General features: G+C 37.8%; 4 protein-coding genes across 6 annotated transcripts; 2 read left to right on the top strand and 2 right to left on the bottom strand.

The window, feature by feature from the left end:
- Nucleotides 1–21,238: 21,238 nt before the first annotated feature.
- On the bottom strand, nt 21,239–33,062 carry nt5c2l1 (5'-nucleotidase, cytosolic II, like 1). Of its 2 annotated transcripts, XM_059358102.1 has the most exons (18): nt 32,907–33,062; nt 31,320–31,393; nt 31,052–31,169; nt 28,990–29,085; nt 28,777–28,868; nt 27,511–27,568; nt 25,687–25,780; nt 25,522–25,575; nt 25,357–25,440; nt 25,240–25,275; nt 25,060–25,167; nt 24,910–24,976; nt 24,040–24,210; nt 23,884–23,935; nt 23,503–23,563; nt 21,859–22,035; nt 21,670–21,763; nt 21,239–21,586 (listed from the first exon to the last, which is right to left on the bottom strand). In XM_059358102.1, exons 1-17 carry the CDS (start codon nt 32,966–32,968, stop codon nt 21,671–21,673), a joined length of 1,497 nt encoding a protein of 498 aa, XP_059214085.1. In that variant the 5' UTR covers nt 32,969–33,062; the 3' UTR covers nt 21,239–21,586; nt 21,670. The 2 variants fall into 2 exon arrangements, with proteins under 2 accessions (XP_059214085.1, XP_059214087.1); XM_059358104.1 differs by lacking the exons at nt 21,239–21,586; nt 21,670–21,763 and having other exon boundaries at nt 21,893–22,067.
- Nucleotides 33,063–35,578: 2,516 nt separating this feature from the next.
- slc2a11l (solute carrier family 2 member 11, like) lies at nt 35,579–51,681 on the bottom strand. The gene is given in 15 exon segments (XM_059358629.1): nt 35,579–35,695; nt 35,842–35,945; nt 36,053–36,128; nt 36,259–36,422; nt 36,750–36,818; nt 37,598–37,771; nt 37,894–38,042; nt 39,525–39,654; nt 40,172–40,302; nt 40,437–40,533; nt 40,536–40,575; nt 41,097–41,131; nt 41,134–41,191; nt 42,269–42,326; nt 51,473–51,681. Coding segments are annotated over 15 exon segments (1,611 nt in total).
- Nucleotides 51,682–56,768: 5,087 nt separating this feature from the next.
- On the top strand, nt 56,769–85,803 carry kcnn2 (potassium calcium-activated channel subfamily N member 2). 2 transcript variants are annotated; one of them, XM_059358024.1, is made up of 9 exons: nt 56,769–57,637; nt 58,342–58,437; nt 70,447–70,865; nt 71,167–71,308; nt 71,902–72,012; nt 72,258–72,385; nt 75,261–75,269; nt 79,915–79,984; nt 83,759–85,803. In XM_059358024.1, exons 1-9 carry the CDS (start codon nt 56,867–56,869, stop codon nt 84,032–84,034), a joined length of 2,022 nt encoding a protein of 673 aa, XP_059214007.1. In that variant the 5' UTR covers nt 56,769–56,866; the 3' UTR covers nt 84,035–85,803. The 2 variants fall into 2 exon arrangements, with proteins under 2 accessions (XP_059214007.1, XP_059214008.1); XM_059358025.1 differs by lacking the exons at nt 75,261–75,269; nt 79,915–79,984 and having other exon boundaries at nt 83,759–83,927.
- A 1,851-nt stretch (nt 85,804–87,654) lies between these two features.
- Nucleotides 87,655–95,500, top strand: drg1 (developmentally regulated GTP binding protein 1). The gene is made up of 9 exons (XM_059357258.1): nt 87,655–87,815; nt 89,587–89,710; nt 89,833–90,008; nt 90,105–90,174; nt 90,983–91,152; nt 91,904–92,034; nt 93,296–93,463; nt 93,606–93,728; nt 95,138–95,500. The coding sequence occupies exons 1-9, from the start codon at nt 87,777–87,779 to the stop codon at nt 95,235–95,237; spliced, it is 1,101 nt and encodes a 366-aa protein (XP_059213241.1). The 5' UTR covers nt 87,655–87,776; the 3' UTR covers nt 95,238–95,500.
- Nucleotides 95,501–101,588: the final 6,088 nt, after the last annotated feature.

Raw genomic sequence — 101,588 nt, forward strand, 5'->3', positions numbered from 1 at the left:
ACGTTTTGATTTTTGGGCTGCTGGTTGGATAAAATGTAGCATTTTGTTTCTTTAATTATGTTAGGTAGTTTTATTTATAACAATGCATTGCAGGTCATATGCTTGTGCTAGGTTTTTTTTTTTTTTTTAATCATTGCAAAGTACAGTAGTGTTCAAAATAATAACAGTTCAATGTGACTAACCAGATTAATCCAGGTTTTTAGTATATTTTTTATTGCTACATGGCAAACAAGGTACCAGTAGGTGCAGTAGATTCTCAGAAACCAACAAGACCCAGCATTCTTGATATGCACGCTCTTAAGGCTGTGCAATTGGGCAATTAGTTGAAAGGGGCGGTGTTAAAAAAATAGCAGTGTGCATTCAATCAGTGAGGTCATTAATTTTGTGAAAAACAGGTGTGAATCAGGTGGCCTCTATTTAAGGATACAGCCAGCACTTGTTGAACATGCATTTCTCTTTGAAAGCCTGAGGAAAATGGGTCGTTCAAGACATTGTTCAGAAGAACAGCGTACTTTGATTAAAAAGTTGATTGGAGAGGGGAAAACTTATAAAGAGGTGAAAACAATTATAGGCTGATCAGCTAAAATTATCTCCAATGCTTTACGGAAGACAACCATCAAAATGGATGGAAGAATAAGCAGAATGGCAAAGGCTCAGCCAATGATCAGCTCCAGGATGATCAAAGACAGTCTGGAGTTACCTGTAAGTGCTGTGTCAGTTAGAAGACGTCTGTGTGAAGCTAATCTATTTACAAGAGTCCCCCGCAAAGTCCCTCTGTTAAAAAAAGGCATGTGCAGAAAAGGTTACAATTTGCCAAAGAACACATCAACTGGCCTAAAGAGAAATGGAGGAACATTTTGTGGACTGATGAGAGTAAAATTGTTCTTTTTGGGTCCAAGGGCTGCAGAAAGTTTGTGAGACGTGCCCCAAACTCTGAATTCAAGCCACAGTACACAGTGAAGACAGTGAAGCATCATGCTATGGGCATGTTTCTCCTACTATGGTGTTGGGCCTATTTATCGCATATCAGGGATCATGGATCAGTTTGCATATGTCAAAATACTTGAAGAGGTCATGTTGCCTTATGCTGAAGAAGACATGCCCTTGAAATGGGTGTTTCAACAAGACAATGACCCCAAACACACTAGTAAACCAGCAAAATCTTGGTTCCAAACCAACAACATTGATGTTATGGAGTGGCCAGCCCAATCCCCGGACCTTAATCCAGTTGAGAACTTGTGGGGTGACATCAAAAATGCTGTTTCTGAAGCAAAACCAAGAAATGTAAATGAATTGTGGAATGTTGTTAGAGAATCTTGGAGTGGAATAACAGCTGAAAGGTGCCACAAGTCGGTTGACTCCATGCCACACAGATGTGAAGCAGTTATAAAAAACTGGTCATACAACTAAATATTAGTTAATGATTCACAGGATTGCTAAATCCTAGAAACAAAAAAGTTTGTACAAAATAGTTTTGAGTTTGGAAAGTCAACGGCAGACTGCTATTTTTTTTAACACACCCCTTTCAACTAATTGAATGCTGGGTCTTGTTGGTTTTCTGAGAATCTACTGCACCTACTGTTAACCTAAGTCATCAAATAAACATAATGAAGTAAAAAGTACAATATTTCTCTCTGAAATTTAGTTTAACCCCTTATTATTATTCATCCCGCTTTTTTTTTGAGAGATTGAGAGAGATTTGGGGGGAGATAGCAGGTCAGCTATAAATGCCACAAATCTGAATGATCTTAAGAATGATTTGACAAGTCGTTCTGGTCAAAAATCTCTAATAAAAATAACTTAATTCAACCTCAGAATATGAATATTTTTCTTTAAGTCCATTTCCATGCTCAACTATGTCCCATAAGTTGTTGCAGCATTTTTGGGGTTCATTCAGTTTAATTAAAACACTGAAGTAAAGTACAAGTAACTCAAAATGATAAATGATTTAAAGTACAGCATTTGAGTAGGCCCAGTTAGTTTCACCACTGTCAAACAGCAGTTTAAATTAAAAGGTGCTATTCCGTCTTTGTCCAGCAGATGGCGACACAGTACAAATATCTGCAAACCGTGACAGAGAAGTCAGAATTATAAAAAAGGCCTGATGCCGTTTTCTGTTCTCAAACACACCATGCTCAATATGTTTTTATGGAAGGAGCGCTCCACCAATAATATTAGCTTATTTTCCAGTTTAACCATCACTGAGCAGCGCTGCAGTCTCTTTACAGCTAAATGCACCAACATGCAGACAAACCACAGCTCTATACATTCATGTTTGCACAGTGAACCTCACATGAGACATGAAAAGCTGCAGAATCTGAACAATGAAAGAAAGAAATCCTCCCTAGATCAGGCTGTTAACTGAAATGAAATGCATGCTCTCATCAAAGAAAGGTAATTGGTTCCTGCAGGGAGAGATCTTGTGAGCCTTCATGGGAAAATGGCTGCCTCAATGACAGAGCAAAGACGCTGAGTCAAGAGTTTGTAGAGAGACTGCTGCAGAACGGGAATAACACCCCAGAAATGCTGAGTTCTTCTCTCTTACTTAGGGGATATGAAGCCTCTTGTCAGATTGATTCACTTTAGCTGCTCAGTGATAACACGTCTGTGGAATATTACATGTCAAATACAGGATATAAAAGCTTGTGAATGAGCAGGAGGAAGAACAGCATAAGGAATTGCATTTTTCTGGAAAATGTGATTACACTCATTGAGGAAATCCATTTATCCTCCCATGAACAGATGCCATGAAGTACTGATCTTGTTGTAGATGTTTGTTTCCTCTTGTGAATTTGAATATTTAGTGCTCTTTGTTGAGAGACAGACGGACAGCCTGACCTACTGACTGACTAGATGGATGGATGGAGTGGACGGTGGGGGGATGAGGAGCAGGACACCGGGTGGGTGGGTGGTTGGTTGGTTGGTTGGGGGGTTGGGGAAGGTCGTTGAGGTCAAGGCAGGCAGGGTCCACCCCTCTTCACCTATTGGCCAGACCGGCCATCGAGCCCTGTGCAGCTTTGAAGCCCTGAAGTGGACAGAATTCCACCACGGCCATGGGGATTGTAGCATGTCATTTGTAGGAAATTTTGGCGAGATGGTCCTAAAAACGGAGAGGTTGGCCCACGCTTGGAATGCAGGGTTTTGTATTCAGAGGCGCTCGTAGGGTCCTCTTCCATTGATCCTGAAATTACAGACGGGCAGGTGATAGGGCAGCCTCAATTAACCAAGTACTGCAGGAAGCAGTGCTGCTTTTAATTCAGAGGGAAATGAACACTTCCTTCTTCTTTTGATTCACCATGAATTCAAAGAATCAAATATTAAGTAACTGAAGCTGCACGTGAAACAAACAACAATATGATAATTAAATATAGAGTTTATGTTTCCTTTTAAACCTTTTCCATTTAAACCTTTCTGGAGGAAGTGTTCAGGTCCAATACTGAAGTAAAAGTGCTATTTCCACACTGTGAAAATATTCAACAACCAGTAAAAGTGCTGCATTCAAAACATTACTATGGTTAAGTAGAAGTGTGTAAGTATTTTCAGGGAAATTAACTTAAAGTATGAAAAGTAGCATGTGTAGAAAAATGTTCCACATAACTGTTTTTATTACTTTGTGTTTTTGGATTAATATTACTGGTGCATTCATGTGGATTTTACTGCTGTAGATGTTTAAGGTTGTGCTTATTTTAACTCTTTTATGTACTGATAAGTAGTTTAATCTACAGCAATGCGTCATAAGCTTTAAAATCATCATATGTTTGTAGCATCAGTGTCCTCATATATGTGAAAAAACAGCCCTGTTTTCAGCTTTGAGACGATACATTTTCCAGTTGATCCAAGAGGGTTTTTAATAGTTTATTTGGTTTAAAAAAGTAAGGAGAAAAGAATTAAGAAGTACAAATTGTAATCTGAAAAGTAACTAAAGCTATCAAGCAAATGTAGTGGAGAAAAAGTACAATGTTTCTTAAATGTAGTGAATAGAAGTGTATAGTTGCATGATATGTAAATGCTATCTTAAGTTTTTGAGTAAATATACTTAGCTACATTGCAACACTGCCATTTTAAACTCTGTGCAAACAAACAGTTTTTGAAACCCCCAAATAACCTCAATTTTAAAATCTAGAGGAGGTCCCAAAGTTGCTAAATGTACCAAAATTGTCTGTATAATGGCAAATTTATAGCTGAAAACTGGATAAAAGTATATAAAATGATGCAGATATATCAACAAAAAACAGAGCAGGAACAAGCCAGTACTGAACATAAATGAATCTGGCAAACAGAGAGAAATTAGAGGCATATTCCGACCATAAAGCTAAATAGGACAATAATAGAAAAAGTGTATGTTTAAGTGGTTTGACTGCACTCCCAGGATCCTGTACCTGCACTACACTTACACATACATTTTTACTTTTTATTAAAGTGGCAGATTTATATTCCCAACAGTGGTAGAGGAAGTAATCAGATCCTTAGATGAAGTAAAAGTACTAATATCACACTGTAGAAATATGCAAGTAAAGGGCCTGTAGTTAAATGTTTAACTTAAATATGAAAGTAACAGTAACAATGAAAGAAAATATACGGTATGTTGGCATTTCTTATTCAGTTTGTTATGCCAGTGTTGTTGTGAAAAACAATCCTCACAGCTTTCTTCCCTATAAATGAACACATAATATATTCAAGCAAACTTTATATCCCTCTTAAATCTCTGAAGAAAAATCTTTATTATTAAATTATACTTTATTATTTAAGAATGTATTATAGCATGTATTATATGTAAAATGTATTTGTTTTACTGTTGTTCTTGGTTGAAGTGGAGCTCATTCTGAACTACTGACTAATTATTTTCATTATGGATTAATATGCTGATTATTTTATCCATTATTCCACTGATGAAAGAAATTTGAGAACTGTGAAATGAGTCACAGTAACCCAGAGTCCAAAGTGACACTTTGATAATGTTTGTTTTGTCCCAACAACAGTCCACACCTCAACATAAACTGTAATACATTACAGTTGCTAACATTAATGAAAGGAAAAACAGCAAACACTTCCTGTTTGTGAAGCTGGAACCACATGTTTCAAATCATTGAAACGTGTTTTGTGTGCTTAAATCTTAATCTAAAAAGTAACTAAAGCTGCCAGATAATTGTAGTGAAGTAGAATGTGGAGTAAAAGTATAAAGAGAAACAAGCAAGTGAAATGTGTACTTAAGTACAGTACTTGGGTGAGTGTACACAGTTAAATTGTAGCAGTGTTTCCTGGTGAATGTATAACCAGGAGAAGCTCATAATAAATTTCAGAGTCAGTAGCACATGTAGTGAGCCAGTGCAGGTAATTTAAAAAGTGCTGGTATTTATTGGCGGTGGCCCCTGCTCATGTTAATGGCAGAGAGGTTCCTTCCCCTTCTTCTTCTTCTGCTCTCTTCCAACCAGGCATTCCAGGCTTGTTTAAATAAGGCCTGCCTGCCTGCCTGGGCGCGGGTGGATTCCCCTCTGGCCCTTTGCCCTTTGACCTAAAGTGCATTCCGTATGTAAAGTGAGGAATTCCTCTGAAGTTCAGTTAATGGGGTTGAGTTTTTTCATCCTTTGGACTCTGCTCATGCTCTGGCCTCGGTGGAAAAAGGGGAAAAACAAGCTGCATGTACACTCGCCGGGCGGCTGTGAGTTATGGATGAGGTTTGTTGTTTATCGGCGGCGGTGGAGGATCGATGTCTCCCACCGGCAGATTTGAAGCTTCAATAAAACTTGTGTGATAATCCTCTGGGATCATGACTAATTGATTTAATGGAGGATATTGTGGAGTGGAAGTGTGTGTTAGGTTTGAGGAAGTGGAGTTTGCTGCTGGTGGAGGAACATGGTGGCTATAATAATAATGGAATTATCACTGTTTCATATGAAGTCAAAGGGTTTCTCAGGGAGGTTTTCATTGTCTGAAGAGAACAAAGGAAGAATAGAGGGAGTCATAAAGTGCTCACACTGTAAAGCTCCTTGAGGAAAACATTAAACTGGGGCTGTATAAATAAAATGGACTTGTTAACAAGTGTGAAATGACAAGTTTTATGTGCACAAGGTTTGATTTTTTGCAGTTTAAAGATGAAACTTGTGCTTTTTTTTAACCACTGGATGCTAAATTTACTTTGCAGAAACACACATTTGTTGCCTTTTTGCGCCTTGACTCGGATTTTAAATAACACCAGCAAAAGTTATTATATAATCTAATTATGGATGCACAGAGTTTTTTAATTTAATTTGGAAAAACACAAACAAAAGAGGTGAAGTTTAAATTTCAACCGTTTCCATAACTTGGTTTTGTAAAAAGAAGATTTTAACTGGTAACACTTTACAAATAAGGGCACATTTATTAACATTAATAAGCATTAACTAACAGTTCATTACCACTTAACTAATGTGTCTGGTAATTAATGGCTGTCAAGTTAACTGTAATTTAAACCTGTCATTAGCATTAAGTAACATTAATTAGTACAATAATAACCATTACGTAAGTGTTAACAAATGTCTCTTGTTAACATTTATTCAGATACTAACTAACTGTATTAAATGGCTCATAAAAATGTTAATTAACATGTTTGCTCATGAAGTTCACAGCTTTAAAAAGTTTAAAAAGCTGAGTTTAAAAAGTTTATTTTAAGGTGTTTGTCCAATATATTAGGTAAATGTATTTGTGTAGAAGATCACATGTTCCCTTATCTTCACATAAACATTCCTAACCTATTAATTATTGCTCATGTTATATAAGAATTCCTAACCATAAATTAATCATTTATTAATGCTCGTTGTGATCCTTGTTGTAAAGCTGAAACATATATCTGGTTTACAGCATCTATTTAAACTACTAAATAATGTATAAATAAACTTTTTATTGAACATGAACACCATCAAATGATTATTAGACTCATTAATTAACTGTTAACTAATAGTAAATGCTTATTACTGCATTGGCTTCCTCAGTGTTTGGGGTCCAGCACAGTGTAAGTAGAATAATAACTATTAATAAAATAATTTGCACTTGTCTTCTGACATTATTCAAACCAAATATGCAGTTTTTAAGTGGTAACACTTCCCACTTAAGATCATGAAATATTGCTGTTACACCAAATAAGTACATATTTTTTGTTTTTACCGTTATTTGAGCTTTGCATGAACACATATGTATTAATTTTGTTTACAAAAAATCATTCTCAAAGAGAGAAATGTGCAGTATTTTATCCAAAAGAGTGATGTTACTTATAAGAGGTTTATCTCTCCATTCGACCTTTTACCAACAAACTGTTATAAATATCTGTTTCAGTTCTTCTAAAGAATGACAGCAGCTATAAAATACCGTTACATACAACACATTTTTATAAGCTTTCATACGCTCCATATGTGTGATTCATGTTCAACATTTTAAATGTGTCTGTTTGGATTTCTGTTGCTGGAGTTTTATTTGATCTTTTGCAATTTTCTTTCTGTTTGCTTGCATTTTTACAAAGCTTTGAAATGTGTTTTTTGTATTTACAGAACGAAGACAGCAGCAGCTCAGATGTGTTTAATCAGCTTTCATCTAAAGGGAAATATAGAAGGTGTGGAGTTGGGAAAAATATGGAGTATTTTTTAAACATATCCTGTTGAAAACCTTTAACCCTGGAGACCTCAGGTCATCTTTAGCAGCTCAAAAACATTATTACATCAGTTTAATGTCTCAGGAATTTATTAAACTAGAGCATTAAAACTGATGATGTTTCATGTGTCCACTACAGTTAAATACAATATATTTTCATGTGCTCATTCTGTGTCATTGCTGTTCAAATTCTGATACAAGGATTTATTTTATTGGAGTTTTATCTGATTATTCTGCAAGTTTTGGTTGCATTTTGATGTTCAAACATGTGATGATGAAGTTTCAGATTCCCACTATACCAAACATACATATATGAAAGCATATGAAGATGTGTTGTATTTAACAGTGAAACATAAGTCCAACTGTTGTATCTGACATCTGAAACATCAACGGTTCAACAATCATATCAAATTCATTTCAGTATCAAGTTGATAAAATAATCCTTTAAATGTTTTTCTGGGCTGCTAAAGATGATCTGGGGTATCCACAGTTACAGCTTTTCAACAGGGTCCATTTAAAAAATACTCCATGTTTTTCTTAAAGACATACCTTTTATATTTCCCTGTGAATTACAGCTGATGAAACATATCTGAGCTGCTGCTGTTTATACAACATACATTTCCAAAATATCAAATAAAACTCCTACATCAGAACAGAGCTTTTTCAGATCTTAAACAACAAAAACACATATAGATCATGAAATCATTTCAAAAGTTGAAAGGTGTTGTATGTAACTGAGTTTTACAGCTGCTGTCTTGAAATGAAGCAGATATTTCTAACAGTTAATTGATAAGCAGTTTAACAGAGAGATAAACCTTGTTGTGAGTAACATTTGAATCAAATATTGTAAATTTATGTCTGTAAATTACTATATGTGTCCATGCACAGCTCAAATAACATTTAAAACATCAAACCATGCATGATTTCAACACTTTTCTACATATTTAAGCTGATAATGTAATCTTACAAATGTTTTTTGAGCTGTTAAGGATGACCCAGGGTTAAAGGTAAATACATTTAGAATGTATGGTGTCTTATTGCTTTATCCCTCCTCCTCCTCTGTGAACTTCCAGCTTTAGATTACAATTTTTTTCCTGAAGTTTCCAGGTCAGAATGGTGGCTGTGGGAGAGCACGGGCGGCGCAGCTCCTGAGTGAAGACTGAAGATTGATCATGGGGTGGAGGTTCTTCTTCTGCTGTTGTGCTTTAGGAGCCCTGTGTACTGTTGGAGACGCTGTAAAAGGCTGTGCCACCCACACAGCTGGAATGTCATGCATGCAGTCCATAGAGTCTGTTTCAAGAGGGAGGCAGAGGGGGGAGGAGGGGAGGAGGGGAGCCCTCTTTGGAAGGGTGCATGGGGGCTCGCTGCTCGAGGTGGGGTCTACTACTACTACTGCTGCTGCTGCTGCTGCTGCTTCATGAAAAAGATGAAGCAGAAAACTCACTTCCCACCCCCCAAAAAACTTCTCCATTAAGCTTTTTTTTGGGGGGGAGGCAGTGGGAAATTATCAATGACGATCCATCACGGTTGTTTGGTCTTTGGCCGATGAGAGGAAGGAGGGGAAATGTGGAGACGTGAGATGGAGGGATGGGGGGTTGGGAGAGGTTAAAGGGCAGAGGAAGAAAGGAGGTACATTTTCGGAGGATGGGAGGTTGGAAAAAAACAGAGGGAACAATAACTCCCATGTTTAAAAGGCTTTTCTCAGCCCCCATGACACCTCACACAGGCAGCAGTTTAAAGTCAGGCCGTTCAGCAGGGAGTGCTGCTTTGTGCCTCTCTCCCCTCAGGCTCATTTTCACAAGAAACATTCTCCAACACATGACTTTTTTGTGTCTTTTCTCTGTTTGTCTCATCTGCTTTTTACAAGGTACATTTCTACATACTGCTTCTATATTTCCCTGTAAATTAAAACTGATTAAACACATCTGAGCTGCTGCTCTCTTTGTTCTGTTCACACTAAATACATTTACAAAAACCTGATAAAAATACAACCAAGCAGAACACTTGAACAAAAATCAAATAAAACACATTATTTAAAATTTCCTCACACCCTAATACAATTCTTTAAAATACATCTGATGAAATGAGCTGACTTCATTGGATAATACGATTTCTTAATGTTAGGAATACACATAAACTATGCTAATAAAGCACTTATTTGCTGCTGCAGATTAAAGGCCCATTTTCACTACAAGTTCCATTTTCAACAACAGTAAATTACATTTACTTCAATTACTTTGAAATTACTGTATGATTTAATTGTTTGATTTCAAAATGTTGCAGTTGTGGAGTATTTTTGAATTTGGGACACTTCATAAAAATAACCCAAATGTGGCTTTAAAATCAGGAAACATATTACATTATACATTTGAAATAATCATATGAAATTGTTTTAGTGGATTTCTGGCACATTTTACAATTAATCATTCGTCATTTTTTATGTTTGGGTATTAATTAATTTCTGGTTATCTAGTGCGAATGGGATTTTCTTTATTTAAAGAATGAAAAACATTTTTCTAAATTTAAATGAAACATAAATGAACATGAAGGTTTAACATATTGTATATCTGGATAATAACAGCAGTGAGAAATCATCTGAAGATATTTGTGAATTAGAGAAATTAAATTGGCCTCAGAGCTTTTTATTTCTTTTAATTGGATGATGTTTTATTTCAAAGTGTAAATATAGAATTGCTTCTATATTTTAATTACCCACATGTGGTGTAAAATGTGTTTTAAAGTATCTCCCAGGGGATTCATTTGACTCCAGCAGAGGAGATAAACGTTTGAATAAACTTTTATTGAGTTAATTCTGATTTAAAGCCACAAAAAACATTAAAAATGACTCATTTCAACAAAGCAAATATTTAATATTTTACATAATTTATGTTGCTTATATTTTCCTCTTTCATTGTTGAATGATTTTAACAAACAAATGTTGCTGAAGGGAAAAGCAACTACACTTCTGTAATCCTTTAAAAAATACTTTTCAATCACTTTTAGTCATTTTGATGGTCAATAGGGAAATTGGCAATTATGTTCTGGTAGATAAAGATTTATTTTCACTCTATGAAAGCAGATTCATAATCTGACAGACAATAATAAATAATTTCATTGATTTTGATAGATTTTTTAATTGTTTTATCTCAGAAATTAAACTCATATAATGTGAAAAACAGCTGCAGCTTTTAATTTCCACGTGATGTGGATTCACTTATTTCCACAGTCTGAACACCTCATCCTGCTTTCTGTTTCTCTGTGGAGATAATGACAATAATCATCTTTAAATGTTCATTTTAAGATGAATTAAATAATCGTATTATTATGGCACTGAAGCAGGATTCTCCTTTCTGTGTGTTTTTATTGAATTATGATTTAGAAAAGGAAATAATCCAGTTTGAATTGAATTGGATCAAAAAACAAAAAAACTAAAAGTCAGATTGAGCAGTGAACTCCACTCGAGTGTCAGACACTTTGACAGGACACTTTGAGACCAGTTAGAGGACAGTGTCCCTGTTTTAGAGGCATCATTGCTCCAAACCTTCACCGGATCCATCATGCCCCGCCTTACATCAAACATTTTTTTTGCCGACTGGCTGCACAATCAGATCCCTTCTGAGTGGGCTGGAGTCGGGTGGGTGTGAGGGGAGTAAAAAGTGGGCCCTCTCCCACTGGATAATGCCATTATTTCAGCTCCTCTGGCCAGGAATGCCAAATTTCACAGCCCGCTACTCCTCTCTGTGCGTCAATCAAAGCTTCGCGAGGGGCCGAGGCGCCCACTGGGTCCGCCTCCAGCCCCGTGTGATCCGATCCAACCATTGATCCCCCACAGACCACATCATACATGCTCACTCTCACTCCAACTGTCTTTGTGCAACTTTTACGCATTTATTCTTACTTGCCTTTAATAATAATTTTCATAAATTTCGCTTATAATGCGCAATTAGACGCGTATGGATCGGAATTACGCGCCAAATCTATTCATACGTGTCTATTTTAAAATGATAATAGACTCTTTTAAATCGATCAATAGTGCAGGCCTGACCCGCTGCCTGTGTTAGCAGATAAGCCGTCCATATTTGAACTAATGAACAGCTTTACTGTCCCTCCAGAGGCCAATTAAAGGCTAATTATAATCCCCTTTGTAAGCGCACAAAAGCGTTTTGCGCCAAAAAGTAAATAAAATAATTAGTGATCGAGTATCCGGATACAGTGAGGGAGAGATGATGAGAAATTTGTGAATGGGACACAGTTAATCAGGTATTCGTTGTACGGTGTGACGCGTCCCCGAGCGCAGCCAATCCGCTGCGCGCTGGAAATGTTGAACACGCCGAAACCAAACCAATGGCTCATCATATAGCAAAGACTAGCGCAAGAAGAGGCCAATCAGTGGGAGGCATGCAAACGAGGAATTTGCTCCGGCAGGCTCTGAATGTCAAGTAGTCAAAGATGGAGTCCGGATCTGCGAGGCCGTGTGCTTGTGCATGGAAGACTTGCGATTTTTTCTCACTCTCCGAGCTCCGCACATTTGATATGTAGTCGCTCGCAGAGCTTTAGGAACGACGGCGCTGAATCCACACAGCAGCGGAGCGTGAAGAGTGGTTTGTGGAGAGGGTTGCTTTTCTTTGTTTTATGGACAACTTTTTTTCCCTTTCTCCCTTTTTGCCTATAACGGATTGTCCCTCCCTTGGCTAGATACTATTCATGATTTTGGAGGAGGAGGTGGTTGTGCAGAGAGAGAGAGGAGGAGGAGGAGGAGGAGGAAGAGGGGGGAGGGTGTCCACTGTGAGTTGTAGCCGATTTTGCGTAAATATTCAGGAGCTCGGTGCAAAACTTGGAAGTTGCAAAGGTCGAGATGGCGAAGATTGAGTGTTTATTTGTGCGACTTAAAGGAGGGGGGCACAGCAGAGAGAGTTAGGAGCCAATCCCGCGCGCTGCGCATCTGGAAGCTCGCTTCAAAACTTGATCAGGACACGATTTAACGCCCTGTGGACACATAGACGCGTCCTGCACCTTATTGGGCTGTTATCGTAGTGTAATGGGTCTCTGAGGGGGGACATTTTCACTGTGCTGGCGTGTGTACGTGTATGTGTGTCCGACTGTGTGTGTGTCCGAGTGTGTGTGTGTGTGTGTGTGTGTGTGTGCGCGTGAATGTGTGTGTGTGTGTGTGTGTGTGTGTGTGTGTGTGTGTGAGCAGCCTATAGGCTGTTGTGCAATCTAACAAGTCGTCAGTATTGTACTGTGGGCTTGTGAGCTGGCAGGAATGGCTTGCAGAGCAGATCCTAACGTGAAGGAGGCGTATAGGCCGCTCACACAGATGTATGGCGGATAAAACGTAAAGCTTTCAAGAACAGGTAAAAAAAACAACAGCATTGATGTGTTTTATAGGAATAATGTGGTGGATTAGACGTGAGAGAGCTGCATGGTGTTCTAGAGATTTCCAGCGTCCTTTTTCCTCTCATGGTATGGATTCTGTATGTTGTGTAACAACGCGTTGATTGTGCAAACTTGCAGGACCTACTTTGCTTTTATTTTCGACGTTGTTGCACTTTATTTTGAAGTATTTTCACTATAAAGCAGCAAAGCAACTTTTTTATAAAGTTTTTTCCTCTTTTTGTTGAAAAATTTGAATTATTTTTATTTCGTCGTAGCCTGCTTGTTTTCAGCGATTATTCAGTTTAATTCTAACACTTAATATAAAAAAAATGTACTTGATAGTTTTAGTGTGGTGTGTGGCAGCGTGTAGGTTTCTAAAAGCTTTGGGTGTGTGTGTGTGTGTGTGTGTGTGTGTGTGTGTGTGTGTGTGTGTGTGTCCCTCCTTGTCTCCAGCCTCCCATTTCTCCCCCAAAATTAGAATGCATGTCATTCACTGGAGAGAATAGTATGGGCCCACATGCTGGGAAATACCCATTCTCCCAGGGAGAGAGTAACCAATGCTGCTTAATTTAGGAAGTTTAACTCCACCTCTGAAAAGTTAGATTGTCAATCTGTAATATCCTCTCTGCCTCACACTGATTATTAGCATTTATGCTGAACAAACAGCAGAAAGAAGAAAAGTTTGCAAACTTAAAAAAACACTTTTGACTTTTGCTTGAGTTTTAATTTCTTCAAAATAAAATTACACCCGTTTGCAATTACTTAAATCAGTATAATTTATGTGATTTTTTTCCCTTCTTTTTTTTCAATAGTTGAGTCAGTCTGTGCAGTGGAGTCTGATGGTGTCCATGTTGTTGTCCACTGCCCTTTTTCTGTTGCACTACTGGACATTGAGATGAGCAGTGCAATATTAAAAGGGCATTGGCTGATGAAACAGAGACACACACCTCCCTTTACTGCCATGACTCTTAACCTGCACATGGAGCCATTTAACAGTGTCTTTAAATGTGATTGTGTTTTTGTGAGCAACTTTGTCTCTACTTAAATCCTCCTCTTTTACTGTGCTTTATTTTATAGGAGTAAATATAAAAAAAGGTTAGAAAATCTGAACTTTACATTTCCCTTTTTAACCCACACTTAACAGCCATTATCACTTCAACACCAAATAAATAAGCTACATTTAAATTCCGGCTAAATTTCAACACATTTTCCTTTTTTTCCACCAGCAGTGGATGCAGACAACCAGCATTGTTGCTTATTTAAATGTAATTGGAGTTTGGCAGTGAAGAATGGCTGTCCCCATGTCCACGTGCTGACACATGCTGAGGTCAGCTGCTTTGACAATGTTGCACTACTGTACCATCCATTCTAGCAGTGCAATAGTATTGTCATAGCATTTGGCCTCAGCTCACACTAAACTGGTGCTAAAGGGCTCGTTTCAAACGAGTCTGTGTAGAAGTGAAGCTGATGACTGATAGCAGGTGGTGGCTGCAGAGCAAAGCCTCCTAAACTGTTTACCCTGTTCTGTATTTACAGAAGACAGTTTACACACATCTGTAGGTTGACACAAGCCCTCATGGCCCAAATATATACTGTTAGAAATACTGATGTGTATTTAGGCATTTGTTGAGGAAGAAAACTAATTACATAGGGCCTTTTTCAAAACTAGAACATTGATTTTTGTCCAAAACTAGAACATTGATTTTTGTCCATTTTGTGTGATTGAGTATTGATTAGAAGTAGAGCTTTAACGATTAATCGACAAACTGATTAGACAATGGACAAAAAAATAATCAGCAAGGTTTTAAAATATTTTTAAATGTAATTTAATGCAAAGATATGATAAAAATGCAATTTTCAACCTCTCAAATGTGGATAATTCCTGCTAGATATATTTGGGGTTTGGACTGATTAAACAAGACTTTAAAAATATATGTTTTCACTATTTTCTGAGATTTTATATATTAATTGAGGGGGAAAAAATGGCAGATAAAATAAATAGTGAAAATAAAATTTAGCTGCAGCCCTAAAAGGAAGTCAGCATTTTCCCAGTTTAGTGTACAACAGAGCTCATTAAAAATGTGGCTAATTATGTAGAGTGGCCATTAAAAAGGCAAATCAATAAGTGAAGACAATTAAAAAACAACCAGAAATAGTCATAAACATCTATAAATATTTCTGTGGCAATTTACTACCTGAAACTTTTCTATTACCAGAACTGGATTTTCAGGTTTTCTAGATTTTATGGTAAACACCTCTCTACAGTTTTTTCAGTGGAAAACAAATTCTCCCTTAAATCCACAGTTTTTTCAATGGAGTTCAGTGTAGTTGTTTTTTCTCTTTTACCTGTGTGCTGTTTTGTCGTCACACCAAACACTGTGACAGTGTGTATCAGTGTGCTGATGGTAAAATAAGCAGATGGAAAGAAAGAAAGAAAAAAAGAAAAAGTGGGCGGGAGAGGTTGATGTGTGTTTTTGAGCATCCTCAGTGGTAGCAGCAGGTCGATGGGGGGAGGGGAGGTTTGGGAGGAATGTAGGGAGCAAGGCCCTCTCTTCCCCCTCTCATTTTGCCTTCTCTTCTCTGTCTTTCGTTCTGTGTTGAGATTAGGTGTCAGTGCTCCTGTATGTATGTATGCATGCATGTGTGTGTGAGTGTGCCTCATGTTTGAACCATAAAGCAAGAGAGGTTTGTTTGTTTTGATGACTGTCAGCAGACCTCTCCGGGTAGAAATGTTTAACCACAGTCCAGTTTGCTGTTACAAGCTGCAGCAGAAGGACACAAGTAATTATTAGAAACAGAAAACAATGTTTCAGGTGAAAAAAATGGAACGGTCTTATGTACCCGGCTTTTAAAATTAGTTTTAAATTACAGATGTAAAAGTGCATTTATGTGCCTGCACACCGAAGGGAAGGCAGAAAAGAGACCTCAGTCACTTGACTGTGTGAAATTCTCCCTGAGTAAAGAACGTGACTTGTTTAGGCTTGCTTGCAATGCTTGCTGGGAAATCCTGGAATGTGTGGAATGGGGGACGGTGGTGCTTCTGCAGTTATCTGACTGCATAGAGCAGCAAGTATCCTGCAATGAAACCCAACATGTCAGCGGTGCTTCTCTTCTCAGCAGCTTTTTTCATGTGCAGATAAAACTACAGAGAATATGAGCTAATAACATTATGACATCTGCATCTCATTAAATACATAAAACACAACTAACTGCTGCACAGGGAACTTTTCTGGTGCTTTCCTTTAATGTGTCTGAGGTTTTTAAAAACATGAATGAAATCACTGTTTGAGAATTTGCTGTAAAGAAAAGCTGAATTGTTTTTCAACATGTGATTTTAATGTGGAAGTTGAATGTATATGTGTTTATGTAATTGTTTTTGTGGTTTTATGAAACATGAAAGAAACTGTTGTTTTTTTCTCTGAATAAAGATGGTTAAATTAAAGTTTTCGATTTTCAATTCATTGATAGTTCTTGGAAAAGCAAATTAAAAAAGGAGAATCATATTTAGAAAAGCCAAGTTGGAACATTTAATGACTTTTATATTAAAGAATTAGAATATAGTGAATAAAAAAGCTGGGGAAAAAACAAGATAAAAATATATAAAATCCATAAAAATGTTGAAATATCTTATTGATATATCAAAACATAGAATTGTGGGCCTGATAACGGCCTGCTTCATTTAGAAAAGTAATGCAAATATACTATTTTTAGTTTGAATGAGTTTAATTACAGTTCTTTACTGTTCTGATACAACAGACAGAATAATAGTCCTTAATACATTTATAAACTCATAATGTGCAGCCAAGCTTTGTTCAAACGCATAACTTACAATTTACCAATTACAATTATTAAATACAAAGAATGAATTTGGGGGAAAAGAAAATTATATTACAAATAGCTCAAATATGTCTGATGTCCCTCAACAACATTGAAAATGAGAGCTTAAATAAAGGTTAAATGAAATAAATGAAGCTAAAAATAAAACATGAAGTTTGATTATTCCACTCAGTGAGGAATTAAGATGATGGAAAGAGGTGATAGAGAACATAATGTCATAAAGCGTGGAGAGAGGTAATATTTCTGAATTTAGAGACGATTAAAGTGGAGTTTAAACCCTCCTGAGTCTGTCTATTCATTGGTGAATATAATGAACAGGTTTTAATTACCACAACTCACGTTATATATATATATTGTTTATAGAAAAGTTGTATAGTTTCATGTAGATAAATAGTAAAACAATATTTTTAACCACCTAGATGTGTTCTATAATCATATTTTGTGTGATCATCACTAAAGATTTGTGCTTCCTGGCACATTTGCTCTTATTTAAATTGACAAAATGAGATGTGAGGTTTCTGGCTTGTACTGATGCATGTGGGCGAAGACATTTTATAATCTGCAAAACAGAGACAAAAAGGAATGTAGAGAGTCAGAATCAACAGTTTAAAAGGTGAATAAAGCTGAATATCTGGTGCCGTCTGTGAAATAAAAAGTATGACTCTTTTGAATTGTGAATAAAAAGCCATAACATATCATTTCATGCATTTCAGTAGAATATAAAGCCATACAGACTTCTTTTCAACCATAACTGATTAACATATTTTAAGGTGGGGCTCCTAGTTTATCCAATATAATATAGTGTCCTTTGCAAAAATGTTTCCTTCTGTTTTGTTTTGTAACATAATCAAATTTAAGTCGTGTTCAGTGACTTCCTCCTCTTCCTCCTCCATGTTAATATTATTATCAAAGGTGTGATTGAGTGTTATATTATTTTAAAGTAAGCAGATCTTTCTGCAGAATGACATGTGGGTGAAACTCTGAACAATAGCACAGAGAAACTGATACTTTTCACACCTCTGCAGTACAGATACACTCCATTTCTCACTAACCCTATGTGAGAAGACAGCTCTTATATCACAGTGCAGCATATTGTCTCAGGCAGAGGGAGGAGGGGTCACAGAGTGAGGAGGAAAGGTGTGTTTGTCAGGAGAACTTTTACAACTTTTACAACAAGCACGACTTGTTTGCAGACCAAATAATACCAGCAGGGCCGGGACATATTTTCAGATCATTCCCTACAGTTTCTTGTAACAATATAGTTTCTTAAAAGATTAAATTAAAATACAAAGCCTCGGTTCTAATTTCACAATTATCTCCACACAGATAGTAAGTTAGTCTTTTACAATTCAAGTCTACATAGTGGCAGCTAAATGACCATTTATATATGAATTACTCACTCTGTAGTACCCTGAATTTGTGACAAAATTGTTATTTTTCTTGCATGAAGGAGAATTTAAAAATGGATAAAATCCTGATGAATTCAAGTAAATGGGGGTCATATTTAACAACAGCAAAACTGTATAAAACTGTTCCATCTTTTGCTCAGAACTTCTCAAAAACATTTATTTTTGACAAAATCTTACTATATAAAACACTTCTTATCTGGTGGGTCGCATGTGTTAAAATTGTGTGTTTTTACTAGTAAGATTTTAGCAAAAAAATGTATGCGTTTAGGACTACTGAGCATACAAGTGGAATTTGATGATATTAGATTTTTGAGCGTGTAACAGGGTGTTTTTGTATTGCTTTGCTGTTAATAAATGCAGCCCCCATTTCAGTTATCAAGGATTTACTCTGTTTTAGATTCACTGTGGGGGCATGCAACAAAAACAAATTTTCTTTTAAGAATTCAAAGTAACACATGGTGAATAATTGATATCCAAATGGTGATTTAGGGGATGAAATATTCCTTTAATGTCATCCAAAGGACAGGAGATGAAGAGAGGAATCAAAGATCTGACAATAAGATCATGATTCACGGATACATGTGTAATAATTAATTTAAAAATGAAAGTTTAAATAAAATACACTGCATCAAGAGAATGATCATTCCCTTAAATATTATATGTCAGAAAATTCTAGGATTATCAATATGTACACAGTGACAAATTGAATTATCCAAATAAAAAAAATGGAAAACAAACAATAACAATGAATCCAGGTGACAAGCACACAATACCAAGGGAAATACAAATAAACTAAAATAGCCCTCATACAGGAAATGAAATCATCAAGGAAACGTGTGTGTGTGTGTGTGTGTGTGTGTGTGTGTAAGGGGGAGGTGCCTTTAAATGCAGTGGGTGGCTCCTAATTTGGATTTGCCTGTAAAGTTTAATTTGAAAGACCCAAAATAACTGATTGCATCATGTTTTAACAGTCCACACTATTGAAAAAAATCTTTTTTGTCATTTTAACAAGTCAGATTTAGCCCTGGATCTTACTGTAGAAATTATGTTGTTTTTTTTCTTTGATTTCCCTCAGATGTCAGTCAAAGTTTAAGCTGGAGGCTTCATCATAATATCTGATATGCAAACATTAATGTGAAATATGAGACTTGGTACTTCATTTCTGCGCGTGGTGCAGATGTTTTTCTGTACAGCAGCACAGCAGGAAAACTGTAGGAAGACTGTGTCATTTCCTCTTTTACATGATCACATGTGAGCTCTGATGTCTTACAGTAAAGAAGAGAGGCAACAAATTCCTCTCAGCTCTGTCTTGATAAAGATTCAGCTCTCGTGGGAGCAGGACTGCCACAGAGAACAAGAGGGAGAGACTGAGTGTGTACTAAAGGACTGCACAGGTGTGTGTTTCCTTTATGACAAGGGCAAAATAAGATCAGTTTTATTAGCAGTTAGACAAAAACATGCAGCAGTTTCAGCTGCCAGTAGATAAGCTGCTCTACTTACTTCTGAGATTTTAGATAATGTATTTTACTGCATTTTGCTGTATTTTGCTCTAAATTCAGTGGTTCATGTTATTGGGGATAAAAAGGGGGATGGATCAGTTTCCTCAGATAAAATCCGTTTTAACTTGTTTGCAGTATTCAGTCTGTTCACTTCCACACAGACTGATCTGACCAGAGGTGATTCACTGCCACCCAGTGGACAACAGGTGTACTACAAATTAATGCCTTACAGTCAAATACCTTTATAAGAAAACTACATATAACCTAACCAGCTTCTAGTTACCCAGTACCTGCACTGCACCACTAGCTTAATTTGCCCAGGTGTGCATGTGTCCCTGAGATTTCTATTAAAATACAGAGAAATGGATTTTGTTGTGTTCACAGCTCTTGAACATTGCATTATATCTGTCTTGAAACATTGAATCCTTGAATCCTTTCCTTCCTAGGATTTTTAAAATGCCCCCTAATAAATCTATCTACAGGTGCATCTCAGTAAATGAGAATATCATGGAAAAGTCCATTTCCAGTTGTTCAAATAGCCCCAATCAAGTATTGAGTGCATATAGATGGACATACTTTTCAGAGGCCAACATTTCAATATTAACCATACTTTTAAAATTGGTCTTTTGTAATATTAAAAATTTTTGAGACACTGAATTTTATAATGTGTTGATGCACCTGTATATCTAACTGATGTCTTTCCACAAACAGTTTCCTGGTGACACAGATCCACAGATGTCTTTATAAACAATTTCCATCGTTACTACTTTCTACAAAATAAGTAGTCCTGATGAAAACTGTCTGTGTGAGTCTCAGGATCCACTTACACAATGTAAATAATTGTGTGAACATGTCCTTTAATAATAGCTAGCAAGGCCATAATTACAATATAGCCATATAGTTGTTGTTTTTTATAACTTTTTATTCTAGTGTTCTTTTCATCTCTGCCCCCCAACCCCCACGATACCTGACTACACCATTTTGTTCCCCTCAATAAACCATCTTGAATCCTTCAATCATTGCCTTGCTTGCATATTTAAAATGTCCCCCTAATATATCTATATATATAAAATTTTTTCTATAAAATATATGTTTTTAATAGTTGTACTACAGCAGGTAACCACACAAAGCTGTCCAAAATAACAACAGTATAAAATGAAATATAACCATAAATGAACATAAAAAAATGCCATTATTATTACCACTGCTTCTAGTATTAAAGTGCACTGCAGTTCTGTTTGTTTTTTTCGTTTGCAGAAGCCTTCGCTGTTGGTTTAATCAATGTCAAATACTGTATTGTTTATTCATTTTACTTTTAAATTAATTAAAAAGTGGAAAACTAGAATTTAGTATGAATGTTTTTGTCTTGCAACCCTCCTGGCATTTTTGGTCCCCCTAATATTGCCTCCATGGCTATGGACTTGTTAGCTAAATCCTCTAATGTCATATCCACCTGCATGTCTAGTTATAGTTGTACTTTAATGAAAACAATGGGGAAAAAATAATATGAATGATTTATTGAAACGATTCAGTGGTTCAGAGATTGCACAAACAACAAATAAATAAAGTCACTTCTCAAAAACCATTACACAAGTTAAAAGTGCACATGCACCACTACATGTAACAGATTCACACTCGTATATACAGTAACCCTGAGTCTGCTTTCTTGTTGCATGGTATAGCTCTTCATGTCCACTAGGTGGAGCAATAAATGTTTTAATTTATAACGGAGGCACATCATGGCAGCAACAAACCCTTAATGCATCAGCAGTGTCCATGTAGAAGATTCCTCTGGAGCATCTTCATGTTCTTCTGCTGAAACATCTTGGCCAGCTGTCTTCAGCACTGCAGGAGAGAGAGAAATCTTAAATAGGAGAATTCAGTGAAGCTCAAGTACAGTTTTAATACTGCATCATAATGATAAAAACCTTAGATTTTGTTCTTGTTCACAACATGGTTGGCAGGAGCGAGCTCTGCTGCAGCGAGGTCAGCCGCGTGTTGAGACACGGCTTCATGGGGCATCTGAAAGAGTGAGATGAGAGTGGGCGTCATGATGAACTATGAAAGCTTGCAGATTTGTTTTCCATGTGTGTGTATGTGTGACGGTGAGGGCTGACCAGAACTGGGGGAGCCATGAAGAGGTAATTAAAGGGGTAGTGCAGCAGGTTCAAGCAGTTGGAGGAGTATAGATCTGCGTAACGCATCAGCTGGCTGGCAAACAGCGTCTGTCTGGAGCCGCTGCGCAGGAGGCTGCCCATCTGTCCGTAGGACATGTCCATCCTGAAGGTCAGCACCTGCAAACAGCAAGCCACGTCAGCAGAAAAACCTGGACACAGTGTGGAAAAAAACAAACAAACACAACTGTTCCTGTTTTTCTGTTGCAATAATACACCCATTATTAACATTACATTAGTCTTGTTTAAAAACTAAGGGATCCTGCACACTGTCCACCGCTTGAACTCTCTTTATTATTATACTATAAAGCATATAATATAATTATAAACTGAGTTAATGCAACATACAGCATGCTGGATGCAACAAATGTCCCATTACTGTCATGTCATCTACTTCAGGGGTGCCCAAACTTTGCCATAGCAAGGACCCCAATATAGCATTAGCCTCTACTGAGGACCCCCCTGTTGAATTTTTTTATTTTTATTTTGTGGACAATATGATGGCTAATATTAAAAATAAACCATGCAGCTTCTTGATATGTTTTTCTTTTTATTTAATTAATAACCAATCGTCAGTTTTTCTTCTATAATAAACATTGCTTGTCATTTCTGTCTTAATATTGAACAGAAATATTAACAGTAAAGATATATTTTTCTTTTCCATTTTTTCTCTTTTGTTAGGCCTGTTTATTTATTACTTTCAGTGTTTTCTGTTACAAAGAGATGTATAAAAAGTCAAACACTACCGCTAAAAAGTTTGGGGTCACTTAATAATGTCTGTTTCCTTGAAAACAAACTGTTTTATTCATTAAATGAGTTACAAAATGAATCAAAATATAGTAAAGACATTGACAAGGGTAGAAATAATCATTTTAACCTGCATGTACAAATCTCCAGCTTTACCTCTAGATACTCAACTAGCCTGAGAAAGGATCATTTTATTGCTTCTCAAATCAGTACAAAACTGATGTTTTCAGCTGTGCTAACATAATGCTCAGGTGTTTTAATGATCAATGAGCCTTTCAACACTTTAAACGTGGATTAACACAATGTGCCACTGGAACACAGGAGTGATGGTAGCCGACAATATATAATAGATATTTCATAAGAAAATCAGCCGTTTCCAGCTTTAATAGTCATTTTACCACATTAACAATTTTAATTAAAAAAAATAGGCCTTTCTTTCAAAAATAAGGATATTTCTATGTGACCCCAAATGTTTCAGTGGTAGTGTATACGAAAGTTTCGGCGACCCCCCCCCCCCCCCCCCCCCCCCCCCCCCCCCTGAAAAACAATGATCTAGTTCACTAGTGTGATAGCTGAGGGTCTCGACCACCACTAGGGGTCGCCAAAGCTTCACAGGGAGTCATGATGCTTTTAAGATAAGTTATTCCTTTATTAGTCCCACAACTACATTTTCAGTGTTACAGCAGCAAAAGTGTATAGCAAAAATGGAAAGAAAGCACCAATAAAATAACGATAAACAGTAAACATGCAATATCAACAAGAAATATAAAATTATTAACAATTCAAACAAGAACGAATATAAAAAGGTAAAAAGGTTGTGTTTTAAAATGTAGTACTCACCTTCATCCTCGTCTGGATGTTGCCGATGTCGGGACACTCTCGGCTGCCGCTGTCTAGGTTCCTTCAAGGTTCAGACAAACAACACATGAAACAATTAACATCTAATGGTTACATTGCTTCATGTAACTGTGCCAAACATTTTGTACAAAGTGAACAATAAAATTCTGACAACAATGTCTAATATTTGATGAAAGTCACATGTTGCAGCTTAAATTGGGGACTACAAAACATGATTAAACTTTGTTTGTTTTCCTCAACATTTTACATGCACTCCAGCAGATAATGCTAATTAACTCTCAGGGCGTCACAATTAATCATCTATTACAAACTGCATAAACATTCAATAAGTGTAAATTATGTAACAAGTAAAAAAGAGCTCACTTGTGAAGGTCAGCTAAGAAGATGTCAAGACATTTCAGCTCATCAAATAAACCTGCAAAACCAAGAAAGCCATCAAGACTTTGAAATGATCACAATAAAACAACATCAACAACAACAACAACAACAACAACAACAACAACAATGTTGCCCACTTACTCTTCTTATCCTCCCACACTTGCAGCTCTTTAGTGAGCTCCGGTACGACCAGGAAAGTCTTCCAGCCCTGACGCTTCTTAGATTTGAGGATGTCGCCAAAGATGTGGTCGCCGACATAGAGGATGTCTTTCCCTTTGACGTCCAGCAGATCACAGATGATGTCTGAAGATCCTGCACAGAGCGTTTATTTAAAATATTACATACATTAACATGGAAGAGGGGATCAGTTCTAACAATCACACAGAAAGACATTTAAATACACAAGGCTGCAATTTAACTGTAAGTAAGTGAATACCTAACTATGAAATTCAACCACTACTATATACTTCATATTCAGCAACTGAATTCAAAAGACACATTTTACTTTTAAAACCATCTGCATATTTTGACATTTTCCAGAAGACATTTCAACTTAAATATAAGAAAAAGGAGTTTTTCTTTTCTTTTCTTTTTTTAACAAAAGTATCTAGAATGTAAAGAAATTAGTTAAAAATGACATTTAAATTGTAAAGATTATTTTTTAAATCAATTTGTTTTATTTTGTTTACTAAATATTCTTGTCAGGACAAAAAAATCATGTTACATTTTATTGGTTAAAGATTTTTAAATTCTTGGGCTGGCCTGGAGAAACCTCAGACACTAGAATTGTATTTCTGAATTAGAAATCTCATCACTTTAAATGATAATAAACGTTTTTTATATAGCCTGTAAAGCACCTTTTAAACAAATTCCTCAGCTTTATCATAGCAAGAATAATGAACACGACACAGCTTCTAAGTCTCCAAAATCCATGTTTATATTTATTAAAGTTTATGTGACAATCCTGGAAAATCCCACAATAATAAATAAAAACAGATAAATGCAGCTCACCTCCGGAGTAAACAGTTCCATGTGCGAGGTCTCCTGTGTACGTCCCAATCCGAAGCTTTCCTGTGTCCTGTGTCCCAAAACACATCATTAAAACCTGCTGCGGTTCAAACATTAACATGTTAAACTTCAGTATGTGAGACTTTTTCATACCGTGTCCACTTGTCTCAGCACAGTCCCCTCTGCAAAGAACAGCGGCTTCCTGGTGTCCACAACGATGAGGTCGAAGAAGGTGCGCCAGCACTTTTTTGGACTTGAGGACTAGAAATAAAAAGTACTGTGAAGTTCAACAACATTTGGTGAATATTCAAAGCAAAGTGAAACTTGTCTTACCTTAGCAGTACTTTCAAGCAGGTACTTCATAATGGCCTTGAAGAGGAAGGAGAGAAAACCTTAATGTCTCCACTTTATATTCATATAGTTTGTGGTTAAGAGTGTTTAGAGGCTCACCTCAGTGTAGCCGTAGTCACTGTTAGTGGCGAGGAAAACCTTGGCCACATCTTTGAGCCGGTTCAAGAGAACAGGGAGATTTGGCTGTGAGGAACACAATCATTTTTTATTATTATTTTAATCCTTTTTTTTGCCATTTTGTTGCATCTGATTCACTTTACTCACATCTTTAATGACGTATTTATCCACATTCTTGATGGTTTGTCCCTTCAGGGCTCCCTGTACAGCACACAAATGAAGTATAACAGTTAGATGCTAAGTGTGATTTTTCACGCAAGCAATGGCACAAAATTCTGCGTCTTTTAAAAGCGGTTTGTTAATTTAATTCACCGTGTCGTGAATGAAGTCCATGGCATCTCGGACATCCTGGAACATGCTTCTGTAGGACATAAACAAGTCTCCATGCTGGAAACCCTTCTGGAGGCTGGAAGAAATTTAACAGCGGTGTGGTTAAGTTTAACAAGTAACACACTGTTTTTTCTATAGTTGTTCAGGGTGATAAGTAGAGAGGAACAGTCAAACGCATATAAGGGGAACACTGGTGGACAAAGGGACTCCGCTTGATGCAAACATGGTTGAAAAAAAACCTCAAAATCAGCTAAAAAGTGCACTCTTGGATGCCCTTATAGTACAGTAGATGAAACTACAAAATTTCCTCTGGGGAAAGTATTTATTTATACAGCAACCCATGCCCTTTAACCTCAAAGTGTGTGTGTGTGTGTGTGTGTGTGTGTGTGTGCGCGCACGTGTGTGTTTGAAGCATGTGTATCTGGAGGACTGTGCTCACTTATGCGCATGTGTGTGTGCGTGTATCTGTAACTGTAATCACAGCAAAGATCAAAGGCAATCAGAGCAGAGCAATCGACAGAATTAACTGCCACCTGTCGAATGTCCCAGAACAGTGACAGCAGTCAGAGGTGGACAGACTGGAATTTCTGGTCTCAAACAGAAAGCATTTTTGGCAAAACCATAATACCTATCATTGATCCGACTTCACTATGAGCATCCTGAGTTCTTCCTAAACGTCTACATATGTTTTTTTGTTTTTTAAGAAAAAATAGAAAAATAGCTTTGTTAGAGCGATCTAAAAAAAACTGTTACATCTCCTTTTTTCGGAAATCTTCCTGCGTTTTTAATATGGGAGCCAATGAGGCTGTTGGTGCGTGTTGGTGGCGCATCTGTGCATCCTATGGCCAAACTATAACTCTGACAGAGGATTGTGAGGGAAAAGACTATTTGACTTACGTTGAGAAAAATTCGTATTCCATAGAGAAAAGTAATAGCACACCGATTCCGATCAAACCGCACGTTTTGATATATAATTTGTCCTGCAACTCGAAGAGTAGTAGAGTAGTAGAAGAAGACGAAGAAAAAATCCACAGTATAACAATAGTGCTCGGGGCTACAGCTATTGCTGTATGGGACCAGTGCTCGGTGCGATTGCCCCGTGGCTCTAACTAGTCCCCTATATTGCCCTACAAAGCCTAACTGCAGTAACTACATTTTTGGTTGAAATTGAGTTATAACTAAAACCTCCTCTATGTCAATGACTAAAATTGAACATTACTTCATAACATTAAGTCTAAAACACATAAAAAACTTTGAACAGAGCTGTTAAACACTTTAAAACAACATTGTAGTTACTGCACCGTCTACAGTAACTTCATTTTTGGGGTCAAAGATCCAATAAATCGTCATGATTTTTTAGCATAAAAATTACATCATCAATACATAAAGAAATAAGTGTCATATCACTAACCTACCTATAACCCATTTGGCTGGCCAGTTAAAAAACATTAAAAATCTTTAAAGCAGTTTTTCTCAGTTTTACCCTTTATGTAGTTACTGCAGTTAGGCTTCGTAGGGCATTATAGGGTGCCAATAAAGAAAGAAAAGATGATAAGGTGCTCTCTAAAGTTCTCATAAATGGAGAAAACATGGGAAAGTAGCCACAGAAAAAGTGTAGCAGGGCTCTCAATTTCGGCCTTAAATTTAAGCAGATGCGACACACTGTCATATAGGCTGATGCAAGTGAGAAAACTTTCTGCGCTCTGAGGCACAGCCTCAAGCAGCTGATGCCCTTTTTAATATTCCCCCCTGGACCTCAGCCAGTCCGAGTCAACCCCTGGAGGGGAATGAAACCAAGCCACTCACTTTTTGTATCTGGTGGCCCTGGCGAAGAAGTCCACGAGGCAGGTGTAGAGGTAAGTCTCTGCAGGAAAGACAGGGCAGATAGTTAAGACTTTAAAGTTGCTGATATTCTATATAAACATGTTTACCTTCTTATGGAAGCCCATAATCACTTTATTAACCCTCCTGTTATGTTTGTTTCTCAGGAACAGCAATAATGTTCATGAATCAATTTGACCCAGGGCATGTTTAATTATCCAAAAGTGTCAGTGTAATTATAAAAAAGTTTATATTTCATTATTAACTCCATTACTTACCATTTCAATCAATATTTAGTGCAATGGTGTTCTTGATCTCTCACAGATCAGAGTTCAATGAGGATAATTCCCTCGTTTTCATTAAAAAAAATGCATGTTAAAACTTTTTTTATGAACATTGGAAAGACCTACACATAAAATACAATGGTTTTACATGACAGTGATTTTATTTTATTTTTATTTTTATTAAAAAATACTTTGAACTATTTTTTTTTTTTTTTACTTTGAAATTGGTCAATTTGACCCGCAACATAACATTAAATCAAAATGTAATTCCAAACTATCACTATGATTTCTTTTTTTAGTAAACATAAAAATGCAAATGCAATTATCCAGTTTGCATTTGCATTTTCACATACTTGTATGGGCGTTCTATGATCCTTTAAAAATGCTGTATAGTGGGCAATATTCAAATATTATTTTTAATTAAAATAAATGAATAAATAACTTGATATTAACAATGTAGCCTGATTTGTCCGAGCATTATTTAAGCCCAATTAAAAATTTGAGCAATTTTTTAACCATTTAAAATAAAAATAAAAATAGCATTTGACATTTTATTATATCAAAGACCTTACTGGCTTTAGAGTGGAAAATATTTAAATCACATTTGAATTGATATCTGAATATTCTCTACTGTACAACAGGGTACAACTTTGAAATATTATAATTTTAAGATATTCACATAACGCCTGTATGAGTATATAAAAATGCAAATGTGAATGAGATTATTGCATCTTTATTTTTGCTCAAATTACACATACATAGGTGAAAACAACAACAACAAAAACCATAATGCTATTGTGGAATTTATTTTATAGCCTATATTTTTTCATAGTCAATCACCTTTGGTCTCACATACATTTTTCAAAAAAGTGTTTTAAATGCTGACTAATAATGAAATTATTTATTATTTGTAATTTGGGGTAGCAAAAATAATAGAATTACATGAATAAAATACTTTAATTTGTACCTGAAAGGTTGAAGAGAGTGTTCAGGATGTAGAAACGGTCAGTGTCTCCTCTCTGAATGAACTTGTTGGGATAGTAGTTATTAATCTCTTGTCTGTGGACACAAACACGACAGGGGTCGAAGTTACAAATAACCCAAGCCGAGTGACGGAGAGATGTTCATGATTAAACAACAGTTCAATAACATTTCTGTACTGTTTTCTGTGAAGATTTACCCTTTGAGGAAGTAGAAGCCATGACTGCAGACTAAAATATTCCCGTTTGAATCCACCTTCAGGAGGTTCCCGTATGTGGTGTCGATCACTAAACCGCTGGAGGGAAAAGTAAAGGAGGTGTGAACGAGATTATAAAAAGCAGTGCACTGTTAAAAAAAAAAAAAACTGTTGTTTTTATGGTAAAAAAACGGCAGCTGAACTTTACTGTAATGAATAAGGTGCAACTTTTTCTAATATTACGGTAAAATGTTGATTTCACATTTAAGATTTTTTTTTAAGATTATATTTTACAGTAAAAAATAAAAGGTTTTTCCATCAAAAGAGACACTGTTCTGCCATATAATTGACAAGGAAAAATGTTTTTAAAAATACAGTTTTGACTGATATATACATTTACAGTGTTTCATTGTTACTGAAACTGAATTAACTCATTTATCCTTTTACGGTCTTTTACTGTCATGGTTTAGCAGTTTTTCACCCTAAAATCTACAGACATTTTTTACAGTGTAGCGTAAAAAGTATTCAGATCCTTTACTTCAGTAAAAGCACTAACACCACACTGTGAAATTACTCCACTACAAGTAAAAGTCCTGCATTCAAAACTTAAGTAAAAGTACAAAAGCATCATCATCAAAAGTAAACGTACTCATTATGCAGAATGGACCCACTCAGATTTTTCTATATTTAATTGAATATATTATTGGATATATTGATATTATTATTTTGGATGAATTCATGGAAACAGCATTCTACTGTCCAGGTAGGGGTTAATTTACTTACATAATATACTGTTATGTGGTTTAATTTATAACATTTGTAATCATTTTAAATTGTAAAATATCAACCTGAAAAGTAACTAAAGCTGGCAGCTAAATGTAGTGGAGTAAAAAGTACAATATTTGTACCTCAAAATGTAGTGAAGTAGAAGTATAAAGTTGAATAAAATGGAAATACTCAAGTGAAGTACAAGTACCTCAAAATTACTTTAGTAGAGTAGTTGAGTAAATGTACTTAGTTACATTCTACTACTGATAAGACAAGACATGAACTGAGTGTTAAAGTAGATATAAAGAAACAGACTGATCTCATTCACTTATATTTATTATAACTTGAAAAGAAAAGCACTCTAATTCGAAGAAACCCCATTTAATTGTGAGCCAGGAGATGCAGCTTATAACAACCTGTTTAACCTGTAATTAAACTTCTATATATAGATACGTCAAATTTATTTTTATAATAAATTTAGTATTATTTCCAACCCTCATCTTTTTCTAACCTTAACCAAGTAGTTCCTTTTCACAACATTAACCACATGTTTAGAGATGCGGTTAATGTTAATGTCACATGTTCAACACAGCGATCATGCGACTGTTTCACAACATTAGAAAGAACGATTATATTTCATAACTTTTGATGAGGATATGTCAAAAGGAGGTCACAGTGTTTATTTCAGGACTGCAACTATCAGCTATAACATTGATTCATCTTCAGACTTTTTTCAATTAACTGATTCATCGTTAGATCAATGAAATGTCAGAAATCGTAAAACTGCCTGGCACAATTTCCTAAAACTCATGGTGATGCCATATTTGGCATTTTTAATGACATAACTACTTAATCTATTATGAAAATAATGGCAGATTAATAATTCTCTATATATTAACTAACTAGTTTATTAGTTTTGTTTATTTTAAGTGTATTTCATTGAAATTCTGCCTGTACAATGTCATTTTTTCTATTAAATGTAAATTCTAAAGCATGTTTTGATTACTTTTTTTCATTTATTTTGATTTAATTGTTAACTAATTTGTCTTCAGACCCCATTAAAAATAAAATGATTATCTTTCAACTATCAAATAAAAATATGGTAGAAAATCTTTGAGGAAAATCTGCAGTTCATTGATTACATCAACAAAATAATAACTTATGTCTTTTATAAATTGTGATCCCTAGGCAAAAAACAATTTAAAAAAACGTATCTTCTGTTTCTGAGTGCATCACATAAATTGACAGCTTTATTGTTTCATAACTTCTCAGTTCCAGAGCAGGATTTCAAACTAACCGTGTGGGGAAGCTGGGGTCGTATGTGTAGCGTATAAGCTCATGAGGGTATCCAACAGACACCATCCTGTCTCTTATCATCTCGAAGCCCAGGCTCTCATAATCTGGAGACTTATACACTGCAAACAAACACATAAACACAAGCTGGTAAACGGTCAATAGAAAATCCTGAAGCAAAAATAAAGAACTCAATAGGACAGAGTTCAGATTTACAACCTGGTCACGCTGACACAACTTTTTACACACACAAAGGTCTTTCTGTTACTTACTCGCCATCGTGTAGTCCATGTCAAATCCATAGCATTTGATGTTTTCCAGCTTCACGCTTCGGTTGACGAACACCCTGTGACAACACACAACAACACAGCTGAACACATGAGCAAGAAGACATGTCTGAGATCAGACCTCGGACGTGTCATGGGTTGTGATGTTACGGGACTGTGGGCATAAAGATGTCAAGTCAGGTCAAGAGTTGTTGTTTGTGTTTTTAAGCCAAGATTTGCATCTAGATCAGGTTTAATGACTCTTTCATATGGTAGAAAATCTACATTTTAACCTTTGTTACCTTGTCCTAGTATTATTTTCTGCTCCAGGTCAGCGGGGGTGGAGCTGGGTGGAGGACAAAGATGTTATCAATGCCCACAACTATCTCCACCACTGTTTCAAATGACTGCAACTTAGAAATTAAACATCTTTTCATCTCTTTTTTTTTTTTTAACAGACTGTTGTGTTGACTGGTGTAACTGTACGTAGTTTCCTGTGTCACTTGCTCCTTGATGTTCATCTTTATCAGTGACACCCTGACAGAGACGGAGAGGCGTATCTGCGGCACCTCCAGTGTGGACGGCCAAGTCTCAACCCGCCCAGACAGTTCATACATATAGGGTTGCTGTAAATAATTTACCTGCAAGCTCTTGTTTTTGTAAGTGTGTTGCTGCTGAGATAGGATCTTTCTTCTGAGATCAATCCAGCACAAAAAGCATGGGTGGATTCTGAGACAATGAGCCCCACCACCTCTCCTTTAGAGCAGCACATTACAGCTGTTCAGCCTCTTGTTGTTGCTTTTTATCTCCCTATAGTTTTATGTCTCTTTTTGGTCATTTTGTGTCTCTCTAGTTGTTTTGGTCTTTTTGCAGTGATATTTTGTCTGTGGTTGGTTTGTCACTGTTTGTAGTAATTTTGTCTGTCTCTTTGCAGATGTTTTAATATCTTTGAGGTAATTTAGTGTCTCTTTGTGGCTGTTGCCCCCCTTTTCAGAGTCTTTGTGATCCCCTTTGCAATTGTTTTGTATGGCTTTGCATTTTTTGTTGGTCTTTTCACAGTTATATGTTGTCTGTGGTTGTTTTGCCCGTTTGGGGTCTCTTTGTGTCTCTCTTTGCTGCCATTTCCAATATCTTGAGGTCACTTTGTGTCTCTTTGTCGGTCTCTTTGCAATTGTTTTGTATCTCTTTGTTATGATTTTGGTCTTAGAGAGACATTTAAAGGGGGGCTCCTGTCACTTTTGGCCCCTTGGCCTGTGTCCAGTAGGCCAGTTCGATAATCTATCCATAAAAGGTAACAGCGAGCAAGTGTTTCTGATGCAGGAGTGCTTTCTACTAGTTTCAGTACCTGCTGATTAAAAATATTTAGTAATGGGCTGCAAACCTTCAGAGGATAGAAGCAAGTTAGGAGGGTCAGACAACAATTTTGATGTGCGGAAAACTCTTTTAAACCTTGTACTTTCTAATAATGTAGAAATAAATACAGCTGTTGTGAAGAATGTGGACTCTGTAAATAATAGTTTTCCAATAAGTTGAAAGAATAGCATTAACTGAAGAGTATATTTGTGTATGTAAAACTAAATAAAGTGGACTCACATTTGTTCATAGCCTCTCTTCACCCTGCGCTCATCAGAGGAGATGCTGGCTTCTGTAGCCATTTCGTCCAAAACACGTAAAGCCTGCTGATGTCCAACTCCTGTCAGTTATATTCACATGCAGCTCTTCAGCTGACTGCCACTCAGCACTTTTTTGGCAGCCAGTCATTGGAGAGGTATTTAGATGACCACATTTCCCCAAATATTGTAGGCGTGGCCGTGAGTGTTTTTCTCTATTTCGCACGTAGGCTGAGACACCTCCGATGACTTTTTGCTTGTTGGTGATGTACAGGGCTGCCTCACACACGCATGTAGCGTCTCGCCTTCTGCATTCGTCACATTTAGCTTTGAACGTGTAGATTGTGTTATCAGAGGCGCACACATGCACCGGGGCTGCACGCGTGCGTAATCGCGAGGAGTTTCCCCAGTCCCCACTGTGACCCTAAACTGTGCCACCAGAGAAAACACCTTGAAAATATTTGAATTATTAGTTTTTTAGCCACTGCACAGGTACAGGAGTATTGTCATATTTCTCTTCCACTTCATCTCGGAAATGCACTTTTTTGATATGCTACACAATACTGACAGCTTTCAGATTCTAGTGAAAACCACATATCTCCAGCTGTGTTGATTTCCAATGTTTGTGAGCAACTGAAGAATAAAGTGCTCCTTAATGTGCTGAAAAAATCCCCCTATTTCTTAAGCTAAAAACTATTTTAAAACCCTCTTGGATGAGCTGGAAAATGCATTGTCACAAAGCTGAAAATGGGTGTTTTTCCTGACATACATATAAAAAAGGTTCTTACAGGACAGTGATGCTAACATGATGGTCTTAGCTGTAGATTAGACTTTATCTCTTTTCTGAATCACCCTTTACATTTGCAAAATAGTGCGTTTCTCACAACTACTCAAAAAACAGCGCCACACAATGGATTCCTTGCAAAAGCATGCACGTTGCTCTAAATTCTTAGTTTATCTCTCAAAAGTAAATATAAATGTCAGTGAACAAGGCTGCACCTTTGTCTCTATAGCATGTATTAATCAACACCTTTACTCTAAGCTGTTGTGGGTGGAGACTTGTATTTGTATGTTACAAAAAATGACATTAACTAATTGTATGTTATACAGTATTAGACGGGTAGATGCTCTCCCACCAGTGTTGGATTATAATACATTATAATAAAGGATTAATTAGTAATGCAATAGTGCATTACCATATGGATGGATTAGTGAATGGGTATAGTGTGAGGGGTCCCTTAACTTAACTCAATGATGCAATACCAACCACAAAGGGATCTAAAATGATCACTAATATAGAAATGAAAACAAAAAGATGCAAAGCAATGGCAACAAGATACAAAGAGAAACAAAATAACCACAAGAAGACCACAAACAACAACCACAAAAAGATGCATAATGTGTAAAAAGAAACAAAATCACAGAAAGGGGTCTAGTTTCAGGACATGTCCCCCTCAGTAATTAGAACATGTGCATTTGCCACCACACTGAAAACATTAAAGTATCAGAGGACTTTTATTTTGACATTTAACTAGAATGTGACTTATAAACTCAACAATGCCTCCAGTAAAGTAATGTGTGATGTGTCTTATAACTCAGCAGAGGTTATATTAAATAACAAAAGTGAATCTACAGAAGAATATTTTAGAAACATTTCAGAAAACCAGAGAGCCTTACTGCATTATATCATATTTTGAATGGTCACCTTGTGCCTGAATTTGGTGTTTTCATTTACATGAATAAAGACATTTTCACCATAAATTGATGGATGAGTAACATATGCAAAGGAAGATAAAACAACAATAAAAAGAAAGAAAGAAAGAAAGAAAGTTACTTTTGGGTGGTTCAATCCATATTAGAAGGCACTTTACAATAAGATATGTAAAATAGGGTAGTACCAACATGTCAAGGAATGCAGTAAATAGTAAACAAGCACACAAACAGTTTGTGCTGAAGTTTTTGCAGCTGGACGCTGGATTGTGTTATCTCTGTTTGGCCAGAGGTCAAACATGCAGACCACTGATAAGCAAGGACAAAGATGAACACAGCCCCATCTGTCCAAGCTAAAAAAAAACTTGTAAAAAAAAAAAAAAAAAGGAAAAAATAGAGAGAAAATAGTGTACTGGAAATTTCTCATTTTGTTTATATGTCTTGAAAAAATTCCAATCTGATTACAGCCGATGAACCTATTTTACTTTATTTCATATTCTCATTTAATCATGACAAAACACATTTTTCGTTAAGTACATAATTGACACTGTTGGTTGGAACATAATGATAATAACATATGACACTTTACATGATCTCCTCTTATGGACTGTGAACAACTAATATATTCTTGTCTTGCTAATCTTCTGATTATTGTTAACTTTACTGTTGAATGTGTAAAACACCCTGGTCCTTGATAATTGGGGCTCATTGCCCATCTCATTCTTGTGGTGTCCTCTGCAGAGCTTACATTAAATTGAACAGAAAGACAGTTGCTTTATTCACCAGAAATTGCCACCACAATAGAAAAGCCAATTTATTAATGTTGTAATGCATTGTTCACAAGGCTGACTTAGTTAAATTAACATATGTCTGTGTCTTATAAACAAAACAACTATATGGGTTTTTATCTTGTACTTCTGCTACATTTAAACTATTTAAATATTCTCATTGTGATAACATGACTTCTTCTTCATGATACTTGATGAGAAAATTATCACAATTTAGTCTCTTTTTGGTTTCCAAAAACATGAATATGAGAAAAATAAAGTGATGCAGTTTCACCTGGAAAGGAAAAAAATGGAGGACATTTACAAATCAGTGTGATGTGTTTCACCTGGATTATCAGGAGTAAATATGTCTACTGGCCTGTGTTTAAATATGCCAAATTTTACTAAAATAATTACAACTAAAAAAGGGAAGAACATCACCATCAAAAACATGCAACTCCAGTTGAAAGAGCAGAGGATTGTGAATGAGGCTGATCTGTATGAAAGACTTAATATTTCCGATGGAAAAGTAGGTGATACGCCATCTGAGGTTCAAGAAAACAGCAGGGATATATACACCTCATTAGGCTGTGATCATTGTTGAATATGGACTTTGATAAATACGTATCTACGATTTGAGTGATAAACGTACCTGGTCCACCAGCAAAAAGAGTGATGAAGATGAAAACAAGGATCATGCTGCAGTACAGCAACCAGGAAACCTGATTCTGAGGAAAATTACAGGATCTGTGGGATTGCTTGAACTCATGGGGGGTTTGAGTTGCTTTCAGTCCTGATTTAAACAGCAGAAAATTGAGAAATATGCTGCAGACAGTGTCTGGTTTTGTGGTGACTCACTTGTAGGCACACAGTGATGGTGAGGAGGATCAGTGTTGCAGCCATTGCCATGTATCCTCTGAACAGCAGGACTTTCTTGCCTGTGTACTCAACAATCATGAACTGCAACATCAAAGCACATTTACAGCAGTAGAACAGAGGGGGGAGCTCCAACCACACATAAACTGTGAGAGCACAGGGAAGGGATTTAAGAAATTATGGAAAAACCAAAAATCTATGTCAGAGTGTCTAAGGGATATCACACTCAAAACTCACTGGCTATTAAAAAATAGATAAAATAAATGAGCAAACACCTCACACAGCCCCATTCCCATGGTGGTGTGGTTGGATTCCTGCCACATGAAACACTTCAAAGGCATAAAAGTAGACTTGGAGGGGAGTATTTGAATTTTGAAAGAGACATATTTGGAAAAATAATAGGGGAGATTCGGGGTGGTTGTAACAAGGAGAGTCATGTAATACATTTCATGTATGACCACTTTCTTCCTGACCTTGCAAAGAGATGCTGGCAGTAGGGGGTGCTGAGGGGCCTGCAGCACCCCCTACTGACAGGGCTGTAACTGCAAGGCAAAAGAGTTAACTAAAGTCAATAAAAAATAAAAGGGAAGCACATGAGAGACGTTAGATGCTACATGCAACAATTTAGTCATTTGACAGACGACCTATCATGAGTAGCTTTTTTTTGTTTCAAGTTTTGTGTTAATCAGACAGAACTATGTGGAGATCAAGTCCTTTGTATGAAAACTCATTTAATAAATTGTGATCATGAGAATACATACACAAAGTTCCGTGCACATCACACTTGCAGCCCAATGAAAGAATAATTTTAGCATGTCCCATGATTTTTCAACAAAAAGCACCACTTAGTGGCCTTTGACCCCAAATTTTGCCCAGAGCCTCAAATGCCCTGGAAGTTATTCCTCTATAAATTGTGTAATTTTTGAACTATCAAAATTCTTTTAATAGCTTTTCATCATTATGGTCCACAGATTCTTAACATTATCCCACTGATCAGACCTGACCGTGGCAGCCTCAATGTCGTTGAGCAAGAAACTGAACCCCAAATTGCTCCCGATGCTGCGTTCATCGTGTGTGAATGAATTCCCAATGGTGGCAGGTGGCACCGTTTAGGGTAGCCTCTGCCACCAGTATGAATGTGAGTGTTAATGGGTGAATGAGGGCAGTCTGTACTGTAAAGCGCTTTGAATGGTTGATTAGAAATGCATTATATAAGTGCAGGTCCGTTTACCATCATTAACTCTACTCTCTGCATTACCCGAAAACTACTAAAAGACTTAAGAAAAAAAAAAGAGTGTACAGAGTGTTACATATCACTCACACCACCAACGCCACATATAGATAATGATGTTGGAGGTCGACTGCCAACGGACGTCTTTGTTCTGAATCAACTCAATCACTGAGTAACTGTGAAAGTTCTGCAAGACAGCTTTCTCCTTCAACAACCCCTCCAAATCTCTGCTGTAGTCCTTCTTACCCCATAGCTTCTTGAGAGCTGGGGGAGGGGGACAAAGCAATATATTACATTGTAGTACAATAACACTACAGACCAGTTAAACAGTCCTGAAAGGCGACTTATTTGCAGGAAAGATCAGCTGAAATAAAGCACTCTCATACCTTTTTCACAGACCTGTTGGTCCCCTTTGAACAACAAGAGGAAGCTGGGAGACTCTGGCAGGAGAGGCAGGACGAGGAGCTGCAGTAACGCTGTAAAACCACTGAAACCAAGCAGCCAGGGCAACCTCTCCCGTGTGCCAAGCAACTCACTGCAAGGACGACAACATCACCATGAAAGAAAACTTGTTTTATCTGTGAGCTGTAAAAGCTCTTGCTCCTGCTCATCTGTATATCCAGTAGACATGTAAAAATACAACCGTACAATACATTAGATTCAAAAAGGTACTAAAAAGTACAGTAAAAATTCCACTTCCATCACTTGAAATGTAAATGGACACAAAGCAATATAAAATAAAAAGTGGAAAAGTTACACTTGCTTCCCCAGTTCCTCACTTGATCTGTACAAATGCAGCAGAGTTAAAAGGCTGCAACATAATGACATGCACATAAACACTTACAATACCAGTCAAAAGTTTGAATACACCTTCTCATTCAATGGTTTTTCTTTATTCAAGACATCAAAACTCCGAAAGAATACATATGGAATTATGTAGAAAACAAAAAAGTGTTAAACAAATCAGAATATGTTACATATTTAAGATTATTCAAAGTAGCCATCTTTTGCTTTGATGGCAGCTTTGCAAACTTCTGTTATTTTGTCACCTGGAATATTTTTTAATTAACAGGTGCACCTTGTCAAAAGTTAATTTGTGGAATTTCTTGCCTTTTGAAAGCAAAAGGTGGCTACTTTGAAGAATCAGAAATACTATATTCTAGTTTGTTAACTATATAATTCCATATGTGTTCAATCAAAGTTTTGATGTCTTCAGTATCAATCTACAATATAGAAAATATATTTTTTTAAAAATTTGTTTTGTTTTTTTGTGGTTTGTTATGTCTTGTTTAAAGGGGCACATGTTGAAGGGGTTTCTTACAACTTGAGCCTTCTTTTTTTTCTTTAATTGCAGTTTTCAGGCTGCCATTCCTATCAGTTATACAGGTGCATCTCAATAAATTAGAATATCATAGAAAAGTTTATTTATGTAGTAATTCAAGTAAGTAATTAAGTAAGTAAGTAATTCAATTCAAAAAGTTGAAACAACACATTATATAGTTCCATTACACACAGAAAGAAACATTTCATGTCTTAGTTTATTTAATTTCTTCTAATTATAATGATTATGGCTAAAAAAAAAATTGATATGGAAATGTTGGCCTCTGAAAAAGTATGTCCATCTATATGTATTCAGTACTTGGTTGGGGCTATTTGACTTGAACTACTAGAAAATGACTTTTCCACCATTTTCTAATGTATTGAGATGCACCTGTATTAACACCACTAACACCATTTTTTATTCCCAGGTCATACAGAAACATTGTCACAGCTCAAAGCATCTGATATCAATGCACGGGATTAGGCAACAAAATTCTATATTTAAATGTCGTTTCTTAACAGAAAATGCATTGCAACACAAAACAACTTTTAGGAAGACAATTTAAGATGTTATCCAGGTCATCCCTCTACAGAAGGACACCATGGAGGGCTCTGCCCACATGTGAGCTGTCATTCGAACCTCCCACCACCTGACCCATTACTTGACTCACAGTATCCATGACGCCGACTCCCTCACCTGATCCCCAGCAGCTGACCAGTGAACTTCCCCAAGGAAAGGAAGGTAGCGGTGGACACGCCCATCATCGCTCGCAGCCTCTTGGGGGCACATTCAACAAGGTACATGGTGTGAGCTACATCATTGAGTCCTAGAGACGTACACAAGGGAACCATACATTTTTAGAAGAGTCAATAACAATCAGTAACTGGGTGACGAATGACCAAGGGAACTTAGTAATCAAATAGCAACAAATAGAAATAGAAATTGATTGTCTGTAGGGTTAAATGGGGAGCTGAGAGTGATGGGCCAGACATCTACAGTTGTGGAAAAAATGATTAGACCATTGTTTTCTTCAATGTCTTGTTCATTTTAATGCCTGGTACAACTAAAGATACATTTGTTTTGACAAATATAATGATAACAACAAAAATAGCTCATAAGAGTTTAATTTAAGAGCTGATATCTAGCCATTTTCCATGGTTTTCTTGATAATAACCAAAATCATTATCATTTATTATGATGTTTGTCCAAACAAACGTACCTTTAGTTGTACCAGGCATTAAAATGAACAAGTAATTAAAGAAAACATCATTTTTTCCCCATGACTGAATGAAGAAATTGAAGAAAAAAAGGAGATTTATTGGGTTTCCACATAGTTGATTTACCTGAGCCGAAGCCATAGAGAAACCATGCCACGATGATCATCTCAAAAGACACAGCTGTTTGGCTCAGGACCATCAACACAGCTCCAGTTATAAACACACAATTCCCTATGAAAAGGGTTTTCTTTCTGTGGGACAGGGAGACAGAGACTGTATTAAAGCCTGAGGCCGTCATTTAAAAAAACAAGAAAGAAACAAAAGATAAAAGTTTAATTATGTTTGTTTTTGATTAAGATGCTTGATTAATTGATCGCTTCTTGTTAATGCTAAGTCTATGACCAACCAAGAGGACACAAGCGAGCCCAGCAACCCCCCGATGCAGAAAACAGACACAGTGAAGGACCAGATGAGAGGAACCTGCCACTGTACCTCTGCACACATGTTGTGTTCACCAGCTCCCTTATGAACTGAAATTATCACATGAATGGTAAGTCTCACTTTCTGTGATGTTCATCATGTTTTCTGCTCATAGAAGTACTACACCATACACTGTAAAAAAATAAAATAAAAAGATAAACAATAGCTACTCAATAAAATTGAGGCAACAGATTGCACACAATATTATTAATTAAATCTAAGTATGTTACAAGTTGAGTTAATAACAACTTAACAGAAAGTGCCTATCAATTAAAAACGGACTAAATCTATTGTGTTGGATTAATTCAAAATTCTCTTGATTTAGAATTTCATACACATACAGATTATATTTAATGTGATCAAAATAAGCAGATTCTATCTCAAACATTTTTATATTAAAGTTACTGAAACAACTGCCTCAAAATCAAGGACGCCTTTATATTTAATACATTTTATCAAATATATTAAGTAAAATGAAATGACTACAGAATAATTTATTACAGTGTATAGCTGAAAGTATAAAACATTTACTGAAGTTTGACCATGATTTCTTTTTTGTAGTTCTACTTACAGCAGAAGGGGAAGCCATAACAGATATACAAAATGTTGAAATGTCCAGCCAATACCAGAGAATAAGATGACAGCGATTAGAAGAGGACATTCTAGCTGCATAAATTAAGCATGTGAACAGGTATAATGGCAAAATCAGTACATTTTCTTTAATATAAAATATGTTAGAATTCTACTTTTCCAAAGTGAGTCTCTTAGTTAGATTATTCATGTTGGCTTTGTTGCTTCTACAAGCTACAGGAATCAATTTTTATTTTTTTAACAAACTCACTTAATAAAGATTACTCTAAGCAATCATCATGAAATACAATTTTAAAAAAAGACATATACATACACACACAAACAATCATTTTAAATAGAACCTACCAGGAGGGTGAAGTAACGTGTTCCCATGTCTGGAGCCTTTTCAAAGCAAGCACTGGTTTAACTGGAGCAGGAAACATTTAACTCTGCACTGAAATTATTAACTTTTATATTTGAGCCAAAAGAAAATGTGATAGCTGTAGATTTGAGTTTGGTTAAGGATTGTTGTCCAACGGTACTAAGAACTTTATTTGTGGTCTTGCAGTCTTTTTAAAAGATTGGAAAAGTTTTACCAACTAAAACAAACATATAAGACCTAAAACTTTGAGGGTGTCAAGGATTTTTATAACAGCATCTGCTCTTCCAACCAGATTGGAAGATCAAATTAATTATCTAAATTTTTTAAAATGTTTTCTGCTGCAGGGTCCCAAAGAACATGTGATACTTGTCCAATACTAACAGTTGGGTGTGAGACTGGGGGGTTAAGTGAGGTTGCAACCTAAGACTGGACCAAGAAATAGTCTGACCCAAAACAAGCAAGATGTAACATTAGAGCAGGTTTTTGAGCTTTAGACAGAGCCAGGCGAGTGGTGTCAAGCTTCTAAATCTCTGCAGGCAATTTCTGAAAATGTCAAACTCTTCCTTTAGATCCATGAAATCTTTCCGCTAAAGCTGCACATCTCGTCTCTATCTTAATAAAATCGTTAGAATCTTTGGTGGCTTCATCCTCTATCCTTATACCAAAGCGATGTGATAAGCCACATCCTCTAATCTGAGGCTTTGTGATAGCTGAACACGCTAGCCAGATTCTAATCAGACCAAACTAAAAACCTCATTCTTCACTTTCCTGCCAGATGTCACAGTGCTGACCTCCAGGAAGGAGCTGGTGACAGCTGTCCTGTCCTGTCCTGTCAGTGGGAGGCTGCAGCTTCAGATGACAACACACTCCAGACAGACCACTGAGAGACTGAAACCTCTGAAAACCTGTCTGGAGGACTGCTTCCTGCAGGAGATGAAAGCCCTCGCAACTGCCAGAGAGGATCTATTTACCACTTGACAAAAGCGAAAGTGGCTGACACTGCAGGAAAACAGAGCCATTGTGAGCAAATTTTAATGTATCAATTTAGACACAAAAGGAACCCATCCCAGATGAAAAGTGCTGATGCTACACAAACGCAATAATGAGAAACCACCGATCAGGTATCATCTGTTTTGAGGTGGCTTTATTTTTTTACCTTCTGATGAAGTGATTAAGCTCATTCCAGTGACTGAAACAGATATGCTTATAATATACAGATTATTTGGACATAATTAGAATAGTAGCCATTAAATATTTGTTGAGAAATTTCATCAAAGTCAGTATGGGTTTGAAAAACAAATCCTTCCAATTTCTCTCAATTCTACTAGCTGTAAAAACGCTTACGTTCCATATTAAACAATTCTTTTGTTGAGAATTACAGGAAGAACCGTTGTGTAAACTTACAATGTGTCCCCCATTAATTAAACTATAGACTGACTCACTCTCACTGTATAAATGATGCTCAAAGTGTTGGGTTTGTTGAATTCCCGAAGGCGTCTGATAAGGTACATGAAAGACATCCTGGTGAGCCAGCTTAAAAAAGTGCCACCCTGCTACTTCAGAGTCAGAGTGAGAGAAACAACAAAGAGGAAATTAGGGCACCGAGATCAGAGTGAGAAATATAGAGATGCGCTTCATTGTGTTTGAGGAGGGAAAAGTGAGACCAGACACTGATTATAAATGGGAACTGGAGGATATGCTGCACCTGCCAAAGGCAGGGGAGAAGGATGACTGGTTTTATAGCCCCTGAAAACATAGAGGAAATGGGAAAGCCTAAAATTGGATCACAAAAGAGCCGGGCTAAATCTTCAGTTGTAAAACTGTAGCTTCATATTAAAAACCTCAACACCAAAAGTTACACTATCCTATTTTTGAAAGACAAAACAGCCCTTTACATGAGATAGATTCTGTTTTTTAGCCTTCTGCTAATGCCGGACTGAAACTCCTTACATTGCAGTTCATGAAAGACTGGATCTCTAACAACAACGTACGCAAAGACCAGCTGTTCAACTGCATATCAGCTGAACATCATCAAGTTTATTGTTGGATAGAAGTTATTTTGAGCAGCTTGGAGTCCATTTGTCAGGCCACACACTGTGAGGAAAACACAGACGTGTGTGTGTGTGTGTGTGTGTGCTCTTCTTTTTGAAGTTTCTTATCAACCAGTGACTGCAGCAGTGTGTGGAGGACACAGCGAATATCGCTGACTTTAAACATAAACTGTGACTTTTCAAAAGAAAAGCACATTTTTACTCTTCAAAAGAAAAAAAATGAATTTAAAAACAATAAACCACAGCCTTATTTGGTCGTTTATGGTGGCTTATGTTCACTAAGACTATAAACTATAGACATTGTAGTGTAACAGACATTATGGAGGTCATTTTTTAAGCCAAACCCTGTTCTTTTTCACCTAACCTTAGAATAAAATCATTTTGGTGCCTAAACGTCATTTGACATCATCAAGATGTTTAAACAGCGATCATGTGTCAGCAATTTATTTAAAAAGAGAGCTTGTCACATTGCATTTCATTGGCTATCAGGCCAATTGTGCTGCAGAAAATGAGTTCACACTAAAAAAATGCTCTGTTAAATACAAGCCAACTTAGATCATCTCTGCAACCCTGCACCGACATGGAAGCACAAGGTCCCTCTTACCCAACACGCTTGGTTAAAGTAACAACCCAACTGTGTGGGTTGATTGTTGACCTTTCTTCCCAGCCTCTCACTTGGTTTTGAAACATCTCAAGTTTTTCATTCATGTACAGGACAATATTCTGCTTAGAAGCAATATTTAAACCTATGGTTTAGGGCCGCCAAAATCAACACAAAATGAAAGTTTTTTTGTAGTTGCTTTAATCACTGGAGTATGCCTTTATTGAAATCAGCCTGTAAACTTTTTCACAACTTTCTTCACTGGAGACAGACGAGACAAATACCAAATGTCACTTCTGCATTTTCATGGGAGCTGTTATTCATTTTTCCATTACAATTATCAAAATGGCATTTACTGTTATCCAAGCATTTATAATCTAGCCTCAAACACAGTGTCTGCAAACTTTTTTTTTTATCCAAGGCAGTTATTATATTCACATTAACACAATCTAATAAAACCTAGTAAAAGTTAACACCTTGGAAAAGGAAATTTTCACCTTTTTGCAGCATGGAATCAACCCATATTTTATATTTCAACATTTGATGAAATGACTTGTGTTGTTTTACTTGTGTTGTGTTTGTTTTTCAATGAAAAGTTGTCAAGTTGACACATGTTCTACATGAAAAACCCCAAATAATTCATGCTGTGACAGTGAAGCTTGCCAAAACATTATCCCTCCGCCCCTCTAGAAGTCTCTGCACTGACTTTCAATCTGCCATGAGGTGGCAGTAGCACAGTTGATGTTCTCAACATGTGTCTCTTAAATGGACAAAATCAAAAATACACTTTTTCCCTTTAAGATGTAGTGACATTTTCCTGGTTAGTTCCTAGATGAAACTCCTCGCAACAAGGCCTGTGAATAAAAAGGCAAGCATCTCTACACAGATATTTCCAGCACTCACACCAAAACTGTCTAAATTGATAAATAGCACTAAAGGTAAGAGAAAGAAATTATTTTTGATCTTAGGATGAACTGCCCCTCTAACAAACACTGTATATACATCTCTGGGCCTCTTTTATTCTCAAGCCATCACACAAACACTTGGCAGCAGAAACAGACACTCACAAGGAGTTGTGCCAAACACATAAGGTCCTCCCAAGTAGACAGAGAGTCATGGCAACGCTTGATCACGATGAATAATGAATGGCTCACAGGTTCACTTTACAAGAAGCTTTTCAGGTTCAGACAAACACTCACTATATTCTCATTATCTGAGTGTGAACCGCAGTCCGAGCAGGGTGACTCATACCAAGTGGTGTTTTTTAAAACTCTCCTCTGTTGATTTTTTTTTCCAGAAGCAGCCAGTGTGCTCTGCAAGACAGGAATCAAGACATTTGAAATGTTCAAGTTAAGCTATGAAAGCTGCAGGAGCGCAGCAAATCTTGATTTCATCAACTCTTCTTTTGCACCCATTATAAGCAGGGCAATTTTTCCAATTGGAAATGCAATAAAACTGTATTTTTTAGTTTCCCGAAGGAGAACTCATCATAGCTCATTAACATGTGTGATGTTTAACACACAAGTGAAGCACCCAAAAGGGACCTTTTATTCTCATTTTCAGGTTTATACTAGACTGTATAAAAATGTGTATCCACTTCCTCCCACTGTACAAAAGTCAAAATAATTCTGCAATCGTGTCTGGTTGACGTCATTTGGAGCCAGATTCTGCACTCTAGACTCTGTGATCTGTGATCAGGCGCTGCAGCTGTGGTTTTCATTTTCCACCCAAACACCCATCTGAGCAATTGTAAGTCAATTAAAGCTGTAAATCATGACCTTACACCCCTGTTTTATAGAATAAAAATGACTAATTAAAGCCAAACTTATCAGAAAAATGAACACTTGAACGTACATCAGCACGAGATGGACTACCTTAAATAACACCTGACCTGTGTGGGGCGGCTGTGACTGGATTTGCCTCTTGGCAGAAATGAGTGAGGACAGCAAAAGTTGAAAACTGGCAATTCAATGAAAAATGAATAGATGCAACCAAAGGGTTTTATCTGACTTGACAGATGTACAGACATACTCTTTTTATTTCACCAAACAGCACCCAGCTGCAGCAGTCTGCTGAAGTGGTGTTTTCTGGTGTGTAGGTGGATGACGGGACAGGCTAATGGGTGACAAACCAGGAGAGATCAAAGAGCAGTAAAGGCAGAAAAGATACAGTTGATGTCAGACGCTGGGATAAACCCACATCAGTTTAGCTGCTCTCAAAGCAGGAAGCTAATACACAGCATTGAGAGATGGCACTGGTAACCCTAATTTGTGAAGGTTCTCTTTGTCAGACACAAACACAAATATACACACACAAAACTCAAAGATAAAACGTGCAGAGCTTGTCAAGTTTGTCCTCAAAGTGCCAGTCACGACGGATCAATTTTCTAATCTCCAGTGGCAGGAAACAGACTGGTTCAGCTGAAGGCAAAGTATGTTTAATAAAAGGATTTTGCAGGTATTGATGTTAATAATAACATTCAGTTTTGTCAAATATGTTTTTCTGAAGTAACTAGACTCTTTGTCAGTGTGACAGCAGTCAGTAAACACATTTTTTCACTTGATATCCTGAGTCAGCCAGAGTCATCTGGCCATAAAACACAATTGTGTATGAAGTAACAAGACAGACAGACAGACAGACCAATTAGGCAGTGGATTCCTGCTCATGCATGCAGGCCTGTGGCCCATTCACCATATCACAAATGACAAATTTACAAATGAACCAGCACAGCAGCAATATATCACTCTGCTCATGGAAATAAACTGGAAACCTGAGAGTCAAAATCCCATGTTGTATTTCGTGCCATCATGCCCTTGGATGTGGCATTTAAACCAGATTGCCAGTAAATCTCCAGCTCAACACAAATGGCTCTTCTGTCAGGTGTGACGCGCCTCAAAGCCCTCTGGATTCAGGTATCAGGGACATTAGAGGAGGAATTGGAGTGAAAACAGGTGCAGAATGCTGCTGGCTAGTTTCTCACTCCAGTCAGGTATCCAGTGTCCATATGACTCAAAGCTAAATAAATCATGTTCAATTAATTTCCAGCACAATGGAGGCGGGTGACATTGGATTTTTGGTGAAACGGGCAGAAAAGGATGAAATACAAACTTATTAACCTCCAAATGGTATTCAGAGTATTTTTTTTCTTTTTTAAAATAATTTATTTATTTATATATTCAACTCCTTTCTGTTCTTTGTTTGCTTTTTATTGCTGCCTTGTCTATTATTGATTTCTTCAAATATTTTCTGGGTGAATGTATTTGACTTACTTATCCTCTTTGTCAGAGGTGGAACATGAGGCTGCAACAATCTTCTGCTTCTTTGCTTCTTATGCTATAGAAAGTACAAGGTTGGTTTTTTTTTCATTTTTCATTTGTTTTTAGTTGACAGTCCTAGATTTCTCTTTTTACATCTTGATTGTGAAGCAGATTGTGACTTTGTTTGGAAAAAGATTGAGGCTAAAAGACTGCAACAAAAAGAGGCAAATATTCTTTATGGGACAGACAAGTTCAACCACTTAGATGGTTATTAGATACAGAGTCATGGTGGATTTCTTACTGGGCTTACACAGGCCCAAAGGTCCAAAGTGTGAGGGTCTCCTGGTCTTCACCTTTAAAATGTCACTCAGAGTGATAACCAGTGTTGGAGCCGGGGCTTTTAAAGCCTCCCCAACTCTGCCCCAGTTCTTTTGTTCTAGACTTGAAAAAGACTCAAACCAACTGAATAAAGTTTACCATTTATTGAAAGAATAATAGCCAAATGCAATGACCAGTGCTGGACTCTGCTATGTTCACGCTGGGATCACAAAGTCAGAGTGACAAAAAGTTTCTTAAATTCACAGTTTTCTTCTGGGTGTGGGCCTCACCCTAGGTCGGACTTTGTCACGATTGGTCAATTTTGGATGGTGGTGCAGCCAACCCATACTGGACACGTTCTGATATTTAATTTCAAAACTAGACGGCTTCCCTTTTTTAAGGCCTATGGTGTCTTGTATGTAGGTTTCTTAGTTCTCTTTTTTTCCTCTTTTTTGGGGGCCTATGTGTATGTTTCTTACTGAAATAGCTGCACCCTGATCTAGTTATAACCGTTTTTCAGGAAAGGTTCAGTAAGAGGGCATGATGTGCTCTCCTAACCTATAGCCAAATAGAGGAAGTGAGTCTTGCTCTGAATGAGGGCAGGGTGTGCCCTTTTGACCTGCAGTTCAATAGAGGAAAGGAGCCTTAAATGTTCGTTGAACAGCTCTTCTGCAAAGTCACTGAAGTTTTTTTTTAACAAATAACAGTTTTAACATTCAGTTAAAACTAAGCTAAGCTAAGCTAAATGTCCCTATCCTTAACCAGGAAGAGGCTTAAAATGACCACAGTGAAACTTAAAATGGCTACAAAGAGACACTGGAAGACCACAAAGAGCCCAAAACATCTACAATTAAATACCAGCTGCAGAACAACAAAGAAACTCATAATTACCACAAAATTAGTAAAACACCCAAAGACAGAAAATACAGTTTGCTTGCTAATTTAAGTGTGTGCACTTTTTTTTTTTTAACATTCTCCCATTGACTTCTATTTGTGCTTTAATAAATATGTTCTACCTCAGTTCGTTTTCATGGATCCTCAGCGAGTCTTCTGTTCACCAAAGATGCAGCACCAGTTAAAATGGCTTCTTAAACTGAGAATGCAGGAAGTGGAAGACGCCAACTGGGAGTTCAAGAGGTGAGTCCGACTTTAAGGATCCATTTGAAATGAAAATTGTTTGGGGACTATTTCGTTTTGCAGGTTTTGTTTCATAGTTAAATTTGGTTAACATACACTTTTGTAATTCAAATCTTTGATATTGTAAACCTTGATTTGTTGTATAGAGTTCATTACATATTCTTGCACCCCTATGTGTCTGTATAGGCTGGCCTCTGTTTATATAAACCTTCCCTTTGCGTGTTTGTTAGCTCTGTTAAGTGAAGTTCAGTCTGAAATGGCTGTTTAATTGCCTGTCAAGATTTTGAAAATTTCTTCTCTAATTTTCACATGTTCAGTATGTTATGTTAAATTATGTGGTATTTTGTTGATTCTTAACTAAGTTGTATCAACAGCTGCTGTCCTTGAGCCTTACTGCTTTGAGACTCATGTATCCCAAAGTAGGCCAGAAGGAGGAAAAACTCCCAGCATGCACCACAACAAAAGACTCCTGGACGTAAGTCTCATTTAATGTGTGTTTCTCTGTTGCTACTGATGTTGTTGTGTTTAATGTCGTGTTCTGTGATGTTTCCCAGATTTCCGTGGTTATGTAATTAGTTATTCAGAGTAAATGAGGTTAGAACATGAGTGATTTTGTGTGCATGATTAGTGAGCTGCTCTCTAATATGGGTGCAGAAAATAGATTTATTCAGGTTAATAATGAATCAGCTCTCCATGTGAGTGTTGGCAGCCAGAAATCCTTCTTGTTGTTATCAGTCAGGACATTATACTTTAAATCACACTTACTGTAACAGACTAGAACATGTAAAGCATGACATGGTAATGTGAAAACATAACACTTAATTTTTATACTATATAAGGTCATAACAGAATAAGGAAACAGTCTACTTCAGTTTAGTTTGTCCAACTTTAGTATAGTTATGATACTATTTAAAGAAGTTGAGCCAAGGTTAAAATATAACTAAAAAAAGTAACTGAGCTGCAAGGACATCTGTAAAATAATTGACATACCCTCAGCTAACTAGTTGGAACCGCTTAGTGTCACTCTGCACAAATAATGAGCACTTTAGGCTCCAGAGAAATCTGAATGCAGAATAAAACCATCCCAAAGAGACATCTGCTTTTCTCTGCAAGTTATTTTTGACAGAATTTATGCAAACAGAGTTTTATTTGCATATGTATGGACACTGAGTTGGGTTGAGCATAGTGGTATTACAATGTGTTATTTGCTCATCCCTGATATTAAACCCTCATCATAATGTTGATATATAATAAGTATGTGGTGTATATAATAGAGAGGCATAGATCACATTCTGACCACAACAGTTGGTGTCTGTCATAATGGCAACCTGAGCAGGGGCGTGTCCAGATGCATGTTTTTTTATTGTGGCTATGTTTAACATTTTAATTCACAAGATAAATAGACCTCCAAAACACAACACAACAGTGGTACAAGACAGATTTAATATAATGCTTCCGTACTTTTATTGACTTTTCTCCAGTCCTTCAAAAGAAATTGTGCTTTCAAACGTACGTGACATACAAAAGAAAACAACACACATGCAGAAATACAAAGTATTAAGTAAAACATTTTAAAATGAATAAATAATCATAGTTTAGGACAATGGCATGGCACCTGTGGTGGCCAATCCTCAGTCAAGACCCTTAACCTGAGAACCCACTAGTGGACAGCAACAAAACTCAGGAGGACCAATGTGGATTCCATCCTATCTACTTCAGGGTTGTGATATCAGGGAGCTGTGTCCGTATTCTCAGCTGGAAGCGAAACACATTTTCAGTGGCCATTTCTCTTTATAGTCGTTTTTCCATTAGGGTAAAAGGTGGCCACTGGGAAAGCCTCAGGCCACGCCCCCTCAAATGCCCGCTTACTCTGCATCTCTCCATTACAAAAAAAGGCCCCAGAGGGATTTACGAGACTTCGGAGGTGACGTGTGGTTTTGGATCGTTGCGTCATTGCTCAGTGACAGTTTTAACTGTGACTTCACATGTGCAACAAATTAAACACGGGAGACGCACCAAACATAAACAAGAAGGAAGGAGCAGAGCTTGCTGTAACAGCATGCATAACAACTGCGGCTACCGTCGCTAACAGTGCACAGCATCCACCGCTTATTGTAAACGAACCGGCATCGCTAACTGTGCACAGATTGTCCGGTGCTTGGTATTAACAAACGGAGGTCGCTATGTGTAGCCTATTAGCACTGTGCTACTGTGCACCTTGTTCCACGACGCCACTATAAAAGGGCAGAATTTCATGCCTTCATGGGATCACTATCAACGCTCTAAGGTGAAAACCTGGCACAGATTTTCCCAGCAATATAGCGGGACATTTGCGGGACCGCGCATTAAAGGGGATTCTGTTTCTTGTCGCTTGTGACTACTCGCTTCTTCGCTGGCTTTAAAAATGGTGTGTGTTGTTGTGGCGTCGAGTACTACGTCACATCCCGCGTTATTAGCGTTCTACCAATCAGCAACCAAGCTTTTTTCAGGGGAGAAAAAAGGCCCTGCTCTTCGACGGGGCCAAAAAACGGCCGGTCAGACAGCCAATAGGGCGGCCCACATTCAAATTAAGGGCGTTTCAGCAAGGGAGAACCGCCCCATTCCGGATATTCGACTACAGTGGAAATGCACCTCATGATCTTCATGGATAGGATCTCCAGGCCCAGAGTGTCCAGTTTGGGCACCTTAGAACTGCTTCTCTGTCCTTTAAAGATGATGTTCGCTTCATCAGTCGCCTCATCAGACCTTGACCTCCAGCACGCAGTCTGAGGCCCTGGTTCTCTGGCAGAAGACTGGATTGCCTCAAGTGAATAAGTTAAAACATCTTCGTTTTGGTTCATGATTGAGAGTAAAATGGAGCCAATTAGTGCAGTATTAGCTATGCAGGCGTTGTACCATGTGGTGAGAAGGGAGGGAAGGCAAAGAGTGCGATTTTCTAGTCCATCTACATTCCAACCCTCACCTATGGTCATGAGCTTTTGATTCAAGCGTCTGTAAGAGGTGGCTGGGTTCACCCATAGGAATAGGGTCGGGGCTCAGACATCTGAAGGGAGCTCAGACTAGAGCTGCTGCATCTCATCAGGATGCCTCCTGGGTTTCCTTCCTGTGGAGGTTTTCTTGGCACATCCCAACGGTTGAACAGCCCAGAGTTGACCCAGAACACGCTGGTGAGATTGTTTATCATCCATCTGGTTTGGGAAATGTCGTGATCACCCACAGGATTAGCTGAAAACTGCTGCTGGGGAGGGGGATGTTTGGACCACCCTTTTTAGCCTGCTGCCACCAAAACAGATAAGTGCGAGAAAATGCAGTGATAAACATCGATTTATGTTAATAGGCTTTTAACAACCAGAGCTATAAAAAACATAATAAACAGCAATAAAAAACATATTAGCAAATTGTACCACAAAAACATGAAACACCGCTTTGATATGGACATATGCAGAGAAAAAAAATCCTTTTTAACCTTCTTTTAGTGAAGCAAAACATGAACATTTTCTCTGTTTTAATAATTTATTTTCAAGTACTTAGTGGGAATATTTGTCTGTGGAACTTTAAAACTGTCAAACAACTGTGGCCATTAAAATTTAATAAGATTGAAGTCACTAAACTCAAATGAGACTTGCAGTGTCTGCGAGGAAAAAGTTTTAACTTTGGCTCCAAAAATCAAAGTGCAGTTTCTTGAAAATAAATTATTAGAGCCCCAATATAGCACAGAAAGGTTTTCTACTTAAAAGCTTGCCTTTTGGCCTTGTTATCATCATTTTTGATCTATAGAACCTTGAGAGTCGACTGTTGTTTTGTCTGACAGCAGCAATCAAGATGGCGTCTTAATTTAATTTTCGGCCATGAGGTCAAACTGTGGGAAGGTCAGAAAGGTTCACACCAAAACAAAGATAGGAATCACATAGCTCAGCTAATTTATTAATGTATGCCTTAATTTGTATCTTGTCCGTTTTTTCAATATGTGTTCTTTAGCACACAAATAATTCACACTTCCACACACACTGAATAGCTCAAATCTCTCTTGGCAGAGTTAATAAACTGCACTAATTAATAATAATTTGCGAATCATAATGACCAAAGAACATCTGTGGATGTATTTCAGCAAAATGACACCAACAAATGCTGTCAACACATACAAATGACCAAGTGGAGTCCAGTTTACTAGACTTTTACACCAAACTTTTGTTCTCCCCTCCATCCGTTTTGTTCCACAGTCACATCATTTAGCATCATTTAGATTCCTTATCTCAATCATGGCTCGGATCTCTCTCCTCTGTGCCGTCACAGTCACCTGAGGCCTTGACGTTATTAAAAAGAAGTCCTGAAGCAAAATGAAACCTGAGCATAACAATAACAAAACAAAAGCAATTTCTCAGCGCACCATCATGGGAATTTCAAAGCGATCAATGTTTCTTCGGACAGCTAGAGTTTCTTCGAATAATAAATATACAAGTATTTGTCATGGCGACATGGTGTAAAGACATATTGATAACCTTTAGAGCACATATTGATGACTGTACATCTGAGACACAGGTGCAAGACTGCCTCAGATATGCTGGAAAAGGACATAAGATTCCTCGAAATGTATCAAATGTATCATGTTCTGCAGCTGTGTGCATTCAAACAATGTGTTGCACAGTTTAAATGTAGCTTAACAAGAAAAAGAGATGTGTGACTGAAAAAAATGCACAAAATGAGATGTTGTAAAATACTTAAACTGTAAGTTTAAATTTCCTATTTATTGATAGCCAATTATGATGTTGTTTTGAGTGTTATGTGTCCACTCCCAGTGCATTAATCTGTAGGAAAATGCATGTGAACCACTGTCTAAAAAGTATGTTTTCACAGAGGAAACTCACAGATTAAAGGTTGGTATTGAATGGCCACGACTCTCCAGAAGGTATGAGGTAAAGAGTGTTCTTGATGTTGGTGGTTTTAATGGACCAGTTCCTTTACCCAGAGCAAACTGGGGGGAAAAAAGACCTCTGAGCATCTGAGAGGCTGTTTCTGTCAACCTAAGCAGGCAGCTCACTTTGCGGCTCGCCTCACTCCACATTTTTCTACCTACTTGTCAGAATGATCAAAACACAGTCCAGTAGGTAAACACATGGAGGGGGAGAGTAAAGTGGTGCTGACTCTGTGCTTGTGTGGAGCAGCTTTATGTTTTTTTTCTTTTCTAGGTACATCAGAAGGGTACAACAAACTTTTTATTCATGAGCCCAACAATCATTTTTCACTGCACGATTTAAAAGGCACACTTGATCTGAATTACATTTATAGTCAATGGGAATGAATAGAGATGAGATTATGATCAAGAAAGGCAGCTAATGTGTGTCTACAGTAGATTTTCATTCAGATATGTATAAAAAGCCAACAGAGTGAAAATTATGAAACGTGAATGTGTATAATAATGTTTGTTTCCATAAATGTTTACATTTTAATATTTTTATGTAGGATTTTGACTTTGTTTTCTTAATTGGGATGCATTGTTGAATTCTCCTATACACTACAGTATATTTAGTCAAAATTTCTGTGTCCAAATCTTGCTATGATCTGTGATTTTAACACTGTGGTTCTGTGTTGTTAATCCTAGCTATGTGTGGATATTTGAGGTCTTTCTTGACCTATACACTTACAATAGCATCTACTGTTTATGAATCATCTGTGGTTTTATCCTATTAAGAGCAAATGTCAGTTTGTAGATTAATAAATAAAAGTCTTCCTTTTGTGAGGCAGCGCCTATATTGGATTATATATTTTTTTTCATGAGACAGGTCAGTCTTCACAGTTTTTTCCACCAGTAGGGGGAGTAATACCCAGTTCCACAGAAAATAACACAGAACATGAATGAATAATATGTGTATGACTAATATGAATGCACTTCTACTAATTATAGTGCCTTGATCATAAATCTCTAACTTGATGAATAACTGTCCTTATAGGACTCACACTGGACTCCATGAGAAACTAAGAAGGCTCATGTCAGATCTCCCTGAGCAAGACCTTCATGTTTATGTATTTATAAATAATTATATTAAATATTATATCTATTTAAAACACTTTTTATACACATTTTGCCTTTCTATTTTTCCTATATTCTAATATAAATTATTATTTTATGATTTTAATAATATCAATGTTTGTAATCAGAAAGCACAGGCATTTTTAAATGAGCGTGGCCAAATTTGCCTTGCAATTAATTGTTTTAATTGTTATTATTATTATTATTGTCGTCATTGCTATTGTTATTATTATTATTATTATTGGTATTATTATTATTAGTAGTAGTAGTAATAGTAGTAGTAGTAGTGTTACTATTATTAGTGTTGTTTGATTTAATAATAATTTAATGATTATTTTTATTTGTATTTATTTTATTTTGTTATTGTAAATTTGCCATGGCATTTTACAATAATGAATGTTCATGTTGGAAAAGAAAAACACATATTACCCTTTGATAGATAGATAGCATGGTATATCCACTTGAGAAATTACAGATTATTTTGAGTGAAATGTTACCAAGATAACTGAAAAAATACGACATAAGTGAGGTGTGCTTTCTACTGTAAACCATTTATAAAGATCACCATTCCTATCATCAACCCTCCAGCGTCCTTTCCTCTGTGTGTGTCCCCCACACAATAATAACATGTTGCTGGGATAAGACAGGTTACTGTGTCCGATGTGTGGCTTGAATGTACGCAGACTCTTCATTCACTGGACTCCAGACACAGAGAGAAGAAAAGCTGGGAAGGTAGGGGGCTGTCACGTGGTGTGTCGACCCAGCCAATCAGGAGTAAGTGCGCATTGCGATCCTGTGCAGAGGGCTTGTTTTATTAAAGGGTTGGTAGTGATCAATGAGCGAGTGGAGCTGTCCACGGTGCTGAAAGTTAGTTCCTGATGGACTGACTTTCAGCACTGAAGACAGCTTCACTTTTCTAACCCCTGTTGAAAACGATGCATGTGAACAAATACATAATATCATACGTAATGTGTTTACACTCATCATTCCCAACTTTGCCGATTTTTTTCTGCTTCCATTGATGATACATTTATACAGAGAGAGACAACTTTATGACTCCAATGCAACCGAAGCCTTGTGAGCAAACTGCGCAGCTCTGACTATAATCCCACTACAAATACAAAAACATAACTCCAACATAGCCTAACAGCCCTAAGACTAAATTTGTTGCTGCTGCATACGCCAAGACGTGTGGATGATTGGGTTTCAGCTTTTGCTTTATGCCTCCACAGCTGCTCAATCTCGGGCAGTTGGCTGTATTTCCTCGGGGTGATATAACTCTTCTACTCCATTAATAACGCAGCCACCAGCGGTCACATCAATCTGTGGCTGCAGACACGAGCCCTGGCCATATAGGTGCTACAGGCCTGCACGATCACATGGTCACCGGCCAATGAGCTGAATGGAACCAGCACCGTGTAAATCAGCGGTGACATCGAGCTACGTGTGTTTCCTATGAAGTCAATAAATGGGGAATCAGTTAGGAATTTATGAACAGGGCTGGCTGATGACTGTTGTGTGTAAAAGCTAAATTACATCTGTCAGTATCCCACAGAGCAGAGGTGTGTGTTCATTGAGTGAGAAATGAGAAAATAAGCATATTATATGTGTTTTTATATGGTAAAGATGTTTTGTTTTACTTTGTTTTTGGCTGTGGTTTCATTGGAAAAAAGTTGCGCATTTTTATTAAAAGTTCAGATATTTATAAAGGTGTAAAAGTGCACGTAGATGTGTGAAAATAACAAAGCAGTAATTCCTTCTAGTTTCTGTTGATCCTGATGAAATAAGGCTGGGCTTCACATCTCATGGTTGCAACCTTTTCATGACGTCGAGACAGTTGTTTTGGTCCCCCCTGCCCAATCGGAGGCTCCGCTCACATTCTACCGGAGCCGAAATGGGTCTATTCATGCAGCGGCTCTGTCCTCCCGTAAGTACCATAACGCCCTTCGTCGGGTGCTCTGTGGTACCCGACTGCTGCTTTAAACGGCAGCACTGACATGGAAACCCCATTGCAGCTGCAGAACGATTTCTTTCCAGAGCAGCAGTTCCAGCACTGTAAGTACCAGCACTACTGCGGGCGGGAGGATCGGCTCAGCAAGCAGCACGACCAATGCTGCACCTGCAATAACTGCACCTGTGATGCGAGAAAAAGCCTCGTCTTTCGCGGGACGTCGCCGACCACTGTGGGAACTTTAAGGACACCTTCGGAAACGTCTTCGAGACAAGGTTGCCAGTACAGCGTCTGCGAGTTCACACCCTCTAGTCATGGTAGTTCATCCAGGCATCATCATCCTCACCATCAGCAGCAGCATTGCCGCGATCGGCAGCGGGGCAGCCTGGGCAGCAGCCACAAAGACAGTAACTCCTACAATGAAATAGCCATGAGCAGCTGCAGATACAACGGCGGCGTAATGCGGCCGCTGAGCAACTTGAGCTCGTCCCGCAGAAACATACACGAGTTTGATTCCGAGTCCCAGCCTTTGCAGCCCATCTCAGCCGCAGATGCGTCGGACACTTTAGTATCCAAGCCGGAGAATAATTCCACCACACTGATGCCTTACGCATCGGGAGACGGAGGGGGAGGCTGCAGCCACAGCGGCGGCAAATCGGGGAAAAAGAAGAACCAGAACATTGGGGAAAAGCTCGGGCACAGGAGGGCCTTGTTTGAGAAAAGGAAGCGGCTCAGCGACTATGCTTTAATCTTTGGGATGTTTGGGATCGTTGTTATGGTTATAGAGACTGAACTCTCATGGGGAGCCTATGGAAAGGTGCGTATCTACACACATGCAGGTTGAGAGTTAATTTAGCAGCATGTGACTGACGGAGCAAGGAAATTATGGGGGGGGAAACTTATGACAAAAGTGTTTCTTTTTAGAAAAGCAGCCACTTTGAATAAAAGTCTGGGCTCACTACAAAGTGTCCCGTGTAGTCACATTGTCACATGCAGGCCAAAAGGCCCACTGCTGTCCAACCATGAACCCCAATAGTACAGAAACATTTCAAATGTCAGAATTTGTTGCAACACACTTAAAGAATATGAGTTATTACTTGCAAGTAGGGCTGGGCAATAGATGTTAAATCGATATCCAAAACTATATCTAGTCACCATAACATAATCTGGTATAAATGTTTACTGGTTTTAAAGGCTGCATGATGGTGAAGTGTAATTTTCTGAACTTACCAGACTGTCCTAACTGTTCTATGATTTGCCTACTTGGTCATTATATCCACATTACTGCTGATTTTGAAAGAAGCACTAATAGTAAACATAGTTGCAATATCAATATGAAGGTACTTGGTTAAAAATGTTGTGATATTACATTTTCTCCACATCGCCCAGCCCTACTTGCACGCTTTATTTTCTAGATTTCTGTCATGCATGTAACTAAGGCTGGTTTACCACCACAAGAATGTGAACTTTATGTCGTGCTGTTGTGTGTTGTTTGGCTTTAGTGTTGTTGCTCTTTTCCAGGAGTCCCTGTATTCATTAGCTCTAAAATGCCTGATAAGCCTTTCTACAATCATTCTCCTGGGGCTGATTATCATATACCATGCAAGAGAGATACAGGTAATGTTGCAACACGTTTCTTCTTCTTTTCTTTTTTTTACTGTTAGTGTTTGAAGGGTCAGCAGTCTGATATAACAGCAAATGTCTTACCACATTAACACATTTTACAACCTTATTTGATGTCACAAGTAGGTTTGGTAGTAAAAAGGTTTTGCAGGAAGTTGCAGGTTAGAAAAGATATTTTACTTGCAAAAATATTACTAAAGCAAATGACTGCTTGTGAAAGAAAGTGTTAGATTTCAGTTTCTGTGCAATGTGGGAGAGTATAATTACTCAATTAAATCCTATTTATTTTGCATAATATCTTTCTTCATTCCAAAGTAAACACATCTAATGTTTGTCCCATGACTCTGGATGGTTTAAACATGAAAAAAAAATCCATACACCTGTGAATGCATGAACAGCAGTGGAGTTTTTCTGTGCTGTAGACGGATCAGCATCCTTTGGGACCACATTAACTGTTCATTATACGTTTTGATAAGATTTAGGAACTCCTCATAGAGCTCAGTGGATGAATATAGATTGTCAGCCTCTTCTTAGATGTTCTAACACTTAGACAGTTTTATGACCTTGCCTCAGAGCATTGTTGCATTACTTACAGTTCTTCTGCGCTTCAGCACTTGTGTCTTTGTTGAACAGCCACAGAATGAATGGTGCCACTTTCTGCAGGGTGGACGTACTGTATGTTGCCAGAAAGCCTTCATGTATCAGATACTTTCTTTTCTTCTTTTTTAATCAAATCAGCTGAGAAGGAAAACCTCATTTGAAAAGAAACACACCTCAAGCATTTTCTCAAATATTGAGTGGGACCATGTTTAATCATGTTAATGGACGAAAGAAGGTGATGGTGTTTTTTTGTGTGTGTTTTTATTGTATGAGCTGATCCAGCTGTTTCACCTTCTCTTAATCAAGATGAAGAATATTATAGTAGAACAGAAAATTATTAAATTTGAACAAAACATGCGCTTCTTATCTTTTGCATCCAAAGATGCATTAGCTACAGTATATTCATCAGCCTTGCTGGTATATTTAGTGCTTACAAGTCCCAGGGGAGTATCAGTCATTGAAATAGCCCAACAGTAAAATGTGTCGCCCCCTTCAGATGTCTCATTGTAAACCTTTCTTTATGAGGGATGATAGAAATGCACAGACATCATTACCATATTTCAATGCATAACAGAAGTGTTTTCATTTCCCCAGCAGACACTTCCCTGTAGCTGTTTATAAATTAGAAAGCGTACTGTAAGTGTGCATGAGAGGTCGTCCCTCCCCCAGCCGCCGCTGCAGCACCTTTTTTACCTTATACTGTGTAAATTATTCAATTCATAAACTGAGCTTTTTGACTTCTTTCTTGTGCAAACTTCCCTTGATGTTGAATAATGTAATGATTTAGTTGCGACTAATATCTTGCAAAGGTGCATTTTTCATCACAGCAGGTTTCCATTCAGTGACTTTTCTAACAGATTGTGTTAAATTGCTAGTCAGGCCTCAGCTTTATGTTTTTGCTTCTTGATCACAATAAAGCAGTTAAATGCTTAAGCACTGGCTTGTGCTACATACTTTCCATCCCTGTTCTCATATATTCTCTCTAGAGCCCAGCCACTATGAGATTTTGGAGACCCATACTGATTTCAGAGAGGAAAAATTCACAGATAACCGATGTGACGGCCGATATTGTTACATTTTTGACCTGGAATGAGATAGAGTTTGGTCGTTTTCTGTGAGGATTGTGCACCGTTTTTGCACCGATATGACCGATATGGCGGTTCTTGTTCAAAAAAATAACTTTATAGAACAATATTTAGCATTATAATTCATTATACATACAGTATATTTTATTATCGACCAGCTCTAAAAATGAGAAAATGATGAGTAAATAAAATCAAACATTAGTCCTGTATGTTAAATTGCATTTAAATGAAGAATAAATACAAATAAAATAAGTAGCTATTTCTGCATTGTTTTCTGCATTAGATATCCTATAAAAAAAGATTTTCATATTGGAAAACATATATGCCAATACCGCTAGATACCGATATGTCTTTGACAGGACCGATTCATCCCACAGTCGTGATGCAGCAACACATTTAAGGTGATGAAAGCAGTTTTAAAAAGCTTGAAGCCTCTTTTTTACACATTAAAAATGGCTGTGAAGCAGCATTCTTTCCTTCACTACAGGCAAGCTGAAATTTTCATTTTACCTCTAAAATTAGCTTTTCTTTCCAATCCTTTAATTGTCAGCAGCTGCACATTTACCCCACAGGAAGGCTGTTTCAAACCTCTTTGATCCAGACTCCTCTGACAGTCACGCCGATATCCAAAACATTTTTCACCCCAGATAGCTCGCTCTCTCCTCACAATGAAGACGTTTCCTGCTTTGCTGACCTAGAAAACTTTATAAAGGCAATTGTTTGTCCCAGAGTTGATTACTGCTATGCACTTTTCTCCATATATCCTCCTCCACAGTGATTCATATACAATTTATTCAAACAGAGAAGCCGAAACACTTATATCAGTAAGCGTCATCCCGTCACTGCAGTGTTACTCACTCCTTGCTGCTTCTCTCTAAATGTACCAGTTGATTATAAGCTCCGTCCTCTAATTCATCAAGTCCGCTTCGGAACAAACTATCAACCCGTTCCTGGAAACTGACTCTGTCTTACCATTTAAATTGAGTTCATAGTGTTTATGCTTCAACTTCCACCACACCAGCTGCTCCTTTGCTTCCCTGCCTGAGGGGCTTTTGTGCCTGTTGTTGCTCATCTGTCATTACTTGGTTCCTGCAGACTGACATATGTACTTTCGCATACACACACACACACACACAAATTAATTCTAAATCTATCTTGCTGATGACACACACACTAATGTTCACACAGTTGCGCTGTGTGTGTGTTTCCTTTTCATTATCTCTGTGCTTCTTTCATTTGCAGCTGATAAAACAAAACTGATTTTGCTTCATATTTGCTGTTTCAGCTCTATTTTTTTATCAGACCCACCCCCTGCTTGGTTAAAAGCCCCATCTTTTAAACATACCCCAGCCCCTAGTTTGTAACAGATGCTTACTGCTACGGCATAAGAGTACCTCATCAATTTAGTATTGTCTACTCACAATGGAATAAATACAAAAAAAGATCAAAAGAGCCAGATATTTTTTCCTTCCTTGTCAAAACCTGCCGTCTGCATTACCCACAATGCAACCTGACTGCCTATAGTTTGGTCAGATACTCAGGTGTGTTGTGCTAGTAGTGGCAAATGTAAACTGTACATCACTCAAGGAAATTTACAGGACTGTGTACACCTATTGAGGCACAAAAGGCCAAAGTTCCCTGCCCCCTTTTTGCTGCCACCATTAGGGGTGCTAATTTAGGAACACTCCTTAAGGTCATATTAAAGGGTAGAAACTAATGAATGATGTGGTCATTTGAGTGGGGAAACTTTTTGCAAAAGGCAGTAGGACTTGAAACAGATTATGCAAAATTGGTTAAAAAAAAAAAAAAAAAAAAGCCCCGTTAAAAATCTGCAGTCTCTAAACCAAATTTGACACTTTCTTACATATTTTTGTCAGACTTTTGACTTCATCAGTGTCCTTTTAATCTAAGCTTCTGACACAGAATATCACTTAAAAAATCACCTTCACACTCCATCCACTGTTGTGTTATTCACTATAATTTTTTTTCTGTTCTGTGACCCCCCACTTCATATTTATTATGACCTTACATGAGCACCAAAGTGTGTGTGATATTAGCAGAGTGCTATTTCTCAAGTGCACTTTTCCATGTGAGAAGTTTTGCTCCTGCAGTGAAATAGATTATGCATGCACATCCATGTGTACTCACAGATGCCTGTCAGATGTGGAAGCATAAGTCAGGATGATGAAATATTTCCTCACCACTTCTAGCCCCTTAAAACTGATTTACTTGTCAGACTCGGTAAAGACGGTGCCCTCTCATTTTCAAACGGTATAACAACGGGTTGTTTTTTCCTCCTCCGAGTGACTGAAAACGCAAAAGGTCAAGTCAGACAGGGTAGATATTGGACACCAGCTGTCATTTGAATTGTTTGGGGAAACATCTGCTGTGGTGTGATGGCAGTGATGGGTGACCCACTGAGCCAAGTGCATTAACAGAGAGAAACAGTGTGTCCGTGTTCTGCTAAATGTCCTTAGACTTGTTCCACCACCTACAATTAGGACACATAATCTTAATGTGTAATCCTCCTTTGTGCATATTGATGTTGTTCAAGATCTTTTTATACTTCTCCTTGAAATGTTATCGGCCTGATTCAGCCCCAGTGATGTCTTTTGTTAGCAGCTGGCAATCCGCCGGAGGAGTTTTTAGACTTTTAAGTTGAGTTTGCTGCGTTGGCATGGAGAGACTTACTGTACAGTACAAGTGGAAATGGAGAGGTTAGAGTCTGAAGCTGCTTCATGACTTTGATTTGTCATTGTCAAAGTGTGATATGAGCAACGAGCTGAAAGCATCTTCCTGATGAGTTCACCTTATTCCCAAACAGACAGAAACTGACATTTTGAAAGTTTTCTCTTCTTCTCCACATCAAAGGCTCATTGCCGAGGGGCATTTGTGTTAAGGCCATTGCTGTGTCGTTGTACCTTGTGATGACAGTTATGCTGAGTTTTCTTAAACTAATGCAAAATGCTTTGGGGGTTGTTCGGTCTTTGATGTGTACTTTTGTGATAAAAAGTCAGCGCTGATGTTTCACAGTTGCACAGCATTACATTTTACAATCTGCAGAAAAGATAAAATAACAACACATCGCCTAAACTCTGCCAGCGATTCCTGCCAAAGTCAGACTTGGCCGTGCTTGTCAGACCGCCCCTGGGTGGTGTGTATGTGTCAGAGATATGGTGTAACTGCAGGAGACGCTCTGCATTTCTCCCAGTGAAATCTGTCCTCTACCTGAGACTCCAGACGGGAGTCAGATAACCACCACTGGCTGGTGACCTCAATGTTTTTACTGAACATACAGTCTTTCAAGGGCGAGAGTTGAGAATCCTAAAAATTATTTATTGATGGCAATCACTAAATTGTGCTCTGTATGTGACTTTAAACATGCACATTATTTTTGGCTTATTAATTTGTTGGCAGCAGCAGCAACACTTTAAAGAAAGAAAGATTTATACGAGCTTTTACTTTGGCTCAGAGAGGCTTTACTTTGCTTGAATAGAAGAATGTATATGCAAATGTGAGACTTAATTTCAGAAACAAAAGCAAACTGAATCAGCAACAGCTTCAGATTTACTCAGCAAAGTGGCCTCTTAGTGGCTCACTTTGATATCATAAATAAAGCATTGCATTAATGTCTAATCGGGCAGAACCTCTCAACCTAATTCACTAATGAGATTGAGCGATTTCATTCTCAGTGACAAGATATATGTTCCCATCTCCACATTACACAGATTAAATATTGAGCCGGACTCCATTAGTTATATTGAGCGTCGTGAAACCAGTAACCAACCCAGCTTAGCATCGCAGGTGAGCTCCTCTGAGACCGCAGCGTGTCGACACAGGACGGCAGCGGGCGGAGTATGATCTCAGGACATCTTCAGCTGTATTGTCTCTCAACCTGACATGAGTGAAGCGTCCCCATGATGAGCGAGGGGCATGCACTCCGAGTGATTAGACTGTATTTTGTGTCCATCAGAAAACAAGCTGAGTGACTGCTGGATTTGTCCTCAAATCGTCCTCGTGGTCCCTGTGTCAGCGGTTTGTTCCCCGGGATGTGTTGCACAATGCAGAAGCATTATCTATGTGCTTTTTTGACTTTAATATCACTGTGAGGACACCAACATTTGGAAAGTGAAGGCATTCAGGGTTAATGTTAGAATTAGATTTAGATTAAGGTTTAGATGCACACAGAGGTATGTGTCTATATATTAATACAGGAACAATATTAAAGAACCAAAAACATCATAAAAGATGCCTTAAAGGGTCAGTTCACCTAAACTGCAAAAAGAAATCATTTTGTGTTTTCACCGTGCTGCTCATTTGTCTATAAAGGTATCTGGCTATGCAGTAAGATTTGATTTAATTTGCCCAGGTTTGGAGTCATCCATCTCTGCCTCAGTTCGGTGGTTTTTATGAGGCCAATTGTTTCTGGAAAGAAATGTCGCTGTAGAATTTATAGCCACGGCTCCACGGATGGCAATGTCAGTCAGGTTGTCCACCAATTCAACCTGACGCTGTCAGATAGTTTCTTACACAGAACCATCTGAGAAGCCGTTGTTTGAAACCGTTTGAAAAAAATACCTGTCAGGTTATTGGATGAACCATCTGAGGAGCAAGATCCTTCAGTGTTGTTCTGTGCTTGTTGCTACTGCAGCATCTACGCTAACCTCTTTAGTCAGTTTGTGACGCCTGAAGATTGTAGGAGCATTACAGGCAGGTCTGAAGGGATGTCAGTGGCACAAACCCAAGGCTTTGACCCAGAAGACCGGTGTTTGCCCAATGGAAACTTCTTGATTTGTGTTCAACATCACCAGTATAACCACCTCCGGTAGTTCTGTAGAGACGTAGTTGTTTTAAGCTTTACCCTGTTTTTTTTTTTCCTAATCATAAACAAGCAGTTTCGTTGACAAAACTTAACCAAGTGGTTCAATTTTGCAACGTTAACCACATCAGCGACTGTTACTTTATATGATATCCAGTAAACCAGGTATCATAGCTTTTCATCGTACAAGCCCTTTCGTGAGAATACTACAACTATGTGCAATACAGTATAGTATGTTTTTTTTTTTCTAATTTGGGTGAACTCATACTTAACCTAACGTACCTTAAACCGCTTACAAGTTCTCCAAATTTTCATTTAGTGTGTTTGCAAAGTTCAGCTTGAAATTGAATTTCCCCTTAGTTGGTTCAGTTTGTGTGAGTTTGAATTTGTCTTGATGTTTTGAGAACATTTCCATTCAGTCATGGAACATTTCTTTTCTCCTTTATTTTTTAACCTTGAAAGGCAGCGTTATAGTTTTTGGAGGGGTTGTGTTTCATTCACCTCCCTACTTCTCCGCTGCATACATGATCGCTTTAACCTTACATATTACACTAATTAGCTGGTGCCTTTATCCTAAGAGACTTACAATAAGAGCATTTAAACCATGAAACCCCAAAATTACAAGACGCACACAAAATTAATCAAATAAGTAAGTTGCTTCAAGTGCTGCATTCAGAAACAAGAGCCAAAGAGCTGATGGCCAGACTGAAGTCTTGTTTGCTTTCATTCTTTAAAGACATGTGTTTCACTGTGATTAAGTTCATTCACATTTTAAATCCTTTTACTTGCAGTGTTTAAATTATTTGTTAACCCCCTGTAACTAATTTAAAAGCGTCCTGTCTCATCAACTGTCTGACTCTCTGTTTCACATTTGGACATGATTTAAACAGACAGTTTATGGTTTTTCCACAGCAGATGTAGTCTCCACTGCTCTGTCATAACTGTTAGTTCTGCTGCTACCATGGAATATTTGATGCTCTGAGGTAAAGGGCCCTTGAGTATTGTATTTCAGGTCATCCATTACCATAATTGCTTTTACCCACCAAGTAGGCTTTCCTTATGCAACCTGCGTTTAAATGTTTAATTACATTGTTTTGAGGTAACAAACTTTGTAACTGCTTTTGACAGGCCGGGTTTGTTGTTTAAAATGTAAAATAAAACGCTGCTTGTGCTGTGTGCAAACAATAGATTTAGCTGCTTTCAGAGCACTAATTCTGTAAGTAAGAAACCGTAGCAGAGTGAAGTCACAGCTTGTGTTTCCGTGTCTACATTACACCCACTTGGAAAGCCGAACAAGACGAGCTGTGGTTAGAGTTACACACTTCTCTGACAGATGTCAGTTTGTTAAAGGAGTTCGGTGTCACTCATTTGATATGAACAACTACCTCTGAAAATTTAATTGATGTGTTTTCTGTGCTTGGGGGAAACTTTGATTGTAGCCTTTAAATAAATATAAATGAGCTGCGGAGGCTTTGTGGGTCAGTTGTACAGTTTGTTCGAGGACATGTGTTCGCTGTAGCCTGTTCTGTTTTTGCTGTAATGTGCCAGCTTGTTGACAGTTGATATTTCTTGCACAGGCGCCGTTGGACATATAATTGGCTCAGAAGCTATAATAAGCGCCAGTGGAGTTTCTGTGTAAAAGGGAGGCGGGCGGCTGCAGTGTCAGAGTGCCTCTGAAGCTGTCAGGCTGTAGTATGTGGAGCATTCATGTATGTCTGCGAGGAAAGTGGCAGCGCAGCACGTTATTGATTACTTCTTTGTGCCTTTCTTTGTCCTTGAATAGGGGCTTTCACTTCAATGTGAGAAATATGACTACTTCAGCAATTCAATTTTATGTAACATCACTGCTAAATTTACAATCTAGGTCACTGATCCCATTAGCCCTGCAGGATTGGGACAGTTTTTTACCTCTATAATGAGAAATTCCAAATTAAACTAAATGGAGAGTAGTTGGCAACATGCCGAGTCGTGCTGTGTGCCTCCAGTGTGTGTTAATATTATGATCATTTTATTTCTTATAGAATTATAACTGCTTTTTTTTACTCACAAATCAACATATCAGGTACTTAAACAGCTATGGGAGTGTATGATAGTTATTTGGGTGTGTAGGGGAGGGTGTTATCTTTCGTTTGACTTTTTAGAAAAAGCAAGACCCCGGAGGTTGATGAAATTTCGATATATCATAAACTTCCCCCTCCCTTTAAAACACAGAGCATTGCAATACCCTTAACTTCTCAACTCTACTCCGATTTCTAGCATAATATGTGATGACACAATGATGATTGAATCTACTGATGAAAGCCATTGAATTTGCAGCGTTGCAAACTGTAAATATTGCCGGACAAACAAAGTGAAAGTGAGACAAACGAGCGTAAAATGGAGATTTTCAAAACTGTAACTTTAACAGAGAGAATTTTTGTGTTAAAATGAGAATGATATGATAGTTTCACTCAATATGATACATTTAACTTATATTATTATAAGTTATAAGCATTATACAAGTTCTGGTATAATGCAGAATAAAGTGAAGGCTTGTGAAAAAACTGCAAGCTTGTGAGAGGCATTGTCTTTCATTCCTAATAACTATAAAAATCTACTGTGTCTGAACCAGGCATATTGATGCCACCAGTCCAGCACTAGAGGGGGAAAGCCCTGAAACAGAGACATTTGTCTTCTGCATTTGGCAAAACCTTTATAATCAATGGTGCACACAAAAAGCATGCTTTTGATATAACATTTTTATCTATTCAAGGTTTTTACAGTAAATGCTGCATGAAAATTTTGAAATTGAATATAAATCCAGTCCATGAAAGAATTAAAAAAGGAAAAGAAGAATAATAGAAAACCTTGATTTAAAGTATATATTCGATTCTTCTCCCTGCCTAATGCTGACAGGTATTTTGGGATTGGAAAGAAAATAGTCACTGAAAATGAAATCCTTGAATTTTAAAGATGAGCTGAGCTAAAAGCTGAAATGCCCTGTGCACAATACTGTTCTCATAGATATGAAACTGTAAGCAAAAACATGGTACTGCATGTGCATATTTTCATTCTTAATCCCTACAAGTCTCCGGACATTGCATAATTCATTACTATGCATATTAAGGAGATGTCCGACAAAATGTAATCATGTGCAGTTTTTCTTTTCTCTCCTTTAGAGAGACCTCTGCTCTCGTGGCACAAACAGCCGCCAGGAAACCTCGCTTGTATTTGCTGACAGCAACATTTTGTGAAATATCTACTGCCGGTTGTGACGGCCCTTACGCAGGCAGAGGACCTTGAGGTGATTGAGTGGATAGAGCAGGAGCAGCTGTGGAGAAATATCAGTGTGGCATGTCAAAAAGAGGAATTATTTGACAAAATGCAGGAGAAGCTAATACAGTTTGATAGTATTTCATCTGCAACCCACACCAGAAAGAATAAAACTCAGAGTTAGGAGTGAGATTGAGAGTGTTTCTATGACTGTAAGCATGACCAGGGACCCCTGCGAGCGAGCCGGTGATGGCGGTCACGGGCCCAGCCGTTAGTTCAGGGTGAATACACTGAGCAGTGAATCTTCTGGACGAGGATGACTATAGATTGGATTGAAAGTGATGAGGAGGAGGGAGGGGAAGAACAAGAGGAGGTAGCAACAGCGGCAGAGGTGACCATGTGAGGAAGCTGCTGTATATGACAGAGGACAGGGTGGAGAAGAGTGATGAGGGCTGTTGAAATCCACCCACACTGAAGTCCCCAGTGGAACGGCCTACCTTCTGGTCGGGGTGGCCAGGCGATCAGAAGCTAATGCTAATGTGGAGGCGGCAGATGTTCTCATCAGTATAGCGCTTCAAAGTTGAAAATGGATTCTGCATGCTGCTAATGTAACACTTATTTGTTTTTCCCCTGTTCTTTATTCAAGGAGGCTGAGAGCAGAGAGAGAGAAACAAACTCATTTGTGGAGTAGTAGACACACATATTAAAACAGACTTCTTACTACAAATTGCATACTTTACCTGAATTTTTGCCATTTATTGTTGAATTTTAGATCCCACAACCAAGGTGGTGTCTTTAAATGTCTAGTTATGTTCAACAAAAGTCAAAGGCATTAAAAAAACAGTAAATCTCTCTTTTGAGAAGCTTGAATTGCATAATACTTTCACTTTTTTTGCTTGAGAAAATGATATTACAATAGTTGTTGACTATTTTACTACCAATCGATCAACTGCCGTTTCGTTCTAATTTTTGAGTTACTTTCTACCTTCAAGACAGCTGCTGGAATCCATCCATTTCACTTTATTATAAAAGCTTGAACGCTTAAAGCTTGAGATATGTAATCACAGGGATTTTCTTAACACTCAAAAGGATAACTCCTTGAATGAACTTAATTAAATCACAAAAAGTATTTCCACAAAATGAAATGGCTTTCCTTCAGCATGAAGCAATTCTGTCAGATTAACTTAATGTTATTGATTCATTCATTAGGGTTTTTTCAACTTGATTTATTATGGTAGCTTAACTTGTTTAATTGGATTATGTTAACGTATTTACTTGGGTTGGTCTACTTATTGACTAGGCTTGATTCAACTTAATTTACTATGGTAGATTTAACTTATTTTCTTGGGTTGATTAAGGCCTTTAAAGTGAAGCTAATGGAAGTGTCCAAACCTGCATTCTTTCTAATGGCCAGCAGGGGTCGACTCCAGTACAAAGAAGTCAGATTGTACAGAAGTCTATGAGAAAATGATCCTACTTCAAACTTGATTTATTACCCCAGTAAACACTTTCCTAATTCGTTTTTTGTTATCAATTGCTAGTGTCAAATCTTCTTCAATGAAGCATGATGTTCATTCAGTAAATTATGGTCCCATTTAGAGTAAAATGGGCAATAAGGTTTGATTTAGAGTGGTGGTACCTTATGACTGGCAGGTCACCATCACAGTGCAATGTGTGTTTCTGTTTAGAACGTTGACCCTTTTCCACTGTGCCATGATTTAATAATTACCTCAATTCAAAGAATGACTCTTGAAAGTAAAAATATGCAACAACAAAAACAGAAACACATACAAGGCAGGACAAAACATATGAAAAACTTATAAAACACATTGCATACTTTAGGAAATTAATTCAGAAAAAGCCCCCATCAGACAGCCTTGTATGTGTCTGAAGGTCATTTCATGACATTGAACGAGTGCAGCATCCTCCCCTTATCACAGCAGTTATCTGTGATTATCTTTCCTCCTCCTAGTTTTAAGGACTACACAGTGACTTAGTGATATTTTTTTTCTCTTTCCAATGGGTAAAAATAATGTTTTTTATATACATCATTTGTTTTAAATGGGCAACAACAGGGGAGGAAAAAACTGCTAAGGTCTTTAAAAATGTGACTAAAAGCATAATTTAATGACCCAAGGCTATTTGTGACTTATTGTTTAATGGGGTTTAATGATTTCCTGTAGCTTGCTGTGTCACCATGATGGAAATGTTACCCTCCATCAGCCTCACTGTGCCCTTTCCTTGCAGTTATTTATGGTGGACAACGCAGCTGATGACTGGAGGATAGCCATGACATATGAGCGCATCTTCTTCATATGCCTGGAGATCCTGGTGTGCGCCATCCACCCCATCCCAGGGAATTACACCTTCACCTGGACAGCACGCCTGGCCTATTCCTATGTGCCATCCAAGACGGATGCAGATGTGGACATTATCCTGTCCATCCCCATGTTCCTGCGGCTGTACCTCATCGCTCGTGTCATGCTGCTGCACAGCAAGCTCTTCACGGACGCCTCGTCACGCAGCATCGGTGCACTCAACAAGATTAACTTTAACACACGCTTTGTGATGAAGACCCTCATGACCATCTGTCCCGGCACTGTGCTGCTGGTCTTTACCATCTCGCTGTGGATCATCGCTGCATGGACTGTGAGAGCTTGCGAGAGGTGCCTGGATCAGTTTCTCACGCTATGCAGCACTGCTCAGCATGAAACATAGATAAGGCATAAAAATAGATAATGTACACACTTCTTTGCCCACTCTGTGTCGGAGCATCGAGATAGAAAGATTTACTAGAGAAGATTAAAGCCCTGCAGTATTCTGACAACACGTTTAATCTTATATACAGTACTACACTGGATGTTTTTGTTTTGTTTTTTCAAAAATGAGAATTAGTCATGAAGTGAAGCTGCAGTGCATCTGGTGCATGCAGGTTAGTCAACCTATTGCATTTATTATTTATTACAGGTACCATGACAACCAGGACATAACCAGCAACTTTCTAGGAGCCATGTGGTTGATCTCAATCACGTTTCTTACCATTGGATATGGGGATATGGTCCCAAACACATACTGTGGGAAAGGAGTCTGCCTCCTGACTGGCATTATGGTGAGAAAATCAGACTGGGTGACTGCAGTTTAGTTTTTTGTTAATTTGCCAGTAAATTAGTTCTGATATCAGGTACAGATCCATCTACCTGGTTTCATACACATTTTGAATTTGCAAATAAAAAGAAATAAAAAAAAAAGGTTTTACACTTTATGTAGCAGGTGCCTACTGTAGTTTTGTGAAGATACACAGTTTGTGTTTTTCAACATTTGATGTTCAACTCGCTTTTTTAATTAGCCATCTTGTGGCGCCTTCTTCTTCTGCAGTTGTGTAATGTTTTTCCGGAGAATTTATGCCAAATACTGCTTATTGATGAACCAAATCCCATTAATTGCCTAATGGTCATGGATGAAAGCATGCATTCATTTGCATTTGTTATTTATTTATTTATCTGTAGAATTTTTCTTTTTTTCTTCAAGATTCAGTTTAGTTTGCAATATATTTGGGGGAAACCTAACTATTGGCACATTTGTGCGTGTGCGTGTGTGTGTGTGTGTGTGTCAAACTAACTATATTTCTTGACTAGAAAGAAAGAGGCAACTGGAATTAGTAAAAGTCCACGTTATATATCTGTGTCTCTTTTGCATTGACAGGGTGCTGGCTGCACTGCCTTGGTGGTGGCTGTGGTGGCAAAGAAACTGGAGTTAACCAAAGCTGAAAAACATGTCCACAATTTTATGATGGACACCCAGCTAACAAAAAGAGTAAGTAGTAATAGTAATATTTTTATTTTTTTTTACGTTTTTAAGGTTTTTTTCATGACTCACTGTCAACTTACATTTAATGGTTTAATGTTAATAAAAGATTCAAAAAGTAAGTTTGGGTGCAGCTAAGGAAAAGGCCCTGGCACCCATTGTGCTGAAGTTGAGTGAAACCTCTGGATTTTTTTTTGACATCGCAGCTATTTTTTGCATTCTTGACTCACATGTTACAATATTTTGCACCTCAGGTGAAAAACACAGCTGCGAATGTTCTCAGGGAGACGTGGCTCATCTATAAGAACACCAAACTGGTGAGGAAGATGGACCACGCCAGAGTCAGGAAGCACCAGAGGAAATTTCTCCAAGCCATTCACCAGTAGGTACCCCACTCTCAACCCCTGTCCTCGCTCCTCTCATGTCGGTCTAATCCCTTTTCATCCCGCAGTGTTTTGACTTGATTTGCTGATGCAACACCAACCTGAAATCTGACTTGTTTGACACCTGTAGCAAAAATATGTGCTCATATTACTGAAGGATCTTGTACTTGTTTCCTCTGAATTGTCTAACTTTACATTTGCAGATGTTGTAGTGAGTTGGCTTGTTGATTCTGCTCATTAAAACTTTGCACACCTGTGGGTCAACAGGTGCGCGGGAGAGGACCGACTGTAGTAGAACAAAGAACTCCGGCACACTGTCTGTGACTCTTTCAATTAAGAGATTTATTGCAAACAACATTTGGGTACAGGGACTTCCATCAGGTTATTATTATTCAAGACGATGGATGAGACCATTCTAAATAGGTTGGATGACCCAGTTTGGACTAATAAAGTCACACTACAGACTGGCATCACTCATTGAGTTATCAAAAATCCTAATCTCATCATAGTACCACAGGTCTGCAATATTAATAGACAGAAAACATCATACATGGCTTAAAGTATACACAGTAGCGATGCGGAAAGGGTACAAGTCATTTTATATGAAATGTGAGGATGACAAAAAATGTATAATTCGAAAGTTGAAAATATTGAAATCAGTGGATTGAATATATTTGTCTGTATATGCCAGCTTTTCCTTGTAACTGTGTATATTTTAACCTGTTCAGAACACAATTAAGTTACAAACAAAAATAAATATATATTGAAATGTAATTTATTTACTCTTGATGCAATCAAAAATCTGTAGAAATCAAAATAATTTGAATAAATTACTTTATGTCTGTTTTTTTCTGTCCATTCCAAAGAATAGAGAGTTTATTTAATTTTTAAACACATTTTTTAATTCAATTATCTTCATAAAACAGTATGTTCAAAGTCTCTCGAGCTGTATATTCTGTGTATTAATTGTATCAAATCCAAATACTCAGAATAAATGATTGGTCCTCATTCAACCTATTTAAGATGGTGTCTTCCATTGTCTAGAAAAAAAAACTAGATGAAGGTCTGCGTATTGAAATAATGTTCCGAATAAATCTCTTTTTATTGCAGATGTTACAGACGGTATGTGGCAGTTCTTTTTTCTATCATGAAGAGTGGTAAAAAATATGCAAGAGAACTACATTTATGTAAACACTATTCAGTAATACACATTCTTAGTAAGCTACATATTTTGTGTAAAATTGCATTTTCTCTTAATGAAATTTGGGGGAAACTCCCCCCTCAGTTTGTGGGTATGTTATGGAAATAGTCAGTCCTTATTTTTACAGAGGTATTCCTAAAACTAATTTTACCTTGAAATCTTCTCAAGTCTCAGAATTCACAGCGGTATGATATTGATCTCTTTCTCCCTCTCTCACCTTTTGCTGTCAGATTGAGTCTTGTGTGTCTCTCTCGCTGTAAATCAGATGTCAGGCTGACCTCGGGGCTGACACATGTGGGTTTCTACTTTTCTAGCTGCTGGTCAGACATTTACCTGTCAGCTAGTCTTTTAGTGAGTCCCCTGGGACCCCCTAAGTGCTACCTAACTCCAAAACAGTATCGATTTTAGCCTCACCTCACTCTTGTTTTTCTCCAACCTACAGTGCTTACAAGCACATCCAGTCTGTGGCTTTTTTAAATAACTGGCAATCAGCTCAGTGCTTTGTTAAAATCAGTAGCTGGATGTGCACTGATTGTGTTATTGTGTAGCTTTATGCTCAAATAAAATGTCCCGTTTGTATGTTTGTGTGCTTTCCGTGGTTTTATGTATGTATATGGGTCTTTGTGGTGTGCAACTTTGATTTGCTCATGAATCTTTTGAACATACATTTATTTTTCAAAGACATTAGGATGTTTAATGACGAGGCAGAGAGGTAGAGAAGTACACACACTGTCTGCTGCTGCTGCAACCTGCATCCAGATTTGTGCCGTTTAATAGCATTTTGTCATGGCTGCTTTGTCGAGTCATTATGTCCTTGCTGTCGTATTGAGGCGATTTGCAGCGGTGGTGACAGCGTCTCATGTCCACCTCCTGTTCTGTAGGACAGCCTAATAATGGAAATCCCTCGGAGCTAAAGCAAAATCTATAGTGAAGCAGATTCTGTGGGAAAAAAGTCACGTCCAGCTCTGTGTGCAAGGACTACTACTCAGCATGGTGTCAACATCCTCCTGTCACACCTTTATCTGCTATCTGTTTTGTTCACGAGGTAGTGTGTTCACAGGCCTTATCTTGGACAGTTTAAGTATTGCCAGTAGGTGAGATGAATATAGCACAGGAAGTGGCCTGACGGCGAGCAGATCGCTCAAGTAAAGGGTTGGAAAAAGGCCTACAGCCATCCTTGACCTGTCACAAGGTGATAGCAAACATCAAATCAGATACCAGTGTGCCTGTTTCCTCTGGTCAAAGCTGCAAGACAGAGTGAGAAACTTTCAGGAGTCTTCATCAATCACTGTAAAGGATGTGAGGTGTAAACAGTTGTGAAATGTGGCCATTCAGGCACCGTTTGTGTCGGTGGATGTTTACAGGAAGTTTGTTTTGATTTACTGTATTTCTGATAACCAGGACTAGAGTGCAAAGAAGGGGATTAGACTTAGAGAGCAAGCAGAGCTGCAGCTAGCAGAAACAGCAAACACGGAGAGATAACACGCTAGAAATAAGTCAAGAAACACAGTCGCTGCTGTTCAGAGGTGAGGTGACAGTGTAGAGATGAGGGTTCCAGCAGCCAGGCTTGAGAAAAACAGATTTTGCCATCTGAATATGTTTATCTGATGTTGTAATAATTCATTTGTCTACATGTTTCCTTTTTTCCTGTTTGTGTCGACACAATGCAATAGAGCTCGAAAGTAAGTCTTCGCCTCACACGTAGATACAGACCTGTTGTGTGCATGCTAACGAGAGCTTGTCCTTTAACCCAATAATGTGACTAAAAAATTACACTCCCTCATTTGATAAGTGAAATTCATGCCATGGAAAATGTCGATTGAATCGTTTCACATGACACAATCATAATTTTATTTCATTTAGGCTGCTACAAGGGTTTTTATTTGATGTCTGTTTAACTGAGTAGCATGTCAATTTGATAAAATACACATTAGTCTCACATTTTTATTCAATCTTTTTGCAAACAAGCACCTTTAAATAACCAGCACGGACACCTTTTTTACGTTTCATTATTGACTAGACCCATGCAGCACTTTGTAAACACACCCACAGATGCAGTTTAAGTGAATTTCAATTATCGGTGATGGAGGGTGTTTTTCTTTCCATTTCTGCATGGATGTGATGAGAATTTGATCTTTAATCAGAAAGCCACTGATTAAACTCCAATCAACTGTGCTTTCACGTACCGAAGGATGACGACTAGAGCTCTACAGGAGACAGACCTGCAGTAGCACAAGTATATAATTTACAATATTTCCTCAAGTCATGTTATATTTGTCAGCAGTCATGCTCATACAGATCAGGGCTCAGGGTCATCTTTCGGCGTGTGGAACCATTGTTACGCCTGTTGCTACATTTGCAGCCACATTTTCCTCCATTTCTCTGTTGGATGACGCAGTAGCAAAAAGACGCTGATCTGGTGTTATCATGGCTGATAAACAGCATAATAACACGGACATACAGCAGTCATGAAGTGGAATTAGCAGAGTTAGACATAGACACACTTTAGCATTTACCAGGGCCTACACAAAAATATTGTGGTGTAGCGCAACAAATTTTAAAAAATTTAGAACAAATAATTAAATAATATGTATATATGAACAAATAAAGAGTCATGAAATAAGATTGTGTAGCAAACGAGCAGAGAAGTTTAAACGGTTAGAAGCTAAAAGTGACGGCCTGACAGCTCCCCAAAGGTGAAGCCAAAACATCTCAACCGCCCCCTGGTGGCTGGCTGCAGTATAGGTCACAAGCCCCGCCCCCTCCATGTTAGCAGATAGGTAAAAAAAAAAGGTTTTCTGCCATTTAAGGTAGTTCTTATCACATAGATGTATGTTAAAGTGTTTATTTTTTTGAAAAAAAAAATGATATTTTTTAATTACAATGTCAATGCTGTAAAGGGGAGGGTGTTATATCATTATTGACAGTTCTGATTGATTTACAATTGGTCAAGCTGGTTTATGGGTGTGAAGGCAATATGGCAGCTGCAACACTGATCACTAATGTGCAGACTTTGGCTCCAAATGTGCAAGATGGAAGCTCCCATATTTGAGATATTTTGGCTTCATTTTTGGGAGGAAGTGGTGATGCGTCATCGATCTTTATATACAGTCAAATGCAGTTTGAGTAAAACCAATGAATATGCATTTCAAATAGTTTGGTAAAAATAATGGCTAAATAGGTAAACTACCTATATATATGTAGTAGGCTAATCGCCTGGTATGGTTGTTAGATTTATGCTTATAAGTTGGCTACATTTGTTTTTCTAAAACACCAACATCAGGATGGTTTATTTGTTTACTTTTGTATAGAATTTCTGTTGCAATTCTGGTCTCTTTCAAACTAACATGAATATTGACGGTTTAATTGTATGAAAAATACCGTAACAGTATTGTAAAATATTGTAATAAATCTATGCAAAAATAATTATAGTTAATGGTGTTAAATAATATTCAAATAATAATCAAATCAAATGAACATATTTGGAACTTGGTGGGTGGTGTTGATGAAACAGTGCTTGAGATCGGGGTTCAGGGCTTGAGGGTTGGGGGTGCGTGTTAAAGAAAAGGTTGGGAACTGCTTGTTTATTACACCACAGGCATGATGTTGCATCCATGCAACCAAATGTCTAGCAGTATGTTTTAGGCCATTACAGCTGTCTTAGTGCAGTCATCCCGTCCCCTTCGGGGACCTTGTTCCATCTACAAGGTTGAAGTGGGAGTCACAGTGAGTAGCAGGGGAGTGAGTGCTTGTTAGCTCAGAGATCAGTGGATCGCGGAAACAGGAAAGTGACCTGAGAGGAAGGTCAGGGTAAAGCCTCCGCGCAATCCCGTTTGAGCCCGAGAGGCTGCGAGTGTGACGGACAGCATGAAGCTGTCAGCAGGGACAGAAAAAAAACAGTCTGCAGAATAGTCACCCCGTCCATTATACAAGAGAAATTAGCATTTCTTTCCACAATGAGGTAAAAGGAGGCTGTGACAAAGAAAGCAAGGCGAGGGGGTAAAAAAAATATGGTGCAGCACTAACTGAGATTGCTTTAACTGATTTAGTGGGGTATTGAAAAGCTTAGCGTTGCCGTTTTCTCCTGATGAATAGCAAGCAGATTTAGAGTGCCCATTGAGAAGGAGAAATGCTTATGAGAAGTGATTGACTGAAGGAAAGAGACATGTAGAATATAAAAGACAGGGCGACGGGGCTTCTGCTTCGTGACCTCGAGCTGCCCTGTACTTTGACCCCATCTGACAGCTATTGGTCATCCAACTGTGAAATGTTTAATTTTAACAGGTCTTACCTCAACTGTAAAGTCATTTAACATTTAATATATATTATCTTATTTCATTTTAGAGGCTTTAGTTTTTCTTTCACCTAAATAATAAAAGTGCAATAGTATTCTGTACTTAGAGTCTGCTCTGTATGAAGCATTACGGTCCTCAGATATCAGGACACCTTCCCTTGCCTGTGGATTCCTTTAGTGACTCCTGTGGCACCCTCTGTTGGTCTAACCTGTCATCTTCACTCCACATCTGCCTGTCTCCAGGAAACAGAGAAATGATCCCACATTGCATGAGAATGGGTGCATCTTTGCTAATTACCAGACTCCCTCTTAAATCCCTTCTCGATCTGCATTACTGTTATTGCCTTCGATTTGCACACAACCTAATAATCAGCTCAAACTGCCTCCATGTCTCAGTTAGTTATCGGCTAAAATATATTATACATTGGCAAGCTTGCCGTTACACTGCTATTCTGTGTATTGTGCCCAGTTTAATTTAGCATGCGTGGGTGATTCTGGAAAAAAAATACCCTCTTTAATATCTTGAAGCCACGTGTGGTCGACACTCTACAATACTGCACGATTGCTGTTTTTGAGCCCCCTGAGAGGATGAGTAAAACAGGCTTTAGAAGCCTAATTAAACAGGAGATGTGAATTATTCAAGCATGTTGGATAAAGCAGGAAAGTTATTTTTTTTGTTCACTTTACAAGTAGGATTTTCAGTTGATTAAAAAAAATAAGTGGGCCATAAGATAAGTGAGTGGAAAATTATGCCTTTCAGGACTTTTTATAACACAAGTAATGTGTCATTTTCTAATTAAGATGCAAGATTAACAGGATTTGTATCGTATGCAAGTGTGGTTGTATGAGGTACGTCTCCATAGTCAGTGCGGTACCTACAGCAGTTTGGAGAAGCTGGCGGAGCTAAGCAATGTGCTGCTGTGGATTGGGGCAGCAGCAAAACATATTTTAGCCACCTAAAAAATCATTGTGTGAGCTATATTTAATTTATTCACACCATTTTACCTTGCTATCGGGCAGCCCCCCTCCAGTCCCCTCAGAAGTTCCCCTCCTCTCTCTTTCAGCCATTCAGCAGCAGATTATTTATTCTGTGTACTTTGATTCATTAAAGTATCATCTTGTCTCCATAGAGAACAGTATTTTCTCCTTGCTGTCAAAATTATTCATTTTTATCTCCTTGCATTTGTTGTCTCTTCCATAAACTGCGGAAAGTCTGACCCAAACAGTTGATCTGCGGTGTAGTACAGCGCATGGCACAGTAAGAAAATACTCTAAATAAAGCATACATTTAAACTGCTTTTTTTTAGGTGGCTGAAATACATTTAGCTGCTGCCCCCTGTCCACAGCAGTGCACTGCTCATCTTACGTGTCTGTTCTCCTACCTGCTCCTCCAAACTGGGTACGTGTTGATGTTATGCTCTAGGCGATACGCTGACTATGTATAAGTACCTCATAGAACCCCACCTGAAAAAAATACAAACTATCCCTGTAAGCTGTAAAATTGTGAAAAACTTTCTAATTTTCTCAGTTCCAATGCCACTTTTCCACTTTTTGCAAAAGGAAATTGGTCCATATATGTGCAGATTGCTGCTAACAAAAGATAAGACATAAAACTGTTTATTATCTGTTGCTTTTGAGTGACTAAATATTTCATAAACTTAAACAAAGAAAAGTTGGTTTAACTAGAAGGAAAACTTTAACGGCAAAACATTGGGCCTATTTTTGATGTTTTTATTATCTGACATGTCAAGTAACTGATGGTATGAGTGCCCCTACTTCCTTTATTATGGTTGTATGCATTGGTTGAGTAGGATGTGGGGCTGCTCTCGTTCTCCTCAGTGGCAGCTCTCCCCTCCGGTCTCTTTTCCACTTGCATGCAGCTCAACCAAACAGACTGACCCCCTGCATTCTCTACACACATCCTGTGCATGTCCTAGGAGTGCTCTCCGTGTGTATGCCTTGTGTGTGCACAAATTTAATGACAAAATTCTGATAGCGTTAATTTATTGGGTTCTGAATGGTCTTGTGTTCAGATTGAGAAGTGTTAAAATGGAGCAACGCAAGCTGAATGACCAAGCAAACTCACTAGTGGACCTTGCTAAGGTAAGCTAGACTACTGCTGCATCGTACATTAGGACACACAACTATCCTGATCTTTCCTTTGTGTGATTGAAGTCAATGCATGCTGGCTCACTCGCTGTTTGCTGATATAATCAAAGTCTACAGGTGTCAAATAAACAGACAGGCTGTTCACAGGGTGATTAAAAATAAATCTGTGTGATGCTTCTGGTTGTCTGCGCTCACCTGAGATTCTGATCTTTGGGGTTTGAAATAATAATAACTTCATTTTACTTCACAGAGTAAATTACTATCCCCAGGACATGTTCTCCGGGAAATAACTGAATGAGAGTGAGGAGAAACCCCTTTTGTGTCTGCACCGTTTTTCACTTTATGTATTCTCTGATGTTTGTCTCCAGCTGCACTAAACAGAAGTTGACAAACCTTAGGGAAAGACCAGGCAGTGCGCCAGCCTGACACAGCAGAAACAGTAACCTGGGAAGGGAGACACACTGTGATCTGATGATTCAGCCAGAAGTAAAGGCAGAGAAAGAGAGGAGAGAAAGGCAAAGAGCTTTGACACTCAAACGTACAGCACAGTCGAACTGGAATCAGGCCAGCGTGTCATGAAAGGTATTAGTTAATATTGCCCAATCACCTGGTGCTGTAAAACGGTAGCGAGAGCTGGGACGTGACATTGGATATAAGGTGGCTTAAAGCCAGTGCCACTCAGCTGGATCTGTAGTCGCTGCTGCTATATGAGTCTATTGCCATAAGAGGGCAGAGTAGCTTCAGTCCCCTCATGCTCTCAGAGGAAAGATGGAGCCAAATAGAGCTGAACATATCATTGGCAGCTGCATCGCCACTGCAGTGCAAAGTGAAATTCCTCAGATCACAATGTATCCCCTTAACTCATTATCTCCTCCACAGTCTATTATAGAAGATGTTTTTTCATTTTAAAGTGATGCTCTGTTGGTGAGAATATTATTTCTTTAGACAGCATTTTCTTCCCTTTGCCATTCAGGCTGAATTATATGTCCTCAAAATTGCTAAATTGCTCGCTCAAGCTGCTTTTTAAAACAATCTCTGCCACTCTCCTCTCTCTCTTTCTCTCATTCTCGTGTCCAGAAAAGGCTTGATGGTGTCAATTTGTGGTTTTATTATACAGTTGAAGTGGATCCATATTCTTGCTCCATCAGTTTCATCCTCTATTTATAATATTTGTTCCCTCATGGTTTACTGGGCCTCTTTTCTCGGTTTCTGGCGTTTTATACCATTACTTTTTAATGCGTTCTTGTTAGATTGCATGATTTACGGATGAGGCCCGGACTTGGGTCTGCACAGCTCCACATGCAATCAATTTCTTAGTCAAAGAGGGAATTTCATGTGCATTAGATGATATATCCATGGGTTAAAGTTCCCCTCTAATCAAAAGGTTTTTTTTATTTATTTATGCCCTCTTAAAATGTATGACCTTGACTATACTGACTGTAAAGTTTGAGGCGTTTTTTCTAAGACAGCCAATCAAAAGACGTAAAATAAACCTAAAACCTCCAGCGCAGAGCATAATTTTCAGTACAGAGAGCAAAAACAACAGTAACATTGTAGCAGATATGATTGTATGTGCCACAGCCACTGCCAGTTACAAGCTAACAAGCTAACAAACAACATAGAGATGCTAACATGTATGGCTGAATCTCTCAGATGCTTCTTCTTACAGAGCAAATAGACACGTGCAAAGCTCGGCAGCCGGCTTGCACTGCTCCTTTATCGGTCAACCTAGCGTGATTAGCGGTGGTTGCTGAGGCAGAGATCAGACCAGACATCTTTATGTGGGAAAACTATGTTAAAGAAGATATAAATCATAGGAAAGTATTTGGTCATCGCTACATGAACTGTTTAAATGTTGCATTGCATCTCTGAGGTCTCTCATTAGATTAGTGTTTATGTAAGTAATACACACAGTGAAACCCTTGTCTGCACTAGCCGTCAAGTTGAGTGGTGTCAGTGCTACTTTAGTTCCCACTGATTCACATAAACAACCTATCCCATTATTCCCGCCTCAACTCAGAAGGGGACAAGGTAAGTGATGGATGGCATCGCCTCCAGGCTGCCTGGGATTATTAGTCCTCTGCTGAATAATACCTCAGAAACCGCCCTCCAGCAGCATCACCCCCACGCCTCATCCGAAATGTGACATGGATCTCTTTAGTGTGTTGTTGACTATGTTTGAAGACTGAACCTCGGCAGCAGCTACAGTATATAAATATATTTTAAAGTTCTGTGAACAGATGGTTGACGCATTAAAAGAGCAGAAAGCATCATGCAAACTCAGCAGGCACCTTTCCTGTCTCATCAAGGTCATAGGCTAATGTACTCTGGTCTGCATGGAAACATGAACCCTTGTAAACTGGTCATATAAATCCTGCCCTTCTCAGCCAGTCGTTAACAGGAAATTGTTCTCAAGGTTGTAAATTAACCTGATGTTCCCCTGACCATTTTTAATGTGGACTTTACTTTCCTGCTTTTAACCTCTACTCCTCCAAGACTGGAGGACAATGGGACACTTGTCAACAAAATGGATAACATAGACTCCATGACAGAACCACCATAAATGCATTTACATTAACTTGTAAACTTCAATCAGCTAGTTTTCGATAATAATTGATATTTCTATAATTATCATATTAAGCATTTTGTTTTCGATGCTGAGATTTCAGGATAGGCTCACCAATATTTCAGCTTTGTCTTTAAAACAATCCCCACATGCCTGTATGTTGAAAGAGTTTTTGTTCCTCTGTCAAAAAATTTCAATGCAAATCACTTGAATTGACAAAATCCCCGGTCCTTGTTCAGTAAAAAAAAAGTGCATTTCAAAGTTCAGTCAAAACTGATATGAGGTTTCAGCAGTATGAGTCACATCAAGTAGGTGTATTTCAAAGCTACTCTGTTCTTTGTATTTATTTATGCTTTATTTAATAACTACATATACAAGACAGACTTACTGAAAACTGCTATAAGACGCAAGTATCATAAGTGGGGATGATACCCACGGACAATATCTACTTGATTTGTCTAACTCAGGCTGCTGAAGCCCCATATTGACCTCATTCATTCAATCATTAATTAATTCATACATTCATTCATTATCCTTAGCCCCTTATCCAACTCGGGTCACTTGGGGACTGAAGCTGATCCCAGCTGACTTTGGGCAAGGTCGCCAGACTATCATAGAGCAGACACATAGACCGTCAACCATTCATGCTCTCACTCACTCCTATGGGCATTTTAGAGTCACCAATTAAACCTGAGATGCATGTCTTTGGACTGTGTGAGGAAGCCAACGGATTGAGAGAAAACCAACACTGGCACGGGGAGAACATGCAAATTCCACACAGGAGAGCCGCAGGCGACAGGGCTAACCACTATAACACCGTGTAGCCAATATTTTGGCTTCAGACGAACTTTAAAATGATGAGAGAACAAACAATTGCAATGTACGTGGCCAGAAACTCCATCGAGTTGATTTCAGGCAGACTTGAAAAACTGTGACCTTATCCTTTGATTGTTTTTGTGTCAGACAGGTAACAGGTAATAATTGCTATTCATATTATTTTTTTAATCTAAACAGAATGTGTTGAGAAAGTGAATCTATTTATGTGAAGTTCACACTACTACTATTTCCTTTCTTCCCTTTTTCAGAATGAGCTCTTTCAGCTGGCTATTTATTGAAGTAATAGTTAATAATGGATACATGCAATACTTGTCCAACAAAAATAAAATAATCACATTCAGTGTGTTTCCTCTCCCCTCTTCCAGACTCAGAACATCATGTATGACATGATATCGGACTTGAATGAGAGAGGAGAGGACATGGAGAAGAGGATTGCTCTGCTGGAGACAAAGCTGGAGACTCTACTGAGTAACTTGCAGGCTCTGCCAGGACTCATCAGCCAGGTCATCAGCCAGCAGCACAGGGACTTCCTGGAGGTGCAGCTCCAGCCTTATGACAAACACAGCCCTGAGCGCTCGCAGTCAGTGTCCCGACGGAGGTCGTCCTCCACAGCACCGCCCACCTCCTCCGAGAGCAGCTAGAGTCCAAGGGGAACGCCTCCACTGAAGACTTTTGCCATCATATGGCCAAGTTGCATTTATCGTAAAGCCTTATGGTTTCAATAAGTATTATCCAAATTCTGATGACAGAATGCAAGATACTGGGGACAATGCATTTTAATGGATAACTTCATGCTGTTATTTGTTTTTTATTACCTCAAAAGATGATGTTATCCTTGCTCTGGTGACATGACCACAAATAATGGCGCTTCCCCTCAGTAAAAGGCCTATCGATGGGGGTATGATACGAACTCTACTCCATCTCTATGCAGAGATAGCCAGTTTTAGGTGGCAAGGTTACCATGTGTGAAACTATTGCACTAAAATAGTGCTTCTCACAGACTTTGTGCTTCCGCTGGCTTGATTCAGTTGCCGTGTTCCTCAAAGCAAACTGAGAAACCACTGAGAAATCAGTCAGGAAGCATGACAGTGATATTGAGGAAAAGTGCTGTGTTTGATGGACTGGAGTGAACTGAGAGCAGACGGCAGATGAAAATCGCTCCTGCACACTGTCACTCAGAGATAACTTAAAAAGCTTGAAATGAGGAAAAAAGCATATATCTTTTAGGTTAGAAACAGCATCAACTATAGCGGTTTTCTTTTGCAGGGTGCCCCTGTAGAATGACTATTTTTGGGGCAACACTGCAAATAATTTAATCCTCTAGTCAAAATGAATGCATCAAAATCTGTACTTGCACTTACTTTTTAATCAATGCACTTCAATGCTGACTGACGTATGATATAAAGATACGTTGCTCATTAAAAGAAGAACATTTGAGATGTTTGGGCATGGGTTTATTATTGTCAATTCTCAAGTTGTGGCTATAGTGTTGATGAAACAAGTCAAAGCCCTTTTTTTGTTTACGGCAAAGAAGCATTAACTCCGACCTGTAGAGGTCTACAGAAATGTAATTGAGTGATCACAAGCTCAGTATTTACCCCTTGTCTTGCTGTGTCTCACCTCCTGTCCTTCCTTCCTGTGCTATTTATGCTTGCTGTCACCCCAGCCGGGCAACAACAGATGCTGAACAACAACTCGCTGAAACCGTATCTACCTTTTAAAAAGAAAATGCCTATTTTTATATATTTTGATGAGGACAAGCACACCTCTACACACACTACAACAACTAAACAAGCAACAATAGGGATATATGAAGTGACAGACTCAGCATATCTAGCACATGGTTTCATATTTCTTGGACCGGAGATAAGATACATATCATTAGGTTCTTTCCTGAACTTGATTATAGACTATTTAAAAATTGCATTATTCTTCAGATTGCATTTATTTTTTACAGTAAAAGCTTTAGGTAACTCTGTTGGCTGAGCTGGAAGAGCAATATTCAATAGCAGAACTGGTGACTCTACCTACAGTGGTTGACATTTATTAGGCTCTGAAGTTTTAATGTCAGAAATCAAATTAAGATATTTAAATTGGATTGAAATTTCCTCCTTGGCCTTTCATACAGTCTATCTCTGTGTGAACTGTGTGAAAAGCCCTGATGTGGCCCAGATACCCTCTAGATATAAATATTCACAGGTGTTAATGTGACCTTTTCAAGGTTCACGGAGTACAGCATGGGTCAGAGGAGATCATGAAATCAGCCGCTCTGATGTTGTTCAACCAGCCCACCCACTAACCAATCAGATGGTCAACAAAATGACAGCTGTTCAGTCCACAAACTTCAGCAACATAGAAACCAATGAGAGATTATACTGTATGCGACTTAAACAATAAACAATTAAACAATGAAAAATATACAATCTGAGTGGCCTGCATCCTTCTTTTACTGTGTGAGAATTTGTAGATAATAGGACAAGGTAAGTGTGTTTGTGTGTGTTCCTGCATAAACAGGAGAGACAGTTACATCCACATATATTAGTACGTTTTGGTTAAAATTACTTTTCAATTTATTTTATTTGGATTTGGTGTAGCAACCTTTCTTAATTTGAGTGGAAACAACTGAAGGAGGCGTGCATTTATATTCAGGGTAAATTTTGCCCTAGATACTATTGTGTAGATATTCTGAAGTAGACTGTAAGAGGCTGAACTCCAGTGGTAGAAGTCTCTTTTTCATAAGTAAAATTACCACAAGCAAAATTCTTACATTGAAAATCCTACTTGAGTAAAAGTGCACAAATGTAATCAGTCATAAAAAAGAAAGGAATAAAGCTCACTATGCAGAAAAATGGCCCCAATTCACTGGCATATTACATGAAATCATTACATTGTTACTGATGCATCAATGATTAAGCACCTATAGCAGCTCGTAGTTTTAACAACTTTATCCACAATTAGGTACAGTATTTAGATCCATGATTCTGAGCCGTGACTATAAGGGCCGGACCCCTTCAAAGGATCAGAAGCTAAATTTGGGGGAGTAAGATGTTAAATGTGATAGAAAAGCTGCAACAATAAAGTTCTTGTCCCTCTTAAAAATGTTAAGTTGGAATATGTCTCTCTGATGGAAATGAGAAAAACTGACAAGAGTACATTGACAGGTGATAAGGATAAATATACAATAATGTGCAAATATCAACAATAGTATAAAATACAACATAATGAAGGCAATAAATAACAATAAATGGGCAGCTGTAATATTTTTAAAGATATAATCGCTCATTTATTGCAGAGCTTGTTTCCTTAGTATTAGTTAATATTTTACAGCTTATAGTGCACACTGACTTTTAACCCCACATATGTAGATATGGAAGTTTGTGAAGATTGGGATGAGATATTATTTTTGTTCAAAGAAAACCTCTCTGAAATCCTTATATTTGTCCCAGTTTAATGAAATGAGATACTGTCTCGACCTTTTCAAAAAGATTTTAAGGATGTTTGTTGAATTTTTTTGTCCTCATGGTCAACGCATGGTTCATAGCATAGACATAATCTTTTTTTTTTTTAATTATTATTATTTTTTGTCTTTATTGACAATTAAGGAACATTACAATCATGAGGTCAGACAAAAAGGGATTACAAGAAACAAATGTCACGAAACAAATAACTTATCGGGAGAAATAGATGTAAAAAATAAAATTTTAAAAATTTTAAAAATCATATAGTTATTAGAAATTAAGGTTATACATTCATCAGGCTGTCATAATATTGAAGAAATAGTTCATTTTTTTGTCTTTTACAATTCTGAGAGACTTAAGAAGATGGTTGAATTCAAGTAGAACCACCTTAAACTTTAGCTTAGTTTTAAGAAATATGTGTTTGTGTATAAAGATCTTACAAGAGAGGATTAAGAAATTGGTTACAAATTCAACCGATTTGTTACACTGAGTAAAATAATAAAGAACATATTTTTGGTGAATAGGTATGAGACACTAAGAAAGTTAGATAAATTATTTCTCAAGTCCATCCAAAAATCCTGCACAACATTACATTCACAAAATGCATGAGCAATAGATTCCTCCACATCACAGAAGACACATTTACTATCCATATCCATAAACTTAGATAGCATTGCATTGCAACGGTAGATTTTGTGTAAAATGATAAAGTGTATTTCTTTAATCTCATTGGAGAAGCGTCTATCGGTTCACAGTGTTACGTTATACGTTCTCGCGAGACTTCCCGCGAAGCAAGGCACAGCGTCATCCGCGGTGTGAGGACCCGTGTGGGTGCTAAACAACATCTAACTTTGCCAACTTCCATATAAAACCTTTTCAACTCCTTTCGTTAACGTTGGTTGGTTACACCGGAATCTCCGCCACCATGAGTATACTCGCCAAAATAGCAGAAATTGAAAATGAGGTAAGGCATTAGGTGGACAGCCGGCTGGCTAACCCATTGAATCAGTCACGTTTTAGCAACAAGCTAACTGCTAGCTAGCAGTTATCACTAGCAACTTGTAGCCTAGCTTCCACAGCTGGGCCACGTATTACTCTTACTGTTTCTGGCCCATGGATTCCTAACATATCACAGCATGTAAATGTTGCTTAATGTGCTAATTTGACTTGTAAATTATGTATAAATAAGAATGTAGAGTACGTTGCTATGCTAGTTCAGTAACGTTAGCATAGTTACAGTTAACGGCACTGCTGAGTCCAGATTCGGTTTGATTCGGATCAGCCGCGTAACTTTACCAGCTTGTACCAAATCCCGCACCCAGACCCTCAAAACATCCAAAACCAGTCCTTAATTCGCTTAATATGAAAGCAGCCCGCGTTTTCGTCGTCCCAAGTGTTTTTCCTCCCAATAAATTGGGCTACAAAGATTGCATGTAACAGAGTCTGACTTTAATACAATCAAATCAACTTTATTTATAGAGCCCTTTTAAAACACCCATAGCTGATACAAAGTGCTGTACATGGCAGGCAGACCAACAATAAAAACAGAGAATAAATAAAAACAACTAAAACAGAGTGAGTCTCATGCTGGATAAAACCCAGTAATTAAAAGTGGGTTTTAAAATTATCTTAAACACAAAGAACAGATAAAAACAAATAAAGCAGAGCAAAGGCTCATGTTGAGTTAAAAGCCAGTGAATAAAAATGGGTTTTAAGATTTCTTTTAAAAGAGGACAGTGAGGAGGCCTGCTTGATGTGCAAGGGTAAAATGAACAATATTTTAATCACGTTAGGATCTTTTGGTGGTTTTTCTTTTGCTTCTACATGTTTAAATTGTTTGAAAGTAGCCCTGGATAAGAACTTCTTTGAAAACTGAGGTGCATTGTAAGGGCTTAGCTAGAAATAGAGCTATTAAATTTAGTATGCTAGAGTAGATTTTTACTGAATGAAGATAGGAGGACAGAGAGATTTCATTATCTTATGTCCTACCAGTGGTTACTTTAAAAGATAGGTTCGATTTTTTCCAAATTGTATCTTCAAACAATAGTCAGCTGTACATGTGAACATTGGAACTGTTTTTACATTTTGTAATGAGTCCTCCTGTTCAATGCCATTCAAATGTCTCCCTAATACCTGGTTCACACTATGCAGCTTTCAAAGTCATCAGAAGCTTCACTGTTCATACTACACCACTTGTTGTCTTGTCATCAGGGAGTCTTGCAGTCATTGTGTTTTCCACATAGACCAGCGACGGGGTTACACGAAAAGATCCTCCACCAGGAGGAATCCCTCCTGAGTTTTGTTGTTGCAAAAACGTATTATATTTATAGGTACAACAACATCTTTCAGGTTTCTCCTCAGTCCATCCGTGTCTTGTACTTTCATTGGTAGCTCCTCCCGAAACTCCCGAACAGGTCCAGATATTTAGTCTGCTCGATATCTAAAAAGTGTCTGTGATGCATTGGCGAGCCTCTTGGCCAGTGTCTTTGAACACTTCACACATAGCACTGAGCCAGCACGGATTGGCCTCTGATCTGCGACTTTTGTCAGGAAGCTCCAAAAGCTGTCAGCAAGTGGGAAATTAGTGGTTAAAGTCTTGTAGTGTGCACTACACATAATGCACTTCCGTTTATCATAAACGGTAAAAACTGTCTTACATACTGCTTGGTTACCACAAAATTTTCATGTAAAAATTAGTGCAAGACCTCACACTAGTGTTGTTACTGTTATTGTAGATGGCCAGGACGCAGAGGAACAAGGCCACAGCTCACCACTTGGGTCTGCTCAAAGCTCGTCTTGCTAAGCTGAGGAGGGAGCTCATCACACCAAAGGGAGGCACTGGTGGTGCAACAGGAGAAGGTAAGATCATGGTTTTTAGATACTAAGTTAAGTTTCTAAAGTGTCTCTGTCATCTAAACCATCATAGTAGCATATTTTGCTGATTCAAGTTTCTTATTCTTTTTTTTTTATTTGCCTTTCAGGTTTTGATGTTGCAAAAACTGGTGATGCTCGAATCGGCTTTGTTGGTTTTCCCTCAGTGGGAAAGTCAACACTGCTAAGTAACCTTGCAGGAGTGTACTCTGAGGTTGCTGCGTACGAGTTCACCACTCTTACGACGGTACCCGGAGTCATTCGCTACAAAGGAGCCAAAATTCAGGTACAATAATTTTCTTGTTTATTCAGTAGCTGCAAAAGTGTTTCATGTGTGTTATTTTTCCAGTGGGTTGCTAATTTTACTTTCTTTCCCCCGAAGCTCTTGGATCTCCCAGGAATCATTGAGGGAGCCAAGGATGGCAAGGGCAGAGGCAGACAGGTCATCGCAGGTAAAGATGTTGATAAAAAATAATTGAGACACAAAGGTGGATAGCAGGTATATTTATTTATTTCCTTATCGTTAGTGTGCATTTATGTTTAACGGTAAACAAAAGTCCCAGCTTAGGAGCCTCGGTTCGTCAGAAATTCAGTAGAGCTGGGGGGAATAAATGCATCAGGATACATTTACTTATTTTAAACAGATATCTAAGCAGGTGTTAAAGACAGACATGATCCTCCTGTTGGGGCCTGAGGTGACATTTTGCCCACTGGCAATTTTTTTTCATTATAAAAAATAAGGAACATTTCAAACACTTCTGTATTACACTGTGCAAACACTTTTCCCAAAAAGGTAACAGGTCACAATATGCAAAGAAACTGAAAACCATCTCTTATTCTATAAAATGTAAATTACAAAAATCATTGAATGATAAAAAAATAAAACTTGTGCATTTGGAGGAATGTTTCACCTTGTTGGAAGTGGAGTGGCAAGTGATGTTCACGGTAGAGTCCATGATTTAAATATGTTTAATTCTGCCTGAAGGGGTTTTTTTTGACCACTTTAGGGGAACAACAACCTTGCTTTAACAAAGTTTTGATATCCTGTTTGCTTTCAGCTTATGCTTTAGTAAACATTGTACACTGTGACCAACAAATTGAGATACATTTTGTGCTTAAACAGTGGCAGGAAAAAGCAAAACCTCACCAGTGGTTAATAAATGGATGCAGATACACATAGTTTCTACTACAGGACGATTGGATTCCTTCATCCACTTAGCTCTAACAAATGTCTTCCTCTCTCTCCTCCCTCTTTTTTAGTGGCTCGAACTTGCAACCTAATCCTGATAGTGCTCGATGTGTTGAAGCCTCTTGGGCACAAGAAGTTAATAGAACATGAGCTGGAGGGCTTTGGCATCCGACTTAACAAGCAACCACCCAACATTGGCTTCAAGAAGAAGGACAAAGGAGGCATCAACTTCACAGCTACAGTATGTTTCACAAAGAATACTGGCAATTAAAATATACAAGTGCAAACTTCTCACAAGTTTGTAACACAAGAGTTTTTACCCGGGGTCATATGTGTGTGACAGTGACATTTATACTGGTTGCCTATTTGTCATTTAACTAAATGAGCTGGAAAAGTGAGCTTATAATGATGAGAACACATCATCATAACATCACTCTATAAACGGATAGTCAATTAAATGATGTCCCTTAATACTGCTTTATTTCTGGTATGCAGGATTTAAGTTGTCAGGGATGCCTGTCATCGATTGTCAGTTTGTTTGGATGATGGGCATTTTTCTAGCATCCCATTAGTTTAAACAAGCATCTAAAAGCCTTTAATAATCTATGCATGTGTATGAATAAGTTATTAAAAGGTTTGTACTGACAATCAAATGCAGGCTGCAACACATTTTACATATGATGTTTATCGCCTTGGTAGCAAATACTGAAACACTTTTCAATGCTGCCATCTTGTGGACGTGTGCAAGATTACACCAAAGTTGCTGCTACACATAATTCTATTCACATTATTCTTTCTGTAAAATATCAGCATTTATTTTGTACTTTGTAAATACAGTAATTTACTCTATTGTTTTAGTGATATATTTTAATTTAACTGCACTTGAGGCATGATATCAATTGTACAATCTCATATGTATAACATATTTATTTTTCATCGCCTCTGTGTGGTGTTGATTGACATCATGCCTGTCATCCCCTCTCTCTCTTTAGTGTGCACAAACCGAGCTGGATAGTGATACTGTTAAGAGTATCCTGGCAGAGTACAAGATCCACAATGCCGACATCACTCTGCGCAGTGACTGCACAGCTGATGACCTCATTGATGTGGTGGAGGGAAATCGGTAAGCTGCTGAAGTGCCAGAATGGGCCCTCCTTAGTCATTCCCAGTGGGTGTGGTCTGAATCTTCAATCCCTGCTACATCAGTGCAGATAAATATGAAAAAATGCTATTTTTGGGATTAACATTCCTCAATGTAATTAAAAACAAAAAGTCCAGAAATGCATTATCATCTCAGATATGGATTATGTAGGCTGTGGCATGTGTAGCTAGTCCTGCTCTGCACTGTATGGTATAAATTGGTCCAGAACCTTGCTTCCTAGAGCTCTTTCAGCATATCATTGCAAAAATTAACAGGATCTCTCCTGCATAAATACTCTCTGTGCCTTCGCAAGTAAAAGACCAGAACAAAAAAGGACCTAATGTGTATTAGTATTTCAATGGATTAAATAAATCCAATAACTAACTAAAATATAATCTTTCTGTAAAATATTACAACAAAAAAGAATTTGCCATGCAACAGTTCACATACCTGCTATTCTATAATAAGAAAGCATTCACAGAGTCTCTTCTGTATAGATGCTGTCTGTGCCTGTGTAACGCCTTGAACAGAGTCATAAAGTGCTTCACACTAACTTACAGCAGTACAATCTATCCTTTGAGCTGCACAGCCCTGACACACACATTCCTTGGCAAAGTGCTTTTCTAATTAACAGATTTACGTATTAAATAAATGCAATATTTTTGATTTGATTAAAAAATATCTGTAAATTTACTATACATGTTAAAGTAACTTAGCATCGCAAATGTAGCAAATTAAAAAATTAAGAGTGAAGAACATGCATACCAGGGGAGGAAATTGCAGAATGAAAGAAGAGGAAGTAAAGCTAGTGGATACATAGATGTGTCTTTTCTAAATACAACTGTGGCTATATTTCCTTTTAGAAAAGTAAATTAATTCACATTTCTACATTAAAGTCTCTGCTAAGTCCACATAAGATTCTACTGGAATTTATAATGCCCTGTTCATAATTTCAGCAACATGCACACCATTGCATTAGAAATTAAATTGTTTGAAAATAATGAGCTTAATTTAAAAAAAATTGTTTTAATCCTGTCTTTCAAAATGAAAGGAAAATTTTTATTTGGTAATTTATGAAACTGGAGGTAGTTTAACAATTACGTTTGAAGAGCACAAGGGGGAAAAGGAATTTAACACAGGAATGGTCATCTGTTAATAATTCACTTCAGACTGCTCTACCATTGTTTGTTGATGATGCAAACATCTCCTGGCTAGCAGCTACTTAGTCTCTTCTTGTCAACAGGGTCTACATCCCATGCATTTACGTGCTCAACAAAATCGATCAGATCTCCATTGAGGAGCTTGACATCATCTACAAGGTGCCCCACTGTGTCCCCATCTCTGCCCACCACCGCTGGAACTTCGATGACCTGCTGGAGAGGATGTGGGACTATCTCAGGCTTGTGCGCATGTAAGAGTTGTTTATATACTCACCACAAGGGGGGTGTGAATGAGTGGAGGTTAAAGAAAGCTGGAGCGGAAGCTACTGCATGTGAAATTAAATTTATTTCCATTCAGAAAGAAGATTTGACTTAGATCATGTTATTTTCCAGCTACACTAAACCCAAAGGCCAGCTTCCTGATTACACATCTCCTGTTGTACTCCCGGACGGAAGAACTACTGTCGAGGATTTCTGCCTAAAGATTCACAAAAACCTTCTCAAAGAACTCAAGTAGTAAGTACTGTAGATTTGGTTTCAGTTTTTCACTTCTTAAAGGGAATGTTGTATCTTACAATAATTTGAGTGGGTGTGCAATCTTGAACACTACTCCATTTAGAGTTTTTTTTCCCCTCTATCCCATTTTTTATTATTTCATCATGTCTTTACCCACTGAACCCCAACACCCACCTGCAGGTTTTAAAGACAATATATATTTTTACCAATTACACCATTTTTTCAAACAAGACACTCAGAAAACATGTATTATCATTCTTTTTTTTCATTGAACAATTCAAGTGTGATGGAGGCTTCTGTCAGAAAAAGTAACTAATGCATCACTTAAAATAGTTCCATTTAATCAAAATCACTTTATTCTACACGTCTCATTTAAAATGTTGGCAGATATAAACTGTTTACACTAACCAGACCCTGTAAGAAAAAAACAAAGTAAAAATCTGTGCTCCCCAGTGCAACTGATAATTAATTAAAATGAATGACTTGGCTCAGACCAAGTCAGTCACATGACAAAAATTCAGCAAAACATCTGCTGAACTGCAGGCTGTTTACACAGAGATTAATATAAATGTAAATCTTTAATTATGTATATGATGTGCAGTTCCCTTTTTTACCCAATATATTTTTACATTGCCACACTGCACAAAAATATTTTTGAGTTCTCCCTACTTCTAGCAATGTTTTCACAAAGGTACCAGACTTGTATTTTGCAGTGAAAAGCAAGCCTGCAGAATGAAAAAAAATGCCATTAAACTACTTTGATTTCAGAGGCTTAATCCAAACAGCTCATGTTAGTTTACTCAGTAAATCACAATTGAAAAAAAAAATGTAAAATGTAGTCACTAACATGGAGTGTCATTAGATAACAATATTATTTATCTGCTTCATTCCACACTATAGTTTCTTCAATAACAAGGTTTCTTATTAAAAGGCAGTCATTGTTACACCAGAATGACAAGTGGACATCAAATGGTTTAAAACAACACGGACACTTTAATCACAGCCCATGCTCTCTTTACGGTGAGGTGCGCCATAATTAGGATTAGGATCTGAGATGATGTGTTGCACCACCATCTCCAAATGGGAGAGCTAAGATCGTCAATCAGTCAATATGTTAGTGCTGCTAAGCATTACCCATCCTCCAGGGAATTAATGGGTCAAACAGTGAGACACATGATTAGAAAGCCTTTTTAACTAAATGGTGTCATTGTAGGTTATTTTATCATGCAGACCATTGTTGCTGTAGCAAAGACAGAATAATTGTATCTGTATAAATTATCTTCTGATAAGATCAGGATTAATGCATAAGCGCTTTTATCCTGTATTGTGGTTCTGTAAGGTGGTGTTCAGTTAAACATGCATCATATTTACTTCATTAAATGCAATCATTTCAAATTTTTCTCTTCCAGTGCGCTCGTGTGGGGAGCATCTGTGAAACATAACCCTCAAAAGGTGGGCAAGGACCACTTGATGGAGGATGAAGACGTTATCCAGCTGGTGAAAAAGTAATAGGAGACGTGATCCACTGCATGGCCCGTGTATCACAGTGTTCTGTACAGTTGCTCGGTAAATCACCAAACATATCCATTAAGCATCTGTGTCATGCGGTTCCCGGTTTTTTGCTGTAATTTAAAAATAAAATGACATGAATGTAAGTGTCAAATTTAAGGAATCCACAGCACTTAACACCATGAATAGTTCATATTGAATATTGGTTAAGGCTTGCATTAAAATCCCAAAAAATCTGTTCAATAAAAATATCAGGGAATCTTGCTGGGGTTTTCTTCATTCTTGTGGAGTTAATTTTGTAAGGTTGTACAGCTCTTCTCCAGGTCACCATGCTTTATTCATACAAAGTTGTGAAAGTTTGGAAAATGCTTGATTTTAACCATTATTTTTTTCAAGGTTAGGAATATGCTTGCATTTAAATAGTCTTTTAAAAGGGCTTTATTTCAACATAATCTAGTGTTTAATCTACTCAATCACTCTTGTTAAACATAATTTTAATATTTGAAATTAAACCTTTTATCATTTGTCTCCTGGTGTTTAACACCAGATGGAGCGGACCCTAGCCCTAAATGAGAACGTGGGAAAAAAAGCAAATGAAGAGCTGGTAAAATATACACAGTCTACTGAGGATATAAATAAATGTACATTTTATTTTTTGCATTTGCATTTGAACCGAATGAACCTTCTTTATACACCGAATGAACCTTCTTTATACACCGCTCAATGTATTCAGCTGTCTTGATTTTATCAGAGTGGCTCAATGTTAACGTATGTATCCAGGAACAGTTTTTCTGTCTATTTAAATCAAGATGATTTAACATGCTGCATGTGGTCTGCCACAGAAGTGTTGTGTCATTGAATCCTGTGCCCCATCACAGTAACATGGTCTCCTTCAGAAACACACCAGCACCAAGCAACAGCGTTTCTACGACCATTTGAGTCTGGCTCAGAGAAAAGAAGCCATTTGAAAGCCCTGTCCAGCTTAGTGATTTATGTGACATTGATGATGAAGGCAGTTATTCAGGCTGGTGGTCCACCCCCTCTCTCTGGTAGGGACGGCCACTCAGGTTAATCAGTTCATTCACTCAGACGCAGTCTGGGGACATCATACGCCAGCTGTTCACAACTAACAAGACTCCACAGAGCAAAATAAAAGGCATTTCATCAGAGCCGGGAGCACTTCTGGAAGCTTGCATTATCTGATGTTGATATGTTGCAACCTGCATGAAGTGGAGCGGCCATTTTATGTCTAACCAGCGATTCATTGGAAGTCACCAGTTCATATACAAGTGTATAGATATTAAATAAGATTAAAGACTAAAGACTACACTTTATTGTACTAAAAAAAAAGACACGTACAACTCAACTTAGCTTTCTTAAAGCTGTATGAGCTTGATTCAAAGCATTTAATATGCTGCAAACATTCTGACATTCATGATTTAAGCTCTTTCTGTTTTCCAATAATAGACATTGAATGTATCAAACACTAAAGCTAGGCGTGTAAATTACATATTCATTAAAAAGTAATTTTGATGTCTGCATTGAACAGAAGAAAATTAAATCATACAGTGTGCAACGGCAAAGAAAATTGTCTGTATTTGACTTCCCAATGAAAAAATCCACTGCAGTCAAGAAGTAAAACTGGTTTGCAAGACCGCAAAAATAAAATTTTCCCGCTCATACATAGCCATTTAATTGTCAGAATGGCTTTCAATATTGTTAATTAATTACTGGCTATACTTTGTCTGATTCTGCACAATCTTGAATGTTAAACAAGGATGTATGCAACAGGATTCAGGTTAATAGATATATAAAAAGCCAGACACCATGCTCACACCACTATAATGGTCAATGAGGATGCTATCGAGTGTATTTGATGTTATGGACAACAGTTGTTACTGAGAGAACAGCTACCGTTGTAGGAAAAGCTGCAGTGGTTGAGGGTATGGCATGCCTGTCCCGCAGCAGCAGGATCACCCGTCCTCAGACACCACCTCCTCCCCCACCCCCTTTTACCCTGTAAATTATAGCAGCACTTTAGCTAATGAAAGAGTTGAAGACCGGGCACTAATAAAAGCCATTAAGTGAATAAAGCACTTCCCCTCTAACAAAATTAAAGAATCTACCCATTTGGAGAGGGAGGACTCTGTATTAATATTTATGAAATGCGGAACCAGTGGCCCCCCCAAACTCCCCAACCCACATCCAATCCCAGCCTGACCAAGTCCTCCTTGCCAGTGCACCTATCCCAAGAGAACATCACCAACCCCTCCTAGCTTGAAGGAGGGGCAGGAGATGGGGACTTGAAGGGTGCTGAGGACGCAGTCAGGACAGTCTGTCTCCAGTTGAGCAAGCTGGAAGACCCCAAGGCGCAGCTCCCAATCGCTCTCAGCCGGCTGCAACAAACACCGACTTTGGGACCAAAGGATGGAAAGGTGGGTTTCTTGGAAAGACCAGGTGTGTAGAAGTGAGTTTTTAAAGACAGTAGCTGGGGTTTGTCAGTAAAATACAGAGTAAGTTACAACTAAGTCTCATTTTTGTAGTTTTGTATTGATAGTTTGTTGGGTTGTAACCCATTGAATAATATTTTATGTTATTTCTTTGCTTTAAACTATATATTTTCATTGTTAAAAGATTAATTTAAACATTGTTTAGTTTTACTTAGAATTAGATTCTGAGATGCATTAAGTCTAACTTCTGAAAGACAGTGATTTTGGAGATCCATGTCCATTTTTGAAGAAAGACAAAACACCAAAAACAAGGTAAGGATGCAAAATTATGTATCACAATCATCCATGCATAAAAAAAGTCATCACGCCATCCCATCATCCACACATCCAGCATCCCTTTGAAACATCCTCATTGTTCTGAAAAACAGAAGTCCGTTTCACCGCCGCCGCCCACCATTTCCACCCAAAGCACTCTCATTTTCGTGCCATTTGGTCAACTACAAATGCAGGGTTTCTCTCTTTGGTGCATCAATATGCATTGTGGTGTAATTTCATCACACAAAGTGGTTCAGTTGACAGAGCTCTAAGTTGATTATAGAAACCATGCCTTCTGGTTTTAGTAAGATGTCCCAGGAGAGCTGCAAGAGAAGGTAACAAGATTGTCAAACCTTTTGGAGAAACAGCTGTCTGAGCCTGATGCTATCATGACTCTTGACATTGCTCTGAGTGACCGTTAACATAGTTAGGACTAAATTGCCAGAATGGGTTCTGTCTTTGCTTTTAGGGGACAGCAAATGTCCTCAGATGGACAGCAGCAATATATCAATAACTATCATTCTTGGGTCCATTGGTATTTTGACTTATTTTTTAGTCAATTACATGTAAAAACTCTGGACTCTATGAGATGCCGCGGTAACAAGATCACTGACGAATTAGCCAAACTCTGTTTCCATTGATCAGCTGAAGAACATCCAACAGGCTGATGGAGAACTTATTTGATTGAGCTAGTATATTTCTCAGGCCTGCTTTAAATATGTTCTTTAAAATGTTTGATATTTGTTTAAATTATGAAATAGTGATAGTTTTAAGACGTTTTTGTGTCAGTCGTGTCTGGTAGAGTCGGGCGTGAAGGACGGGAGGGTGGGGTTTGACGCAGTTTGTGCGCAAGAAGGGTGTAGCCCTTTTTTCCGCAGTGAGGGTGACCTATGACTAATCGTTTTTTTTTAAGTCTGCAGATGTTCTTAACCGCAGCCGTGTTACAATTCTTTTCTAATCGTTGTGTGAACCGGTGGTGCGCTTTGACTTTTTTTAACAAACCACCCGTGATCTCCTCCCTCACACCTTTGGACTTTTTCAACTCTTGGACTGCAGATACAAATGAAGACTTGGAATTGTCCTTCAATTGCAAGAAACTACATTGACAATTATGTATTTATTTTAGGATTTTTAATACTGGATGAGTTGGTTACGACAGCAAAAGAATATCTTCTGTTTCATGTATTTTATCTCCTTACTTGCATTTATATTTTAGAACGTTTTCAAGCTCCCCGGATGCCTTATGTTGAGGCGGATCACCTGTGATCTGTATTTCATGTTTTTTATTTCACTTTGGGTTTTTTTAACGTCTTTGCCCAGGACCCCATTGTGCTTGATCTAACCATGCAGTGCGTCTTCTGTCCATGGTTGTGCCAAGCACCTTGGAGGCTTGTGAGCACTATCGGCCGTCTGTTTTGAACTTGAGAAAAATTTAGAAGACAATTTTCATTTTCAACTCATTGATGTACTGTTGGCATTTTTAGAATTGAGAAATATACATGAAATGTACTCTAAAATTGGGAAATAAAACTGGAATGTTTGTTGAAAATTAAGACTGTAAGGCACGTACAAAGGACAGTTATCGTAATAGTTGTCTGTTTTTATTCTTATTCCTGTTGTTTTATCGCATGATGTAATCTAAGATATAAGACTATGACCAATAAATATCATCTTAACATCCTGTGTGTTTTACTGGCTTCCTTTTTTATATTTGAATGAAAGGTGTGTCATGGGGGTTTCATAGCATTCTGTAGATAAAACAGTCATTTTCTAAAAGCCGGTTGGTGTCAATATGGCAGATTTGTGGAAACGATTAATTACCTTAAGTGCTCCGTGGCTTTTAACTATGGCTAATAATTTCAGACAGTGGAGGTCATATATTAAAAAATGAGCAAGTTGTTAAGACCGCAGACACATTACTGATCTGTAAATCAAACCCAGAGACATATAAGCCCATGCGTTTTAGACAGGCAGTATATGTTCTTGATGTGATGATAAAATGATATCAGTTTTGTTTCTATATGGTTCAGTATGTCCCATAAGTCAAATCACAATATAACCAATAAATTCCATATGATTAAACCAGACTCATCCTTTCTTTACGGCTCTTATTTCAATGAATTCTGTCTTCACTAACACTTCATGTGCTGCAGGCATTAAACAGAAACATAAAAAATATTTATAAATGACTTTGAGTTTGACTCGCTGTCAGAATGACCATCACAGAAATAAAGTCCACCCACAGCCTTATCCTGTCCTGTTGTACTGAGTCAATGGGCTCTATCATAAAGACATATTTATTCATTTGTTATACCCAGCATATTCCAGGAAAAATGCACCCCCCTTTGTCTGGAAATTTTAATTTAGTGTGCCAGTTAAACGATAGATTTGTTGGCTCTGCCTTTATTTTATGGGATTTCTCTCACCATTGATAAGGTGATGTAATTCCTCAATTGTAGCTGCTGTCTTAAAGGCAGATATTTATTATTTAAGTACTAACCATAGGCACAACAAGCCTAATGATTCAGCATTATTTAATTACTTCCATAACTATATGTTCAGCCTCTGGTGTTGTGTATAAATTATCGGGGGGAAAGTGAATTTGAAATACAACTCATAAAAAGCAACATATCAATAGCTTTTTTTTTTCTTTTTTTTTTTTTACAGCATTACATGCTTTTTACTCGTTATAGAGTGAAAAAAACAACTGTTATTCATGGCATTAATCATGGCTGTGTTCTATTCAAGTGTCCCAGTAAATTTTGACATTGTGAGACAATACCAGGACCCTCAGACTGAAGCAGCTAAATGGAATTCAGCCATCATCCATTTCTATTTTTACTTATACCAGTTTTTCCTAATATTACATGTAAAAAATATATTTTAATCCTTTTAAAGATTCTCTTATTAGACTTAGAAGCATCATAAAAAAAAATATTCCTTATAAAATGTTATTTTTGTGTATTAACTACTCAAACAGTATACTATGGCCATTAATATGTCCTACATACGGTATAGAATTAAATAATTGTGTTTACTATAATATTAAATATAACTGCAATTAAATTATATATTCTTTATAGCACAGAATCAGACAGACAGTAAATTACAGGCTCCTTCACCTTTTTCAAAAGTCAAATTCAAGCATTCTCAAGCTTCTCATACAGTACATACTCAGTGGTCACTTTATTAGGTACACATGCACATACTGTTTTGTCACACTATACTTTTATGACATATCTTCAATTTGTTTGAAAGGTAAAGGTAATCTCAGACCTATTTTATTTCTTTATCTAAAAAGCCCAATACTCAGTCAGATAGGTATTTATGATAAAGGTTATGTAATAACAATTTAAAGCCATTTTAAGCACATTTTTTAAAAGACATGCCACATTTAAATTCAAGGATTTTCAAGGATTTCCAGCACCAGTATGAACCCTGAATTTATTTACTTAGCGTGTCCATTTTTCTCATCTGAGTATATAGTTGTAAATCTTTTTTAGGTGAAACCAAACTCAACTGCTTTATCACTTAATGTGTAGAGCAGGCTCTGTTTGCCAGTAGTGTTAGTCTTGTTTAAGCTGAT

Source organism: Centropristis striata, chromosome 19 (assembly GCF_030273125.1).
Source record: "Centropristis striata isolate RG_2023a ecotype Rhode Island chromosome 19, C.striata_1.0, whole genome shotgun sequence".
Taxonomy (NCBI): Eukaryota; Metazoa; Chordata; class Actinopteri; order Perciformes; family Serranidae; genus Centropristis; species Centropristis striata.

Excerpts from the sequence above, each read along its gene's own strand:
- nt5c2l1 (XM_059358102.1), bottom strand. The coding sequence starts at position 32,968 with ATGGCTACAGAAGCCAGCATCTCCTCTGATGAGCGCAGGGTGAAGAGA. Across the intron at positions 29,086-31,051 it reads GACCCCAGCTTCCCCACACG|CGGTTTAGTGATCGACACCA; the intron begins GTTAGTTTGAAA and ends TTTTCCCTCCAG. Across the intron at positions 25,441-25,521 it reads ATAAATACGTCATTAAAGAT|CCAAATCTCCCTGTTCTCTT; the intron begins GTGAGTAAAGTG and ends TGTTCCTCACAG.
- drg1 (XM_059357258.1), top strand. The coding sequence starts at position 87,777 with ATGAGTATACTCGCCAAAATAGCAGAAATTGAAAATGAG. Across the intron at positions 89,711-89,832 it reads TGGTGGTGCAACAGGAGAAG|GTTTTGATGTTGCAAAAACT; the intron begins GTAAGATCATGG and ends TTTGCCTTTCAG. Across the intron at positions 93,729-95,137 it reads CTTCTCAAAGAACTCAAGTA|TGCGCTCGTGTGGGGAGCAT; the intron begins GTAAGTACTGTA and ends TTTCTCTTCCAG.
- kcnn2 (XM_059358024.1), top strand. The coding sequence starts at position 56,867 with ATGGAAACCCCATTGCAGCTGCAGAACGATTTCTTTCCAGAGCAGCAG. Across the intron at positions 57,638-58,341 it reads CATGGGGAGCCTATGGAAAG|GAGTCCCTGTATTCATTAGC; the intron begins GTGCGTATCTAC and ends GCTCTTTTCCAG. Across the intron at positions 70,866-71,166 it reads ACTGTGAGAGCTTGCGAGAG|GTACCATGACAACCAGGACA; the intron begins GTGCCTGGATCA and ends TATTTATTACAG.